Consider the following 144,179-nt stretch of genomic DNA (forward strand, 5'->3'; position numbering starts at 1 on the left):
GACTTTGGAGGTTTGGAGAATTTTGGAAGGACCCTCCACATCCCTCCAGAGCAAGGACAGCCCCCACAGTTTGGGTGATGACCCCCTGCAAGTCCTCCTCTAGACTGCAAGTGATCGGCAGGAGGTCCTCACGCCTACAGACGGGAAGAGGAGACCCTCCCAGTCGGACACCAGCAGCCTGAATGGAGGTGGTAGCAGAGGTCAGCATACATGCGGTCATCCAAAGGGCCTGATTGCAGTGCTATAAAAGACTTAAGGATCGGCCAGGGTGTGCGTGGAACATCTTGCAGATGGACGCATATGGACGGGCATGAGGGTGTGATGTGTCTGGGCCTAGTGCACACGGCAGCATGAAGCAGACATGCCACACTGCATGGCAACGGAGGATTCTGGGGGAAGGGGTGGTTATGAACTGCAACACCTGTTAGTTGGCAGGGTTCATTGAGAATTGTTCTACGCTGACAATGGGCATGTTGGGCACGCAATTGAAAGCATGATTCTCCCACAGCAGATTCATTACAATGTCCCTTTTCATTTGCAGGAGAATGCCCGAGAGTGGGCCAGGGCCGAAGGTGGTCCAGCCAATCTGGGAATTCTCAATTCTCTGGAGGAGGAAGGATTGGAGCTGCCTGTGAACCAGTGGGGTCGGACCATTGGGCGAGGTGAGGTTGGAGGGCTGCTGAGATTCCAAAGGCCCATAGCTCTCTCCTGCAAAGATAGAGCTGAAGGGTATGGAGGGGGGAGTAGTGGGGTGGGGTCGGGGGGGGGGGATGCTGAAAACTGGGGAAGGTGGCGGGGAAGTAGCATTAATGGGTTGGGATTTTGAAGGTTTGAAGAATTTTGGAAGGGATATGTGTCCCAGTGTTGAAGGGGCTGAGGTTCAGACCCTGGTTACTATCTCCCAGTGGTGCCAGTGTGTGTGCTTTTAGGGAATGAAGTCACCTCAACTGATGATGCTGCTCCTCATTCTCCTTGTTTGTTTCCCTTTAATGTGAAGTTTCGGTCACCGCAGCGACCAGCTGTGAGGGACCAATGTTCACCTCCAAGGAGGAGCACAAAGCCTCAGGGGATGCAGCGCCACATCCCTGCTCCGCATTGGCACCAGCGCAGATGCATACACCTCAGTGGGTATGCGTGAGCCGGCTCTAAGGGACTCACACACTGGTGAGAGCACATGACCATCGCAAGACCAGCCTTCGAGACTGAGATAGTGCAGGCCTCTGGCAGTCAGAGGAGAACTGGAGGTGCCCTCGATGCTGAGCCCCAGGCTGAACGCGAGTCTCTGGAGTCGCCAGTCAGGCGGCAGAATCGGGACGTACAGCGCGAGGTACATGGAGATGTGGCAGAGGTTCCGGGGGGGTTGCATGCACTGGGACAGACGGCCAAGGAGTCCATCCAGATCATGAAACACGCTCTTCAGAATGTGTGGCTTCCTCCATTGAGAGACTGGTGCCTGTCATGGAGGGTCAAACCCAGCAGCTCACTGATGGGATACTGGGTATGCGTTCTGACCTGTACTCCATCGCCTTGTCTCTGAGCTCTGGTGCCGAGCGGCAGGACGAGAGGGGGGCAAGGAGCTTGGCGTCACATCCAGGTCCTGGTTCCTCACAGGGTGAACCTCATGGTTGTGGCTTAACAGCTGTTGTTGCCATCAGGGGTGGGGCACCTCCCAGGGTGCTTCTGATGGGGACAGCCTCTCCTCCACCCCTCTGCCATTGGCACAAACACCTCAGGGTGCCATGGTGATGGATGAGCCTTCTTCCACTGTGCAGGAGGTGCCCCCCCACTCCAGGGCCCTTATGGCCTCCGACAACCAGAGGACACCCGCCAAAGTCATCCCAGGTAAAGGGGCATAAGGGTCAGCAGCCTGCCTCCAGCACAGCCGGCAGTGAGGGGGGAGCACCACGATGTAGAGGCTGGAAATGAATGAAGAAAACACCACAATGGTCACATATGGGTTCACAAGGGTGATTGTTCAGTTTTGAGAGATATGAAAATGGTTGAATTGTTTTGTTATTAAATAATTGTCCTTTTATATTGTTCTAACATAGATAAGGTGGTGGAATGGGTGGACAGGTGGCAGATGAAGTTCAATGCAGAGAGTTGTGAACTGATCCATATTGGTAGGGAGAACATGAAGAGACAGTATAAAATAAAGGGTACAATTCTCAAGGGGGTGCAGGAGCAGAGGGACCTGGGTGTATATGTGCATAAATCACTGAAGGTGGCAGGACAGGTTGAGGGCACAGTTAATAAAGCATACGGTATCCCGGACTTTATTAATAGGGACACAGAGTACAAGAGCAAGGAGGTTATGTTGAACTTGTATAGGACACTAGTTCACCCTCAGCTGGAGTATTGTGTCCAGTTCTGGGTGCCACACTTTAGGAAAGATGTGAAGACATTAGAGAGGATGCAGAAAAGTTTCACGAGAGTGGTTCCAGGGATGAGGAACTTCAGTTTTGAAGATAGATTGGAGAAGTTTGGACTGTTTGCCTTAGAAAAAAGGTTGAGAGGTGATTTGATAGAGGTATTCAAAATTATGAGGGGTCTGGACAGAGTAGAAAGGGAGAAACTGTTCCCACTCGTGAAAGGATCGAGAACAAGAGGGCATAGATTTAAAGTAATTAGTAATAGAAGCAAAAGTGATATAAGGAAAACCTTTTTTACGCAGCGAGTGGTTAAGTTCTGAAATGTACCGCCTGACAGTGTGGTGGAGTGTAGTAATCTGATGTGTAATATACCTTTAAGACAAATGTTGTAATGTAAGATCACATAACCTTGATACCCAGTAGCAGAGTAGCATGAGCTACCTCTGTGGTCAGTAGTCTGAAGAGTAAAGACAGAGATTTGAGTTGTAAGTATACGGGTGTAGCTGGTGAGTTCCTTTTGTAAATAAACAGAATGTGTTTCTTCTAAGAACGGTCTACTGATCTTCTCTGTCTTGGTACCAACTTGGTCACCCTGAAACAAGTGTGAAACCTGGATCCTTTAGCCCCAATAAACCAGGGTACAGGATCCAACATGGAGGCAGCTTCGATTGAAGCATTCAGAAGGGAATTAGACTATTACCTGAAAAGGAAAAATGTGCAGGGTTACAGGGAGAAGGCAAGGGAATGGAAGTAGGTGAGTGGCTCATTCGGAGATGCGATGCAGACATGATTGGCCAAATGGTCTCCTTCTGCGCTGTAACAATTCTGTGATTCTGATTTTTTTTTTCGCTTGATGCTCCAGTCGCATTTGTGTGCCGTGTGTTAATGTGATGGTTTTGATCTGGATTTGACTGCATTGCTGTTAAGGGAGTTTGTGCTCATATGGGTCCCTCTGATTGGCCTCTTTGCTACCTCTACATTGGCATTTGCACAGGTGGCCCTGCTGTCCATGCGAGGGAGATACCAGGAAAAGGTGAGTACGGCCAAGATGTCCCTCACTGAGCAAAAGACACATTGCTCGTGGAATCTTCATAGTATCAGAGAATCCCGCTTCTCCCCAGCATCCAAATCATCCTGCGCACAGGTTTACACAGCTGGCTGGCATGGATCACCCTCCTTATCATTGGACTCATCGTCAGAGGAAGGGACTCTCTCCATCAGATCCTCCTCTGCCTCTCCGCAGGGCCAAGTTGTGCCAGGCACAGCAGATCACAACAATGAGTAAGACTCTATAGCACCACCTGATCCGTTCAAACATCTAAATTGCATGTTGAGCAGATAGATGGTCTGGCTCTGGTGGATGCATGGCTATCGGCTCTCCCTCTTCTCAGGCTCTGTGTGTGGATTTCTCACTGGGGTCATTAGCCATCTCTTTAAAGGGTAACTTTTATCTCCCAGAAGGGAGGCATCCAAAGGTTCCAGATCACTGAATATCCCAGGCACCTTGGAGCACCTAAGTGCGTCTGCATTGTGACTGTTCCCCCGATACCATGTACACACCTGCGTTATCCTCTGTTTATAATCTCACACAATCTGCACATCGAGGGAGTGATATCCTCTATCCTTCACAAGCGCCCTGGCTGTTCAGATGGAACTTTTATTGCAACATCTATGCAATTGATGACTCTTTGCACCTTCAGATATCCAGCCAGGGCTGTCAAGCCTCTGGTTCTGTCTCCTTGAATGGCATTGCCACTGATAAATGAGATGTCGTCATGGACACCCCTCTATATGGCATCAGTGAAAACCTTTATACAGTGATGGGCCATAGGCTGGGAGATACAATTCACCACTTTTGAGCAACTCATCAAGGCTCCTTCAACAGCACCATCCAAACCCGTGACCTCTAGCACCTTGAAGGACAAGGGCAACAGATGCATGGGAACACCACCATCTACAAGTTCCCCTTCAAGCCACGCACCATCCTGACTTGGAAATATATCACCGTTCCTTCACTGTCTCTGGGTCAAAATCCTGGAACTCCCTCCCTAACAGCACTGTGGGTGTACCTACACCACATGGACTGCAGCGGTTCAAGAAGGCGGCTCACCACCACCTTCTCAAGGGCAACTAGGGATGGGAAATAAATGCTGGGCCCAGCCACTGACCCAGAAGAAAAAAACAGTAAAAACTGGGAAATAAGAAAACTGGTCTGAACTGTTATATCCTTCTGGGAACAGCCAGATCCCATGAATTCCGCTAAGCTCTACATGATGCCTGGGATGACCCAGAAATGAAGAAATTCAAGGTCAGTCACTCGTGATGCTGCTGGCATCAGGTGCCCGCCAACACAATTGGAGGCAACCTCCCCAAACAGCATGTCATGCAGGGATGTGACTGTCTCCCTTGAGCGGTCTCCTGAGGCACTGTTGTTCGGACATCTGGAGGTATGTCACCCTCACCCTGTAAACGCAGGTGGCCTTTGCCCAGTCCTGCCAGCCTAAGGTTGCTGTCTGTCCTCCACAGCCCCTTGTGCAGCAGCAGGTTCCTCACCTTGCTGGACCACAGGGCCCACCTGTCCTGGGCCAGCTGCCCTCCTCCTCCTCCTCCTCCACTTCCACCACTCCTCCTCACTGGAGGAGGAGTTTCCTGCAGAATTCCCACGGGGGACAGCAATCTAAAGGTCCAGTGCTCAAGTGCACAAGCTTAATTGTAGCACTCCCTGTACACCGCCTGCCCTGAGAAATTGTCCTAATGCAGACTGAAAACTAGGAGAAATCAAAGTTACACTGGTTTGAAACTCTCCCACCCTCAGTATCAGAGATCTCTGCTGAATGTTGCCAGAGTCCCACTTTGAGCCTTTATAATCCACCTTCGCAACACACCTTGATACCTGTGCGTCTCCCTCCCAAACCTTTTCATGTGCGCCCACCGAAAAATGAGGAGGGCAACGTAAAATTCAGGTCAATTGCTTTGTTAACAAGCTTAATAGCTCGTTTATTGTTTTTTTTTAAAATGCAGGCGTGCTGCCAATTTCAGCTCCCGTCAGATTTCCGGAAACAAAAACAAAAATTGCTGGAACAACTCAGCAGGTCTGACAGCATCTGTGGAGAGAAAGACAGAGTTAACGTTTCGAGTCCGTATGACTCTTCTTCAGAACTAAGGAGAAGTAGAAATGTGGTGAAATATATACTGTTTAAGGGAGGTGGGACAGGTGAAGCTGGATAGAAGGTCAGTGATAGGTGGAGGCAAAGGAGAGATTGCAAAAGACATCATAAACAAAAGGTCGAAGGGGTGTTGATGGTGGTGATATTGGCTAAAGGAGGTGCTAATGGTGCCATTAAGGGTAGAAAGCAGGATGAACAAGTGACAGATGGCCCTAGTGGGGTTGGGGTGGTGGGAGGGGACGGTGTGGGAGAAAAGGTCGAATTAGGTTAAAAGGTGGGGATAAAACAATGAATGGAAATACATTTTAAAAATAATAATAATAGAAATAGGTGATTCCTTCGCCTCCGTCGCATCTGTTCCAATGATGCCACTTTCCAAAACAGCGCTTCTGACATGTCTTCCTTCTTCCTTAACCGAGGTTTCCCACCCACAGTGGTTGACAGGGCCCTCAACCATGTATGACCCATCTCCCGTGCCTCTGCCCTCACACCTTCCTCTCCCTCCCAGAACCATGATAGGGTCCCCCTTGTCCTCACTTTTCACCCCACCAGCCTCCGCATTCAAAGGATCATCCTCTGCCATTTCCACCAAACACATCTTCCCTTCACCTTCCCTGTCGGCATTCCATAGGGACCGTTCCCTCTGGGGCACCCTGGTCCACTCCTCCATCACCCCCAACACCTCAACCCCCTCCCACGGCACCTTCCCATCCAATCGCAGAAGGTGCAACACCTGCCCCTTTACTTCCCCCCTCCTCACCGTCCAAGGGCCCAAACACTCCTTTCAAGTGATGCAGCATTTCACTTGCACTTCCCTCAATTTAGTCTACTGCATTCGCTGCTCCCAATGCGGTCTCCTCTACATTGGAGAGACCAAACGCAGACTGGGTGACCGCTTTGCAGAACACCTTAGGTCTGTCCGCAAGCATTACCCAGACCTCCCTGTCGCTTGCCATTTCAACACACCACCCTGCTCTCATGCCCTCATGTCCGTCCTTGGCCTGCTGCAATGTTCCAGTGAAGCTCAACGCAAACTGGAGGAACAGCACCTCATCTTCCGACTAGGCACTCTACAGCCTTCCGGACTTAACATTGAGTTCAACAGCTTCAGACCATGAACTCACTCCTCCGTCCTCAACCCTGTTTGATCCCCTTTTTTCAAATATTTTTTATTTTTATATATATATATATTTCCCACCTATTTCTATTATTATTATTTTTAAAATGTATTTCCATTCATTGATTTATTCCCACCTTTTAGCCTATTTTGATCTTTTCTCCCACACCGTCCCCTCCCCCCACTCCACCCCCACCAGGGCCATCTGTCACTTGCTCATCCTGCTTTCTACTCTTAATGTCACCATTAGCACCTCCTTTATCCAGTATCACCACCACTAACACCCCTTCAACCTTTTGTTTATATCGTCTTTTGCAATCTCTCCTTTGCCTCCACCTATCACTGGCCCTCTACCCAGCTCTACCTGTCCCCCCCCCCTTAAACTGTATATATTTCACCACATTTCTACTTCCCTTTGGTTCTGAAGAAGAGTCATATGGACTCGAAACGTTAACTCTGTCTTTCTCTCCACAGATGCTGTCAGACCTGCTGAGTTTTTCCATCAATTTTTGTTTTTGCTTCAGAATTCCAGCATCTGCAGTATTTTGCTTTCATCCATGTTATTGGAGGCCGGGGTGTTGACCTTGGGTTAGCGACCTGATGTAATCACGCCGGGTTTTATGCATGCGCAGGGTGGCAGCTTTCCCAATTTCTCAACGTCTAATTCACCCCCTGGTGCCATTCCCGAATGCCCCTCACTCTAATTTTGAGATGATGCCCTCCTCCATCACCAGGGAATATAGATTGCCTTTATCAACTTAAATGAATCCTTTTATCATTTTAAACACCTTGATCACCCCTCAGTCTTCTACATTCAAGGGAATAGAAGCCAAAGTTTGTGCAACTTGTGCTCATGATTTAACCCTTCAACCCTATAGCACTATTTGAGGTCTTTGAAGTGTATTGCTGTGCCACATTGCCCTCTTGTGGAAAAATGCAAGCACATTCTAGATTACAGAACACAGGAGCTAGAGACACTGGGGAAGATCCTTCAAAGGGAGTCAGCCCTTTGTCCTGGCGTTGTACCAGGTCCCACACATCAAAAAGAACCAGCGCCTACCTACCAGAACCAGCCCGTGCGGGAGTAACTGATCTCGAGTGGGATTGGTATAGCTGTCCCACACATCAAAAAGAACCAGCGCCTACCTACAGCCCGTGCGGGAGTAACTGATCTCGAGTGGGATTGGTATAGCTGTACAAATCCCATTTTGCTAGAGAGAGAGGTGAAAAAACAAGAGGATTCAGAATATGTCCCTCGCTGGAAAATGTTCAAAAACCACTAAAAAGGCAGGAGCTCTCACCCGAGTCCAGAGGAGATGAGCAAATGACAAAACCGTGAACAGGATGGAGCAGAACATGACGAAAGTAAAATGAAGAGAACTTGTCTCGGTGGATTTCTTAGTGGTCGCTGCTCCAACAAAGGATTGTTAGTTCGGCAACAATGACTCCGCACAAGTGGTTTTCTAATTACAGCTTTATCACATTGACTAATAACAGTCTTAGATTTTATATGACTGCTCTACAGGGTTACATTAAACCACAAGGTTACATGCAAATAATACAACTTGCTTCTTTCTGAGACCAGAATTAATTCCACTTTAGGCTAGTACTTCCCAAACTTTTACCTGCTGTGACCCCCAACTTAATGCTTAGCCATTGGTGCAATCCGAGAGTGAAAATTGGGGGGGGGGGGGGTGGTAGAGAGCTGTTGAAGGGGAGGGAGGAGGAGAGTTGAGTGGAGGGGGTAGGGGAGTTTTTGCGGGGGGGGTAGGGTTATTCAGCAGGGAAGAGGGAGAGTCATTGAGCAGGGCGGGGGGTTGGGGAGAGCAGGTGAGTTGTTGAGTGGGGGTGGACGCATTTCAGGTTATTGACCTTGCAAGGGAGTGGTGAAAGGTCATCCATCCGAAACTTTAACTCTCTTTCTCTCCCCACCGCATGCTGCCTGACTTACTGAGAATTTCCAGCATTTTCTGCTTTTATTCCATATTTTCAGGTGTTTACCCAGCGTATACGTTTCAGTCGTTTTCTCTGTGGTACAAGCTTTGTTTATGGTACAATAAGTGTGTAGTTACTCTCTCTCAGTGTGGCTTCTGCTGTCTCACAATAGATACAAGATTAAGATTACTCTCTCCCCACTACAAACCTGGGTGAAAGGATGCAGGAATAGCTTGATGAACTAAATCATCTTAAAGCATTCCAATATTTCCCTCTTTGACACTGAATTTCAGCAATCACTTGGGTCCATTAACTTGTCTAGTTTTATTATGGATCACCATAAAGCTTTAGTGTTGTATTTATGGAAGAATGCCTAACACGTTGCTACAACTGTTCCTCTGGTTTTACCTCATTTGGGGTTTCTTTAAGCCGTGCAAACCCATTTATTAACCTCTCACAAATCATATCAACACACCTTTGATTAAAGAACATCCTGCTATGTCTGTCGCTGTCCACGTTTCATTTACTCGTACCACGCACGGTGAGAAAGGATGATATTTCTTATGCAGCTGGTCCTCCAATATCCCAACTGATTCTACTGCCTCAACTTTTATGGATTCTTGGGTATTGGAATAGCAAAAAATTATCCCTACCAGGCCCTTAGGTTTATCATGGCAGGTGTGAGATATAACCCAACCTCACAGGTGGGAAGGGTGAAAATAGTCTGTGAACTTTCTGATACACAAGTTGGGGGTCAGGTTGTTCTCAATGTCATCCATTTCCTGTTGTATTTGAGGAAGAAGGAATGCCCCATACATTCTACAACTAACCCCTTCGAGGCATCGCTGAGCATTCTCTTGGATAAGTGCATTCATTTTGTCCAGGATTCTTTGTTCATTTGACACCAGCGTCTTCACGGAGAGCAGCATCTGCCTAATCTCCCCTCCCGGGTTATCCAGTATCTGCTTCTCCTTCAGACACCCTCCTGTAAACTGCGATTGTAGCTTTCCGTCACTCAGCATCCACCCTATTTCACCCAGCAGTACCCCCACAGCCCCAATATCTAACCATTCAAACACTCCCTCCTTTTTATAGTGTCAGAGGGAAGTCGAGCAGAGTTAACCTCGCTTGAGGTTGTGTGGGTTGGAGGCGAAACTCGAACCAAAAGGATCTAGAGCATGGGGCCTATCAAATGCTAGGTTACAAAAATTCCCTGGCACGGACTCATTACTGAAGCTGCACATCACCGGAAATATTTCATATTGTACATCATTATATAGAGATTGTCCTGTATCTTGATCTATTTCTGCACTAACTGGTCCTGCTTCTTTTTTCATTCACAGGATGAGACCATCGCTGGCAAGGCCAGTATTTATTGCCCATCCCTAACTGTCCTTGCCTCCATTTGGCATTCTTGCGGCAAGTGAATGTACCAATTTTAATTGGTCAAAACGGAGGCCAACTTAGGTTGTGTATTTCCTGAGCTGGGCTCCTCCCGTTGTTTCCAACCAGCTTCCTCTCAGAACCCTCTCCTTCCCTTTTCCAGGATACAGATGAAGGCAGTACCCCAGCCGGTATATCCAACAATGTGGTGGCTGAAGACATAAAGGGACAAGTGCAAACAATGCATATCCCATGTCCTTTCGGTGTCCTGTAACTGCTCCTGATCATTGTTATGTTGCAGGTATAGAATTTGAACCAATAACCATAGGGTTATTGTATATATCAAGAAAACAAGAAATTGTACTATTTTTCATCTGGTAATATCACTGTCATATTTCCTGTGTACTGGAAGACACGCTGTTGGGAGTTTGTAAATATGGTAATTGGAGTAAGAGCCAGAGTGACTGCAAGAATATAAAACCAACAGTAAGAAGTGGTTTTGATATGTTAATGAACTAAGAGGAAGTTGAATCAGAGTTTTACATCAAATGATAACAGGAGTAAATTTGAATTGAGTTGTTTTAGTTCAAAGGATGTATGCAGGTTATAAAAAAGGTGTAAGTAAATAAGGTAAAAATAGGGTAAGTTTATTTTTTTTTAAACCTAAGAGGGAAAGTATTGAAAAGTCTTATCAATTCTGGGAAGAAAGCATTTCTAAAGAAATTGGTTGGGACAATAGAAAGATCTAAGGGAAGGACGTATTTAAGGAAATACTGATGCCCAAGTGAGGGGGTAGCTGTCTCGATCTCGCAGAAGGCAGCAGGGTAGCTGGTTAGAACTCCCATAGGACTGTGTGAACAGGCAGACTGGGAGAACTAGGTGCTGTCAGCCTCAAAGGACCCCCAAGGGAAAAAAGGCACTATGTGGTAAAAATTACAGGAATTCTATAGATGTTGAAATCTATAAGGATAGCTGCTGAACAGAAAAGAGGATGGTTAGCTCTGAGGGTAGTTAAGTTAAGATCTTGTGGAACTTTTTTAAAGTAATGCTTAGTGTGTGAAGCCATTCTTGTGTTTAAGTGAAATTGTGTTTTTTTTGCTGTATTGTTTTAATAAATGTTTACTCTACTATAAAATCATTACAAGTAGTCAGGGACATCATTTCCTGACTTCAGAACCTCTCCTCATACTATACAAATTGCAACATTTTGCAGCTGTTCCAAGTTTCCCTCAGGAATTTGGTCAGCTCAGCATTTACCATTAGCTGTGCCATAACACATATTGGAACTACGATCGCCTGGTGCCAGAGGTCTTGGGCAGTAGCTGTATATATTGTGTATATTGATCACGCACATTGTCTTCCCAGACTAAGGTATACCCCATCCTTGCTTGTGCATCTGGTTTGTATGTAACGGGTAGACATCAGTTAACATCACTGCCTTCTCTGCCAATGCCCATGGACCCTTCTCATTTTAAAAATTTCATTCATAGGATGTGAGTGACAAGGACAACACGTTTCTCACCCCTAATTGCCCCTCACAAGGTGGTGATGAGTTGCCTTCTTGAACCACTGCAGTCCATGTGGTGTAGGTACACCCACGGTACTGTTAGAGAGTTCCAGGGTTTTGACCCAGTGACAGTGAAGGAATGGTGATATTGTTCAAGGTCGGGATGGTGTGTGGCTTGGAGGGGACCTTGCAGGCCATGGTGTCCCCATGCACCTGCTGTCCTTGTCCTTCTCTGTCGTAGAGGTTGCAGGTTTAGAAGGAACACTGGTGATTGCTGTAGTGCAACTTGTAGATTGTACACACTGCTGCCACTGTGCATCGGTGGTGAGGGGAGTGACTGTTTCAAGTGGCGTCGATCAAATGGGCTGCTTTGTCCCAAATGGTGCTGAGCTTCTTGAGAGTTGTTACAGCTGCACTCATCCAAGAAAATGGAGAGTATTCCATCATACTCCTGACTTGTGCCTTGTTGATGGTGGGCAGGCTTTGGGAAGTCAGGAGGTGAGTTACTCAATGCAGAATTCCTGTCCTCCGATCTGCTCCTGTAGCCGTAGTATTTACATGGCTGATCCAGTTCAGTTTCTGGTCAATGGTAACCCCCCAGGATGTTGGGTGATTCAGTGATGGTAATGCCATTGAATGTCAAGGAGAGATAATTAAGATTCTCCCTTGTTGAAGATGGTCATTGTCTAGCACTTGTGTGGCGAGTATTAATTGGCACTTAACAGCCCAAACCTGAATTCTATCTAGGTCTTGCTGCATAGGAGCACAGACTGCTTCAGTGTCTGAGGAGTTGCGATTGGTTCTGAAAATTGTGCAATCATCAGCGAACACTCCCACTTCTGACCTTGAGACTCAGAGTGCTCTCACGGAGGTATTTGTCTATACTGCTCGTGTAACATCTGGTCCGGGCTGTTTTTGTACCTGCTTAGATCCATTAGTAAATGTTATTACCAGTGTATATCTTACATATTGATTCATACTGTTTGCTGCATCGAGAACAGATTTCTCACACTTACCTACACTACTGGCACTCTCTTGGCTTTTTTCCACAACTTCTGTTGAGGGAGTGTTATTTCTGTCAGAACATTTGCTGGGAGCCACTGTGGTTGTGCAGAGGGTCGAGTTGAAAGCTCTGTGCCTGTCACGTTCATAGGCTCAGGGTACTGCCACCATTCATCTGCACTTTCCAGTAACACTGTCCGCCTGTTAGCTCTGGCTGTCCCTTGTAGACTTTCAACTGATCGACTTGGGGCTGTCAGTCCCCCGATACCTGGTTTACATTAGGCCAGTGCACTTTATGTACATTTTGGGCTGGCCTTCTCCATGACTGGCAGGGGCCTTCAAATTTTGGCTGTCACTCCCCAGCAGTGGATTGACACAGGCCTGGTCTCCTGTGATTAGCCCCATTGTGATAGTTTCCACACATCCAGAGGGGCCTGCTTGGGTATACTGCGAATTTTGGGCTATTTCCATGTGCTTTTCTAATGTAACTTCCATCTCTACACTATTCTTCCCCTCCTCCAAATCCCTCCAACTCAGGCATTCTGTTTGCTGGTTTTGAGCATTTGTCAGACAGTCTGATTTTTCTCTCTCCTCTTTCCATTGCTGGTGAGTCGTGACTACTTTCTGGTGCTGGATTCAGCAATCCCGTGAATTGTGGCTCGTTTTTTCCCATTGGTCCAGCACCCCAGAGCTGCCCCTCCATATTGAGCTCGTGTTCGGAATTGTGACCTTCCCTTTGTTCTTCTAAGCCGAAGAATTTTATACATTCCAACTGTTCCTTGTTTTGTTCTTATTTGCTTGTATTTACCGGTCAACAAGTACCCAGACCCCCATTGTGGGTGACATTTGCAGGATCATTAATTGTCCCAACTCTCCTTTTTGGGAATAAACCCACAACTTCAAGCCATCCAGCCCTAGATCATCCCTCTCTACAGTGAGGTTTGCATCCTTGTATCAGTCCCACATCAACTCCATAAATGCTCCCGGTATCTCATCATGTTCCTGTTTATATTCCAACAAACGCTTCAGGATTATTCTATTTGATCCTTCCCTGAATTTCATTGCTTTCAATGCTTCACGTTTGGTTCCTTCCCAGTTTACCTTTCTTTTCTAACCTCTGCCTGCAATGTTTCACACACTTCAGGGCTGCAGAAGAGAAGTAGCAGTTTTATTGATCCCTTTTCACCACACCCGTAAAATTCACTTGCTTCCTTCTCTGCGGCTGGGAACCCCTTTAATTTTAGTTCATGGGATTCCGGTGGCCATATTCTGGAGTTGGATTTTGTCGAAAGGGATAGGAACATGGGACTTACAAGCAGGAGTAGGCCATTCGGCCCCTCGAGCCTGCTTCACCATTCAATAAGATCATGGCTGATCTGATTGTGGTCTCAACTCCACTTTCCTGGCTGCATCCCCCCGCCAAAACCTTTGACTCCCCTGTCTATCAAAAATCTAACTTAGCCTTGAATAAATTCAATGACCCAGCCTCCACTGCTTGTTGGGGGACAGAATTCCACAGAGAAAATATTTCTCCTTATCTCCATCTTATTCTTGTGTCCCCTAGTTCCAGCCTACCCCACGAGAAGAAACATCCTCCCAGCACCCACCCTATCAAGTCCCCTCAGGATCTTATATGTTTCAGTAAGATGTTAGAAGCTCCTGCTTTGTTCCCTTCTATTTCAGTGTTTAGAATCTTTTATTTTATCTTTTTTTATTTTATCTTTTATTTTTTTAAACTTAATTCATTTTTAAAATTTTGTATCTGTTATTTTATCTTCTATATCGGTGTTTAGAATCTTTTATTTTATCTTTTTTTTATTTTATATTTTATCTTTTTTAATTTAATTCATTTTTTAAATTTTGAATCTGTTATTTTATCTTCTATTTCAGTGTTCAGAATCTTTACTGGCATCATTTGCCCTGTGGGTGCTTCCAGAGGTCCTGTCTCCCAAAATGGTCTCTCCCGTTCCCTATCGCTTATGTTGACGAACAGCCTCTGCTAATTTACCTCCTCGCAGAGGGAGTCAGCAGACCCGTCTGATTAGCAATTTCATGTCTTTACTTCAGCCTTTCCTCGAAGTCTTGTATTTTTGAACCAGCAGTGTGAATGATCTTCCTTTACTTCTCTACTCCACCGGTTCCCCTGCTTCTGTTTCAGGATCCCACAGAGTGCTGTGCCCAATTCTCCAGCCATTGGTTCCGACATCTCACCGAGGCCCTCCTGCTCTTTACCACTTTGCGCGCTTCTTAATTTTCTGGATCTCCTTACAACTTTGGTTTACAGATGAGCTGTTGACGTGACTAGTCGCATGCTCTCTTCGACTTTTTGGTCTAATTGGGTTTCCAGCCTCTGGCTCTGTTGTTCTCTGCTCCTAACTGTCTTTTGAATTTTACAAATGAGCTGCCCTTGCCGAATACAACTGCAGATTCCCAATTATTTTTCTTTTTTAAACGCTTTTTAGTCTTTTAACCACCTCCCCTAGTTGTCCTACGTTTTCTGTTTCTACATGAACCCAATAATTTTTCTGCATATGTGTGGATTGGAGAAGATAACTTGTCAAGCGCACTAATCATTGTTATGACTTTTACTGATGAGATTGGCTACTGTCTGTAACTCAATCCCAACCTAACTATGCCCGAAAGCTTACCAACCTCAGGCCAAAATTTCGCCAGACTATCAAACCTAGTTATTTTTACACCTTTTATTGGTGCCCACTCAGGAGATGCCAATGTCGGCACACTTCTTGGTAGTTGCTGTCACAACAAATAATTGTTGGACCAGCAACCGTAACTCCGCTTATCATTCACGGCACAAGTGTCTTCCTAATTACTGCTTTATTACATTGTAGTATTAGATTTTATATTACTGTCCTACAGGGTTACAAGATGTCATGCAGATGTTACAACTGAGTTCCCAGACCAGAAGTGATCCTTCTCTTAGCTGTCTAGATGACTGTGGGCTTCTACCTGTCCCTGAGATGTTTTTCAGACTAAGCGAAGAACTACGTCTAATTCTAATACTATGTGGCTATCTTGACTACATTAAAAGCACAGATCCCAATTTCAGGTGTTTACCCAGCATATATCTTTCAGACGTGGCCTCTGAGCTACAAGATTTATTTATAATACAGCAATTTATCTCTTACTGCCGTGCGTGCTGCCTCAGAATAGAGACAAGGTTAAAATTTCTCTTTCGACCATTTTTTATAATAACTCAAATCGAAGTGAAGGAATGCTGGAACAATCTGACTGACTAAATCATCGTAATGCCTTCTAACAATGTGAAAGAAAAGCAGATGTAGGTGAGAGAGACACAGCAGGGGAGAAGGAGAGTGATCAATCAGAGTGTGTTGTTTAACCCTGAGAAAACCAAAATGAGAGAAAACACTGAAAAGAGGTCCAGTTATCATCAAAAGAGATTATCAGTTAGCCAAAGGTAAAGCGGCATTTAACCATCGAAACCAGGGTGAAACTTGGGAACTTTAATGACCTGAAATGTAAAGGATAGACTGTGCATTACAAATGGTACAAGACATTGTGTAGAGAGGGTAGATTATTAAGATCAAACTGACATGCATTTAAAATCTAATGATTGCATTACATCATTTCACCGTAAAGCTCTTTTGGCTGCCAAGGTCAACAAAGAGATCAGTGCTAAAATCAAAAAACTACTGCGGATGCTGGAAATCCAAAACAAAAACAGAATTACCTGGAAAAACTCAGCAGGTCTGGCAGCATCGGTGGAGAAGAAAAGAGTTGATGTTTCGAGTCCACATGACCCTTCAACAGAACTGAGTGTAGTTAGGAGAGGGGTGAAATATAAGCTGGTTTACCCCACCCCGTTTCTTCCCCCTCCCTTTTGTTTTTTTCAATAATTTATATAGATTTTTCTTTTCCCACCTATTTCCATTATTTTAAAATCTACAACTAATACCTTGGCAGTCTTTCCACCCCACCCCCACTAGATCTGTACCTTGAGTGTCCTGCCATCTATTCTTAATTAGCACTTTTCTTAGATAATATCACCACCTTCAACACCTCTTTGATCCTTTTGTCTGTGACATCTTTTGATTATCTGCTCCTATCACTGCCTGCTTGTCCCTACAACCACCCCACCCTCAACTTCTCTCCCCCCACTGCCACCCCCCCCACCCCACCTTAAACCAGCTTATATTTCACCCCTCTCCTAACTACACTCAGTTCTGTTGAAGGGTCATGTGGACTCGAAATGTCAACTCTTTTCTTCTCCACCGATGCTGCCAGACCTGCTGAGTTTTTCCAGGTAATTCTGTTTTTGTGAAAGAGATCAGTGCGGCTGATGATCAGCCTCACCGACATGCTCAATGCACTAGTAATGGAGGAGACTTGAGGGGAGGGGGTAGTCAGGTTACAGAAGGTGAGACTGGGGTAACCGGAAAAAAAACTTCCAAAAATTCCACTGTCCACACCCTGTGCTTGCAAAACCTTGACTGCCTGCCCATTTTGTAGTGCACTAACTTCAAATTTGTGCCAAAGAAGAGTCATCTTCAATTCCAAACATTAACTCTGTTTCCCCCTCCATAGATGCTGCCAGTCTGGCCATGTTTTTCCACCACCTTCTGTTTTTATATTAGAAGGTGTTATTGTGCTATCAAGTGGCACGTACACAGCAATAACTGGCTCAACGATGCTCAGTTTGGATTCTGCCTTTGCCACTCAGCTCCTGACCTCATTACAGCCTTGATTCAAACATGGGTAAAAGAGCTGAATTTATGAGGTGAGGTGAGAGCGATTACCCTTGATGTCAAGATAGGAATTGACTGAGTAAAAGTCCTGGCAAGTTGGAGTAAGTGGGAATCAGGGGGCAATTCTCCACTAGCTGGAGTAATGCCTAGCACAAAGGAAGATGGTTGGAGACCAATCATCTCAGTTCCAGGACATCCCTGCAGAAGTTCCTCAGGGTAGTGTCCTAGGCATAAACATCTTCAACTGTTCCATCAATGACCTTCCCTCCATCCTAAAGTCAGAAGTGGGGATGTTTGCTGATTGCACAATGTTCAGTCCCACACATAATGCCTCAGATAATGAAGCAGACTGTGCCTGCATGCGACAAGATCTGGACAACACTCAGACTTGTGTTGATTTGTGCTATACATGTACCAGGCAACGGCCATCTCCAACATGAGAGAATCTAACCATCTCACCTTGACATTCAATGGCAATCATTGTTGAATCTCTTACCCTCGACATCCATTGACCAGAAACTTTTCTGGATCAGTGTAGTAACCTGAGATGTAATATACCTTTAAGGCAAATATTGTAATCTGAGGTCACATGATCTTATTGTCCTATAGCAGAGTATCGTGGGCTACCTCTATGTGGGAGGGTCTTGGGTTAGTCACTGATGAGTGAAGACAGAGTTTTTATGTTGTGAACACATAAGTACAGTTGCAGATTTAGTTTGTAAATAAACAGCACGTGTCTATTCTAACAACTATCTCCCAATGTTCTCTGTCTCTGTACCAACTCAGTCACCCCAAACAAAGTGTGCACCCCGGATCCTTTAGCCCCAGCAAACCAAGGGCACAGGATCCAACAAACTGGCGATGAGGGTAAAAGCACGAAAGGTAAAAAGCGAGAGGGAAAAACAAAGGAAACTAGAAGAACCAAAATCGGGCTGTACCTCGCAGGGTAAATTAAAGAAAATTTCCTTCTGAGCATCGAATTAATTCCCTCAGAGATGCTGCAATTTGGAAGAATGGAGCCTTTCGATCCAACATCAGACGACTGGTCTCATTATGTTGAGCGCCTCACGTTCTTCTTCCAGGAGAACGAAATTGCAGGGGAGGGGAAGAAATGTGCAATCCTTCCATCGACATGTGGGAAGTAAGACACACGGATTGATTCGAAATCTGTTGGTGCCCAATGCCCCAGACGCCAAAAGGTTTTGATGATTTAGTGAACCCCGTAAGAAATCATTATCAGCCCAAGTCAGCGACCATACAACGGTTTAAATTCAACTCAAGAATCAGAGCTACGGTGGGGAGACGGTTGCCTCTTATGTAGCGACTCTGAAGCAATTAACTGAATACTGCGAGTTCGGTACTTCAGTCAGTGGTTTGGGGTTTGTAGGTCAAGGTTTTTCAGTCGGCCTGCGGGGGCGAGCCCGACTCTCCGGCGGGTAAAATGACGCTTGATCACGTCGGGCGTGCGTCCAAACGTCATCGCGCTGTCTCACGATGTTTCTTTCGGCGGGCACACGCCGGACGCCAATAATTGACGGGCCTGTTAAGGCCATTAACGAATTGGTTAACTTCAAGTTTACACCACCCGTCCATCTTTACGGTTGGCGGGCAGGCGAAAAGGCCAAGCGGCCTTTACGTTTTTTTAGGAAACCTCATCCATGAATTAAGTAAAAGGTTTTCCTGAAAAATAAAAACATGTCCCATCTCACGTGACACAGTCGCGTGAGGGGACATGTTTCATTCAATTTTTATTGATTTTATTTACTATTTTCAAAAGCGCTTCAATCTCCCTGAGGCAGCTCCGTGCTGGCCCTGACTCTCCCTCCTCCCCCCAGCTCGCACAGGAAGCGCTGAGTGCTACCACTCGCGTATTACGCTGGGCGGTGCTTAATTGGCCCGCCCGCGTAAAATGGCAGCGCGCGCGCCCGATCGCAGGCAGCAGTCGGGTTCCCGACCAGCCCCGCCCGCTCCTGCTGAGCCTGCCCGACGCGGGAATCATTCTGCCCTTAGAGACCGGTTGGTGGGCGTTATCAACGAAAATGCTATCCAGAGGAGGCTGTCGGCTGAAACAAATCTCGATTTTCCGAAGGCTTTGGAAATCGCTCCGGCAAATGGAAGGCGCAGCGCGACACTCAGAAGCCGTTCGAGGAGCGCAAGATGGCGCCGTCCTCCATGTTGGGCGGGGAGCTTCAACAGAAAAGAGCGCGGAAGTGCAGAGCTTTGTTCTGAAGCGGGAAGCAGCCACCGCTAGCGAACAAATTAAAAAGGAGATCTCAGCAGCAAAAGCATGGCATCATAGTAACAGAGATGGAAGGAGACAGCCTGCCCTGTAATGAAACACAATTTAAAAAGATTGAACGTTTCTTCCACCACCGATATGGACACATGAGAAATTGTAAAGATAGGATCAGGCAGATTGTCAGACAAAGGCAAAACCCAATGAGATAAACAGCATTGAAAAGCCTGAAGTAATAGACGCTGATATTTATTGACTATATAATTTAAAGGAAGGAAGAACAGAGCCTATCTATGTAACCGTGAGAGTGAATGAGACGCCTATCAGAATGGAGGTGGATACTGCTGCAGCTACTACGGTGAGCGGAGAGCATACTTTTCAATACTTGAATCATGGAGAACGTAAGTTGAATTTAGAAGAAACTGTTGTAAAATTAAAGACTTACACAGGAGAAAGCAATCAAATCAAGGGCGTATGTAAAGTCTCAGTAAACTATGAAGGTCAAACAGTGAGATTACCCTTGACGGTAGTAGCAGCGAGGGACCTAGTCTCCTCGGGCGAAACTGGCTGAAAGAAATTAAATTGGAATGGACTGAAATCTTCCGACTGAGAACTAATGGATTTTCACAGCTATTACAGAAACGTGCCTCAGTTTTCAAGGAAGAACTTGGAAAAATCGAAGGGCCACAAGCAAAAATTCACATATCTCCCGAGGCAACGCCAAGATTCATAAAGATAAGACCAGTATCTTATGCAATGCGAGATAACGTAGAAGCAGAACTGAACAGATTAGAAAAACTGGGAGTGATACAACCAGTACAATTTTCAGAGTGGACAACTCCAATTGTACCTGTTCTCAAGCCTGACCAATGTATTCGAATATGTGGGGACTATAAATTAACAGTCAACCAAGTTGCAAAATTGGATAGGCAGCCCATACCTAAAATTGAAGATTTATACATTAAATTGGCAGGTGGAAAGGCTTACACGAGGTTGGATTTGAGTCGTGCCTACCAGCAATTGGAATTAGAGCCGGCATCCCGGAAGCTCTTCACCATAAATACACATGAATCCAACTGTTTACCGTTTGCCATATCTTCTGCTTGCGCCATATTACAGGGATTGCCCCATGTTGTAGCTCATCTTGATGATGGTCTCTTGACTGGACTCACAGAAAAAGAACATTTGATGAACCTGGAGGAAGTTCTGAAACGTTTTTCTCGGGCTGGAGTGAGATTGAAAAAGGAAAAGTGCACATTCCAGGCGAAAGAGGTAACTTACCCAGGTCATAAAACAGATTCACAAGGGCCGACATCCACTTGAAGAAAAAGTGAAAGCCATTAAAGAAGCCCCAGAACCAAAGATTACATCCAAACTGAAATCATTTTTGGGGATGATTAGCTACTATGGACACTTCTTGCCGAATTTATCGATAGAACTGGTACCATTATATTGTTTGCTTAAGAAAAATCAGAGATGGTCATGGCAAACATCACAAAAGAGGCTTTCACATAAGTGAAAAAATTGTTACAGTCATCTACATTTCTAGTACATCTTGATCCAAAGAAAGAGTTGATATTAACGTGCAATGCATCAGCTTATGGAGTGAGAGTGGTGCTTTCTCATCGAGTGCATGATGGATCCAGACAACCTATAGGTTATGTGTCCAGGACCCTTAGTACTGCAGAGGAAAAAGTACTCACAATTTGAAAAAGAAGGCTTGGCGATCGTTTTTGGTGTTAAAAAGTTTAATCAATATGTGCAAGGTCATCACTTCACCATCATAACGGACCACAAGCCATTATTAGGACTAGTCGGGGAAGACAAGGCGATATCCCCTATAGCCTCGGCAAGAGTACAAAGATGGACGCTGATCTTGACAGCGTATGAGGATACTTTTATTCATAGGCCCGGAAGTCAAATTGCAAATGCAGATGCTCTCAGTCGTTTACCCCTGCAGGTAAAAGATGAGGATATTCCAATTCCTCTATGTCTTGTTATTAAACCTCCTGGACTCATCGCCGATATGTGCCAAGCAAATTAAAGATTGGACGAACCGAGACCCAGTCTTATCCAAAGTGGGAAATCAAGTTCTTTCTGGTTGGTCACAAACACAAGAATCCGATGAAATGAAACTGTATAACCGGCCAAGAAGGTATATTATTGTGGGAGACTTGTGTCATTGTTCCTCTGAAATGGTGAAAGCCATTGTTATCTGAGCTTCACAGTGCACATCCTGGAATTTCCAAAATGAAGGCGATAGCGTGTAGCTACACGTGGTGGCTGGGGATGGATGGAGAAATAGAAAACTTAGTGAGAAGCTGTATACAGTGTCAACAAATACAAACATTACCTGCAACAGCCCCATTACACCCCTGGGGATGGCCAGGAAGACCATGGGTACGTGTACACATCGATTATGTGGGACCTTTCATGGGAACAACGTTTCTCCTTATCACAGAAGCGCATTCAAAATGGATGAACATCTACGAAGTATCACATCTTCAGTGACAACAGACAAGTTACGACAAAGCTTCACTATAAATGGATTATCTTTATCAGATAATAGAACAGTTTTCACATGTGCTGAATTTAACTGATTTACAAGCCTCAACAGTATTATTCATGTGAAAACATCTCCATACCATCTTTCTTCCAATGGACTTACTGAGAGAACAGTTCAGACATTCAAGCCAGGTAAAAGAAATTGTCTGGAGGTTCGATAGCGACTAAATTAGCACAATTTCTATTCCACTATCAAACCACCCCTCATTTGACAACAAGAGTCACACTTGCTGAACTGTTGATGAAACACCGTCTCCGATCGAGATTGAGCCTAATTATGCCAAACTTGGGGGGGGAGGTAGAAAGAAGGCAAGAAAATCAGAAAATTGGACATGATTGTCACAGTCAGGACAGAACATTTAATGCAGGAGAGAAGGTATTTGTGAAAAATTTTAGAGGAGGGCATGTTTGTTTGGTGAAATAAGTGCTGTAACAGGACTTCCTTCCTACCCTGTGTAAGTTGACGATCGAATAATAAGAAGACATGTGGATCACGTATGAAGTGGAGAAGCCAAATATCCAGAAGTGATTCCTCCAGTGCTCGATACTGAATCAACATTTCCTGTTGAAAGAACTCAACCAAGTACAAGTGTATTTGAAGGGCCAACTGTACCTGAAAGAGTCAAAGAAACAAATTTATAGGTACCTGCTGTAGAACTTAAAGCTCAGTCAACTTCAGTAAGGGAGACTCCAAAGGAAACTTCAGAAGGTGTAGAGCTGAAACGTTCTACACACATAACGAAACCCCCAGAGAGACTGACTTTGTAAATAACTTTGTGTATTGAAAAATTGTAAAGTGTTTTTTTCAGTAAAGGGGGAGGGATGTAGTAACCTGAGATGTAATATACCTTTAAAACAAGTATTGTAATATGAGGTCACATGATCTTATTGTCCAATAGCAGAGTAGCGTGGGCTACCTCTATGTGGGAGAGTCTTGGATTAGACACTGATGAATGAAGACAGTGTTTTTATGTTGTGAACACATAAGTACAGTTGTAGAGTTAGTTTGTAAATAAGCAGCGTGTGTTTATTCTAACAACTATCTCCTGATGTTCTCTGTCTCTGTACCGACTCGATCACCCTGAACAAAGCGTGCACCCCGGATCCTTTAGCCACAGCAAACCAAGGGCACTGGATCCAACAATCAGCCAATATAAAGACTGTGGCTACAAGCCAAGTCAGAGGCTGGGAATTTTGAGGTGAATAACTCACCTCCTGACGTCCCAAAGCACAAGTCAGGAGTGTGATGGAATACTCTCCACTTGCCTGGATGAGTGCAGCTCCAAAACACTCAAGAAACTCAACACCATTTGGGACAAAGCAGCCCGCTTGTTTGGCACCCCATCCACCATCTTAAACATTCACTCCCTCCACCACCAATGCACAGTGGCAGCAGTGTGTACCATTTACAAGATGCACTGCAGCAACTCACCAAGGTTCCTTTGACAGCACCTTCCAAACCTGCAACTTTTACCATCTAGATGGACAAGAGCAGAGATGCATGGGAACACCACCACCTGCAAGTTCCCCTCCAAGTCACACACCAACCTGATGTGGAACTATGTCGCCATTTCTTCACTTTCACTGGGTCAAAATCCTGGAACCTCCTCTCTGAATTCCCTAGAACAGCACTGTGGGTGTGTCTACACCACGTGGACTGCAACGGTTCAAGAAGGTGGCTCACCACCACCTTCTCAAGGGCAATTAGGAATGGGCAATAAATATTGGTCTTGGCTTTTCTTCTCCACTATCAACTGTTCCCTCTCCTCTGACTTCTCCACCCTCACCTCCAACGTCAACTGTGAGGAGCTCATGGACTTTTTTGTCACTAAGATTGAGACCATACATTCATCTGCCTCTTCTGTTTCACTTCCTTCCCTTAGCCAACCAGGACAAATTTCTGTCCCTGTCCTAACGCTGAGCTCACATCTTTCTCTAGTTTCTCTCCTTTTTCTTCTCATGACTTCTCTTCCAGGGCGTTTTTACTATGAGACCCACCTCCTGCTCCCTTGACCCTATACCCACTAAACTGCTGCTTACCCAATGTGCCTTGCTGGCCTCCATATTAACAGTTTCCTCTCCTCAGATACTGTCCCTCTCCCCTTTAGGTCTGCCATCATCACCCATCTCCTCAAAAAAGCAACCTTTGATCCCTCTGTCCTTGCAAACTACCACCCCCTCTCCAACCCCCTTATCCTCTTTGAAGTTTTTGGCGTATAGCTGCCTTACATCTCCATGCCCGTCTCTCCTGGAACTCCATGTCTGAACCTCTCCATTCAGTTTTCTTCCCTTGCGACAGCAACCTGTAAAGGTTCTTATCAAAGTCTCAAATGACATTCTCTGCAAATGTGAGCCCCGTGCACAATCCCTTCTCATCCTTCTCTGACACGGATAAACACAGCATCCTCCTCCAAAGATTCTCCATTGTTCATCAGGTGCCAGACTCAGAGAATTTTCTGCAATGGTTTATTTTCCTGCTCCCACTCAATTACAGCTGGAGTTCCCCAAAGATCTATCCTTAACTTCTTCCTCATTCTCATCTACTTGCTGCCCCCTGGTGACATCATCCATAAATAACACAACAGATTCCACATGTACACTGATGACACCCAACTCTACCTCATCATGCTTCCATCGATCCCTTCTCTATTTTGTCAGATTGCTTATTGGACGTGCAGTCCTGGATCAGTCACAATTTCCTCCAATTTTAGACATTGGAAAGACTAGTCATCGTCTTCAGTCCCCATCACAAATTCCATTCCCTGGTTCTACTCCTCTCTGTGGTTAATATTTCAGGCTGAACAAAACTGTTCTCAACCTCAGCATTCTTTTTGGACACAAGCTTCGAATCCCTTATCCCCTCCGTCACAAATATTGCCTGCTTCCTCCTTCATAGCAGTGCCCATCTCTGCCCTCACTACAACATATCGGCCACTGAACCCTGATCCATACACTTGTTAACGCCAGATTCGACTACTCCGATGCTCCCCTGGCCAGCCTCCCATCTTCCAGCCCCATAACTTTGAGCTCATCCAAAACTTGTTCTGATAACCTAACTCTTTCACTCATCACCCTGTACATGCCAACCCACATTGGCTCCTGATCCACCAACATTCTGATTTTAAAATTCTCTTCCTTGTGTTCAAATCCCACCATGGCCTCACCCCTCCCTATCTCTGTGAACCCCCCCCCACCCAGCTTTACATCTGTGCAAAAATTCTACATTACTCCAATTTTGGCTTCTTGTTCCCCTACTACTCCCACCCTTCCTTTGCCCCACCATTGGTTTCCATGTTTTAAGCCAACCAGGCCCTAAGTTCTGGAATTCCTCCCTAAACCTCTACCTCTCTCTATGTCTTAAAGTTACCCTGTGCCTTGCTGACCAAACATTTAGCCAACGATTCTAATACCTCTTTCTTGGAATAGTTGAAGGCTCTACATAAGTGCAAGCTCTCATTGCTGTTGAAGAAAGACAATCATGTGTAGATGCTACAATGTACTCACTTCCATCAGGGGGCTATTGAGCATTCAGTTAACAGAAGTCTTACGCTCTCCATACCTGACACCCTTTGTTTTGCTGAGTACAAAAAAATGAACTTGACTTTTAAAAAAAATTGGCAATTGTCAATTAAAATAAAACCTGCCCTTAGGAATCTCCAGCGACGATGAACATGTTCTCCAAAAGGGCTGAGTTTCAGGAAAACATCCTGTGATGCCCTGGCAGCTTAGTGTTGCCCTGCTTTCCAGAGGGAACCATGCCAGCACATGTAACATGCCGCACTTCACCACCCAATGTGAAGTTGCAGCTTTGCTGGTCGATAAAACTTTCTCACAAATTACTGTTGAGAAAAGGCAAAGGAATGAAATCTTAGAGGATATTTTGTTAACTCGTCATTTGTGCTGGTTCTATTTCAGCACATAACATTTATGAACAAAGTGATAAAGCAAACACAGAAATAAAAAGAGACAAGCCCTGTGGAAGAGTCATATGGACTCAAAGACGTAGGAATGAGTAGGCTGTTTAGCCCCCTCAGACCTGCTCTGCCTTTAATTAGATGATGTCTGATCTACACTGCAATTCTATTTTCCTGCTTTTGTTCCATGCCCTTTGATAACCCGACATAACAAAAGTCTGACAATTTCAGTTTTGAAAGCTCTAATTCTGCCAACATCCACAGCTTTTTTTTGGCGGCGAGAGTTCAAAATTTCTACAATGTTTTCTGTGAAGAAGTGCTTCCTAACTTTGCTCCTGAGTAGCCCAGCTCTAATTTTAAGGTTATGTCCCCTTGTCCTTGATTCCTCCACAGAGGAAATAGTTTCTACCCTTTCAAACCCTTTTCACATTCTACACATCCCAATCAGATTACCCCTCAATCTCCTATATGCAAGGGAATACAAGCTAAGCTCATGCAACCAATCCACACTCTCATGATCATTCTGGTGTATCTGTGCTGCACCCACTCCGAGACCAATATATTCTTCCTAATGTTCAGTGTCCAAAACTGAATGCAATAGCCCAGAGCTCTGCCCAACTGAAAGACATATAGGTGAAATTTGTAGTCAACAAGAGCAGGTCAGAGGCTAGGGATCCTGTGGCGAGTAACTTACCTCCTGACTCCCCAAAGCCTGTCCACCATCTAAAAGGCACAAGTCGGGACTGTGATGGAATACTCTCCACTTGCCTGGATGAGTGCAGCTCCAACAACACTTAAGAAGCTCGACACCATCCAGGGCAAAGCAGCCCCGCTTGATTGGCACCACATCCACAAACATCGACTCCCTCCACCACCATCGCACAGTGGCAGCAGTGTGTACCATCTACAAGATGCATTGCAGGAATTCACCAAGGCTCCTTCAACAGCACATTCCAAACCCACGACCAATACCATCTAGAAGGACAAGGGCAGCAGACACATGGGAACACCACCGCCTGGAAGTTCCCCTCCAAGTCACTCACCATCCTGACTTGGAAATATATCGCCGTTCCTTCACTGTTTCTGGGTCAAAATCCTGGAACTCCCTCCCTAACAGCACTGTGGGTGTACCTACACCACGTGGACTGCAGCGGTTCAAGAAGGCAGCTCACCACCACCTTCTCAAGGGCAATTAGGGATGGATAATAAATGCTGGCCTATGAGATGCCCACATGTCATGAATGAATAAAAAAAAAAAGCCCCCATGGAAGATGGGAGATGAAGATAAGGTTAGTGATGAGGACAGGTTTGAATGCAGTATTCCCAGTGGGATAGGATGAAACAAGGCAGATCAAAAGACCTCACTTACCATTATGCCAATTGCCTTTGCATTCATTGGTACACCAGCCTGCCAATGTATCAGGAGACTGCCTCCATAAGCCCCTGATCAGCAGCCAGCTGCAAAGCTTTGCCATCTCCTGCAAGAACATCTACAGTCAAAGTGAAAAGTCAAATTTGGCCAGGATTTTCCAGCCCCGTTGTGGCAGGACCAGCCGCGGGAGAACCAACATCCCATACTGGTGGCGGGAGAGGCCGGAAAATCCCGCCCAAAGTCTCTGTCCTCTTTTCAGCCTCTGGCTCATTCCAGGTTAGCAATACGGTGTCAGTTAAAGTGCTGGCCATATCTAAACCAAACAATAGGCATACAGTACCATCAGGTCCTGCCACTATGCAGCACATTGGGTTTACTGTTGTAGGTATAGCAATCTGGAAAAGATGTGCCTATGGAGGCTAAGGTATAGCGGGGAGGCTGTGACAAAGTTGTTTCATCTCCTTCAGTAAAACCTTCAAGACAGGATGCTGTACAGCATTCCCAGTGCCCGTAATGTCACGACTGCACCACTCTTTATACATTGGGTCTCTTCCTCGACCAGCACTGGGGTCATCTGCACCATGAGCCTGTTTGGTTGGTGCTCATAGATATACCGAGGAGGTACACACATCAAGCAACAGGCCCAACATTGTAACCAATAGCAGCAACATAAGTAGACAACATTATTCTAAAAGAACAAGCAGGCTCCCAGAGCCCAGAGGGCCATCAGTGTAGCGATGTTACATTCAACCCTTTGTGCGCAACAACATGGCCCGCATGAGCTACAGGGAATCTTGTTTGTACAGGTGTCAGCTCTGGTACATTGGGTAACACACACACTTCCAAATCACTGGGTCATAGATTCAAGTCCCACAAATTCTGGGCTGACGCTCCAGTGCAGTACGGAGGAAGTGCTGCACTGTCAGAGATGTTGTCTTTCAAATGAGATGTTAAACCAAAAGACAAGCAGAGTAATTCTCCTCAGTGTCCATATCAAACCCTCCACCATCACCACAAAAACAGATTGCTGCAGTTCTGCTTATGGCACCTTGGCTGCCATTTACCAATATAGGAAATGGTAGTTCTGAGAATATTATAGAATGACAAGCAATGGTGGTTGCAAAAGAAATCCTGGTGCTCTGGCTTTTAGCAATAGGTTTCTGTCTCTCTCTCTCTCTCCGCCACACTTTAAGGAATTCTCCAGCGGCCTGCTGGAGATAGAACAGGTCAAGTCCATTCAAGGCAGATTAGGTTTTACAAGTCAAAGACATGACTTGGTAATAGACATTCCTAAATCTGATAAGGTAGATCTCATGCCCGATATCTAAACAAATTGTCTAAGTAAAGTTGAGGTTATGTCCTAAGAGGAGGTGAGTAGAAGGGTGATCCCTGTGGGCTAAGGTCTGGGATTTACGAAGATAAGGCCTTTACCAACCCTCTGGAAATGAAATATATGAACAGGCACTCAGAAGGGAAAAGCTACTTTGGAGAATGGAGAGTTCTCCAAGTTGGGTCCATGATGACTTTGGCCTAACACGCTGGTTAGCTCAAGAAGATCGAGAATAGAAGAGACGGCCAGCTGAGGTGATCAGCATAACTTTGCTTCATCCATCCACTTGTCTGAATTGGGGCTGATACGAGTTGCAGGTCTATTCTGTCTATTCAGTTTATTTATTGTATTTATCAGTTGCATATAACCAACTGCTTTAACCCACTTGTGATCTCAACACAGTGACCACTCCCCCCCATCATCCCACCAACCCGCCCCCCCCCACCCCTTTCCAAACAAGCACCGCCACTTTCTTTTGGGCGATCTGTGACTCCCAGCCCAAATCTTACACCCGACTTTGCAACAATGATGACACTTCTAAGGTACATAATTGGCTGTAAAGTGCTTTGCAACATCCTGGGGGTTCTGAAGGGTCTTGTACAAATGCAAATTTCTTTGTAAGCCTTCTTGTTCTCATAGCCAAGAATGGTGACTACCCTCAGAGTGTAAGCCATGTGAATATCTGTTTCACTGAGAGTTCTCACAATGCCCATACTTGAAGACGATTATTTGAAGTTTGGGAAGGCTATATAAAGGCTTCAGGATGCACAAGGCAATCCTCTTCAGCTGCAGCTCACAGCAATCATACACCAATCACAAACAGAAGCAGAATGTGGCTGAATAAAGCTTAGCCTGCAACCAGTGCTATTACTCAATGTTTGAATCCTTCCAATCAGGTTTACACCCCTATAGCTGTATCAAACTAGCTCTCATCAAATGACTTCCTTGACTGTGCCCATGGTAACCTATCCATCCTCTTCCTTCTCAACCTGTCTGCTTGCTGCCTGACCTCTCCACTGTGGTCCAGCTGGTTGGGACTGCATTCGCCTGGTTCTATTCTTATCTATCCACAGGGAACCTGACATTACATTTTCAAATGATGTTTGTGAGGGGCAGCACATAGATGAGAAATAGGAGGGGGCTGAGGATAGATCCTTGGGGCAAGCAGAGGTAACGGTATAAGAGTGGGGAGAAAAACCAGTGTAAGTGGTTCCCTGGCTACAACATTGGCTCCAACCCACTCCCTGGCAATGTCTGAGGCTGAACCAAACTGTTCACAACCTTGATTTCATATCAGACTCAGAAATGAACTTCCGACTTCATATCTGTGCAATCACTGCCCATTTCCACCTCTGTAATATCACCTGACTCAGACCCTGCCTCAGCTCATCAGCTGCTGAAACCCTCGACCATGCCTTTGTTACCTCTAGACTTGACTATAATGCACTACTGGTTGTACTTTAATCTTACATCCTCCGTAAGCTTAAGCTTATCTGCTGTCCGATTCCTAACTTATACTAAGACCCATTCACCCATCATCCCGGCGCTTGCTAAACCACATTGACGGTGGAGCAATGTGTCGATTTTAAAATTCTCATCCTCGTTTTCAAATCCCTGCGAAGCTTTGTCACTCCTAGCCTCTGTAACCTCCTCTAACCCCGCAAATATTCAAGGTACATATACCATCTAATTCTGGCCCCCTGTGCACCCCCAATGTCAATCCCTCCATCACTGGCAGCCTTGCCTTCAGCTGCTGAGTACCCAAGCTCTGAAATTTCCTCCCAAAAACTTTTGCCTCTCTCCCCCTCTTACCTCCATAAAGCTAGCTCTCTGACCAAGCAATCAAATCTAATATCTGCACAATTTCAAATCTTGCTTGATAGCGCTCTTGTAAAGCACCTTGGGAACTTTTACTATTTTAAAGGTGTTAAATAAATGCAAGTTGTTGCTGAAGTAGTGCTTCAGATGTCTTAACCAATCAGGGGGGTCTTACAGCATAAGCGCCTTGCTCCTTTCCCTGGGTTCCAAGTATTATGCTCAGCTACTCCGTCTTCTTTCAATGAGGTGTACAAAGGGGGAGCAATGGTTGGAATGGTAAAGCCTTGAAGGAGAGTGAAATTGAGAATAAGTATTTGTTTTTGAACCAGAAATGCAGCAAGGAAGGTTAATCATCAGCCATTAATTCAAGTTGCAAAGTAATTCTTTTAGCTGAATAGGAAAACGTGCTCGTTATTAACTCTGAAGAAGGGTCATCTGGACTCGAAATGTTGACTCTGTTTCTCTCTCCACAGATGTTGTCAGACCTGCTGAGTTTTTCCAGCATTTTCTGTTTTTGTTTCAGGTTTCCAGCATCTGCAGTATTTTGCTTTTATCATTATTAAGTAGCCTAATGCCCCTGCCAACCAGGCCAGGATCCAAGGGGACCTGGGCCCTTCTGTGGAAACCCACTTTTGTGCTTTGGACAGAAGAGAAAGTACCTGGACGGAACTGAAACAGTAACAGATACATCAATAATCAGGTAAGTGATAGAAGTATTAATAAGCAGAACATGGTAAAACAAGAGGGAAAAACACAGACAATTGAGTAGGGAAAGAAAGACTTGTATTTATATAGCTCCTTTCGCAACCTGAGGACATCCCATAGCACTTTACAGCCAATGAAATACTTTTGAAGTGTAGCCACTACAAGTGCTCGCACAAAATAATTCAATAATGCCCCAGATCACATGTTTTTGTAACATTAATTGAGGGATCAATATTGGTCAGGACACCAGGCTCCCCTGACCTCCTTCACAATCATGCCATGGGGACCTTTGCAACAACTGGAGAGGGCAGATTGGGCCTCAGTTTAATGGGAGGGGTAAGAACTAGTCACATCGACACAAATTGAGTAAGTGTGGTGGATCTGGCACTTTAAAGAGCCAGGCATCGCCAACAGTGAAGCTCTCTCTCAGTACTGCACTGTCGATTCAGCCTAGATTATATCTGTATCTTGTATCTGGAATAGCATTTGAACTCACAACCTTCCAATTCTGAACCTAGAGTGAACACTGAGTCATGGCTGATATATACACACCCCAGGTAAATACATACACAAGTAAACACATGGAAACAAGTAAACCGAGTGGTTGGTAGATTCATCATTAGTGGGAGTGTGTTTAGACAGCTCCCTAAACAGATAGAAACAGACATATAGAGTAAAGGACAGATAGAGACCAAGAAAATAAAGCATTAGATGCATAGCAAAATAAGCTGTTTCTGTAATTAAGTCATATTCTGACAAGCTCAGTATAATTTGCTATTATAGATTTTAATGCTCATTTGTACAAGATGTTCAGTGCCATTAAATACATTTGGTGATGTGCAGAAACTGAGAAGAATCATAGATTCACAGATTGATACAGTACAGGAGGCCATTCGGTCCATCATGCCTGTTCCTGCTCTTTCGTAGAGCTATCCAATTAATTCCACTTCCTTGCTCTTTCCTCATGTTCCTGTAAAGTTTTTGCCTTCAAATATCTATCAACTTCTCTTTTGATCGTTACTATTGAGCCTGTTCCACCATCCCTTCAGCCAGTGCATTCCAAATCACAACTCTTTGTGTAAAAAAAATGTTTCCTCATGTAACCTCTGGTTCTTTTGCCAATCACCTTAAACCTGATATCCCTTGGTTACCGACCGGTCTGCCACTGGAAACACTTTCTCCTTACTTACGCTATCAAAAGCATTCATAACTTTGAACATCTCTAACAAATCTCCTCTCAACCTTCTCTGCGCTGAGGAGAATATCCCCAGCTTCTCTAGTCTCTCCAAATAACTGAAGTCCCTCGGTCCTGGTACCATTCGAGTACACCTTCTCTTCACCCCTTCTTTAAGTGTGGTGCCCAGAATTGAACACAATATTCCTGTTGAAACCTAACCAGTGTTTTAGAAAGGTTTAGCATGACTTCCATGCTTTTGTATTCTTCTATTAATAAAGCCAAGGATTCCGTGTGCTCTTTAACCTTCAAAGACTGGCATAAAGAAAAAGAACAGCTGTGAGGGAGATGATAATGCTTAGAAGAAGCATCAAATGAAGCCATATGGATTGAACTGGGGAACGACAAAGGGACAATCACATTGTTGAGAATTGTAGACATCCAAACAGAGGGAGATAGAAGAGAAAATATGTAGGCAAATTGTTGAAAGGGCAGTGATATTTTTTACTGAATGTGTGAATTGCTGGCTAGGCCAGCATTTATTGCCCACCCCTAATTGCCCTCATTCAGAGGGCATTTTTAAAAGCCAGCCACATTGCTGTGGGTCTAGAGTCACATGTAGGCCAGCAGATTTCCTTCCCTAAAGGACATTAGTGAACCAGATGGGTTTTTACAACAGTTGACAATGGTTTCATGATCATCATCAGATTTTATTGAATTCAAATTGCACCACCTGCTGTATGGGATTCAAACCCACATCCCCAGAGCATTACTCTGGGTCTCTGGAATGCTAAACTACTGACAATGCCGCTATGCCACTGCCTCCCCCTTGCAATAATTGTAGGGGATTTCAACTACCCTAATATTAACTGGGATAAAATTAGCGTAAAAGGTGTATGAGGTTTCAGAATTCTTAAAATGCATTTGGAAGAATTTATTTTAGTCAGTATGTAGCAAGCAAGAGAAGGGGCAGTTCTGGATTTTGTTTTTGGAAATCAATCTGGGCAGGTGGCAGGGGTATTAATGGGAGAGCAGTTTGGTACTAGTGATCATAATGCAGTTATATTTAGTGTTGTTATGGAAGAGGATAAAGATATACCAAGAATAAAAGTTTTAAATTGGGAAGAGGTCAGTTTTACTGAGCTGAGATGTGATTTGGTAAAAGTGGACTGGAACCAGCTACTTGAAGGTAAATGAGTGCCAGAGCAGTGGGAGGCATTCAAGGAGGAGCTAAGAACGGTTCAGTACAAATATGTTCCCACCAAGAAAAAGAGTGGGACTCATGGATGTCAAAGGGCATACAGAGTAGGATAAGGCAAAAAATAAGACATCTGTCAGATGCCAAGAGCTCAATATCTCAGAGAGCCTAGAGTAGCATAGAAAGTGCAAGAGTGAAATTGATGAGACTGGGAAAGTAAAGAGAGGGCATGAAAAAATATTGGCAAATAAAATCAAGGAAAACCCAAAGACGTTTTATCAATACAAAAAAAGCAAGCGAATAACTAAGGAAAGAATAGGGCTGATTAGAGATCGAAAAGGTAACTTGTGTGTGGAGCCGCAAGATGTGGGCATGGTTCTTAATGAATAAATTTCATGTGTTTTCACGAAAAAGGGGGACGAAGCAGACTTTGCAGTTAAGGAGGAGGAATGTGAAATATTGGATGGGATAAATGTAGGGAATATTAAGCTGTTTAGTATCCTGGATAAATTGCCAGATCCAGATTAAATGTATTCTGGGCTGCTAAGGAAGGAAAGGAAGAAAAAGCAGAGGCTCTGTCCCTCATGTTCCAAACCTCGCTGGCTACAAGCAAGGTATAGGAGGGCTGGAGGACTGCGAGGATTGCACTGTTGTTTAAAAATGGAGAAAGGGCTAGAGAATTATAGGCCAGTCAGTTTAACCTTAGTGGTGGGAAAATTATCAGAACAAAATTGAGGAACAGTATTAATCATCATTTAGAAATATATGGATTAATCAAGGACAACCAGTACAGATTTAGGTCGTGTCCGATTAACATAATTGAATTTTTTGAGAAGGTAACAAGGAGGGTCAATGAGGGTAATGTGTTTGATGTAATCTACATGGATTTTACCAAGAGGCTTGCCAAGGTCAAAACATTAAAAGCTGATGGGATCCAAGGGTAAGCGGCAAGGATGATCCAAAATTGGCTCAATGGCATGAAGCAAAGGTTAATGGTTGACAGGTGTTTTTGTAACTGGAAGGCTGTTTCCGTTGGGGTTCCACACGTCTCAATGCTGGGTCGTTTTGCTGTTTGTGATTTCTATTAATGATTTAGAATTACATGTAGGGGGCATGATTAAGAAGTTTGCAGATGATACGAAATATTACCATGTGATCGAAAGTGAGGAAGAAAGCTATAGACTGCAGAGAAATATCAATGGACAGGGCAGTTGGAAAGACAAGTGGCAAATGGAATTCAATCCAAAGAAATGTGAGGTCATGTATTTGGGAAGGACAAACAAGACAAGGGAATACACAATAAACGGAGGATTCTAAGAAGTGTAGAGGAACAGAGGGACCTCGGAGCGCATGTCCTCAGATCCCTGAAGGCAGCAGGCCAGGTAGATAAGGTGGTTAAGAAGGCTTATGGGATACTTTATTGACCAAGTGTCTGAGAGGACAGTCGAGGCAGAAACCCTCAATGCATTTGAAAAAGACTTGGATTTGCACTTGAGGCACCATGACCCATAGGGCTACAAAGCAAGAGCTGGAAAATGCCATTAGCTCTTTTCCATATGGCACAGACACAATGGCATTCTTCTGTGCCATAAACCTTTCCATGTTTCTTCTATGCATATATACACCTCCAGATCTCTCTGTTCCTGGATCCCTTTAGAATTGTAAAATTTAATTTCTATTGCCTCTTTTCATGCTTTCTACCAAAATGTGTCACTTTGCACTTCTCTACATTAAATTCTATCTATGTGTCTGAATACGTTCTTCTGAAACCTGTTACTATCCTCTTCATTGTCTACCTACCACACTTATGAGTTTCATATTATCTGCAAACTTTGAAAGTATTTGGACAGGCAAGGTTCCCTCCAAGGGCAAAGGCTCCCCTGACAGTACGAGGGAGGGTGAAGAGAGGGCAGAACAGCATTCATGAAGCTTGGGGAGATCGAGAGAGGACAGCTCAGTGCATTGCTGAAAAAAAGAGACATGCTGTCAAAACTTTTCACCTTGCAGTCAACAGGATGCAAGAATACCAAATTTCATGGGGGAACAAAACCCCACTGGTGCATTCGCCATGGAAATATCTCAACCAATCAGAGCCAACTTGCCAACCAATCAATTTTTTCATGCAGTGTATAATCTTGTTCCCTTTGGAATTTGATATTCTTGCGAATCTGTCCTGATGTGTGGGAAAAAAATGTTGACTCTTTTCTTCAGCAATACTCAATGTTCTTCTTATTCTTTCATGGGATGTGGCCATCACTGACATGGCCAGCGTTTGTTGCTATTGAAGATTGGTGAAGGTTTTCAGCAGCGGCAACAACAAGATGTCTGGTCACAGTAAAACCGGAGGCAAAGGGTGCACCAAGGCCAAGACTCGCTCCTCCAGAGCCGGCCTCCAGTTCCCTGTCAGCTGCATCCACCGGCTGCTGCGCAAGGGTCACTCTGCCGAGCGTGTCAGGGTCGGAGCCCCCGTCTACTTGACCGCCATCCTCCAGTCCCTGACGGCCAAGACTCTCGAGCTGGCCGGCAACGTGGCCTGAGACAAGAAGAGCCGCATCATCCTCCGCCACCTGCAGCTCGCCATCCACAATAACAAGGAGCTCAACAAACTACTGGGAGGGGTCACCATAGCCCAGGGTGGGGTCCTGCCCAACATCCAGGCTGTGCTGCTGCCCAAGAAAGCTGGGCACCCCAGCAAGGTTTGAAGGGGCGAGACCAGAAAAAGATCCCTAATTGCCCTTGAACTGAGTGGCTTGTTGGGCATGTGCGGAGGGCAGTCAAGAACCAACCACACTGGTGTGGGTCTGGGGTCACATGTAGGCCAGACCGGGTAAGGATGGCAGATTTCCTTCCCTAAAGGATATTAGTGAGCCAGATGGGTTTTTACAACAATCAATGATACTTTTGTGGTCACCATTACTGAAGCCAGCTTTATATTCCAGATTTATCAATTGAATTCAGCTGCCCTGGTGATATTTAAACTCATAGCCCCAGAACATTAGCTTGAGCCTCTAGATTACTAGACCAGCGACATTACCACTGTGACACTTTCTCTCTGAACTACCAAGCAACAGTTCATTGTGGGGTTTATTTGATAAAATAAACCTGAGAAAGGAAAGCAACAGAGTAAAACATGTCCAAATCATTAATATATATCAAAAAGAGCAATGGTCCAACACTAAGCCCCTAGAGGACACCCTCTTCTCCTGCCTTCCAGTCTGAAAAACAACCATTCACCACCACTCTGCTTTCTGTCCCTTAACCACTACCCCTTTGATCCCATGGGCTTCAATTCTGCTGACAACTCTTATTATGTGGTCCTGTGTCGAAGACTTTGAAACAGGCCATATGCACAATATTCAGAGGCATGGGGTGAAATCCGCCTGAGGGCTGAGGGAGAGGCAGTGTCTCTAGGCGGGCAGGACCCACCCAGAATGTGTGTAGACCATTGTGTTCATCATCACCCTCCCTGGTGAATCCTGTGCCGTTTGCCTACTGATCGGACACTCTCAACACCTGACAGTTCACACTGCAGCTTAACAACTCACATACTCATATATATATATATATATATATATAAAAACAAAAAAACTACTGCGGATGCTGGAAATCCAAAACAAAAACAGAATTACCTGGAAAAACTCATGCTGCCAGACCTGCTGAGTTTTTCCAGGTAATTCTGTTTTTGACTCACACACTCAACTTGTTCCAAAAGCGGGCTACACATACAATACAGGGAGCAGTTTCCTTTCTGTGTATTGACGTCCCCCCACAGGCTCCCAAACATTTTTCCTTGTGGCTCTTTAACGGGGTCCACTCCCCAGCCCCCCCATTCTTCACTTTGAGTCAATGTGACCGGCTCTTCCCCTCCCCCGCCAGAAAACTTTGTACTGGCCAGGACCCCTCCTCCCTCCGCGTGTTGCTTTCTCGGGCATTGTACAGCGTAAGGCAGGGCAGTGCTGCAGCATGAGTGCCCACAGCGTTCACTCCTCTGTCTGACTGGCTCCCTGTCGACAGGACGCCGATTGCACCGGGAGCGAGGGATCCATGGCTTTCCCGAATGAATCTGGAGTGATCGACCTGCCCCGATCCAACGCCACGGTAGGAATCCAGTCCTCGCCTCTCCTCATCTAGGTGGTGATGTGAAACTAAACGTCTCCTTTTTCTGTCCCTGCGTGTTTTTTTTTTAAATCTCCAGCTGTTAGGCATCCTATACAATGTGCATCTGTACAATTTCACAAGGCTGTGCTTGATTTCTCCCTTGTTATTGTTAATTTAGTTAATTCTAGTTTTAACTCTACAAGAGATACAATTTCACAAGATATTTATCTGTATAATGTTCACCTTCTGACAGTCATTACCACCTCTCCTTGTCTCTCCGCCTTGTGTCCTTTAACACTTGCTCCCACTGCTTTTCAATAGATTTATACATTTTCCCAGTGTTATTTACTTCTGTGGTTATCCCTGCGGCGCTTGGTTAAAATCTGAGTGTGGAGCCCTTTTCCTCTCCCATCTCTCTCTCTCTCTCTCTCACTCCGTCCAAGCAAACAGCAAATGTTAGAAACCGAAATTAAGAGCAGAAAATGCTGCGAACAGCATTTAATTAACCTCCTGTGTCTACAGATGGCCAGATAGTACTTGCAGCGTTCCCTGATGCATGAACCCACCCTTTTTATCGTCCCAGTTACCAACCTTCCTTCATACAGCTTTCCAAACTTTTTAATCCGACATTTCTCTTCATCCGCCTGTTACCTCTCAATGTTATAAACATCTGAATTTACTTGTTCAATTCCTGCGTTTTCTACTTTTCATTTTCGGTTCGTTTTTTTTTAATCCAGGTATCATTTCGCCTGTTTATCTACAAGTCTCTGTCTCTATCAATCTTCACTCTATGATTCTCTTCTCAATTTCTGTCCCCTCTTGACCTGTGTGTCTACCTCCTCACCTTAACAAGTTTAACGTGCCGCAACGCTCTCTTTTTGAACATTCCCTACCCCGGGGTGTCCCTGAACGCAGCCACAGGCAATGCAATCGACTAATCGGGTTTTACATTGCAATGCCATATCGATTTTTCTGCTACCGTCAGTCTTTCCAATATTTCGTTACAATTTACACAATTTCGTTTGCAATGTCCACAAATGGGCAGAACCCGAGAGGTGAACTGGCTCCCAGTTTGCTGAGTTCCAACACTGAAAAAAATCACACACACACACGTCAAAACATCTAACAGAGGGCGCAAAATAAAGTCTACAATTCGGAGAGTTCAGGCACTTTCTTACAGACGATAAAATATTGACCGCAATGAGGTGTCGAGTAAGAATCCACTCATCATTAAAGTTTGAAATCAGGAAGATATGACCAGATTTAAAGTTGGGGGCTTGCAAACTTAAAATAGATCTTACAAATAAGTTTTTTTTTAAAAAAATAACTTACAAAGTGATACATTTGTGGAATAATCGACCAGATAGGAACAGACGGGCAAAATATTCGGGGCATTTGAAACGATTGCTGAATGATATAAAAGAGTGGGCTTTGACTGATGAACATCGATGAAAGAGTTCGGTTATCAGAGCATTGGGCTCTGATCGGAGAATTAGGGTACTGGACAATAGAAGTGTTAGGGTGTAAGATTGGTGGACTTCCATGGAGGGCGGAGGTGCGGGTTACAGTATTAAAGAGATGGTCTTCGCTGGGAGAGTTACCGTATTAGACAGATGGTTGTCGATGGGAGAGTTACAGTATTAGAGAGATGATCTTCAATGGGAGAGTTACAGCATTAGATGGGTTTCAATGGGAGAGTTACAGTATTAGATGGTCTTGGATGGGAGATATTAGATATTAGATATTAGAGAGATGGGTTTCAATGGGAGAGTTACAGTATGAGCAAGATGGACTTCAAGGGAGAGTTACAGAATTAGAGAGATGGACTTCAATGGGAGAGTTACAGTATTAGAGAGATGATTTCCAATGGGGGAGTTACAGTATTAGAGAGATGGACTTCAATGGGAGAGTTACAGTATTAGAGAGATGATTTCCAATGGGGGAGTTACAGTATTAGAGAGATGGACTTTGAGGGGAGTGTTACTGTATTAGAGAGATGGACTTCAATGGGAGAGTTACAGTATTAGAGAGTTGGTCTTCAATGGGAGAGTTACAGCTTTAGATGGGTTTCAATGGGAGAGTTACAGCGTTAGATGGGGTTCAGTGGGAGAGTTACAGTATTAGATGGTCTTCGATGGGAGAGTTACAATATTAGATAGATGGGTTTCAATGGGAGAGTTACAGTATTACATGGGTTTCAATGGGAGAGTTACAGTATTAGAGAGATGGGTTTCAACGGGAGAGTTACAGTATTAGAAAGATGGTCTTCAATGGGAGAGTTACAACATTACATGGGTTTCAATGGGAGAGTTACAGTATTAGATGGGTTTCAGTGGGAGAGTTACAGTATTAGATGGTCTTCGATGGGAGAGTTACAGTATTAGAGAGATGGGTTTCAATGGGAGAGTTACAGTATTAGAGAGATGGACTTTGATGCGAGAGTTACTGTATTAGAGAGATAGTCTTTGATGGGAGAGTTACAGAATTAGAGAGATGGTCGTTGATGGGACTGTTATAGTATTAGAGGGATGGTCTTCAATGGGAGATTTACTGTATCAGAGAGATGGTCTCTGAATAGGAGAATTTCAATATTAAAGAGGTGATCTTCAATGGGAGAGTTGCAATATTAGAGAGATGGGATTCAATGGGAGAGTTACTGTATTAGAGAGATGGATTCAAGGGAGAGTTACTGTATTAGAGAGATGGACTTTGCATTTGTGGATGGTATTCGAATGTTGAGCAGTTTTTCCAGAGGGGAGTGAGACCCAACAGTGCTTTTTTGCCCTTTGCTCTTCCATGGGATGTGGGCATCACTGGCAAGACCAGCATTTGTTGCCCATCCCTAATCGCCCTTGAACTGAGTGGCGAGGCCACTTTAGTCAACCACACATTGCTGTGAGTCTGGAGTCATATGTAGGCCAGACCAGTTAAGGATGGCAGATTTCCTTCCCTAAAGGTGATTCTTGAACCAGTTGAGTTTTTTTTTAACAACAATCAATGATGATTACTATGACTGAGACCAAATTTATATTCTAGATTTATTAATTGAATCTAAATTCCACCAGCTACCATTATGGGATTTGAACCCATGTCCCAAGAGGATTAGCCTGGGCCTCTGGATTACTAGCCCAGTGACATTACCATTCTCTACCATCTCTCACAGTCTAGGTAGACTTGGCAATGAATGCTAAACCAGACGTGTGCCATGTATGCTCAAGTCTGCATCTCTTGCACTTGAGGGAGTAAAAATGGAAACTAAACTAGTGGGAGCAACCAATGTGGGAGAAAGTAAGGATTATACTGTGGACAAGGGTATCAAATGTGGAGGTGAGGGTGTGAATGAGTAGGCCAATAGCTGCAGACATGGCATGGCAAAGAAAGGGACGAAGGATCTGGGAAGAGTTTTTTTCAGGGGAAGAGTTTTTTTCAGGAGATGGTTGCAGAAGGAGATCAGGCTGGGGGGGGGGGGATAGGGGTTGTGAGTGGAGAGAGATACAAGAAAGTAATTAAAGATGGCCTTATCTGGTGATTGAGGCAATAGAGAGGTTAGATCAAGAAGAGACAGTCATTGATGTAGTCTGTGGTATTTAGTATTACTTACCTTTCAGTACTAGGATCAAAATAAGGATTAAAAAATCTAGAAACCTTAGAAGTAAAAAAAAAGTTTTAAAAAGCTATAAAATAAACAAAATTGGAGAGACGGTAGAGCAGTGGTAATGGCACTGGCCTAGTAATCTGGGGCCCAGGCTATGCTCTGGGGACACAGGTTCAAATCCCATTTGGAATTAAATTCAATTAATAAATCAAGAATATAAAGCTGGTCTCAGTAATGGTGACCATGACAACCATCATCGATTATCGTAAAAACCCATCTGGCTCTCTAATGTCCTTTAGGGAGGGAAATCTGCCGTCCTTACCTGGTCTGGCTTACGTGTGACTCCATACCCACAGTAATGTGGTTGACTCTTAACTGCCCTCTGAAATGAGCTAGCAAGTCACTCAGTTCAAGGGTAGTTAGGGATGAGCGACAAATGCTGGCCTTGTCAGCGATGACCACATCCCAAGAAAAATAAAGAAAAAAAACTTGAATTCAGAAGCCGTGCTGGCTCTTTGGTGCTAAATTTATTTCCACACAGAGGATAACTTTTTTTCATTTTTATCTTAAAAATAGAAACTGGTAAATAAAAATGATCAACTGAGAGTGAAGAACCTTCTTTACTGTTTTAGGTGATGTTTAGAAGGTGTCCCTGTTTGTCCAGGCCTCCTGCATTGAAACTTTGAGCCCTCTATATTTTTGGGATGTCTGCATGACTTCTTCTGTCTTTCTCCATTTACAGGAGGCATCGGTGATTAATGCCCATGACTATAATACCTTTCCTACCGTGAATGTTCCGGATCACGCCCACTACACCATAGGGGCAGTTATTCTAGCAGTTGGCATCACTGGCACAGTGGGCAACTTCCTGGTCATCTATGCATTTTGCAGGTACATGCGCACATTGCCCCAAAGTCCATGTTCCTCCGCCGTGCGCTCGCAAGTTCCCCAATGTGCTTTAGACACGGGCAAGGTTCTCCATTGCCTGGATGTACTCTGAAAGTAATGGAGGCGACGAGGGTTTGCCCACCAACTGGAGAGTCAATGAGAGTCCCGCATCGCCTATCTTAGGGAAGGCCTGCCAAATTAAGTGCCACTCAGGCACTTAACTGGGTGGCAGTGCGTCTTCCCTGGGATCAAGGACCCCTGTGGGCGGATGTCCCGCCCCGCCCAGAGCGCCAAGGACCGCCGGCCAATCAGAGGCCAGCAGCTCTGTTGAACAGCAGCCCCATAGGGGAGGTGGAGGCTGCTGCGGGTACGACACCCGCCTGACACCTAATTTCATCGCCGGGATTCCAGGCCACAGGTGAGCGATATGACAGAAGTGAGAACATGTGATGGGGGCCGCAGGGAAGGGGGGTGGTCAGCAGCAAGGGCAGAGGGGTGGCTTTCAGTAGCTCCCCCCCCCCATCACCACTTTCCTGATGCTGGGTCCCTCAGTTGGGTTTACTTGTTGAGCTCCCTGCATAGCGACTGCCCTGGCCGCCACTGGGTTTATACCAGAGGCAGCAGTATGGGGCCCTTAAGTGCACATTAATTTTCCAATGAAGGGCCTCAATTAGCGGCAGGGCAGGTAAGCCATCCATGGGCCTTCCCACCATGGACTTATTCAGTGTGGAGACAGGAAGGTGGCAGGATCCCCACACATCACCTCCCACCTGATTAAATGCCCAGGGCATTAAATTCCACCCAATATGTCCACTGGATTACGCAGATTAAAGGCTACCATGTCAATTGGGCTGAGTTTTATTACAAGAATTCTTCTGCAGTCGCTCAGTGAGTGAACGCACCATCTGATGTGATACTAAAGCTGTCCAGATTTCAAAAGGCTCAAACTCAATCCGTGGTCTGTGCCATATTGGCTGATCTGAGCCATGGAAGCAACGTGAGCATAGGGACATGAGACCGTGTCCACATGGCCTTATTTCAATAAGATCACGGCTGAGTTTCTGCCCTAACCCCCACTTCCTGCACTATCCCCAAAACTCTTCATTCCTTTAGTGCCCACGAATCTATCGATCTCTATCGTGAATATCTTCAATGCCTAAACATCCACATCTCCCTGGGGTAGTGAATTTTAAAGATTCAGAACTCTGAGTGATCACATTTCTCCTTATCTCCATCTTAAATGATCGACCTCTTACCCTGACTCCATCAAACCCTCTAAAGACTTTATGCATTTCAATGAGATCCCTGCTCATTCTTCCAAACTTGAGATAATATGGTCTATTCTAATCAATCTCTCCTCACAGAGCAGGCTTCTCATCCCAGGAATCTATCTAGTGATCCTTTGTTACACCCAGTACCCCCCAAACCCCTCTGAAGGAAGTATAAAGGCACTTCAGTGCACAGTACAACAGGCGTGGTCTCACCAAACCCTATATAATTGCAGCAAGACTTCCTTATTCTTGTACTCCATGCACTTTGCAGTAAAGGCCAAAATACCAATTACCTTTGTATTCCTTGCCGAACCTGCAAATTAACTTTCTGTGAGTCATGCACAAGGACACCCAGATCCCTCTGGATACCAACATTTACTTGTCTCTCGCTTTTTTTTAAGGGATATTCTGCTTTTCCATTTTATCTACCAAAGTGATAATTTCCCACATTATACTCCACCTGCCACTTTTTTGCCCGATTATTTAGCTGGTCTATGTCCCTTTTCAGTCTACTTCCAACCTCCTCTCAGCTTACTTTCACATCTAGCTTTGTGGGAAAGTGAGCTGCGATGAGGACTGGCGGGGGTGGGTAGGTTGGTGCAATGTTGGCTTAATGTCTGAGAACTCTGGAATGAATCACTGATCAGGCCTCAGCTGGCATCTTGTGCCCAATGTTGGACACCGCACCTAGGCAGAATGCCAAGGACTTAGGCAGGGTGCAGAGGAAGTTTACTAATATGTTACCAGGGATGAGGGACTTCACTTATGGGCAGAGACAAGATCAACTCCTTAGAACAAAGAAGGTTAAGGGGAGATTAAATGGTGGCATTCAAAATCATAAATTGCTTTGATAGTGTAAATAAAAATAAACTGCTTCCTCTGGCAGGACAGTTGGGAACCAAAGGACCCAAATTTAAGGTAATTGGTAAAAGAGCCAGAGGTGAGATGAGGAGAATTTTTTTTACACATAATGAATTGTTGTGATCTCGAATGTACTGCCTGAAAGGCTGGTGGAAGCTGATTCATGAGTAAGTTCCAAAAGGGAATAGGATAAAGACTGGAAGTGGATAAAATTGCACGACAATGTGGGGTAAAGAGAGTGGGAGTACATGAATAGCTCACTCAAAGAGCTGCCATGGGCACCATTGGCCAAATAGCCTCCTTCTGTACTGTAAGATTCTTGGGCCAAAATTTTCGGGTTGGTGGGCGGGTGGGCAGAGCAGGAGTGGCCACGGGTGGGCGTGGACCCGATTGGCGCCCGCAATCAGGGCCGCACCACCATTTTTTGCGGGCGGGCCAATTAAGGCCCACCCAGTGCATTTCCGACTCCTCGAGGAGGTGGGAGGTGCTGGTTCCCCAGGATGGGAGGAGGAGGCCGCCCCCACATGACCAAACGTGCCTGGGAGGAGGTGGCGGAGGTGGTGAGCTCCCGCAACGTGGTGCGGTGCACCTGGATCCAGTGCCGTAAGCACTTCAATGATTTGTTGCGCTCTGGGAGGGTGAGTACCATGTTGGCATTGGGCATTTAACCCAGCAGGTAGCCTTAGCCTTTGAGGGCCCCCTCCCTCCCAAGTCTCACTGTCACGACTGCATTGAATCATGTTGGGCATTTCTTGTACGCTGGGTGGGCAAACAGATAGTGCCCATGCTTGCATCAGCCTGAGTGGATCATGAGGAGATGAGTTCTCCCCCGCACCATGTGTTGCTCTTAGTCGCACATGACTAGTCTGGGGGCAACCTGCAGGAGATACAGCTCAGCGCATACTCAGAACTCCAGCACATGTCCTATTCACGGTGATGAGATTGTGGAAGGGGAGCCTCAAGGTGTTGTGGTCAAGAGCCATCTGCTGCCCTTGACGCTGCACGTAGTTGCGCCTCCTTGCTATGGGAGCTAAGACCGTGTGTTTCCTAAAGTGATGGACGCAGAATGTGTCCAAGGGGCCGTTGTGGCGGGTTGGGAGCAGGTGTACTATCTTTGTGTGACTGATCAGCAGTAGTGAGGAGAGGAGGCACTGGAGGCCTGATATGGGCCACTGAGGTTGGGGTGCGGTGTGCGCGTGCAGAGTCCATGTGCGATTAGCCACAGTGAATGTTCTTCTCTGTTTTTCAGGAGAAGAATTCTCACAATGCCTCTGAGAGTTCGAGGGCTGGAGGCAGCCCGGCCCAACTGATGATGTTAAGCTGCTTCAAGCAGGAGGCCCTGGAGCTTGAGAGGCGCCATGCACCCAGGTCAACTGGTGTCGGTGAGGCTGGGGTGGAACGGCCAGGTATCTGAGGTCAACAGTGACATCCGCTCTGTCTTCCCACCATTCATAGCACCGATGATTGTTTGATTTGTTATTGTTGCAACGTTGCTCATTCACAGACTGATAGAGTCAGACGTGTGGATCATGGCCAAAGGTCCCTCGGCCCTTCGAAGATGCGCGTGTCAAGCACCTTCCAAAGTCATCTTATCCCATTTCCAACCACTATCCCCATGGCCTTGTATGCCATGGCATCGCAACTGCACATCCAAATACTTCTTACATGTTAGGAGGGTTTCTGTGTCCACCACCCTTTCAGGCAGTGCATCCCACATTACTGTGTGCAAAAGTTGCTCATTAACCTCGCCTGTCAACCTCAATGCCACCAGGTTATTTATCCCTCCGCCAAGGGGAAAAGTTCCTTTCTGTCGACCCTATCTATGCCCCTCATATTGTTATAAAGCTCAATAATGTCACCCCTCAATCTCCTCTGCTACAGGGGAAATAACCCCAGTCTATGCTATGTCTTCTCATAAGTCAAACTCTCCAGCCCAGCCAGCATCCTGGTCAATGACCTCTGCACTCTCTCCACTCCAATCACATCCCTCCCGTGAAGCACATTTCACAGCTGCACCCAGAACTATAGCTGTGGCCTTGGTAGCGTTTTCTGCACTTGGAACATGACCCCCCTGTTCCTATATTCTATACCTCGGCTAATAGAGGCAAATATGGCATTTACCTTCTTACACGCCTTATGTACCTGTCCCGCTACCTGAACGGGCCTGTCGACATGCACAGCAAGGTCCCTCTGATCCTCCTTACTTTCCACGGTCCTACCATTCATCATATATTCCCGTACCTTGTTTCTCCTGCCCAAGTGCATCACCTCACACTTATCCACATAACATTCCATTTGGCATTTCTTAGGCCATCTGACCAGCCCATCTGTATCTGCCTGTAATGTTAGGGTCTCCTCCTGATTATTTGCCACCCCACCAATATTTGTCTCCATAGGTTTTGGAAGGGTGAGTGCATAATGAGCCGGGGGGAAAGGGATGAAGTGTGTCACTTTGTGCACGCTAACTGATCCACTGTCCTTGTTGTTCACTTCAGCATCATCAGAGCATGGCCGGCAGGAGGAACTGCAGATGTTCCCTCTCACACCGAGGGCTCTCAAGTCTCACCTGTGTCACACCATTTCTGTGAGGCAGGCACCAGCACAGATACTAGCACCTCGGTGGGCATTGCACCATCGGCAAGTGTCCTGGGGCACAATGGAGATGGCACTTCACAATCGCTGGAGGAGCTGGCAGAGACAGAGAGTGCCCATGGCACCAGCAGTCGGAGGACTGCAGGGGACCAGGCACATGCTCAGTCAGTGCCTGATGATGTCCCTCTGGAGTCGTCCACGATGCAGCAGCTGCAGGAAATGTGACCGGGTGTGCGGGAGCATCTGGGAGTGATACATGAGACTATGCTTCGCTTGGTGTCCGTGGTGGAGGAGTCTACGCGGAGTATCAGTGATGCAATGAGCTTCATGTCAGAGCATCATGCTTCCGCCATGGAGAGAGTGGCGACTCTCGTGGAGAGGGGCCTCCAGAAGAACAAGCAGCTTCTCCTGGGGTTACGCTCGGACCTGCAAGCCCTCACAGTGCCTGTGACCACAGCTGGTCATTGCCAGTGTGGGAGATGATCTGGGCTTCAAGCTTCCCAGCTCATTGCCCATCCATCGACGGTGAGCAGGGAGGTCCGGGGCAACCTCATGTCGGCGGAGCAGCTGCCTGTCGTACCTGAGGGCACCTCTCATGGCGCTCCGGATGAAGGCAACAGCTGCTCCGCCCCTCTCCCAGTGACCGTCTCATCGGGTGAGGCTGCGGCGACTGGGGAGATGCCAGCTGTGGAACTGGCAGATCCCTCCCAGGCGGGGCCAGCACAGGCTCCACGGGCCAGAGGTCGACCGCCAAGGTCATTGAGGTCAGCAGGACAGCAGAGTCCGCAGGCTGTCTCAGATCCCACTCAAAGCGATGGGGCGGCACTAAGACGTAGCACCCGTAAACGTAAGCATAAGGCATCTTAGGCACACCACGGGTTTCTCACTGGTGCTTTTGTGTTGGCTCGAGATTATGGAATTATTATTTGTTTATGGTTGAAAAACGTTTTGGTTTGACTTTGTGTGACCTTTTGATGGTGAAAATTAAAACCAGATGTGTTACCATGGCTGAGGGTGGCTCTTTTGTTCTGCATTTGTATGTTTTACATACATGTCATGAGTGTTTGAGTGGACATTGAAGTTTACATCCAAAGCCCTTAGTTGCAGATTTAGCTCTTAAATGCTGAGTATGGAAGCGCCAGGCAAGGCTGGTCCTGCTGATCCATTTGTGTGGAGCTAGCTGAAGGTTCATTGGATTAAAGTCTCCTGGGTGTCCCTGCCTCCTTGGTGTAGTCCCAGGTCAGCGTTTAGCCCCTCAGCATTCCCCTGTGCCTCCTCATCCTCAGAATCAGTGCTGGACTCATCGTGTGCAGCCGCAGACACTGCATCAACGTCTTCATCGTCCACTGCGTCCCCTTTTTCCAGAGCAAGATTGTGGAGAGCGCAGCATGCAACCTCTATCACCGACACACGATCTGGGGGTACTGGAGTGCGCCCCCTGAACAGTCCGGGCATCGGAAGCGCATCTTGAGAAGACCAATGGCTCTCTCCACCACAGCCCTTGTGGTGCCCTGGCTCCTATTGTAACACTGCTCAGCTTCTGATATTGGATGGTGGAGAGGTGTCATGAGCCACCTTCTGAGGGGATAGCCCTTGTCACCCAGCAGCCATCCATCCAGCCGGGCTGGAGCACTGAAGAGCCCCGGCATCTTGGAGCGTCTGAGGATGTAGGCGTCGTGGGAGCTGCCTGAGTACCTTGCACAGACTTGCAGAATCAGCATCCTGTGATCACACACTATCTGCACGTTCATGGAGTGGAAGCCCTTCCTGTTGACGAAGGTACCGGGCTCACCTGCTGGCGCCTTGATGGCCACATGTGTACAGTCTATAGCACCCTGGACACGGGGGAAGCCAGCAATTGCCGCGAAGCCTCTGGCTCACTGTGCCTGACTTGCCTGGTCGCAGCGGAAGTGGATGAAGGTCAATGCACGACTGAACAGAGCGTCTGTAACCTGCTTGACACAAGTGTGGACAGCTGATTGGGAGACACTGCAAAGATCACCCACCAAGCCCTGGAAGGAGCCAGAGGCATAGAAGTTGAGGGCAACTGTGACCTTCAGAGCCGCATGGGGTGTCCGCCCGCACAGTTAGGAGAGATCTCAGGCCCAATCATCTGACAGATGTAGTTCACTGTCTCCCTTGACAGTCGGAGCCTCCTTCGGCACTGCCCCTCAGTCATATTGAGGTAGCTGCTTTTCCGTCTGTATACCCTGGCAGCAGGATAGTGGCGTCTTCTGTGGCCCCTTCCACCTTGGTCCACCTCTTGGCCCTGCGCCCCTTGTGCCTGTCCTCCCAAAGGTAGCTCCCCTGGAGGCTGATTGCCCACTCCTGGCCACCTCCTTATTCTATCCCTCCCTTCCTCCTCAGAGGAGCTGCCTCCAGTGGACATGTCAGAACCCAGACCCAGGCTAAAGGGGAGGCCTCCGGAAAGCTGTAGGCCCGATAAAGATTCCTGACTGAAGAGTGCTGACCTGAAGGTTCAAAGTACAGAGAAAGCTACTGGAATTCGGTCTGAACTGCTACAGATCACACAGGCAAGTTTAAAAAACTTTCTGCAATAAATACTCACAGACCAGATTGACAATCCCACTGAGCCCTCTTATCCCGCCCGTAGAAGAGTTTTATTAAAAAGTCTCTTACCCGCCTGCCCGTTGCGCCCATGCCTGCCCAATCCCCGCACATCAAGCACAAAATTCTGCCCTTGGAAAAGGATCAGGCAGGATCTCTATTCTTGCCTCCAGAACGGTGACTAACGTTGGAAAGTGTGTAAAAAGGTGAGTACATCAGATGAAGGCCACCCACTGTCAAATAGGTTACCAGCATCACTCACTAACTGGGACCATGTCAAGATTGAGAGGTCCAGGTAAAGTGTGAAGGGCCCCTAAAGCCAACAAGGTTCAAAGAAACAGGTGAGGCACCAGAGTCATTTGGAAAAGAGTGCTTAGGTGATGTCGACTGTGAGTGTTAAAGGACTGGTGGTGAAAGGGTTTAGGAGAAGCTGAGGGATACAGGGGCCAATAAAAGAACAGGTAGGACAATCTCAATTTCAGCAGGGAGGATAATAAAAACAGAAAATGCTGGGAAAACTCAGCAGGTCTGACAGCATCTGTGGAGAGAGAAACAAGAGCTAACGTTTCGAGTCTTTCTCTCTCCGCCGATGCTGTCAGACCTGCTGAGTTTTCCCAGCATTTTCTGTTTTTATTTCAGATTTCCAGCATCCGTAGTATTTTGCTTTTATTTCGGCAGCGAAGAGGAAGCCAATCTGAAGGTCAGGAGCCATAGAGGAAAGTTTAGAGGAGGAATAATGATTGTCGTTGTTTAGTGAAATAGGAGGAGACAGGAAAGTTTGTAGAAAGGAGGACGAGAGGTTGGTGGGTAAAGATTTCAACCATAGTGTGCGTGTGAGCCTTTGGGACAACCTTCTCAGGTTTTGAAACAGTACACACCTCTGAGACAGAGGGTGTGGATTCAAGCTCCATTTGGAGACTTGAGTACGTAATCCATGCTGATGCTCCCCAGCACAGTACTGAGGAAGCAATGGACCAGAGGAGGTAGTGCCTGTCAGATGGAATATTAAATTGATGCCCCATCTGCCCTCTCAGGGACCCCATGGCACTATTCAAAGAAGAATAGGGAAGTTCTCCCAGGTGTTCTGCCCAATATTTTCCCATTAAGCAACTGATTATCTGGTCATATAATTCGTTGCTGTTTGTGGGACTTCGTTGTGTGAAAGTTGGCTGCTGTATTTCCCTATGTTTTTTTTTTAAATTTACTCATTTATGGGATGTGGGCATCACTGGCCGGGTCAGCATTTACTGCCCATCCCTAACTGCCCTTGAGAAGGTGGTGGTGAGCTGCCTTCTTGAACCGCTGCAGTCCATGAGGTGCAGGTACACCCACAGTGCTGTTAGGGAGGGAGTTCCAGGATTTTGAATTTTAAATTTTCAATTTAATATTCCACCTGACGGACGCTACCTCCTCTGGTCTGTTGCTTCCTCAGTACTGCGCTAGGGAGTGTCAGCATGGATTATGGGGCTTGAATCCACACCCTCTGTCTCAGAGGTGCGCACTGCTTTTATATCTGAGAAGGTTGTTCCAAAGGCTCACACTAAAGCCGAAATCCTTACCCAACAACCTGTTGTTCTCCTTTTCACAAACTTTCCTGCCTTCTCATCTACCACTGAATGCCAGGGACAACTTCCCTCTCCTTCTTCAAATAGGCTCAAGTGGAGCATAAACACTGGCATGGACTGAATGGGCTGAATGGCCTTGTTTCCATGCCTTATATCCGATATAATGTAATGATATATAAAGCAGTCGTACCAATACAAAAAAATGACACCTTAAGTTTTTTGGGCAGCAGACTGGCCAGTTTAGAATGAGTGAAGTGGCCGGTGATAATTAGAGAAAGCATTGGAGCTGTAAATATGTGGAAGCAAATTCAATCATGCACTCAGTGCTGTAAGATGACGTCTTTTCCTCGGTTTTCAGCTAAATTGAAAATAAGTTAAAAAAAGACTTGTTTGAAAAATGCTGTTCACTTATATTTCTTGAACTCTCATCTCCACCCCCACCCCCCACCTCTTCCCACAGAAGTAAGAGTCTGCGGAGTCCGTCCAATACTTTCATTATAAATCTGGCCATCAGTGATTTCCTCATGTCGATTACACAGGCTCCAGTCTTCTTTGTCACAAGTTTACACAAACGCTGGATTTTTGGCGAGAAAGGTGAATTTCATCTTTCTTTCTTTTCGTCTTGCTGTTCAGATTGTCGTGGTGGCCCTCGTGCCTGCCCAGGTCTCGGCTGCATCCCCGAAATTGTACCTTCCCACTCAGTGAGGGCTCAGGCTGTGAGCTCAGGTTCATTTTGAGGATGTAATCGCTGCCGGGGAGTTTTGATGATTTAATGATTGTTCCACTGGATTAACTGATGCTGTGTCGGAATCCTGTTGAACAAAAGCAATCGCATTTGAGTTGGTGCCTTACCTTATTCCCAAAGCACTTCACAGCTGAAAAACTAATTAATTAATTCCTTTTGAAGCATTGCCGTGCTGCGAAATGTGGTGTTGTGCACAGCAAGATTCCACAAACAGCGCATGAGTTGAATGACCGATTCATCTGTGTTTGTTGTCATGGTTTTAGTTGGGGGTCAGGGCACTGACAAAACTTCACATATTGCTACAGATCGCAGCATGGGATTTTCTTTTTTACATCCACCCAAATAAGCAGACAGGGCCTGAGTTTAATGTCTCATCTGAGAAGCAGGACTGCTGACAGTGCAGCATACCCTCAGCAGGTAGCCAGGAGGTTGCACAGCATAAGACCATAAGACATAGGAGCAGAAATTAGGCCGCTCGGCCCATCGAGTCTGCTCCGCCATTCAATCATGGCTGATAGGTTTCTCAACCCCATTCTCCCGTAACCTTTGATCCCCTTACCAGTCAAGAACCTAGCTATCTCGGTCTTAAATACACCCAATGACCTGGCCTCCACAGCCTTGTGTGGCAATGAATTCCATAGATTCACCACAACCATGGGCTTGGAGCTGAGATGCCTGGGTAGTGCAGCAGCAGGGGACAGGCACTGAGCAGGAATATGATTGTGTGCCATTCCGACTTCAGGGGTAGCAACCACTTGTTGCTCCCGGTGATATGGCCACGCATTTTACACTTGGTTTGTTTTGGATCATTTCCTTGGTTCCCTGAGGGAAGAACCTGAGTGTGATGCCAATAGCGGAGATTTGAAGCGATTTTAAAGGGGCAGGAATCTCAGGCAAAAGCTTTCTTGATAATACAGCACTCGCAGGGCAGGACTTTGCGTTTTTCAGCTGGGGGAGGTAGGTGGAACGGAAAGTGAGTGGTCCCACTTGCTCCGGCCCCGGCCATCTCAGATCGTCCGATCAACTGCCCGCTGGTCAGTTAACGGCTGTCAGGCGGGTAGGAGGCCGATTAGAGGCCTAGGGCGGGATGGGGGGGGGGGGGGGGGGTGGGGCGGGGGCTCCACACCCAATCGGGAGTCTAGGCCGGGGTTTCATGTGGCAGAGGGGGTCATGCCGTTAACAGGAAGGTGGTCATGGCTACAAATTTAAAGCCCCACCACCCCCCCACTGCTCTCTGAATCTGTCTCTATTTTTTGTTGATGGCTTTAAAAAGTCAATAAAATGGACTCAGAAATCATACAGACGACGCCACCTTTTCCAGCACAATCTGATGCCTCAAGCAGCCATAGTCCGGGTGGAAGGCCTTTTCTCCCATCCTTGTGCTGCCTCGTTATACCTGCCGTAAAGCACTCCCGAGAATGAATAGAGAAAAGCTGCCCGTTTTCTCTCTCAGTTAAGGTGCTATCTCTCACCTGCTATTTTGTCCTTCTCTCCTAAAGCTGAATCCTATGCCATTCACCTTTCCCAGGCATGTAGGCATTGCTGTCTACTTACCCTGCTGCCTAACTGGATCACAGAAGGTCTGTAAGAGAGGATTATAATGACTCATTTGCAAGAGCAACCACTGCAAGTGATACTAATAGTCGTTTGGCAGTACAGAACTTGAGTTTGCTGCAAGAAGAGACATTTTGTTGAAGCTTTTCACCTCACACTCATCAGGACAATCACAAGATTACCAATGTCAGGGGAACAGTACAAAGTCGTTGCTTCCCCTGACATACCGATTCTTGCGTTGTCCTGATGAGTGCAAGGCGAAAAGCTTCAACAAAACATTGCTTTTGTCAGCAATACTCAAATGATACTTTTAGATAGCTAAGAATGAAACCAGGCAAGAGCAGTCTCACCCCAGCTGGATGACAGTGGAGAGGCATTGGAGGAGGATGGAGACATCAGCCGTGTCAAGGGCTACAGGCAGGTCGAGAAGGATGAGGAGGGGTCATTTACTTGGGGCGCTGCACTGTGGGTTTGCTATTTTAACCAGAGGTAAACTGCAGGACCAAGTGTATCTTCATATGGTCTGCTGGAAATTAAACAAATTCCTAATCTGCCTTTCAGATGAGACATTAAACCAAGGTCCTGTCTGCCCTCACAGGTGGACATGAAAGATCCCATGGCACTATTCCAAAGAAGAGCAGGGGAGTTATCCCAGGTGGCCTGACCAATGTTTATCCCTCAATCAACACCACAAATAAACATTATTTGGTCATTATCACATTGCTGTTGGCGGGAGCTTGCTGTGCATGAATTGGCTGCTGCATTGGCTACATTACAACAGTGACCATGGCCAGGATTTTTAGGTTGGCAGAGTTTCCCTCCTCTCCCGCCCCTCCCATCGCAGGAGTCAACGGCAAACACATCCCCAACCAGGCAGCCATTTCACATTCCAATGCATGTTAATTGGCTGTAGATGGGACTTCCACTCTACACTCGGGAAGAAGTCCCACCTCAGAGAGCTGCTAGCCAATCAGATTGTCCAGCAGCTCTCTAGTCCCTGTAGCACCAGAAGCTGCAGTGGACAGGACTGGGGCTGCAAGCAGTCCCCCACCAGCCGAAATCCCGGGAGTCCAGGACCAAGTAAATTTTGGGGGTCTCAGGGCGGGGTGGGGAGGTAAGACCCAAGGGGGTGGATGGGGGGAGTTGGGGTGCTGGTGGAAAGGCTGGGGGGGTGAGGGGCGGAGGGAAGACCTGCAGGGACCTGACCTTCTGGGGATGTGCCCGATGTTAAAAGGAGGTTGCTGATGGAACTGCCCATACTGCCCTCCCCAACCCTTCCTGCCCAAAGCCTGAACCTGGTTACATTTGAGGCTTCCCCCCCTGCCCTGGAACTCCTCCCACCAGCCTGAAAATTGAGGCTGGGCAGGGAACAGCCCTTAAGTGGTCAATAATTGGCCACTTAAGGGCCTCAATTGGGGCAAGGGCGGCCGGGCCTTGCCGGTCCAAGCGTAAAATTGCAGCAAGGTCAGGGCAGGCGGGAATCCAGTGGGAAGGCCATCCAAGAAATTTTACCCTCATCTCTGCCTACAAACCTGCTGGTGGGGGAATGTAAAATTCTGCCCTACATTTCAAAAGTTTAGAAGTATTTCATTGGCTATAAGACACTACAAGACATCCAGTGGTGGTGAAAAACTCTACATAAATGCCAGCCTTTCTCTCTTTCTAATGAGTTTATAAACCAACTGTCAATCTACCTTGCCTTATGTTTAAAAAAATTGCAACTCATGATTTTTACACTAAATCTCTAGATTGTTGAGTCCTGATTTATGAGGTGATGGGGTTCGCATTACTAATTTAGGACTCCCCCAGAATTTGTTGCATCAAAAATCAAGTAGTTTACTGTTTAGACTGTAGAGTCTGCCCCATTTTGTTTCCATTTTCTTTGTATGTTTTAGTTTTACTCTTGTTTTTCTCTTGTTTTTGCTTTTCTGCTATTCACACCTGCTCCAGGCACATCTTTTGTTCCTTTTCCCACTCCCTTTGGCCCTGCACCACCAACAGTTTTGTCATTTAATCTCCCCTTGCCTTCCACCTGGCCACACACTTTCCTTTTTGTCTTTGTTCCCACCCTCTCCACTTTCTTTTGTTTAAAACCTATTACTTTTCCCAGTTCTGATGAAAGATCATTGACCTGAATCGTTAACGCTGGTTCTCGCTCCACGGATGCTGCTGAGTATTCCCAGCGTTTTCTGTTTTTATCTCACATTTCCAGCATGTGCTTCTGTTCTACTTGTCAGTCATAACCTGCACTCGCCCCCAACCCAAAAAACTTTGTGTATGAGTTTCGGTTAAGGGTACCTTTGCTGATGTTCGCTGGCAGTCACAGTTATAATATTCCAAGCACTCATAGGCATCATTAAATTAACCCAATGTGAATCAGGTCTGAGGCTATAGACATTAATGCCTAAATAGAGGGTAATTTTTCAGTTGCTGACGCTGCCCTTTTGCCCTCTCGTTGCAGGCTGTGAGCTATACGCTTTCTGTGGTGCCCTCTTTGGAATCTCCTCGATGATCACGCTGGTTGTAATTGCGGCCGACAGATATTTTGTGATCACTCGGCCCCTGGCCTCCATCGGGATGCTGTCTAAGAAGCGAGCTGTCTTCATCTTGCTGGGAGTCTGGCTGTATTCGCTGACTTGGAGCCTCCCTCCTTTCTTTGGGTGGAGTAAGTCTCACTGAGAGATTCTGTGACATGTCGATGTCAGAATGTTTTATAGGATATGCAGTGACATTCATGCACACTTTGTTATTTGGCGAGTTAAGCTTCTTCACTGGACAGATACCTTAGGCGTCATTTTGAACTAAGCACCAGAGTGCCGGGTATACCATTAGAGAGAAGACTTCCATTATGGAAACCCTTTGACAGGAGTGTTGGGCAGTTTCTATAACAAGATACCTGGCCCACGATGCAAGTTGTCCACTCCAGGGATCAGTTGAAAATTACCCTCCTTAAATCCAACAGAACCTGGTAGATTCTCTATCCCACTTTCTGAGCTGAATTTTCACATGGGGGCAGGAAACAGGAGCTGGAACTGTTTTTGGGTCTCAAACCCACCCCCAGGGGATGGGGGGAAGCAATCACCCTTTGGGATTTTGACCAGGGTGCCCTCTTAATTGGCCTGGAGACGGTTTCCCTGTTCAATTCAGGGCTTTGGGTGGGCCCTGGAAGCTGGAGGGTCAATCAGAAGTCTCCTCGTTTCAGAGAAGCAGCCAGTCAAAGCATTGGCTCAGTAACTGAGGGGCTCTTCAACAAGAAGGCGCCCTCTCACCAACCTTTGTAAAGAACCAATTAAAAATTACAAAAAGCAGCCAGGCCACAGTTAGAAAACACAACACCCCTAAATGGCTCAGGCCAGGAACGGGATCAGGAAACCTGCACACCAGCCAGCCTCGTAATTTTTGTGTTCTGTCCGCCTCCGTTCCTGGGTTAAGCGGTGCCAAAGAGTTCCCTACTCTGCCTCTCCGTCTCTCTGTGTTTCTCTTTCTGCCTCTCCCTGTGTGTAGGTATGCCTGTCTGTATGCCTTTCTCTCTCACTCTCTCTCGCTCTCCACCTGTCTATCTCCCTGACCATCAGTACAACCCAATCCCTAAATTGTGCGGTCTCCCTCTCCTGAAGGTACTGATTCAGCCTGAGGCGAGCATTGGTAATGCGCCCTGAGCACTGTTGTAAAAGTTCCCACAGTGTGTCAACAGGCTAATCTGTCAGAAGCTCAATTCACATTAATACAAATGGCAAATGCACTTACCAGATTGTGGAGTGTAAATAAACTTTGGTCAGGTTTGTAATCTTGATCACTGTTGGACTGACCATCTCCCAGTCAGAGTTTTACTGCAGGTTGCAGGGTTAAAGAGAAAAACTTGCATTACATAGTACCTGTGATTTCCCCAGTTGTCCCAAAGTTTTTCACGGGTAAATGAATCATTTTGAAAGATAGTCACTGTTGTTGTGTAGGCGAGAACAATAACCATTTTCTGCACAGCAAGATTCCATGAACAGTGTTACAATCCAAACGCCTCATTTTTAAAAAAATCTTCCATGGGATGTGGGTGTCATTGGCAAGGCCAGCATTTGATGTCCATCCCTAATTGCCCTTGAACTAAGTGACTTGCTAGGCCATTTCAGAGGGCAGTTAAGAATCAATCACATTGCTGTGGGTCTGGAGTCACATGTAGACCAGGTAAGGACGGCAGATTTCCTTCCCTAAATGACATTAGTGAACCAGGTGGGTTTTTACGACAATCAATGATAGTTTCATGGTCACCATTACTGAGACTAGCTTTCAAATCTCGAATTATTAATTAGATTTAAATTCTACCAGCTGCCATAATTAGATTTGAACCTATACCCCCAGAGTATTATCCTGGGCCTCTGGGTTACTAGCCCAGTGACATTACTTTGCCACCATCTCACCACCACCACGTCTCCCACCCCATACCCCATTTTAACCACTAGAACTATGCCACAAGATTTCACTTTTTTAAACAAAAACAAACATGTTGTGTATCAAAGACTCAAACAAAACAAGCACTATTAACTTATAGCTATGTATATTATGCACTCCATTTTACTTCATAGTTCCCCCAAGAATTCCCTTATACTTTATGATATCTTTGAGTTATATGCTTCTGTCGGGACTGCCCAAGAGTATGCCACACTCCTCTGGATGCATCATTTAATTCTCCTCAGCTCCAGCTATTCTTAAACGTAAGATTTTCATTTACGACCTCTTGACTGTGGATGCCTCAGTCCCTTGTCCTGGTTGCTTCTCAATACTTCCAAGCTAATCTGCTGATTGCTTTCTTTTGTCACAAAACTCTGTGAGGACCACTGTTGATTTTTCCACTAGCTTCAAACTAGGCAATCTTCCAGCTTCTCTCCCTTCACAAAACCGAAATTAAGCCTTACCTGCATTCCACACAGCAAATGATGAAGTTAGTTTTTTCTCTGCTTATAGTGCAGGCCTAACTAACTGTCATTTACTTTGGCTATGTTCTCTCAGTGAGCTCACAACACACAAAATCCAAACTACAAGGAAAAAAACCCTCTCAGCAAACACCCAAATAAACTGAAATCAGAGAATCTCCCTAAGCTCCGCTCATCTCCATGACACCCTGGCATGCTCTGGGATGTCATCAGACAGACCTTTAGGTTAAGGTCATTTATAATTCTATTTTTGATTTGAAGAAAGAAATTGATTTCACAACGCTTAAGGTTTACTGAATGCTTTTAAACTAATTTAGCTCTATCTCATAAAACAAAATCATCTCTCTGGACTTCTCTAAATCCAAGGATTGCCGACATCATGTCTCCAATTAATGAAAACTGAAAATTTGAGGAAGTCATATGGACTCGAAACGTTAACTCTGTTTCTCTCTCCACAGACGCTGCCAGACCAGCTGAGTTTTACCGGCATTTTCAGTTTTTATTTCAGGTTTCCAGCATCTGCAGTATTTTGCTTTTATCATGTCTTCAGTTCTTTAGCTAAGTAAGCCCACCTGCTGCTTTATGATCTTACCTTTCTAATTGTTAACCTCTTAAGTCAACACGACCCCAATTTTTTAAGTGTCATAAACTTCAAGCTTGTTCGAATTGCGTTCACCCGGAGTTGCTCATCAGTTTCCCAACCAGATGCCCCCATTCTCCACAGTCAAAACTTTAATTCCCAAAACTAAAAGTAATATTCCAAATCACATGAACCATGAACTAGACATTCGCAACACAGTACAAGATAAATGACTAGTTAATCTGTTCAAACAGTGATAGCTAAAAGCTAGATGTTGACCAGGGCACAGAAGAGCTTCCTGCTCTTTCTTGGATAGTCTTTTATGTCTGAACAAGCAGAGAGGCTGTCAGTTTAACATTTCATCTAAAGGCAATACCTTTAACAATGTAGCACTCCCTCAGCACTGCACTAAGATATCAACCTAGATTATACGCTTAAGTCTCTGGAGTTGGGCTTGAACCAGCAAAGTTCTGACTTAGAGCCGAGTTGTGGCTGTGTAGATAGTTAAGATAGAATTTTTGCCCCTCAGAAGTGGTGGGTGGCAGATTAGGGGAGTTAATGGCCTATTAGGGCCAGTTGTCAGGGGCTGATTCGGTCCCTCTCCCCCTCCTCACGGGCTGCAAGCTGTGAAGTTTTCTGTCTGCCTTCTTTGGAATCTCCTCATTCATTAAGAGGCTGTAATTGTCGTCTCCAGGCCCCTTGAGAACTGGGTCAGCCAGAAAATCCCAGCTCACCTATGCAACAACAGTGACTGTCAGGAACTAAGCCAGTTGCCCGGAGGCAGCCTCCAGACAGCAGACCGCTGCAGCCGGAGCTCCAGGTAGGCTTTGAGGCCTACCCCACCCGCCTGGCCACTGCTGCGGCCGCTGGACGCCCTGTGGAGGGATTCCTCCTCCACAATGGTGGCCCGGCTGCCGAGGCCATTCTTAAATTTATAACTTTTAAAAGTTGCATGGAGAGGACCTCAAAATGGAGGCACACCCTCCACCCCTCCCCCCTTACTTGAACTGCAGGCTGAAGTTCCTTCAGGGCTGGAGGGCTTCCTACTGGCCTTCCAGCTTCGAGAGCCCGCCTACCGCTCATAATTGGATGGCGAGCCCGCCCCCTGGCCACTAATTAATTCGGGAAAAATCGCTGCTGGGTGGCTGTACCCCACACCGCGTGGGGCCGTGACCCCTCATTTGACCCCAACATCGAGGTCCAAACTCAAAACCTTAAATCCTGCCCTTCGTTTCTAATAAATAGCCTGGGGGAACGAGAGGTCACAACCTGAACTTATGTAAGGTTAGATATAAAGACGTGATTCTTTTCACAGTAAGTAGTGGATCTGTTGGCTTGTGCACTGAACGCTGGTTCACTGAATTTGTTTTCAAACGAGTGCTGGGCCAGTTTCTGGCTGTAGGGGAGACCATACGTACAAGGAATAGATAACATTGATTAGGGAAGAGCGTCTCCTCGGTTACTTTGACTGGCCCAAGGGGCTTGGAGAGGGATTTCCAAGATGTTTCTTGGCCTGCGTTCTTATCTGGTTTTTCGACATGGGGTTAGGGGAGTGTTTGGGATGTAGAAAGCGGTGTGGGATAGGCTGTCCATCGTTTTTCACACGAGCCAATGGAAATACCACCACTGAGCCAAGCTAGCACTTTGTTTAGCCAGTCAATTAGCTGTATAAGTTGTTTTGATACTTGGCCATGTTAAAATGTAGAAAGAAACCGCAGAACGGAAGCAAATTACACACATTATTATAACAGGCAGCAAAGCTGGGGCTGGTGACACTGCCGGCTGTGTTGCAATGCACTGAAGCTTTGGCAAAATGGGCCCACTGGTGTTCCTTAAAGTGTCCAGGCATCTAATTTGCAGCTAAGATCATTTTTAGGAACATCTGCTATAGCTAAGTGTCTGAAAGTACTGTGGAGTGTTTTTGGAGGTGTTGTGGCGAGTTCCTGGATTTGCCAGAGACGTCCCTCACAGGGTGGCAAAGGAGTAGGTGACCTGTCCCCACAAAGCCTCTTACAGTAATACGGTGCCTCTGGGTCTGCAACAAGACATTGAGGTGAGGGAGTGGCTGCGGAAAGGGCTATGGGGTCTCTCCTCCTGTCAAGCTCCACCATTAATGGTTCTAGCACAGCATCCATCACCCAGAGCCCTCTGGCCTGGGTGTTGCCTTTTCCATCATATAAATTCCACCATTGTTATTCAGTGCAACTTCCCCTTAAGATGGGGCAGCCTGCCTTTAAGAAGAGCAGGTTGGCTGCACCACGTGGTATCTACACAACGCTGCTCAGCCCCCAACCCACCGTTCAACTCTGCGCATTGCCCTCTGCCACCTTGGAGCCAGCTTCCTCCATGCTTCTTGACAGTGACAGGAGGTTGCCTGACAGGCCGGCTAATGCACCCAGCATCACAGTGTGCCTCCTCATCAGCTCTCTCCTGCGTGTGCCCGACCCAGGTCCTAATTTGAGTCCCGGCAACAGAACCCTCCTGTGACCTCAGCCTCTGAGGGGCTGGCGAACAAAGTATCCTTTCCCCCTGGCCTGGCTGTAGCCCACATGTGCTGGATCACACACTGATCCCAACTCTACACTAGTCCATATGTGCAGTGCCAGTACCTGAGCTGGTGACCACGAGTGTTAGATCAAGTGACGAGACCTCTTCATCAGTGCTGTGCTGTTGCTTTCTCTCCTCATCCTGGGGCAGTGTCTGGGCAGGCGGCAGTCCTTGGTTTTCTGAAAGCAAAAAATCAGAAGGGAAAGGTTGGGGTGAGGGAAGGGAGGATGGGATGAGAAGCAAGAGGTCCATCAGCAGCTTACCTCTCATGCCAGATAGCTGGATGAGGGTGGGCTGAGAGTTGAGAAGGGGCATAAGGCAGGACGCCTTATAAATAAACACAACTGGGAGGTTTGTGGAAATGCTGAGTTAGCCTCAGGGACCCTGAGATTGGGGAGGAGAAAATTCAACTGTGGGCCCCTCCATAGATCCTTATTCAGTGATCCTGGCATGAAAGTCCCACTTCTGACACTAGCTTACAATGAGGGCTTAGAGGGTTAAATGACAAAGACAGGTCGTATGAACTTGACTCACATTACCCTGGAGTATGGGAGATTGAGGGGGTGGTGACCTGATCGACGTGTTTAAAATGTTCAAAGGATTTGATTAAGTAGCTGCAGAGGCGCCATTTTCTCTGGTGGGGGAATGGCGAGCAAAGGGGCATCCTCTTAAAATTAGAGTCATGCCATTCAAAATCAAAATCAGGAGAGGTGGTGGAAACTGAAACTCTCTCCCCCACAGTGCTGTAGCTGCTGGAGTAACCGGAGCTTTCAAGACTGAGATAGATTTTTGTTGGGTAAGCGAATCGAGGAGCAAAGGTGAGCAGATGGAGTTGAGGCCAATGATCCATTTGAGATGACGGATCAGGCTTGAAGGGCTGAATGGGCTTTAGTCCCTGTTCCTAAGTTGTCTTCAAGTCGCTGGTTGCGAACAAATGACTCCAAAGATCTGGTCACCCTGCTATAAAGTGTAATTATGTGCAGATCACTAGTTCTGAGGGAACGAGCATGAGGAGCTGCCTGTAGTATCCCTATTTCGGAAATCCTGACAGCTGTGAATGACAGGCCAGCCATTGCAAAACCTCAAATGCACTTTCTGCATTATTCAAATCCTACAGCCTCGATGGGTGAGTTTCAACACTCTCTGTGCCCTTGATCATGGGTTAGCCTCACTTCAAATAGAACTCTTTATTTACAAGAACAGCCCATCAGCCTCCAGTTCCTCTGCTGCGCTCAAGTAGTTTGATGTGAGGGGCCATTGCCCAACTTTGTACATGCAAATGAGCCCTGTGTTCGGACTCAGAAATTCACCCTACTCTAAGATGCATTTGGTCACTTATGGAGCCGGTTTCCAAGTTACAGAGAATTGTGAGGCTCTGAACTGATAGGTTAAGGGAAGGAAGGAGGGGATAAAGGTTCAAATGATTGTTCCCACCTGAAGTGCTGCTCCTCTTACTTTATTAACAGCTCTGTTGGAAAAGTCTGTAGCTCAGCTGAGCCAACCCTTTGGTGGAGGGCGTTTCTGGCAGTAATCGTTGAATCATAGAAGAGTACAGCACAGAAAGAGGCTGTTTAGGCTGCCCCAGCTCCTTTGAAGAGTAACCCAGTCAGTCGCACTCCCTCGCTCTTTCCCCATAGCCCCCCAATTATTTCTCCTCCCGGTATTTATCCAATTCCCTCTTGAAAGCGGCTATTCAACCTGTTTTCAGCACCCTATCAGGCAGTGCGTTCCAAATCCTAACCACTCATCGCATAAAAAAACATTTTCCTCATGTTGCTTTTGCTTCTTCTGCCAAACAGTTGAAATCCAAGCCCCCTCGTAATTGATCCTTCAAAGATTGGAAAAAGCTTCTCCTCGTTTACTCTCTGTAAACCCTTCATGATCAAAAGAGGCTTCTATCAAAACTCCTCTCCAAAGGGAATTGGATAAATGTTGGAAGGAGAAAAAAATTGCAGGAATTTGGGGAAAGAGTGGGTGTGTGGGACTAACTGGATTGTTCTTCAAAGCTCCTCTTAACCTCTGCTCTGTGGAGATAGACGAAGAGGAAAGGGTGAAACAGGAGGAAAGGACGTGATCTTGTTTAAACAGTAGTTATATTCTACTGAATTGCCACATGATTTAAATGATACAAAGAGCTGGTGTTTGTATCTTTTTGGATAGCCTGTATTTTATAATTGCTGGTTAGAGGCTGTATAGGAGCCATCAGTTAGTAGAGAGCTTCCGCGCCTGTGGCAACTTGAACAGAATACCGTGGTTGAGGTCACCTTGCCTTTTTCACGATGTCACTGGAGAAGGTTGTGGCCAGAAACATCCTCGGTGCTGTTTCTGCCTCACCGAAGGCAGTTCAGGAAAGGGGTCATGAGAGGTTAGGGGACAACTCCAAGGCCTGAATATTGCTGTTGGCGTGCGGGGGGGCGGGCCCGACATGCTGACGCGCAAAATGATGCGCGATGGCGTCGGGCGTGCGCCCCAACGTCATTACGATATTTCGTTCAGCGGGCACGTGCCGGAGGCGGCTGCCCACCCACCGAACTGTCAACGGCCTGTTGAGGCCATTAAAAAACCAACTAAAGTTGTTACCAACGCTGCTCGTCCGACCTTAAGGTTGACGGGCAGGCGAAGAGCCTAAGCAGCCTTCGCGTTTTTCAGGAAACCTCATCCACGGGCGGGTTGAGGTTTCCTGAAGGTTTAATAAAATAATTAAATAAATTTTGCTAACTGCACAAACATGTCCCAGCTTAAGTTTACATAATTTTTCAGATCCTTTATTGACGATTTTCAAATTAATTAGCAAATTAATCTCCCTGAGGCAGCTCTATGCCGCAGGAAGATTACTGCACTCTTTCACACGCAGGCGTGAAAGAGGGCAGGCCCCGACTCTCCCTCTTCCCCCCCTCCCTGCCCACACAGGTCACACTGCCAACCATGCATCCCACTGGGCGGGCCTTAATTGGCCCATCCACATAAAATGGCGGCGTGCAGCCAATCGCAGGCAGAGATCGGCTCTGTGCCCGCCCCCTACCTGCTTCCACCTGACCTGCCTGACACAGGTAAGTTTCTGGCCCAAGGAAACTTTTTGACTACAAGGCCGGGATTTTTATTTTCTGGTGGGGCGTGTGGGCGTGATTTGAAAATCGCATTCCCGGAGCGTGGCAATGGATCCTGCCGTCTCCGGAACACGGTGCAATTTTCAAAGTGACGGCAGCTTGGGCAATGGGGAGCCCTCTCGCCTTCAGTTAACGGCCCCTTAAGCTACTTGAGGAGCTTGTTAATAAGACAGGAAGGACACTTTTCAAAGTTGAAATCGCTGAACCTCCTACAGTGTAGTTTGTGTACAGCTGTTAGATTCAAAGCGGGTTGAAGTTAAGGGTTTTTTTAGGTTGAAAAATTTCAGGAGCTGGGGGATCTTGTGCCGGACCATGTGCTTTACCTTCTGTTTGGCCAGTTTTGTGCCCTTTGAGGCTGCTGGCCCTCCGAGTTACTGCCTCTTCTCCTCTGCGAGGTGGCGACAGGCCCCATCATGGCTGCTATCTGCCTCTGCCATTCACGCCCTGCAGGCAGCTCTTGCGTCCTGGTTACACCCAGTGCTGCTAACTGGGGGCAAAGCTCATCTCCGGCCCAATTAGGTCATATGCAGTTCGAGATAGAGGAACGTGAACAACGCAGTTGTGTTATGGGATTGGGACCTGGAAAATTATCCAAGCATCAGGTTCCTGACCCTGATGATCGAGCTCCATGTAAGGGGAGCTCCATTTGAAATAGCTGCTCCCAGACTGCTACTCGATAAATTAACAAGGGGAAATTGACGTACAATTTTGGTCCTTACTTAAAAACGGATATACATACAGTGGAAGAAGTTCAGAGAATGTTCTCTAGTTTATTCCTGGGATGAAACAAATGTTTTATGAGGAGAGATTGAGCAGGTTGTGCCTGTAATCATTGGAGTTTAGAAGAGTGAGAGGTGACCCTATTGAAACATAGACAATTCCGGGGTAGGGGGACAGGGGTTGAGGCACTTTGACAGTGTAGATGCCAAGAGGATGTTTCTCCTTTACGGGGGAATCTAGGACTAAGGGGCACAGTTTAAAAATAAGGGAGAAGAAGAGGAATTTCTTCTCTCCGTGGGTTGTTAGTGTTTGGAATTCTCTTCCACAGACAGTAGAGGAGGCTGGGTCATTGAATATATTCAAGGCTGAGTTAGACAGATTTTTGATCTGCAAGGGAGTTAGGGGTTATGGGGGCAGGGAGGAAAGTGGAGCTAAGGCCAGAATCAGATCAGCCATGATCTTATTGAATGGCAGAGCAGGCTTAATGGGCCAAATGACCTACTCCTGTTCCTATTCCTTATGACATCAGTTATGATAATATCCTATATGACAGTGGGGAACCACAAAGAGTGTCACCAGTTCTTGCAAGCCCCAAATGGGGTAGGGTGTAGGTCAGGGAACAGTGCAAGAGCATAAGGTGTAGGACAGGGGGATGAACAAGGGCATAGGGTTTTTTTTTTTACTTGTTCATGGGATGTGGGCATCACTGGTTTATACAGCATTTATTGCCCATCCCTAATTGCCCTTGCTCAGAGGGCATTTAAGAGTCAATGTAGGCCAGACAAGGACACCAGATTTCCTCCCCTAAAGGACATTAGTGAGCCAGATGGGTTTTTACGACAATTGGCAATGGTTTCATGGTCATCATTAGGCTTTTAATTCCAGATTTTTATTGGATTCCAATTTCAAACCCAGGTCCCCTGGGTCGCTAGAATACTAGCCCAGTGACAATACCACCATGCTATCGCCTCCCCTAGGAGGTCAGTGCATCCGAGCCTGGTCTCGCCCTCGGTCTTCAACTAAGCACAATTACCCAGTGATTATTGTGAAATGCAGGCATCTAAAAACAGTTCCTGTAAAAATGAAAGAAAAATAACACTGTATTTATCCAACCTAAGTGAGGCCACCACCGGTCAGCTGACATATGGTTTTGGCAGAACACTTTGTTGGAGAATAATTATAGATTGTGCCTCAGTGAACCCCGAATGGACAATTATTCATTGATGGCACATCCGGCTGAGCATTTAAGGTCAAGCCGAGTGTAAAATGCATAAAGGCCAGGATTTTACAGCTGCACCCCCCCACCCCCCCCCGCCCACCCCCCCAACAAAGTGGGATATCATGGCCCCGCCGAACTAAATGGAGATTTAAATGCCGTACCGCGTCCGCTGAGGGGAGACATGCTGCGGCAGGCCATTAAACCCTGGCCATAGTGTTCCTTGAACAGAGGTGCCTTGTCACTGATTGACGAGCTGCAGGGCAGTCACCCTCTTTTAGAAAGACCGTGTGGGATTGTGTCTTTCAATAAATACAAAGGACCATACAACACAGAAGGTGGTTATTCAGTCCATTGTGCCTGTGCTGGAATCACATGACTGCGATCTTATTCAGAGGGCATTTTGATACTGTTAATTGAGGTCACTTCTGGTTGTAAGTGCAGGTAGATCACCTGCTAAACTGACCTTCAGTAATAACACCATTTAATGGATCACTCATGTTGTCGATGGTCCTGTGGCTCAGTTAGCAGCACCTCCTGACTCTAAGCTCACAGGCTCAGGGTTCAACTGGCGCCTCAGCACTTGACGATGGCCATGTTTATGTTGTTAATCAGCGTGTGAATCTTTCCGGTACTCTACACTATCCTTCCAAAGCAAAAGTGCGTGAAGATAGGAAAAAACAAAGCCACATTGCATATCTACAGGTCGGTGCAACAGCCTCAGTCATGAATATTCGTCAGTCCGTTTAATACAATTAAAAATATATGTGGGGGAGGAGCAGAGAGTAGGAGTAATCTCAAAGCTTTGGATATATTGTACACCAAAGCATCGAAATGTTTGATATCAGATATTTATACTGGTAATAAAGGAGGAAAACACGCATAGGACCCAGAGCAAAAAATTCTGAACCCGGTCTGAATATCACAGCCTTCACACGAGTGAAATTTTGAAACTTAGAGCAATAACCCTTCTCCTTATAATTAGGATCCAACCTGCAGTGTGAGGGTCAATTCTTCTATCCTCTCCATCCACCCCACCTTGGCCTCCCATGCTAAATGGACACAAACGTTGTACCATGCAAAATAACATATTAGTCTGCTGTTAAAGTGTGGTTTGGCTACAGGACAGAATCATGGCTTTTTTAGAAGGGTGATTCCAGCATTAAGTGCGATACAAAAATTTGCAAGAGATGACATGTGACACCGAGAATGTCGAGGTATTTTTATAGATAGATCGGTAGACAGACGGGCGGGCAGGCAGGCAGGCATACAGATAGACAGGCAGGCAGACGGGCAGGCAGACATACACTTAGACAGAAAGATAGGCAGGTAGACGGGCAGACAGGCAGGCAGGCAGACATACTGATAGACAGACAGAAAGACAGGCAGGCAGACAGACAGATGTCTAGGTAGACAGATAGACAGACAGGCAGACAGACAGAAGGACAGACGGATAAGCGAACACAGGTAAGTAAAACTGCTTTGCCATTTAGCCTGGATATAAGAATCACTGTCAATATCACTCATCATTGTTCAATAATGTTCTATTTGCACCACACATTTGAAATGTAATTTTAATATAAATTCATGTTATTTTACTCCAATTATCATCCTTTCTCCTGAGGGAACTCACTTTTATTGGGGTAATATTGCCAAGCGTCCTCTTTTACATCATTCAAGCAGGCATTCTTTCTCTGTTATCCTCAGCAGTAAATGATTGTCAGTTAATTCCTCAAGATGGTAGCTCCATCAGTTCAATAGTTCCATTTAGAAGGACAAGGGCAGCAGACACATGGGAACACCACCACCTGAGTTCCCCTCCAAGTGACACACTTTCCTGACTTGTAACGATAATGATATCCCTTCACTGTCGCTGGGTCAAAATCCTGGAACTGCCCCCCTAACAGCACTGTGGGTGTACCTACACCACATGGGCTGCAGCGGTTCAAGAAGGCAGCTCACCACCACCTTCTCAAAGGCAGTTAGGGTTGGGCAACAAATGCTGGCCCAGCCAGTGACATCCAAAGCCAAGAATGAATAAAAGAAATTGCCTGAAAATCAGATCACTCACAGCATCTACAATGTTGTTTTTACTTGCTGTATCTAGGTGCCTATGTGCCTGAAGGATTGATGACCTCCTGTACCTGGGACTACACAACATTCACCTCATCTGTCCGGACTTACACCATGCTTCTCTTCTGCTTTGTCTTCTTCATTCCTTTGGGAATCATCATCTACTGTTATGTCTTCATCTTCCGGGCCATTCTGTCCACCAACAGGTCAGGCCTGCATGCCTCGTAATGAGCAGTTTCTTAATATATTTTGAATCCATGTTGGGAGAGTATTTAACGTAATGCACGGTGCTATTTTTTTCATTTCACTGTTTAGCAGCTTCAGGATTTATTTTTGGGAATCTGTACTCTCTGTGTTCTCTCTGGAATACAACCCTCCAGTCCCCATTACAAACAATGTGTCCAAATTCCATTAGATCAATTCACAGCTGGATTTAAGATTCTCCAGGCTAATTTGTCACTGTGTCTAAAAGCATAAGTGGGATATAAGAAATAGGAGCAGAAGTAGGCCACTCAGACTCTCAAGCCTGCGCTATTCAAATATGATTGTGTCTGATCGAATTGTGGCCTTAACTCCACTTTCCTGTCTGACCCCATAACCCTTGACTCCCTTGTCAATCAAAGATCTGTTGAAGTCAGCCTTGAATATATTCAGTGACCCAGTCTCCACTGCTTTGTTGAATGGAGAATTCCAATGAGCCATGCTCCTCAGAGAGAATACATTCCCCCTCATCTGCGTCCTAAATAGGAGACCTCTCATTTTGAAATTATGCCGCTTGTTCTAGATTGCCCCATGAGGGGAAACATCCTCCCAGCATCTACCCTGTCAAGTCCCCTTAGAATCTTGTGTTTCAATAAGATTGCCCCTCATCCTTCTAATCTCCAGTAAATATAGGCCCAATCTGCTCAACCTTTCTTCATAAGACAACCCCTTCATTCCAGGAATGAGCTGAGTGAACCTACTCTGAAATGCCTCCAATGTAAGTATATCTCTCCTTAAATAAGGGGACCAAAACTGTAGACATACTCTAGGTTTGGCCTCAGCATTATCTTGTAGCAAGACTTTCCTACTTTTATGCTCCATTCCCCTTGCAAAGTGCAGCATTCCTTTTGAGGATAGTGCGGGAAAGTGACATTGGGGTAGATGATCAGCCACGATCAAGCTGAATGGCAGAGCAGGCTCGATGGGCCACATGGCTTACTCCTGTTCCCATGTTTCTATTTGCCTTCCTAATTGCTTTCTGTATCTGCATGTTATCTTTCCTGCTTCATTTACAAGGACACCCAGATCCTTCCGTCCCTAACTTTGATTAAACAGAAACTTTAAGCTTCCAGCAACATTAACCAACTGTTGTAAGGGTGGCCGAGTTGCTACTATTGATGATAGAATTGATCGGCAGACACCTCTTGGGTGGAAACATTGGGCAGAGTTTTACGGCCCCGTTTCGGCGGGGATGGGGCCATAAAATCCGGTGAGCCATTATAAACCCCGTTGACGACAGCGGGAACGTAAAATCCCACTGTCGTAAAATTCTGCTCATTAAGTTTATTTACAATGTACTCAGCAGCAACTACACCCATACTTTCAATTCCAACTCTATCTGTACACTGATGCTGAGGTAGCCCGCGTTACTCTCCTATTGGTTACTACATATCATGTGATCTTCCTTAACAAGTATTATTCTTAAAGGTACATTACACACTAAATAAAACCATAATTACTCCATTCCTCCCCCTTTAACTCAGCTATACATATTATATTTACAAGTACAAATTTATCAAGACAACATAATATTTACACCAGGTAAGGAATTTACAAGTTCAGTCTTTCAGGTGGTTTCCTGGTACGTGTGGAATGTCGCAGCTCCACAACTTCAGATTCTTTATCAGGAGCCTCCTTTTCCGGAGGTTGCCTGAACATCAGGTGCTTCGGTGGGCACTTGCAGTTCTGTATCCTCAACTCTTACAGGAACATCAGACATGTCAGTTGGGTTGAGTATCCTCAACAGGAATGATCCAGCCTTCCACCTCCACGTGGTAAGATAGAGGTCTAGTCACAGCACTTATTTCACCCGGTAACCACTTTGGTCCTTCCTTGAAGTTTTTCACGTATATCGGCTCTCCCACGGTAAATTTCCTCTTGCGACTATGCAAGTCGTGTCTGGTTTTCTGGTTTCCCAGACTCCTTTCCACCTTCCCCTCTAAATTCGGCATCATTAAGCTCAATCCCATCCTGAGACGGCGTTTCAACAATAACTCCGCAGGTGTGACACCTGTCGTTGTGTGAGGGGTAGTCCTCTAATGAAAAAGAAAGAATCACCAGTTAGCTTCTCCATGCCTGCCTTGAACATTTTAACCACACATTTGTCCAGTCTCATAATCATAGAGACATAGAGGTCTACAGCACAGAAAAAGGCCCTTCGGCCCATCGAGTCTGCGCGGTCAAACAAGTACCTAACTATTCTAATCCCATTTTCCAGCACCAGGCCCATAGCCTTGTATGCCAAGTGCTCATCCAAATACTTCTTAAATGTTATGAGGGTTTCTGCCTCTACCACCCTTTCAGGCAGTGAATTCCAGATTCCCACCACACTCTGGGTGAAAAAATTCTTCCACACATCCCCTATAAACCTCCTTCCCCTTACCTTAAATCTATGCCCCCTGGTTATTGATCCCTCCGCCAAGGGGAAAAGTTCCTCCCTGTCTACCCTATCTATGCCCGTCATAATTTTATGCACCTCAATCATGTCCCCCTCAATCTCCTCTGCTCCAGGGAAAATAACCCCAGTCTATCCAATCTCTCCTCATAACTAAAACTCTCCAGCCCAGGCAACATCCTGGTAAATCTCCTCTGCACTCTCTCTTGTACAATCACTTCCTTCCTATAATGTGGATTCCAGAACTGCACGCAATACTCTAGCTGTGGCCTAACCAGGGTTTTATACAGTTCAGCATAACCTCCCTGCTCTTATATTCTATGCCTCAGCTAATAAAGGCATATGCCTTCTTAAACACCTTATCTACCTGTCCCGCTACCTTAAGGGACCGGTGGACATGCACACCAAGGTCCCTCTGATCCTTGGTACTTCCCAGGATCCTACCATTCATCGTGTATTTCTGTGCCTTGTTTGTCCTGCCCCAGTGCATCACCTCACACTTATCCAGATTAAATTCCATTTGCCACTGATCAGCCCATCTGACCAGCTTGTCGATATCCTCCTGTAATCTAAGGCTATCCTCCTCACTATTTACCACCCCACCAATTTTCATGTCATCCACGAACTTACTGATTAACCCTCCTACATTCAAGTCTAAATTGTTTATATATACCAAACAGCAAGGGACCCAACACCGATCCCTGCGGAACCCCACTGGACACAGGCACCCAGTCACAAAAACACCCCTCGACCATCACCCTCTGCTTCCTGCCACTCAGCCAATTCTGGATCCAATTTGCTAAATTGCCTTGGATCCCATGGGCTCTTACCTTCGTTATCAGTCTCCCATGCGGGACCTTATGAAAAGCTTTGCTAAAGTCCAAGTAGACTACATCAAATGCATTGCCCTCATCTACACACCTGGTCACCTCTTTGAAAAATTCAACCAAATTGGTCAGACATGACCTCCCCTTAACAAAACCATGCTGACTGTCCTTGATTAATCCCTGTCTCTCCAAGTGTAGATTAATTCTGTCCCTCAGAATTGCTTTCAATAGTTTCCCCACCACTGAGTTTGACTGACTGGTCTGTAGTCCCCTGGTTTATCCCTTCCTCCCTTCTTGAATAACGGTACCACATTGGCTGTCCTCCAGTCCTCTGGTACCTCTCCTGTGGCCAGGGAGGTATTGAAAATTATTGCCAGCGCCCCTGCTATCTCCTCCCTTGCCTCATTCAACAGCCTGGGATACATTTCATCCAGGCCTGGAGATTTATCTACCTCTAAGCCTGTCAGACCACCTAGAACCTCCTCCCTTTCTATGCTAATTTATTTCAGTCTGTTTGAGGAAGAGTGCTATGGTGCAGTTTTTACATGAGTGATACCGTTGAGGCTGATAAATCATTGAAACTCAGCACTCATTTATTGGAAACGACTACTTCTGGTAGTCCGTGAATGGCAAAACTCTGCCGTAGCTTCTCAATTGTAGTGGCCGACTTTGGTGACTTCACCTCATATACATCCAACCATTTTGAATGGGCATTGACAATGAGCAGAAACATTCTTTCCAGGAAAGGTCCAACGTAGTCAATGTGTAACGGCACCCAGAGTCTACCTGCCGACTCCAATGGGTGTAACAGAGCTGTCACTGGCAACTTTTGCAGTTGCTGACATTGCACACAGTGCTTTACTAAACTCTCTATTTTGCTATCTATCCCAGGCCACCATAGATAGCTGCCTGCTATGGGCTTCATTCGGGAATTTCCTGGATGAGCACTGTGTAGTTCAATTAAAAGTGGTTCTCTTCCCTTTGGAGGAACTATCACTCATGCTCCCCACAATAAGATGCCATCCTGGCTGGTTATTTCATGTCTTCTGTTGAAGTACAGTTTCATTTCATCAGATATGGGCTCCTGTGACCAACCATGTAGCACTTGTTCTTGTACTTGAGATAGAACTGGGTCCCGACTTGTCTAGCCTCTGATCTGTCGAGCAAATACCGGCGAGGAATCTAAGAAATATAACAGTAAAACAAGTTCCTGTGGAACTGGGACGTGCTCATCATTTTCTTGTAAAGGCAAACGACTAAGGGCATCGGTGTTTGCGATTTGATTGCCAGGCCTATGTATGAAAGTGCATTCGAATTAAAGCCCATCATTGTATTCTTGTTGAGGCTATGGGTGGTATAGCCTTGTCCTCACTAAACAATCCTAGCAATGCTTTGTGTTTTGAAATGATTGTAAACTGGCAGCCACGTATGTACTTGTGAAATTTCTTGACACCAAAGATAACGGACAGGCCTTCATTTTCTATCTGCGAGTATCCCTTTTCCGCTGTGGTGAGTGTTCTTGATCCATAACCTATTGGCTGGACTACTCTCAGATGCGTGCTCAACTTGTCTGAGCTCATTGGCTGAGTCTCCCAAAATTTCGTTATCTGTCTGCTTCTTGGAAAATTTTGTGACTTTTGCTTCTAAAGCCTCTTTGGTTTCATTTAACTGACTCTTCAGCTCTTCTATCTCTTTTTTGTATTTGTTTGCTGCCTCCTGGAAAATTGAGCATTGTTGTGTCTTCTCTGCCAACTCATTCTTCAGTTTGTTCAGTGAAGTGCTGCATTCTTTCTGTTTCTCTTCATACTTTTCCAGATGTACAAACTCTGACCTGAGGGAATCTTGTATTGTGTGAAGGACTTTTAACAGGTTTTCTTTTTCCCTGTGAAGGTTGCTCACCTCACCTCGAGCTCTGTCATCAAGCAGGGTCTCTTTGTGTTCCTTCTGCTGTTCTTCCAGGTTTTGGCTTAAGACAGCCTGCATTTTTTCAGGTTGAGTCCTTACACACTCCTTTCTTAAAACAGGAACGCTTCCATCTTCCTTTTGGAATCTCAGTGGCCAATCAAGGTTGATTTCCCTTAGCCAATTTTGCCCTAGAAGGCTTGGTCCTCTGCCTTTCAATACTAACACTGGTAGCTTTGCTGATTGGCTTCCATAATGGATAGTTACTCTGTTTACACCTTTTACTTGAATGTCTTCACCCATATATGTTTCTTAGCTTGGCGGCTGTTTCTTCTAAACTTAATTGATGTTCACCATTATTCAAATACCTGAAGATGTGTTCCCCAATTACTGTAGTGGAAGCACATGTGTCCACTTCCATTCTAACAGGTTTGCCACTTACATTCACTGTGACAAATCTTGGTTCTGTCTTTCCAACTTTAAGATTAAACAATGAATAAATGTCTGAATTTGTTTTTTCAGGCTCTTCTACATTGTAGATTTAATTGGGCTTCTTCTTTTATTTACAAGCCAGTTTGAATATTTCCTTGCGCTGCCTCATGACATGTCCATTTCTGTGAAAATAATAGCATTCGATTTTTTGCCAATCGCTAAAAGATCACTTGTTTCCACCTCTATTAAAATTATCTTTGATTTCGCTGCTAAGTTATTTTACTTTATTCTTCGGCTAGTGGGGGCTGTTTCCTGCTTCTCAGCAGAGTCTTGCATTTTTGCGCCCTTTTCAGCTGGGGTTTCCCACCCAATGTGAAGGACGGCATCATTTTGCGCACCCTGTATTGCTTTTGAATCTCTTACTGCGCTTTCCATGGCCAACGCTATCTCTAGCGCCTCCTTGAAATCCAGATTCACTTTGGATAATCCTTTCCGAATAGTGTCTTCTTTCGCACCACACACTAAACAATCTCTGAGCACATCATTCAGAGTCGTACTGAACTCACAATGTTCCGTTAGCTGCTTCAAATTTGCCACGTAGCATGCAATTGTCTCACCCGGGGCTCTATTTCGCCAATTAACTTCTGCATCGTGACTGAGGGCTTGGGTTGAAAATGACCCTTCGTGAGGTCCACCAATTCATTGAAATTCTTTGAATCTTCCGCACTGGGTGCCATCAAACTTCAAATCAGACTGTAGTTTTTGCTCCCACAAGTACTCAAGAGGATCACTCACCACTTCGCTTCCCCCCGTTCACTTGAAAAAAGAACGTGAAACGTTCGATGAAATGAGACCAATCATCTGTGGCTGGTTCAAAAGGATCAATTCTCCCAAATTGTGGCATTTTGAGAGAGGATAACTTCTTCAATTCTAATGGAGCTTGCTACTTACAACCACTGGGCGAGGTACAGTGCCGATTTCTTTCTAACTGGATTCCTTCTGTTCAATCCTGTTTTATCCTCATCGCCAGTTTGTTGTAAGGGTGGCTGAGTTGCTACTATTGATGATAGAGTTGGTCAGCAGACACTTCTTGGGTGGAAACATTAAATTTATTTACAATGTACTCAGCAGCATCTCTACACTGCTGAGATAGCCCGTGCTACTCTCCCACTGGTTACTTCAGATCATGTAATCTTCCTTAACAAATATTATTCATAAAGGTACATTACACACTAAATAAAACCATAATTACTGCACTAACTTTCTGTAACTGAGCATCTCCTGTGATAACTTGACTTTCAAATCGTTAAAGCAATTTTCAAACTTATTGCAGCTCAACCTGTAACTCACCTGTTAACTTAATTTTCTGAATTTCAGACTCAAACTCATTTGAGTGCTTTCTCCACTCTATCCCAATTTAAACAGTACAGTCAGCCTCTTTGTTAAAGACCTTCTGGCTTTTGACTATCTGACCACTCAAATTTAATGAGGGATGTTCAGTCAAACTGAACTAGTCACGTAACATTGTTCAACATTGAATCATGTTGTAATCTCCCCCAAGCCTATAACAAACGAAACTTGCAACATTGTCTTGGGATAGATTTGTCGGTTTAAAATGCTGAACTTGCTCAGATGCATAATGACTGGAGTTAAAGGGACAGCCACCAAACCAAAACCTAAACAAAGAATATAATTTTTGCCACAATAGGACTCTAGACTTAAATTTAAGAAAGGGTGAGGAAGGTCTTTAGAAAACAGGACTGAGATCTGCAGTCCCTGCCCTGAAGTTTCCACTTTGGCCGCAATCAGTGACCCAGGTACAAATTTTGCCTAAAATTCTTGTAGTTTTCAGAGACCCTCCTCCTCACGGGTTTCCACTGAAACTCATTTACACCTCGTCGAATGTAAAATCTGCTGGGAACCAGCGTAATCGGGCAATGCTTTAGAATAGAAATGTTTTTTGAAAATACCTTGATATATTTCAGAGTGGCAACTTGGTGCAGTTTTATGAAGGCAGCTGAAAATGCATTTAGAACAAAAAAAATAAGCAGTCTAAATCAGTGTCTGGTCTACAACCTTGTGAGTAATCCAATTTTAAGGAGCTGTAAATGACTTTACCAAAACTGTACAGAATCATTCACTAATTACACTCGTGTACGGCGGTCAGTTTCTGAGCAAATTTGAAATATATGTATTTATTCAAATGCATTTAAAACATTCCTATTAGCGTCTCTGTTGGTAAAAAGAAGTTGAACTTGTCGCCTCCACAAAGGACAATAAATGGGCGCATTTAATGGTACTCCCCGTGGTCATTAATTCAATATGGGGGTGTGGCCAGTGCTGTGGATGGGGCCATCATCCAGCACAGTGACTTTTAAATCATTGCGGAATCATTGATTTGCGCTGCACATAATTTGCGCTAAAAATTCCACCATCTTTTGTGCAGGTTTGCTGATTTGGGGCAAGTTACACTGAGAAAAAGCTCAACCCAGTGGAAATTCTTGGTTGTTATAAGGGGAAGAGTGCCTTCTTGAGTGATATTTAAAAATCAGCTTATCTCCTGTAGTAAGGAAAGATGAGACACATTGGGCTGAATTTTACAGGGAGGTGTGGTCCCTACCCCCCTGGGGTAATATGTTGAAGCAGTGGGGAGGCCGCCAAAGTCCCAATGGCTGCCCCACAGCAACTTAACGTTAGGAGCAACGTTAATTGCTTTAAGGCCAAACTTCCACGCCTTTCTCTGGAGGAAGTCCCGGCAATGTGCGCTCGAGGAGCCCAAGCAGAATCGTGGCCACTGCTGGGACTACAAGCTGTCCCCAATTTGGGGGAGCCTGGACTGACTGGTCAGTCCAGGGTCTCGCCGCGGGGTTGACTGTAGGTGAGGGTGGATCCCAAGTGAGCTAAAGCTGCCTTCCCCACCCATGGCTAAAATATGTTCAGTGGATGGGAAGAGGCCCTTAGGTGGCCATTAATTGACCATTTAAAAGTCTCATTAGGCCCAAGAGCAAATCTCGTAATATTTCAGACAGTTCAGGGCTCAGTAGGCAGCGGGAAGGCAACCCGCTGGATTTTACCAGACCCCACTTCCTGGCTTCATGCCCACCGTGGGGGAGCGTAAAATGCAGTCCATAAGGTTGTGGGGTTGGGGTACAGAAAACTGTGTCGAGGAATAAATCCCCCCACGTGCCTTGTAGTTCTTCCCTCCTTCTTTATCTGTCATTGTCGATTTTTATTTTTTTTAATTCATTCATGGGATGTGGATGTCTCTGGCTGGGCCAGTATCTATTGCCCATCACTAATTGCCCTTGAGAAGGTGGTAGTGAGCTGCCTTCTTGAACCGCCTGCAGTCCATGTGGTGTAGCTACACCCACAGTGCTGTTAGGCAGGGAGTTCCAGGATTTTGGCCCAGTGACAGTGAAGGAACAGTGATATATTTCCAAGTCAGGATGGTGAGTAGCTTGGAGGGGAGCTTGCAGATGGTGGTGTTCTCGTGTATCTGCTGCCCTTGTCCTTCTCGATGGTATTGGAAGGTGCTGTCTAAGGAGCCCTGGTGAGTTCTTGCAGTGCATCTTGTAGATGATACACACTGCTGTGTCAGTGGTGGAGGGCGTGAATGTTTGTGGATGGGGTGCCAATCAAGTGGGCTGCTTTGTTCTGAATAGTGTCAAGCTTTTTGAGTGTTGTTAGAGCTGCACTCATCCAGGCAAGTGGGGAGTATTCCATTACACTCCTGACTTGTGCTTTGTAGATGGTGGATAGGTTTTGGGGAATCAGGAGATGAGTTACTTCCCACAGGATTCCTCGCTCTGACCTGCTCTTGAAGCCACAGTATTTATATGGCTAGTCCAGTTCAGTTTCTGGTCAATAGTAACCCCCAGGGTGTTGATATTGGGGGATTCAGTGTTGGTAATGCCATTGAATGTCAAGGGGCAATGGTTGCATTCTCTCTTGTTGGAGATGGTCATTGCCTGGCACTCGTGTAGCACAAGTGTTACTTGCCACTTGTCAGCCCAAGCTTGGATATTGTCCAGGTCTTGCTGCGTTTGGACAAGCATTGCTTCAGTATCTGACGAGTCACAAATGGTGCTGAACATTGTGCAATCATCAGCGAACATCCCCACTTATGACTTATGATGGAAGGAAGGTAATTGATGAAGCAACTGAAGATGGTTGGGCCTAGGACATTACCCTGAGGAACTCCTGCAGTGATGTCCTGGAACTGAGGTGATTGATCTCCAACAACCACAACCATCTTCCTTTGTGCTAGGTATGAATCTAACCAGCAGAGAGTTTTTCCCCCTGATTCCCGTTGACTCCAGTTTTGCTAGGGCTCCTTGATGCCACACTCGGTCAAATGCTGCCTCGATGTCAAGGGCAGTCACTCTCACCTCACCCCTGGAGTTCAGCTTTATTTTCCTGTGTTTGAATCAAGGCTGTAATGGGGTCAGGAGCAGAATGACCCTGGCAGAACCCAAACTGAGTGTCAGTGAGCAGGTTATTGCTAAGCAAGTGCCGCTTGATAGCACTGTTGAGAGTAGACTGATGGGGCAGGATTTTCCCCCCATTGGGGGGGAAGTTCAAGAGTGGACACATGGAGGTGCGCCTCCAATTAGCGCCCCTGATCGGGGGCGTGCTGCCATTTTACATGGGCGGGCCAATTAAGGCCCACCCAGCGTGACGTCCGCAAGAAAGCACTATGCGCTCCCTGGGCGGGCGGGGGGGTGGGGGGGAATCCCTGAGTCGAGAGTGCGCTCTCATCACCCTGAGGCTAAGTGCTGCCTCGGAGATTGGCTACACATGAAAAAATATTGAAAACAGAAAAAGAAATTTCCCTGACATGTCCCCTCATATGACTGTCACATGAGTTGGAACGTGTCCATCACTTTCAGTTTCACTTCTATTAAGAAGTTATAAACATACATGGAACCTCACCCCGCCCGTGGCTGAGGTTTCATGGTTTTTCCAATGCCCGCCATGGCTCCCGGCCTGCCCACCAACCTTAGGCCATTGACAGGTTGGCGGGTGCACAGTTGATTCAGCAGAGCCCCTGCCGACCTTAAAATTGAGATGGGGCTTGGTGACGTCGGGAGTTTCGCCCAATATCATCCTGCTTCATTTTATGCATCAGTGAGTGGGCCCCGCACTCTCCCCCGCTCCCCACCCCGCCCCCCCTCCCCCCGGCCTGCTCTCGCTGACCGGGAAACCCTGGCCATGGGGTGGTAATTGGCTGTGTTGGATTTGTCCTACACTTTATGTACAGGATATATCTAGGTAATTTTCCACATTGCTGGGTAGATGCCAGTGTGTAGCTGTACTGGAACAGCTTGGTTAGGGGCATGGCAGGTTCTGGAGCACAAGTCTTCAGTACTATTGCTGCAATGTTGTCAGGGCCCAGAGCCTTTGCAGTATCCAGTGCCTTCAGCTATTTCTTGATATCACGTGGAGTGAATCGAATTGGCTGAAGACTGACATCTGTGATGTTGGGGACCTCTGGAGGGGGCCAAGATGGATCCCCACTCGGCACTTCTGGCTGAAGATTGTTGCAAATGCTTCAGCCTTATCTTTTGCACTGATGTGCTGGGCTCCTCCACCATTGAGGATGGGGATATTTGTGGAGCCTCCTCCTCCAGTGAGTTGTTTAGTTGTCCACCACCATTCGCGACTGGATGTGGCAGGACTGCAAGAACTTGGATCTGATCTGTTGGTTGTGGAATCACTTAGCCCTGTCTGTCGCTTGCTGCTTGCGCTGTTTGGCATGCAAGCAATCCTGTGTTGTAGCTTCACCAGGTTGACACCTGATTTTTAGGTATGCCTGGTGCTGCTCCTGGCATTCCCTCCTGCACTCTTTATTAGGCCAGGGTTGATCACCTGCCTTGATGGTAATGGTAGAATGGGGGATATGTAGGTTCCCCCAGGCAGGGCCAACGAGCCATTGAAATCTGCGTTCACATTGGTGGGACTGGAAGATCCCACCGGCTTGAGGGGCTGGAAAATTCTGGCCTTAAAGTTTTCTCCAGTTGGGATGCGGGGCGTGTTAGGAAAAATGTTCTAACGGAATCCCACAGAGATCAAGGATTTCTCCGTAACAAAAGGAGAGCCAACAATTACGTTCAGCCTTGGAAGCAAGGTGTAGTTTTACGTGTGACACAGTCATCACAGTCAATAGTGCCGTACGTGATTGTACCTGAGTGCTCAGTAGCTGGGGCGCTGCTGGTGCTCCTTTTCACACACACGCTCAGGGGCCTAGCCGCCAGAGGAAACTTGGCTAAAAATGTTACGGAGTGCCCACACCGTGTGATTTGCCCCAGGCCCCGCACCCCCTAGGGATGGCTGGCTCATGGTCATCATTAGACATTTAATTCCAGATTTGTTCTGAACTCAAATTCCATCATCTGCTGTGGTGGGATTCAAACCTGGGTTCCCAGAGCATTACCTTGGTGTCTTTGTGACACTAGTCCACTGACAATACCACTATCCCACCCCCACCACCACCACCACCCTTATCATCATTTTAGTTAAATGCAGCAGGAAGTTTACAGGGAGATTTGGACCAGACATTGTGATATTGACCTGGGTGGTATCCGATAGTTAGATTATTGAGTGCTTCTCCTTCTAATTTGTGATTGACTAAAAAGCAAAATCATTTTATTCATAACAAATACAAGTCTAATCTCTAATTTTCTCCTGCTCTGTCAATCTTTAACAACTCCTCACATTCACTTCTGCCTTATTAATTTAATTCCAATACTCTGTAAGCCTCATTACCTTCTCTTCTGACTCGTTAGCTACACAATTTCCAATGCCCAGATCTTTGTGCTCCTTTTCTTTAGAAAGAATTCAATTATGTTCAGTATGGATTGTCTAGACCATTCATTCGCACTGATTTCTACTTCAAGTTATCATGCTGAACTTCCATCTCACTTGGGGGTTCGTGTGGCAGTGTGAAATCTAGATTGGTATCGCCTGCAAATATGGTGCAAAGATTTCATGATCTCCTTCTTCATTAGTCTTCATATATGACTCTGCTGCTGGAGCACTTAGCAGAACATTTATTAGAGGCCCAGTTCATGGTGCTCCTGATTTTGGATGGTTAATGGTATAGAACCTGGCAAAATTTACCTTGTAATGTCCGTAATGACTTTCCATATGCACTTCAGAAATGGTCTGATTCACACATCACATTTCTTCAACCCATGAATGAGTACTCATAGGAATAAGAGTAAGCCATTTAGCCCCTCGTACCTGTTCTACCATTCAATGAGATCGTGGCTGATGTGTGACCTAGTTCTACATAGCAACATTTGGTAACAAAAATCTATCCATCTCAGATTTCAAATAAACAATCTACCTAGCACCAATTGTCATTTGCGGAAGAGAATTCCAAACCTCTACTGCCTTACTGTGTAGAAGTGTTTCCTAATTTCACTCCTGAAAGGTCCAACTCAAATCTTTGGGCTATTCCACATAGTCCTAGACTCCCCAGCCCAGCCAACAAAAGTAGTTTCTCTCCGTTCACCCTATCTGTTCCCCTTAATATCTTGAAAACTTTGATCAAATCACCCCTTAACCATCTAAATTCCAGGGAACACATCCCAAGTTTGTGTAATGCCTCCTCACATTTCAAACCTTGGAGTCCAGGTATCATTCTAGTAAATCTGCGCTGCACTCCCACAATGGGTATGTGGGAGTTAAGTCAAAGCATGACTTCTATCCCTAGTATTCTAGTCTTCTAAATATAAATCTGAGCATTCCACTAGCCTTTTTGATTATTTTCTGAATTTGTTCATGACCTTTAAACCTAATGCAGGTCACACTTAACATTTGCCCCATTTCTCCCAATCTACCTTACCTTTCCCTTTAATATCTTGAAAACTATGATCCAATCATCTCTAAATTCCAGGGAATATAACCCTGTTTGTTTAATCTGTCCTGGTCACGTAATCCTTAGAGTTCTGGTGTTATTCCAGTTCATCTATTCTGCACACCCTCAATGGCCAGTACATCCTTCCTGAGGTACAATTGGAACTGCTCATTGGAGTCCAGGTGTGGTCTAACCAGTGTTTGGTACATTGCGGATGCATGACATCTACCCTCTTGTAATTCTATGAATGTTCTCATTTTTGGACCTTTGTGAAATTTGGCTCAAACAAAACAAACCCTTATTTTGAAAAGGGATGTACAGAAAATTGGAGGAAACACCAACAAGGAATCCCGGAGACGATTTCAGAGGATGTCGAATGAGTGGAAAATGGCCAAAATTGCTTTGATAGTCATCCTGCTTTACATCATCTCCTGGTCCCCATATTCCACAGTGGCCCTCACTGCTTTTGCTGGGTATGTACACTTACTGTTGTTTTTCATTCCTGCTAACTGCTGGACCCCCAGGGATGTAATTACACTCCAGCTTGAGTATCCATCTGAAGCGATTTCAGCTCCCCGCCAATGTCGAACTGGCACTTGACTGCTCTCTGTTTTTATAGGTATGCCAGTATCCTGACACCTTACATGAACTCTGTTCCAGCTGTGATTGCTAAGGCCTCGGCCATTTACAATCCAATTGTCTACGCTATCACTCATCCCAAGTACAGGTATTTTTTTTTAAATGCAAGCAAAACAAAAAAGCAAAAATGCAAGCTGAAAATCTGATAAAAAAAACCAGAAAATGCTGGAAAATGGAAAAACAGAGTTACCGTTTTAAGCTCTGAAGAAGAGTCATACGGACTCAAAACTATTACTCAAGCTGGGATTTTCCGGTCCTGCCCACGGCAGGAATCGCCGCAAGTGGGATGGAAAATTTGACGGACCAGCCAAAAGCCTATTGACTTCGGGTGGGAATTCCTGATCTCACACGGGCAGGATCGGAAAATCCCGACCTCTATTTCTCTCTCCACAGATGCTGCCAGACCTGTTGAGTTTTTCCAGCATTTTCTGTTTTTATGTGTTTTTTGTTTCAAATTATTTCTTGTAATCCAGGTAGGGATGATTGTGCTGAACCAATGGGTATGGTAGTATACTGGTTACATCCCTGGCCAAGTAATCCTGAGCTGGTAATTGGTTAAGGGTGAGTTCAAATCCCACCATGGAAGTTTGAAAAGTTAAATTCAGGTTAAAGAAAATAGGCTAAACTCAGTGGAAACCAAACTTGTCCACTAATGTCCTTTAGGTATGGAAATCTACGATCCTTACCTGGCCTGGCCTATATACAGCTCCAACCACCACACCAATGTTGTTGACTCTTCACCGTCCTCTGAAGTGCCCCTAGGAAGCCACATAGTTGCATCAAAGCCATAACAAAGAATAACCAGGAGGACTGTAGGAGTTTAAGAAGGCATCCCAACACCATTGACTGGGCAATGAGGATGGGCACTAAATGCTAGTCTTTACAGAGCATTTTCAAAAAGAAATTAGGATTATCCAAGCAAAATTAAATGGTTCAGAAGGTTTTGATTCAATATGTTAGTTCTCAATTTTCAATTCCAATTCAATTAGGCTTGCTAACCTTATTGTTCTTCACTTTCAGAGCGGCAATTGGGAAGTACATTCCTTTCCTCAGATGTTTACTTCGACTGTCTCATAAGGATTACAAGTTAACGAGCAGTTACTTTTCTACCAGGCAATCCACCATGACCAGCCAAATCTCGAACTCAAGTTACAATCTCCGTCCCAAGAGTCGCATGTCTGTTTCAGATAGTGAGTCGGTAAGCAAACATTGCTTAACTGACATCAGCTTTTGAGAGTCATAGGAACAGGCCGCCTCCTCCACCATTCATGTAGATCATGGTTAACCTGTGCCTTAACTCCATTTACCTGCCTTAACTCTATATCCTTTAATATCCTACCCCACAGAAAGAAGTGAATTGAACTTCTTCAACACAATTAGTACTGGGTGTTGTGCATCTGGATAATTTATAGCATTGGAATCATCATTCTAGGTGTCAGCTCTGGCTCAGGCTCTGAGTCAAAAGGTCATGAGTTCAAGTCCTACTAGAGAGAGTTAAGCCAGTAATCTAGGCTGACACCTCACTGAATGAGTGCATTGCTAGATGTACTGTCTTCCTGGTGACACAATAAATTGAGGCCTTATTTGGTCTCTTAGGTGGATGCAAAAAATCCCTTGGCACTATTTCGAAAAAGAGCAGGGTGTTGCTCCCCGATGCCCTCGACAATATTGGGATTATAAAATACACTTTATGAATGAAAGCAACAAAAATAAAAATAGTCACTTGGTGATACAGAACTTGAATATGCTGAATAGAGAGACATGTTGCCAAAGCTTTTCATCTTGCACTCATCAGGAAAAATGCAAGAATACCAAATTTCAAACTATCACAACAATTTATACTACAGGAGAAAAGGATGCTGATTGGTTGGCAAGTCAACTCTGATTGGCTGAGGCATTGCTATGGAGAAAGTAATGGGAAACCATAGGCTCCCCAAGCTCCCGGTAATTCAAAAAAGGTGCAAGGCTTGAACATATGCATTCTTTGCAAACAAAAGGAATATGAAAGTATGTCACTAAATAAATGAAAGAAATAAAAATCCAGGTGTAAAATGAGCTGTCAATTGGTTATCCCTTGTTTTACACTATGGAGTAAAATTAAAATCCACCCAAAAAATTTTTACACTTCCTTAAAAACAGCAAGGAGATAAACTGCATTCACGGAAATATACTGAGTTCCTCAATGGAGGAATTAGAGTCCGGGGAAAAAACCTGATCCTGATAAGAGAAACTTTCCATTGTTATTGACTGTCAGATATGGGCTAGATGGTAAAGCAAAATTAATCAATTATAGTAGTTGATGTTTAGTGAGGTCATATGGGAGAATTTTGAACAGCCAGCACCTTTTCATAGCATTTGCAGAGACGGTTAACCTTCCCAACAACACAGTCGCTGCACTACAGAACATTCGCAGTAATCCGGAAATTGTAGGACAAAGGGGAAACAGCCAGTGAGTTACACAACGTGCAGTTAATTAAAGCAGCCTCAAAGCAGCTTCTTGAAAATAGCCTCTTTTTAAGTAAAAGTAAAGTGCATCCAAGTAAAGCACTTTGCCAAGCAATGTGAGCAAATTCATGTCGGGAATGTTTGACAGCAGCAGAAAGAAATAGTTACAAGCCAGGTTAAACACTCCTTACTTTGGCTTTCAAGAAAACTGTTGTTTCCTTAAATGGATTTCTTATGATTTGAAGCCTGTGTGTGTCACATGTGAGGCATGACCAACAGCTACCCTTTGCCAAAATGTTAAATGTCAGTGGCCCGCATTGGTTGCCTATCACATGTATCTATACAATCAGCTTGTTTTCAACAGTTATAAACTACAACACACATTGTAAAAGCATCCCATTGTCTTTCTTCCTCACACAAAGGAATGCTTTGAAGAATGCAGCCAGCAGAAGTTATCTTTCAAAAATAATCCACAACAATGTTGGTTTATATACAGGGGATTTTCATCTTCAGCACTCTGAGTGCACAGCTACACATTGCAGAGATTGGATTTACGCTCCTATGACCCTCTGTCTGTTATGACACAACCAATGGTAAATACTGAGCTGCTCAAATCCCATAGGGAAACTTGAAACAACTGCCACAACCGTTTTGCAATTTGTATATATTTCGAAATGTGGGCTTTAAATTCAGTAGTCATAAGACTACGATGGGCTATAGGATTCTTACAAAACTAGATTAAACTTCTATTAAGTAGAAAAAATGATTTTAAGCACATACATAGGTTTACAAATTACTACTATGATAATTCCTAGCTCCCCTAGTTAATCTAACTCCCAGTTACACCTCCATTAAGGCAACAGTAAAACGCATATATTTTAAAAGACCCAGGCAAAGTAACACGATACCCTGAACAGTCGAATTCAAAGTGAGTTTTCTTAACTTCAGTTCTCACAGACAGCAGTTTGAGGCTTAGAGGCTAGAGGCTTTTCACACTTCTTAGATCTTAGAATGCCTTCCCTTACATACAACCTTCTCTCCTTTAAACATATTTTCCTCTTTGAATGCAAATTCCCATTGTTTCACTATGGGCAAAATTTTCTCCCCGTCGGGGGAGATGCGGGCGTGGGCGGGCGGCCATCCGATACCGCCATTTTTCATGGGCTGGCCAATTAAGGCCCGCCCAGCATGACGTCCGCACAGAAGCGCTGTGCACTCCCTGTGCGGGCGGGGGAGGGGGGAACGGCAAACGCGGAAGTTTGCTCCTATATAACAGACTAAGTGCTGCCTCAGGGAGATCGGTTCCCAAAGTGAAAAATTTATTCTTTCGAAAATTTCATTTACCATCCATGTCCCCTCATGTGACAATGTCATATGAGTTGGGACATGGACATAACTTTAAGTAAAAGTTAATCTTAATTTTTTCATTCAGTCATGAAACCTCATCCCGCCCGTGGATGAGGTTTCCTGCTTTTTCAGGTGGCCGCCAGCGCTCCCAACCTGCCCGCCGACCTTCAGGTTGGACGGGTAGGTCCACTAATTGCTTTAATTGCTTTTTGAGTGGCCTCAATAGGCCGTTGACAGGTCGGCGGGCACACAGCTGGCTCGGCTGCGCCCCTACCGACCTGAAAATGCAAATGACGTGGGATAACGTCAGGAGTTCCACCCGACGTCATTCCGCGTCATTTTACACGTCAGCGAGCGGTCCCCACCCCCGCTCGCCGATGGGAAAATTCTTGCCTATGTCTTTGGACTCTCTAATAATAAAAATCTATCATAGTACCAATTTTACCATTTTATCCTGTCCTAGATAAGGGCATAACTTCTTCCAGTTCAACAATGGGAAGAGCAAAACCATTGTTTTTGATCCCAAGCGCAAACTCTGTTCCTTTGCCATTGATTCCATGCCATCTTCTCCAGTCATCGTTTCCAACTGAACCACATTGTTCACGATCTCGGTATCCTGTCTGCCCCGCAGCTGGTTTTCAGACGCCATATTCTCTCCACCACAGAGACCATCTCCACGCACCACTGCCCTGTTTCACCTTGTGTGTTACTGAAGCCTTCACACATCCCTTCATCACCTCCACTCGACTATCCCATGTTTTCTTTCCTGACCATCTAACCTCCACCTTCTACTGCCTCCAACTCTGCTGCGTGCACCCTGTCCCACTCCCCTAGCCTCACTGAATTACATTAGCTTCCATTCTCCGACATGCTAAGCTTAACATCCTCATTGTTAAATCCTACTTTTGCCTCACCTCACCTTATCTCTGTAATTTCCTCCAGTGCTGTAATCTTGCCCTCTGCCAAATGCTCTGCTCACCTGACCCCTGGCCTACTGAGTGGTCTCCTTTCAATCACCTTTAAATTAAGGCCGTCAGCCCTCTTGATCTTACCCTCTGCGATCCCCTGCTTAAACTTCTTCACCTCTGTACCTCTTCTTTAAACAGCCTCCTCAAAACCTGTGCCTTTCAGCCAAAAGTTTTGCCATTCCTCCTGATCTCCGCAACTGGCTCAGCAACTGTTGTCCTTACGTTAATTCTGTGAAGTGCCTTGGGATTCTTTTTGCATTAGAGTTGCTACACAATTGTAAAGTGTTGATGTTGTAAGTGATTTATCCTTCTTTCGCCCTCTGGGAAAGCATCTAACTTTCACTGGCTGTTTTCCCTTGATGACGAGTAGAATTGAGCACAGTGATGACGGTCTGTTTTGCTCCTGTTTGCTCATCTTAAATAAGTAACTTCCAAAACACTGAGGGCTAAAAAGTGACCTGGGCCTGTATTTGCAATTTGTGACCTGTTCCCATTGAGGCAGACAGCTCACAAACTTTGTGCCGCCTCCTCATTTTCCTGATCGTAACATGCAACTAAGTAGGGCCCACGCTACTGGCTGGCTGAGTACTCAACAGGGGCTTACGGTGCGTGAGGCAAGCACATGTTCCAGCCTAGCCTCCAGCTCTTAAAGGCAGCCTGTCCCTCTTAAAGGGGAGCTGCACTGATAGAAGAGAAGCTGTTTCTGACTGCTGGTACCACAATTGTCTGCAATTAGAAACAAACAAAGTACACCTCCAGGGCAGAGAGAGGGCTCCCAGGTTCACAGATGTAGAGCTGGAGAACTTGGTCATGGAAGTGAAGAAAAGGAGAGAGGCCATGTTTTCACATTGGCCCAGGAAGTCATCAAGGGATACCCTCCGAAGGGAATGGATGAAAATGGCCAGGGAGGATTCTAGCACCAAGAACCTGGCTGCAGTGTGGGAAAAAGTTCAATGACCTCATTGGTCAAGGTCACTGAATGAATTTTCCGAGGACATCTGCTATCCGTCACACCCCCAATCTCTTATGCTGCCCAATGTGCTATAACCCCATCACTCACATCAGCAGTCCCTAGCACTCAGTACTCATGCCAAACATCCTGATACTCCACCTCACCCTCACGCACCTTCCAATCTTGCCAGCCTCGCACCCATCTCTCACTGCCACACTCCACCTGCCTCCATGACAGACACATCACTCAAACGCAGTGCAATACAATCATTGACATTCTTCCCTGTCTCTTGCAGGAGAAGGTGGCTGAAATGGAAGGAAGCACAGCAAAAGCAGCAGGGGACAGGCATCCCCTGAGCCCTGTGGAGGAAGTGGTGCTCTGTTTCCTGGGTTCTACTGCAACAGAGCTCTTTGCCTCCGACATCACTGAGGGCATTGGGGATGATGGTATGTTCCTGCTTTATGCCCCTTCTCAACTCCCAGCTCACCCTTATTCTGCCCTTTGGCATAATGTGCAGACTGCAGGTGGTGTGACCATGGGCAACTTTCTTTCCACCCCATTCCCTTCCCTCACTCTAACCCTGCCCTTCTGATTTTCCACTTTCAGATACCCAAGAACCACCACCTGCCCAGCCACAGCCTCAGGAGGAAGAGAGAGAGAGAGACAGAGAGAGAAGCATCGCAGCGCTGATGAAGAAGCCTCGTCACTTGATCGGACGCCCGCTGCCATCAGCTGAGATACTGGCACTACTGCCTGAGTTTAGGAGGCTGGTATAGAGACAGGATCAGCAGGTGGTGAGTCAGCGGGCCAAGTGGGTTGAAGCCAGGCTAGAGGGAAGAGGGTGGCTTGTGTGCCAGCTCCCCGGAGGAGAGGTCACAGGTGAGTTCTGCGATAGGGGATGCAGGCTAGGGTTTGACGAGGTGGCATATAGGAGAATGCTGAAGAACATGCAGACCGACATGCTTGGCTGGCCTGCCAGACAGCCTCCTTTAATTGGAGCTGGACTCCTCCATGCTCTTTGACAATGTGGCTCAAGGCACCACACAGATCTTGAAGTCCATTCTTTCTAGGGTGGGAGTGGTAGCCAACTCCATGCGAACACTTTTAAACCCAGGCACGATGCAGTGTGGTGGCTGATGTTGCAGTTTCTGTTGCAGCACAGTCAGAAGCCATCACGTCTGAGAGCTGTAGTGGAAGCTCAGAGGGAGGTCATGAGATCCATGCTCGCTCAGACTGCTGCCATCATGGCTGCAGATCGTAGTGTTCAAAGGAGCAATTCAGCAATCTTCCCTCCAACAGATTACTAGAATTACTGAGACGCAGCACCATAGGAGTGACAGTGACTCCATGGAGCAGGAACCTATATTTATGCTCCCATGACTGCCACTCTGCCAGTGCCCTTGCTGTTGCCTCCCAGTGGCTGCAGAATTGCCAATGGGAAGCTGCTGACTTTCAGTGTGGGAGGCTGCACGTGGCTTTGCAGTGCACCCTCGGGCAGCTCTAGGCCATATAAGGCAGTAATATGGCTTGGACAGGAGAAGGCACCCACAAGACTGACACACAGAGAACGCACAAAGGTGAATAGTACATTTTTTGTTTGTATGTGGATGTGCTCTTGGATAAAAATATTATGGTAAGCTTCTTGTTAGTGGTTTTTATTGTAGAATCTTGGCCAAATAGAAGCTGTGATGAGGTGTCCCAAATGGATTGGATGTTGGGGAATGGCCATGGTACTGGAAGGGAGTTCTCCAATGGAAAGCAGAGCCTGAGCAACCAATCTCGGATAAGTTGTCCAGAGCAATGTATCCTCCATACCTCCTCATTCTCCTCATCTTCCCCTCCCTCCTGAAGTGCCTCCTGCACCCCCATAATGGTGATGTTGCAGAGCACACCGCACAGCACGTACTAGGAGGGCTGTTCTCCTGAGCAGTCCATGCATCAGAAGCATTGCCTTAGCATGCTGATGGCCTGCTCCATAAAGTTCCATTGACCTCGCATGGCAGAGAGGTGGCTGGCCAACTAGGTGTAGAAGGGCGATCCCTCATCTGCAAGCAACCGCCCTCTGGTTCTACTTAGAGACCCCAAGGTGGTGGAAACGGCTGCCTGCCTCAGTATGAAGAGACATTATGGCCGCTGCCAAGATAATGAGCATTCACTGACATTATGGTCTGTGCATGGTTGCTAACCAACTGCACATTATGGAGTGGTGGCCGTTGTGGTTCCTGTATCTCTCCCTGTTGACAAGGTTGTGGACGTGGGGGGAGTGGGTGTTGGGGGGGGTGCAGGGGTGTGCGCAGAGCCATGTGCATGCAGTCATTGGTTTCTGCTCCATTGGGAATCCTGCCATCCTGGCAAAGTCACATGCCTGCTCATCCTGCTCCTCTCTGCTAAGAAAGAAAAGGATGAGATCGCATCCCTTCACATACCTGATCTCCGTCACCTCCTGGAATGCAGCGAGGGATGGTGCACTGGGAAATGTTGGATATGTCACCTGCTCCCTCCTGGAATGATTAGGTCACATAGTGCGACCGTGACCATTATGGGCACTGACAGTGTTGTCCTTGCCTTGGTTGCGAAGCTCCAAGCCCTGTTAGGGGATGATACAGTTCAGTGACCACCCCGCTTGGTTGAATCGGAGTCACCTGAGTCATTGCTCCTGGGTGAATGGAGGTGTGAGTACTCTTTGAAAACCCTAACAACAGTTACAGCAGCATCTTAAGAGACTCAGGTGATCAAATCATCTGTCTTCTCTGCTCACCAACAGACCTCCAAAAACAAGCCACTAACTTCCCACAGCAGAAGTAAAAGCTGATCTTTAAATGACACTTGTGGGGAATTCCTTGTGCAGCGGGTCACATGGTCGACTCTGATTGATTAGTAGAGGTATTCACCGGACCAATGGAGTCTGGGTTTGAAAGGCATGCTTAAAATTAATCAGCCAGCTGATTAACATCATAATCCGACCACCCCTGACACAACTGGTGTATCAGGGCACATTCGCCCTTCCCAGCATCAGAGGTGACCAGCAGTGCAAACTGTACCATTTTATCCCTTCAGGACTTCCAGGGGAGGTGGTGGCATAGTGTCATTGTCACTGGACTAGTAGCAGACCAGGGTAATGTTCTGGGGACCCAGGTTCAAATCCCACTATGGCAGATCATGAAATTTGGATCCAATAAAAACCTGGATAATTAAAAAGTCTAATGATGACCATGAAACCATTGTCAATTGTCATAAAAACCCATCTCGTTAGGGAAGGAAATCTGCTATTACCTGGTCTGGCCTACATGTGACCTCAGACCCACAGCAATGTGGTTGACTCTTAAATGCCCTCTGAACAAGGGCAATTAGGGATGGGTAATAGATACTGGCCAAGCATTTATTGAGATGCTTGGCAGTCAGCCAAGCTGGTGATGTCCATATTCAATAAATAAAGTGCCAGTTTTGCAGCCTGTAGCATTAAGTGGCAGTGAAGAGAATACTTATTGTTTCAATATTTTGACTGCATTCCTGTTCTAGGGCTGGACTGACAACGAGGCTGATATTTCCAGTATAAACTCCAGACCTGTCAGCAGAGCGGTTTCCTGTGAGTTCAGCAAAGACACAATCGAGCAAAGTGACACCAAAGAGAAAGCAAAGTTGAAAAGTAATGATCCGGGCATCTTCGAGAAGGTAATGACTCATTTTAAGTGGCAACAGCTAAGGATAATGTGAACGATGGGGTCTTTGGGGAAATGCCTTGCATGGAATATTTGACTCACCAGTTGACGTTGATCTATGTCAGTGACAGGAGACAGGCTCATGGCGAATGAGCAGTGGATTTTTCAGCAGGCCTGACCTTCTTTACACTCGAGTTTACAGAATGACAATGATGGCTCAAACTCTTTTTGAAGGCTCATGTCCCCTTCCCCCTGCCACTTTTACTTGGTACAGAATTAAAAATCTTGCAAATATTTTACAAGCCCATAGAAAACACTAACAAAGCATACTGTGGATACAAGAGCAGGTAAGAGGCTAGGAATCCTGCCATGAGTAACTCACCTCCTGACTCCCCAAAACCTGTCTACCATCTACAAGGCATAAGTCAGGAGTGTGATGGAATACTCCCCACTTGCCTGCATGAGTTCAGCTCCAACAACACTCAAGAAGCTTGACACCGTCCAGGACAAAGCAGCCCACTTGATCGGCACCCCATCTACAAACATTCACTCACTCCACCACCGGCGCACAGTAGCAGCAGTGTGTACCATCTCCAACATGCATTGCAGCAACTCACTAAGGCTTCTTAGACATCACTTTCCAAACCCATGACCACTACCATCTAGAAGGACAAGGGCAGCAGATACAGGGTCCACCTGGAAGTTCCCCTCCAAGTCACTCACCATCCTGACTGGGAAATATATCATCGTTCCTTCAGTGTCGCTGTGTCAAAATCCTGGAACTCCCTCCCTGCCAGCACCGTAGGTGTAACTACATGACATGGACTACAGCGGTTCAAGAAAGCAGCTCACCACCATGTTCTCAAGGGCAATTAGGGATGGGCAATAAATGCTGGCCTCTCCAGCAACGCACACATCCCATAAATGAATAAAAGAAAAGCTGGCAGAGTGAAAAATCAGCTGCTGATTGGTTACAAGCCGGTTTTACACAGAGGACGGAGACCAATTTCACCCCCACTGAGCTGTATAATAAAGTGGGCAATTGAAACTTTGGATAATCATGTAAAATAGGCAATATCAGAGCAGCTCATCAACATCTACATCTGTCATACTGTTCAGGAGCAGTGTACAATGGGCTGATCCTATAAAGCCTTTTTTAGGCTATTGACCAAAGACTAAATTACACCCAAAGAATGAGACCTGAAAAGTGACCTCTTGTGGAAATTCAGTAGCTCAATGAATAGCGCAAGAAACTTAAATACTGCCTGAAGTGAGAACTGACGACGATCACAACTTGCAATTCTGGAAATTACACTTGGCCCTTTGGGTTTATGCCAAAAGCTCTGTGTAGACCTTGACATTTCTCAAGAGCTCTGCCAGTTCCTTACCATAGCTCTGGCTGAGATCTGAAAGGTCCATGTCAAAGCCCTCTGACCCTGCTAAAAACCTCTAAGATCTGATTCCCAAAGCATCTGTTGCCAGTTATGCTAAGGAAGTCTGTCAGTCAAGCCGGACCCCAGCTCACTGCTATCAGGTTTTTGTTCTGCTATTTTGGAACATGTGCAATAAAGGTCTCAGAATAAATTGCCAGACAACTCCTTTCAGCTGTTCAGTGCCACTAGAAGCTTGAGAGGGAAAACATAAGTAAAGGTTAGGCTGGGTCACACAGCCCAGAAGGAGCTATCGCTAACATAAGTTAAATTTATGAGATAGGACCTTGACTATACCTAAACAAAGGTACTGCATAGCTTCTGAAGATGGAATTATTGAGGTTTCTTGGAGGAAAACAAGCTTTATGGTTTCATTTGGATCATTGATTGATTTGCAACAAAGCCTCAAAAGACCAGAAATCTCTTAATGTTCACGATCCCAGCATTTGCTAATTTCAACAATCTGCATTACTTTAGTTTCAGACATCATCCGACATGACCAATATCTCAATGGTTGAAGTGAGTCCAAGAGGTAATGGGAGAGTCTCTCCAAAGGTATATACCAATCTATTCCATTAAGTAAAGACTGAAGCTAGGTCTGTATGTATTGTTAATAACAAACACGTTCTAGAATATTCAGAAGGGGAGAGAATCCTGTTGCTCAATCAGACTGCAGTATCTTGGGTCTTCTTGTCTGAGATTGGACAAAAAGTCTTACTAGCTACAGTCTTCATTAATTTAATCACAAATCATTATCTTTGACTGTTGCATCCAAAAAGCCGACACACTTCCTGTGTGTAACCTGTATCATGGGTTTTCTACATTATCAATACATGTGCGCTGTCGGGACTCAGTCGCAAACACACGCACACGCACACACAGACACACACAAACACACACACGCGCATGCACACATTTACAGGCACATACACAGACACATGCACACACAGGCGCAGACACACACACAAACACACGCACAACACATGCACACATATACAGGCACATACACAGACACACACATACACACAGACGCAGATACGCGCACACACACATACACACCCCGCTTGATTGGCAACCCATCCACAAACATTCACTCCCTCCACCACCAACGCACAGTGGCAGCAGTGTGTACCATCTACAAGATGCCCTGCAGCAACTCAGCAAACCTCTTTCGACAGCACCTTCAAAACCCACGACCACTACCATCTAGAAGGACAAGGGCAGCAGATGTGTGGGAACACCACCACCTGGAAGTTCCCCTCCAAGTCACTCACCATCCTGACTTGGATGTTCCTTCACCGTCGCTGGGTCAAAATCCTAGAACTCCCTCCCTAACAGTACTGTGGGTGTACCTATACCACATGGACTGCAGCGGTTCAAGAAGGCAGCTCACCACCACCTTCTCAAGGGCAATTAGGGTGAGCAATGAATGTTGGCCCAGCCAGCGAAGCCCACATCCCATAAATGAATAAAAGAAAAGCTGGCTGGCAGAGTGAAAAACCAGCTGCTGATTGGTTACAAGCTGGTTTTACACAGAGGACGGAGACCAATTTCACCCCCACTGAGCTGTATAATAAAGTGGGCAATTGAAACTTTGGAAAATCATGTAAAATAGGCAATATCAGATCATCTCATCAACATCTACATCTGTCATACTGTTCAGGAGCAGTGTACAATGGGCTGATCCAATAAAGCCTATTTTACGCTATTGACCGAAGACTAAATTACACCCAAAGAATGAGACCTGCAAAGTGACCTCTTGTGGACATTCAGTAGCTCAATGAATAGCGAAGAAATGTAAATACTGCCTGAAGTGAGAACTGACGACTATCACAACTTGCAATGTTGGAAAGTACACTTGGTCTTTTGGGTTTATGCCAAAAGCTCTGTGTAGACCTTGACATTTCTCAAGAGTTCTGCCAGTTCCTTACCATAACTCCGGCTTGGATCTAAAAGGTTCATGTCAAAGCCCTCTGGCCCTGCTAAAAACCTAAGTCCTCCTGTTTCCCAAGGCATCTGTTGCTAGAGTTAAGGTAAGGAAGTCAGTCAGTCAGTCAAGCTGGACTGTTTAGATAGAATTCATTGAAGCTTCACAAGTACAGAGAACTTCCTGGGACCATGATGCACCATTCGACCTCTTCAAGAAGAACTGGAAAGCCATCATGAGAAGTAAGTGGGAGGGTCTTTTATTGTCATGCAAATTACTGGCAAAAAGGAATAAAGGTGTAAGGGGAAAGCTTTTGCACCTTAAATGAAACCCCAGCTCACTGCTATCAGGCTTTTGTTCTGCTATTTTGGAACATGTGCAATAAAGGTCTCAGAATAAATTGCCAGATCACTCCTTTCAGCTGCTCAGTGCCACTAGAAGCTCGAGAGGGAAAACAAAAGTAAGGGTTAGGCAGGGTCACACAGCCCAGAAGGAGCTATTGCTAACATAAGTTAAATTTATGAGATAGGACCTTGACTATACCTAAAGAAAGGTACTGCGTAGCTTCTGAAGAAGGAATAATTGAGGTTTCTTGGAGGAAAACAAGCTTTATGATTTCATTTGCATCATTGAATGATTTGCAACAAAGCCTCAAAAGACCAGAAATCTCTTAATGTTCACAATCCCAGCATTTGCTAATTTCAACAATCTGCATTACTTTACTTTCAGACATTATCCGACATGACCAATATCTCAATGGTTGAACTGAGTCCAAGATGTAATGGGAGAGTCTCTCCAAAGGTATATACCAACCTATTCCATTAAGTAATGATTGAAGCTAGGTCTGTATGTATTGTTAATAACAAATATGTTCTAGAATGTTTTGAAGGGGAGAAAATCCTGTTGCTCAATCAGACTGCAGTATCTTGGGTGGTCTTGTCCAAGATAGGACATAAAGTCTTAATAGCTGTAGTCTTCATTAATTTAATCACACATCATTATCTTTGACTGTTGCATCCAAAAAGCCGACACACTTCCTGTGTGTAACCTGTATCATGAGATTTGTACATTATCAACACATACGCACTGATGGGACTCAGTCGCAAACACGCACGCACACACACACACACACACACAGACAGATACAGACACACACACAGATGCACATACACACACATGCATACGCACACATACAGGCACACACAAACACACACACATGCACAAACACGCACACACACACATACACATGCACACACACACACACGCACACAGACCCACACAGATACACAGACACACACACACTAAGCCCACTTGATTGGCACTCCATCCACAAACATTGGCTCCCTCCACCACCAACGCACAATGGCAGCAGTATGTACCATCTACAAGGTGCACTGCAGCAACTCAGCAAGCCTCTTTCGACAGCACCTTCAAAACAACCACTACCATTTAGAAGGACAAGGGCTGCCGATGCATGGGAACACCACCATCTGGAAGTTCCCCTCCAAGCCACTCACCATCCTGACTTGGAAATATATCACCATTCCTTCACTGTCACTGGGTCAAAATCCTGGAACTCCCTCCCTAACAGAACTGTGGGTGTACCTACATCACATGGACTACAGCGGATCAAGAAGCCAGCTCACCACCGCGATCTCAAGGGCAATTAGGGGTGAGCAATAAATGCTGACCTCGCCAATAAAGTCCACATCCCATAAATGAATAAAAGAAAAGCTGGCAGAGTGAAAAATCAGCTGCTGATTGGTTACAAGCTGGTTTTGCACAGAGGACGGAGACCAATTTCACCCCCACTGAGCTGCATAATAAAGTGGGCAATTGAAACTTTGGATAATCATGTAAATTAGGCAATATCAGATCAGCTCATCAACATCTACATCTGTCACAATGTTCAGGAGCAGTGTACAATGGGCTGATCCTTTAAAGCCTATTTTACGCTATTGACCAAAGACTAAATTGCACCCAAAGAATGAGACCTGCAAAGGGACATCTTGTGGAAATTCAGTAGTTCAATGAATAGCGAAGAAATGTAAGTACTGCCTGAAGTGAGAACAGATGACTATCACAACTTGCAATTCTGGAAATTACACTTGGCCCTTTGGGTTTATGCCAAAAGCTCTGTGTAGACTTTGACATTTCTCAAGAGTTCTGCCAGTTCCTTACCATAACTCTGGCATGGATCTAAAAGGATCATGTCAAAGCCCTCTGACCCTGCTAAAAACCTAAGTCCTCCTGTTTCCCAAGGCATCTGTTGCCAGAGTTAAGGTAAGGAAGTCAGTCAGTCAGTCAAGCTGGATTGTTTAGATAGAATTCATTGGAGCTTCACAAGTACAGAGAACTTCCTGGGACCATGATGCACCATTCGACCTCTTCAAGAAGAACTGGAAAGCCATCCTGAGAAGTGGGAGAGTCTTTTATTGCCATGCAAATTACTGGAAAAAAGGAATAAAGGTGTAAGGGGAAAGCTTTTGCACCTTAAATGAAACCCCAGCTCACTGCTATCAGGCTTTTGTTCTGCTATTTTGGAACATGTGCAATAAAGGTCTCAGAATAAATTGCCAGATCACTCCTTTCAGCTGCTCAGTGCCACTAGAAGCTCGAGAGGGAAAACAAAAGTAAAGGTTAGCCTGGGTCACACAGCCCAGAAGGAGCTATCGCTAACATAAGTTAAATTTATGAGATAGGACCTTGAATATACTTAAAGAAAGGTACTGTATAGCATCTGAAGAAGGAATTATGGAGGTTTCTTGGAGGAAAACAAGCTTTATGGTTTCATTTGGATCATTGAATGATTTGCAACAAAGCCTCAAAAGATCAGAAATCTCTTAATGTTCACGATTCCAGCATTTGCTAATTTCAACAATCTGCATTACTTTAGTTTCAGACATCATCCGACATGACCAATATCTCAGTGGTTGAAGTGAGTCCAAGAGGTAATGGGAGAATCTCTCCAAAGGTATATACCAACCTATTCCATTAATTAAAGACTGAAGCTAGGTCTGTATGTATTGTTAATAACAAACATGTTCTAGAATGTTTTGAAAGGGAGAGAACCCTGTTGCTCAATCAGACTGCAGTATCTTGGGTAAAAGCAAAATACTGCGGATGCTGGAAATTTGAAACAAAAAAAATTGCTGGAAAAACTCAGCAGGTCTGACAGCATCTGTGGAGAGAAAGAGTTAACGTTTCGAGTCCAGTTGACTTTTCTTCAGAACTAAAGAGAAGTAGAAATGTGGTGAAATATATACTGTATAAGGGGGTGGGACAGATGAAGCTGGATAGAAGGCCAATGATAGGTGGAGGCAAAGGAGAGATTGCAAAAGACGTCATAAACAAAAGGTCAAAGGGGTGTTAGTGGTGGTGATACTGGCTAAAGGAGGTGCCAATCGTGACATTAAGGGTAGAAAGCAAGTTGAGCCAATGACAGATGGCCCTAGTGGGGGTGTAGTAGGGGAGGGGATGGTATGGGAGCAAGGATCAAAATAATCTAAAAGGTGGGGACAAAACAATGAATGGAAATAAATTTTTTAAATAATAATAAAAATATGTGGGAAAAAAATGTATATATAAAAATTTAAAAATAAATATTTGAAAAAGAGGGCTGAGGATGGAGGAAAGAGTTCATGATCTGAAGTTGTTGAATTCAATGTTAAGTCCGGAAGGCTGTAAAGTGCCTAATTGGAAGATGGGTATCTTGGGTTGCCTTGTCCAAGATTGGTCAAAAAGTCTTACGAGCTACAATCTTCATTGATTTAATTACGCATTGTTATCTTTGACTGTTGCATCCAAAAAGCCGACACACCTCCCGTGTGTAACCTGTATCGTGAGATCTGTACATTATCAACACATCTGCACTGTCGGGACTCAGTCACGAACACACACACACAGACATAGACACACAGCTACACACACGCACAGACAGAGACACACACGCACAGACACATGCACAGACACACACACACACACACACACACAGCCTGCTTGATTGGCACCCCGTCCACAATCATTAACTTCCTCCGCCACCAACGCACAATAGTAACAGTGTGTACCATCTACAAGATGCAATGCAGCAACTCACCAGGGCTCCCTCAACAGCACCTTACAAACCTGCACCCTCTACCACCTAGAAGGGTAAGGGCAGCAAATGCATGGGAACACCATCACCTGCAAGTTCCCTCCAAGCCATTCACCATCCTGACTTATGTACCAGTATAGGTGCATTTCAATTCTGTCATTTTATAAAGTCCAATACAGTTTCTTTCAGTACAGTACAGAGGGTGCCTCACTATACTTAAAATTACAGGTTAAATTTACAATTGACATCTGCATTTCATGCCAGAGGTTCTCTGGTGCATACTCTCTAAGGGGTTTTACGTGGGCTCCACTCCCTGTGAGGATAGGAAAAAGAACAAAAGAGAAGGTCTCCAATGGAGGGGAAGACAAGAGACAATGAGAAAAGCATTGCTGTTGCAATCTACACCATGGATACACACCCTGTAACACCTCAGTATGGTAGCTCAGTTGACATTACTGTTCTGCACAGTCTGGCTTCTTTCAACATCCCTCTAACACATAACATTGATAATGTTGAATCTAAGATTACAAAAGTAGGGAGGTCATGTTGGAGTTGTATAGAACCTTGGTGAGGCCACAGCTGGAGTACTGTGTGCAGTTCTGGTCGCCACATTATAGGAAGGATGTGATTGCACTGGAGGGGGTGCAGAGGAGATTCACCAGGATGTTGCCTGAGGTGAAACATTTAAGTTATGAAGAGAGGTTGGATAGACTTGGGTTGTTTTCGTTGGAGCAGAGAAGACTGAGGGGCGACCTGATCAAGGTGTACAAAATTATGAGGGGCATGGACAGGGTGGATAGAGAGCAGCTGTTCCCCATAGTTGAAGGGTCAGTCACAAGGGGGCATAAGTTCAAGGTGAGGGGCAGGAGGTTTAGGGGGGATGTGAGGAAAAACTTTTTTACCCAGTGGTTGGTGACGGTCTGGAATGTGCTGCCTGGGAGGGTGGTGGAGGCGGGTTGCCTCACGTCCTTTAAAAAGTACCTGGATGAGCACTTGGCACGTCATAACATTCAAGGCTATGGGCCAAGTGCTGGTAAATGGGATTAGGTAGGTAGGTCAGGTGTTTCTCATGTGTCGGTGCAGACTCGATGGGCGGAAGGGCCTCTTCTGCACTGTGATTCTGCGTGAAAAAGTTTTACAACTGTGTTTTTTATTCTTATGTCTATTAGCTTGGAACTTTTAAATCGCAACATATTAACATGGGATGATGTTGCTAAAATAGTATTTTGAATCATCAATAGCTGGTGTCATGGAATTTGTGGGAGCTTTACTAATTGATTATTCATAAGAAAACCATAGGCGATAATTCTACACTATTTCCAACAGTGAGGTGTAATGTATACTAATGGCGAGTCAGTGGTCCAGAAACTAGTGTTTGGGATATTCACAAACAAATACTCAACATTTTTGGGTGACAGTCCTCTGTCCATTGTTTTAACACAGGACTTAACCCATTTACAGGAACTATATAGACCACTCAATCAGTGCATGTTGAGGTGTAGATGCTTCTGTATCAGTGATGCAGGACTTACAATACAGAGCATATTGCAGTGCACAAGCTATTGGGTGAAATACACTGTAATTTGGCAATAACATTAACCTGAACCAGACTGCTTGTTGCTGTTTTTTTATATATTTAGTGTATGTCATCGTCCAAATGTTGTATTCAAGACCTATTACAATGGTAGTTTGGAGATTACAGGCAGCCTTATTGCTTGGGTCAGTTGCTTTGATAACTATGTTCAATTTGATGTGCATTATTGGTGATCACTTTGAGGTTTCTATATCGGTTAAACGTTGCACAGAAATAAAACATTTAACTTTGAATATAATTAGTAAAACATCACCATAGTTGCGTGGGTCTTGCAATTTGAAAAACGTCATTTTTTAAAACTTCACTCTTGGGATCTGGGCATCATTGGCATTTATTGCCCATCCTTACCTGCCGTTGAGAAGGTGATAATGGGACACCTTCTTGAATCACTGCAGTCTGTATGGGGAAGCAATGTTGTTTAGATGAGGGTTTCAACGTTTCGACTCCGTAGTGATGAAGGAATAACAATAAATGTCTGAGTCATTATTGTGTGTGACTTGAAGGGGACTTATGTGTGAGGGTGTTCCCATACACCTGCTGTCCTTGTCCTTCCAGGTGGTCTGACGGGACTCAACTGGGTAGATACTGGAAGGTTTGTTTCCTCTAGTTAGGGAATCTAGATCACAGGGACACATTCTCAGGATAAGGGGTCGATCATTTAAGGCTGAGGTGGGGAAAAAAATTTCACTTCAAATGTTTGTGAATCTTTGAAATTCTCTAACACAGAGGGTTGTGGATGCTCCATCACTAAGTATATTTAAGGCTGAGATAGACAGATCTTTGGCCTCTCAGGGAATCAAGAGGTATGAGGAGTGGGTAGGAAAGTGTTGTTGGGGAAGATCAGCCACGATCGTATTGGATGGTGGAGCAGACTTGAGGAACTGTATGGTCAACTCCTGCTCCCATTTCTTATATTCTTATGTTTGCATGGTGGAGGGTCTACCGAAGAAGTCTTGGTGGATTTCTGCAGTGCAACCTTTAGGTAATATACACTGCATCCATGGTATGCCAGTAGTGGGGGGAATAAATGTTTAGGCTGTCCTAAATGGTCTGAGAAGGCCTTCTATCAGATGACATTGCCCCTTTAACTAACATCTATTGCACCTTCTTATTCCTAATTAGTCATGTAAGGAATGGGGATCAAATGAAGAATTTACAGAAGTTCTTCAGAGCAGAACATCGTTTAAGGTTTGACTTGGATTGTTAACTGACTTGCAAAGAAACATTGATCAAATTCTCTTGCTTGACTCATTGTTGATTCAGGTGGCCGGAAATCTGGATGGTGTTGGACCGAGGAAAGTAGATGTTGCATTGGTGAAGGCAGCCCAGATCCCCAGCATCGTAATTACTCACACCAGCAGCCCAGGCAGCAGCCAGTCTTCAGAAGCCAGTTTCAATCCCATGTATGAAATAAACCTGCATGGGAACCAACAACCCCCTCTCTCAAACCAGTAGCAGCAAAGTTGCTGGAATTGCCATTGAAACTGTCACCCCCGTTCAAGTTAGCAGTGCTAAGCAACCGGAGTCTTTACAAAGACCTGGCAACATATAAGATCAGGGTAGTCTCTGTAGTGCAGTGTACTAGACATTCAACGTATAGCTTTGAGCCTATTAGTGACATTTCAACAATCACGCCACTGATTGAATGGTGTATCTTTCTTTGCATAAAACCTAAAGCTGAACAGTTTATCTCCTGAAGTATTAACAAAGAATGAGGTGCCCATTGTGGCTCTAATGTCCTGAACCAGGAGATTTATGATTTAATTGAGAACCAGATGAAGGAGCCAGAGTGAAGGACATGACCAAGGTTCACAAGGTCAGGGGAAGAAGAGAGGGTTACGATAAGATGAGGCCAAGTTTGGGTTTTGTAGATTGTAGGAGGAAGGCCTTATGTATAGAGTCATAGAGTTATACAGCACAGAAACAAGTCCTTCAGCCCATCGTGTCCATGCCAGCCATCAAGCGCTTATCTATTCTAATCCCATTTTCAAGCACTTGGCCCATAGCCCTGTGTGCTATGGTGTTTCAAGTGCGCATCTAAATATTTCTTAAATGTTGTGAGGGAGCTGTGAAGTTCAATGGCGTATTTGGAACATCGGACAATGATAACAACACCCAAGCCACCCACCCCTAATGATCAATCCTCCAATCTCATGATCCAATTAGAAAAGGATCATGATGAATCATTCATCTAACATGTAAACAACAAATTATTAATGCAATATTCGATGAAGATCTTAAACTCTGAATGTTTGGCAATATATTTGAACAAGTGATTCATTCACTGGCAGACATTTTAAAATATTGAACCCACTTTAGAAATTAAAAAGGCCAAGTGATCTGCAGTTTTTTAAGCACAGGTAACTCCATTGAAAAACAAGTATTGTACTCTGTGTGCCAATGTTTAATTCATTGAGTCATGCGCCAATGTGAAATGCCCATTAGGGGTGATTGCACAAGGGTGCTACAATGCATTTGAGCAGTATTAGTGGGACCATGGAGCGGTTCATTTTCCCTGCTCTGCTGAGGTCTAGATGTCAGCTGTGCAGCATAAGAGACATTAAACGCACGGGGTGCCTTTTATCTCAGGCCGTGTTCATGAGCAGTATAGGCAAGGCTCTGGGATATTTCGTTTGGCGCTGTGCATTTTGGCATAGATGTGGATCTGTAACTGATGTCTGAAGAACAGCTAGAGGGAGTTAGAACCCTTACACCCCCATTAATCTGTAGCTTTATCTTCAAACCTTTGCTCGCCCTTGTTTAACAGCACTAAACCTCACTCAGTATTTTATGCCTATGCAGAGAATGAACAGCACAAAGGCATTGTATTCCACTGCACTACAGGAACCAACAGACGGTCTTCATGGAAAGGAGGCCGTCAACCACCAGTAAATCCAATGAGTTTGGATCAGTGGTTAATTCCATATCCACTCTCCATGCCAGGGTTTATAGCACTCATTCCATCTGCACTCATTAACTTGTCCACAAGGTCAGCGGGGTATCTCTTTGTGCTATGTCCTTTGGGTCTATTTTATACAAAAATCATTGAATATTCTAGCCCAATGTCTACCCATATTAGCTCAACATCCAAGTACTATTTGCCAAGCATGCACCACCCAACCACCACCTCCCATCTTTGTGCGGCGAGCGTCAACTAATAGTCACACTAACTGTGGGGATCATGAATCCTTTTCAAATGCTGCACTTCGACCGTGAAGAGTTCCAGGTAAGCACCGATTAGAATGCGTTTTGTTGCAAGCTTTGGGCTGCCAGTGTTTGGGCTAAAGACTAAATTGGATGTTTGTGTAATAAATTGTACCAGTTGAATGTTCCCTGCATTCATTACCGCTGCCACATTCAAACTTGGGGTATTGAGTGAATTCACAAAGGGGATTTTAGTTACATCAATGTGAGTGTCAGACAGCCTGAATGCTCCTTCATTGACACTTGGAATGTAATCATTAACAAACTACACAATCTTTTTTTTATTCTTTCATTGGATGTGAGCATCGCTGGCTAGGCCAGCATTTTTTATTGCCCATCCCTAATTGCCCTTGAGAAGGTGGTATTGAGCTGCCTTCTTGAACTGTTGCAGTCCATATGGTGTAGGAACACCCACAGTGCTGTTAGGGAGGGATTTTGACCCAGCGACAGTGAAGGAACGGCGAGATAGTTTCAAGTCAGAATGGTGTGTGACTTGGAGGGGAACTTGAAGGTGGTGGTTTTCTCATGCATCTGCTGCTCTTGTCCTTCATGATGATAGGGGTCGCGGGTTTGAAAGGTGCTGTCAAAGGAGCCTTGATGAGTTGCTGCAGTGCATCTTGTAGATGGTACACACTGCTGCCAGTGTGCATTGGTAGTGGAAGGAGTGGATGTAGGGCATGATGGATGGGGTTTCAATCAAGTAGGCTGCTTTGTCCTGGATGTTGTTGAGCTTCTTGAGTGTTGTTGGAGTTGCAAATCAATCTCCAGTTGATTAACTGAATGTAATGTTGTAAATGTTCAAAGGTTATCGAGGGTAGGTGGAATGCGAAATTGAGGTTATAATCAGATCAACTGTGATCTTACTGAATGGTGGAGCAGGCTCGAGGGGTTGAATGGCATACTCCAACTCCTAATTTGTATGTTTGTAGTAATGTTGTATGTAGGACTGATCATTTTTGGGTTTTTTGAACTGTATTTTGGCAGTATATTGAGGAAGACAATCTTTGGTTGCGCCTAAGTTGCCAACAGACCATGATCCAAGCTTTTAGAAAATGACTTTATATGTATCCAGTGGTAGCAGTATCACTGACACACATCCCACCAATTGAGCTTAGGCAACACTTAGGTCACAACACGTTCCATCCAATAGTATTTGAGCAGCATAAAAGAGTGTGACCCCAGAAAGTACAATTGCTGAGCTGGTGGCTCCATGTTCCTGTATGTCCAGTATCTCATTAATGATATTGTTAAAATTCTTGGCATGTGGGTAATGTTAGTAGAATTGCAATTCTTGAGCATCCCTAGCTGCCCTGAGAAGATGGTTTTGAGAAACTTCTCACTTGAACTGCTGCAGCTTTTGTGGTGTTGGCACTTCCCCAATGGCTTTGGGCATGGAATTCCAAAGTACCAATGAAGGAATGATACATGTTCAAATCAGGATAGCGCGTGGCTGGGTGGGGAACTTGGAGGTGATGGTGCTTCCCTAGTATTCCTGCTTTTGTCCTTCTTGATGACACAGGCTGCAAGAGAGGGAGGTGCTGTTGAAGTAAGTTTGTTGAGTTGCTTGTTTGAGTACTGTAGATTGTACATACTGTAGCCACATTGCATTGACAGTGGAGGGTGTGGATATTGACTTTGGGGCGTTGACCAAGCAAATTACTGTGTCCTGGATGGGATTGAGCTTCTTGAGTATTTTTGAGGCTGCATCCATATAGATGAGTGATGAGTATTCCATCACACTCTTGACTTCAGCCTTCTAGATGTGGAGGAGGCTCTAAGGCAAGAGGCTCACTGCAGGTTACCCAATCTCTACCCTGCTCTTGTAGCAATTGTGATTAATATCGCTGGCCCAGCATAGCTTCTGGTCAATGATGAGCCACACAATGTTGATAATGGGGAACTCGAGGGTCAAAGGCTTTCATTTGCCTAGATGAGAGCAGCTGAAACAGTACTGAATAAGTTCAACACCGTCCAGGGAGAAACACCCCATCCACCAGCTTAAACATCCCCTCCCTCCACCACTAGTGGACTGTTCAATAGGTTCAATGTGTACCTTCTACAGAATGCATTGCAGCAACTCACCAAGGCTTCTTCAATGACAACAGCTCAGATTTATATAGTGCCTTTAATGTAGTAAAATGTCCCAATGTGCTTCACAGGAGTGTTATAAATAAAATTTGACATTGAGCCACATAAGGAGATATTAGGGCCGATGACCAAAAGCTTGGCCAATAGAGGTGGAGAGGTTTGGGGGGTGCTTTCCAGAGCTTAGGCCTCGGCAGCAGAAGACACGACCACCAGTGGTGGAGTGATTAAAATCAGGGATGCTCAGGATGCCAGAATTAGAGTGTAGATATGTCAGAGAGTGAGGCGGGAGGAGATTACAGAGATTGGGAGCAGCAAGACTATGAAGGGATTTGAAAACAAGGATGAGAATTTTAAAACCAAGGCGTTGCTTCACAGGGCCCACTGTAGGGCAGTAAGCACAGAGGTGATGGATGAATGGGTTTTGATGCAATTTTGGACACAAGCTACAAAGTTTTGGATGACCTCAGGTATACAGGGGGTTGAATGTGGGTGGCCGGACAGGAGTGTTTAGAATAGTCAAGTGTGGAGAGAACAGAGTCATGAATGAGGGTTTCATCAGTGCTAAACTGAGGTAACGGTGAAGTCAGGCAATGTTCTGGAGTTCGATATAATCTCAGTGTTGGCGTGGATATGAGGTCGGGAGTTCATTGCAGCGTCAAATACGACACCAAGGTTGCCAACAGTCTGGTTTAGACTCAGACTGTTGCCAGGAAGAGGGATGAACTCGGTGGCTAGGGAACAGAGCTGCTCCCAAAATCACCTAGAAGGACAAAGACATGGGTGGGAACACCATCCCAAATTAGATTTATTTACCCAGTCCTGTGAAGAAGTGTCCCTGGGTCAAAATTCTGGAAAGCCCTATCTAACAGCACTGTGGGTGTACCTAAACCACACGGATTGTTGCAATTCAGCAAGATCCAATTACCACCTTTTCAAGGGCAACTCACGATGGACAATAAATGTTGGCCTTACCAGTAATGCTCATATCCCAAGAATGAATTCCTAAAAATTCTTACCTCTCTCTCTCCCCCTTTCATGCTTTTCTCTCTTACTTGCACTCTCTTTACCTCTTCCTTACCTTGTCTTCCTGTCCTTTCTATTCCCTTTCGTCCACTCTCTCCGCTCCCTCTAGTTTTCCACTTCACCTCTCCCTTTAGCTTGTTGCTTTTCTCCCCTCTTTTCCTCACTTCCCTGCCCACTTCTTCACTATCTCTTCCTTCCCAACTTCTCTGCCCTCCTTTCCCCTTCACTCTCCCTCCTCGCCTGGTATCAGCCCGATTAGGAGTTACCACTGGCTTCAGGAAAGTGGATGGCTCACTTTGTAAGACAATAGAATTTGTTGGTTCAGTTAAAAGCTTTTTTTTAAAAAAAAATGACCTGTCTTTTTCACAGGTCACTTGTCTGGTGTCCTGGCCTTGGGGTAGGGTTTGGACAATGTTCAGTGGGGAAGGCAGAAAGACGCAGGGGTGTGGACACTACTTGGGAAGATCTCCTGCCCTGTCCATCCCAACACCAGCGGGCCAAACAAATCCTACAAAATGCATCCCAATAAAGGAATTAAATAATCAAATTGCAGCACTGGACTCAGTGCTCAATCATTAATCATTAATTATTCTTACAGGGCATGACAGGATAGATGTAGATAAGATGTTTCCCCTGGCTGCTAAGTATAAAACTAGGGGGACATAATCTCAGAATAAGGGATTGGCCATTTAAGACTGAGATGAGGAGGAATTTCTTCACTCAGAGGGTGCTGAATCTTTGGAATTCTTTATCCCAGAGGCTGTGGAAGCCCAATCATTGAGCGTGTTCAAGAGAGAAATCGATAGATTTCTGTAGATTAATAACATCAAAAGATATGGAGATAGTGCAGGAAAGTGACATTGAGGTAGATGATCAGTCATAATCTAATTGAATGGCAGAGCAGGCTCGATGAGCCAAATGGCCTACTCCTGCTCCTATGTTCCTATTTCTCCTATTAACCATGCCCAACTGTCTTGAAGTCTCTCTATATAGTAAAAAATAAAGACTTCCATATACATATAAATATATATAACACCTTTCACAACCTCAGGACATTCTAAAGCACTTTATAGCCAATGAAACTCTTTGGTGGTATAATCACTTGTAATATTAACTTTTAGCTTTTGCCTATTAAGCGAGTCTCTGCTGGAAGAATGAAAGTTTAATCATCAAACAGGCTTGCTATATTCTATTAATCATGGAAGCAGTGAAATCCAGTGCTCAGTAAAGCTAATTAAAATACATTCCAGTCAGGGGGCTTTAGCTGGTAATAGTTAGTGCACAGATGGCAGAGCAGACCAGAAAAACTCCCTTAGTTTGGAGTTCTTTAAAATAAACACCTGCCTGAGAAAGCTCTGAGAGGTTAGGGATTAGGGAATGTGACCAAACAAGGGTGTTCTACAAAAAGAACTCATTAGAACTAAAAGTATTGAGAAGGGACAAAGGAGGACGTTTTTGGGAAATGCAGAGAATAGTTTGACACATAGCACAGCTCGGGGAATAAATGTATAAAGAAAGGGTATTGGGACATATGCCTTGGAATTCAAAGGCTTCACCAAACACTTTGAGCTCAGAACTGTAATGTGTTTTGAATTTCCCATACCAAAACTCGCAAGATTTTGTCATAAGTGCTGCTGTACAATGTATGTTTAATTATTGTCAGTAATGGTTATTACTGTATGCTTAATAAATCTGTGAACAGCCGATATTCGCTGCTGGGATCCTTATTATTTTGAGCAGTAACTTGTAACTGAGAACCCCCAACACCTAACGGAATATCATCTTTCCAAACTTGTTACTTGATACAACCAGAGACAGTTTTCCAAGTTCGCCTTGCTCTTGATTTTCCAATATGGTTGGTGTTGAGTGAGGTTTTCCCACGCACGGGTGTTTTCTGATAATTACCTGTGTGCCCTTTGTTTAACATTTGGTTAAGCCAACGTCAGCTCGTTGGGTGTAAAGGTTGTTTAAAAATCAGAAACAGCAACTTGCATTTATGTAATGCTATTAATGTTGGAAGACATTTCACAGGAACGTAATCAGACAAGTATTGACACTGAGCCAAGGAAGAAGACATTAAGCCAAGTGACTAAAAGAAGTGGGTCTTAAAGGAGGGGAGAGAAGTGAAGAGATGCAAAGGTTTAGGGAGGGAATACCAGAGCTTTGAGGCATAGACGATTGAAGGCACAGCTGCAGGCACAGTGAAACTAGGACAACAGCAGGCATTTGAAAGGTGTGTAAGAGTGTGATTAGCCTTTAATGGCAAATAGAGCTCAATGACTCAATGGAGGAAGATGCCATTATTTCTGTGAACCATACACAGTCAAGCACATCAGAACAATTGAGCTGAGCAGCTGAAAGGTTTCAGAATAAAGACCTTAGATTACTCATGTTGCCAAGACTCAGTTGTACACTAATTGCCAGAGTCAGAAGGCTGTAAGTTCAAATCTCAAATCTGAAAATTGAGCATAAATTCTAGACTAGCACTTCAATACATGACTGAGCAAGTGCCATCTTTCAAATGAGATGTAACCGAGGGCAGCTTTGGAACTGAGTGCGTACCTGAGAGTATGATGAGTGAGGGAGTTTGGTCAGGAGGGGAAAGGAGGTGTTCCTTTCCTTTTGCTTTTTCTACATTTTTCACCCTGTAGGAATTGCTTCTTATTCTACTACAGGGAAATGAGATAGCTGTTTGGTGAGTATCTGGTAAGTGGTTAAGGTACTGGATCCAAGTGTGATCCAGGGTAAACACCTCTGAAGTAAGTGTTTGCGGCTCAATGAGCTTCGACTCAGAGTCATTGAGCTGGAGGCCAAGCTGCACACACTGCAACACATCAGGGAGAGGGAAAGTTACTGGATGCTTTGTACCAGGAGGCTGTCACACCACTTAGAATAGGGTCTTCTGATTTGGTCACTGGTCAGGGACAGGAGGGCGTGACTGCAAGTAAGGCAGGTAAGGGGACCCAGAGGGCAGGAGTGCAGGAGCCTCAGCCTTTGCAATTGTCCAATAGGTTTGAGGTTCTCTCAGCTTGCTTGGATGAGAGTGGGGTCTGCAGGGTGGATGAGCAAACTGACCATGGTGCCATAGCGCAGGAAGCCATTCAAGTGGAGGGAAGCAAAAAAGAATGTAGTGGTATAGTGAGGGGGATTGGCACTGTTCTTTGCAGCAGAGAATGAGAGTCCAGACTGCTGTGTTGCCTGCCCGGTGGCAGGGCTTGGGACATCTGCTCAGGGCTGGAGAGGAACTTGCAGTGGGAGGGGGAGGATCCAGTTATCGTGGTCTGTGTAGGTACTAATGACCTTGGTAGAACTAGGAAAGAGGCGATGCATTAAGAGCATGAGGAGCTAGGCACTAAATTAAAAAGCAGAACCTCAAAGGTAATAATCTCTGGATTATTATTTGAGCCACATGCAAATTGGCATAGTGTACATGTAAGCCAGACCAGGTAAGGATGGCAGATTTCCTTCCCTAAAGGACATTAGTGAAGCAGATGGGTTTTTCATCGTGGTCATCATTAGACATTTTAATTCCAGATTTTTATTGAATTCAAATTCCACCACCTTCCATGGCATTACCCTGGGTCTCTGGATTACTAGTTCAGCGACAATACCACGACACCATCACCTCCCCTTGTTAACAAAGTGAGCGTTGGTCCTATAGAAAGTCTGGGGAATTAATAATGGAAATTAAGATGGCAGATGAATTGAACTGGTACTTTGCATTGGTCTTCACTGCAGAGAATATAAGAAACATCACAGAAATAGTTTTCAATCAGGAAATGGAAGGGAGTGAGGAACCCAGGAAAATTATAATCACCAGGGAAGTGCTACTGAGAAAATTGTTGGAGCTGCGGGCTGACAAGTCCCTGGGTCTTAATAGACTTCATCCTAGGATCTTAAAAGAAGGGGCTAGTGAGATAGCTGACGCACTGGTTTTAATTTTCCAAAATTCTCTAGACTCGGAGAAGGTTCCATCAGATTGGAAAATAGTGAATGTAACTCCATTATTCAAAAAAGGAGGGAGACAGAAAGCAGAAAACTTCAGGCCAGCTAGCTTAACATCTGCCACAGGGAAAATGTTAGAAGCTATTATTAAAGGCGGTATAGCAGGGCACTTGGAAAAATTCAGGATAATCAGGCCGAGTCAACATGATTTTGTGAAAGGGAAATCATGTTTAACCAATTTACTGGAGTTCTTTGAAGAAGTAACATACGCTATGGATAAAGGGAAACTGGTGGATGTACTGTATTTAGATTTCCAGAAGGCATTTGATAAGATGACAGATCAAAGGTTATTGTGGAAATAAAAGCTCATGGTGTAGGGGGTAACATATTGACATGGATAGAATATTGGCTGGCTAACAGGAAACAGAGAGTAGGCATAAATGCATCTTTTTCTGGTTGGCAAGATTTAACGAGTGGTGTGCTACAGGGATCAGTGCTGGGGCCTCAACTTTTTACGATTTATATAAATGACTTGGATGAAGGGACCGAATGTATGGTTGCTAAATTTGCTGATGACACAAACATAGGTAGGAAAGTAAGTTGTGAAGAGGACATAAGGAGACTACAAAGGGATAGATAGGTTAAGTGAGTGGGCAGGATCTGGAGAATAATGTGGGAAAGTATGAAGTTGTTCATTTTGGCAGGAAAAATAAAAAAGAAGCATATTATTTAAATGGTAAGAGATTGCAGAGCTCTGAAATTCAGAGGGATCTAGGAGTCCTATTGCATGAACCACAAAAGGCTAGTATGCAGGTACAGCAAGTAATTAGGAAATATAATAGAATGTTACATTTAATGTGAGGAGAATTAAATACAAAAGTAGGGAGGTTATGCTTCAGTTGTACAGGGCATTGGTGAGGCCACATCTGGAGTACTGTGTACAGTATTGGTCTCCTTATTTAAGGAAGGATGTAAATGAATCGGAAGCAGTTCAGGGAAGGCTTACTAAACTAACACCTGGATTGGGTGGGTTGTCTTATGAGGAAAGGTTGGATAGGCTAGGCTTGTATCTGCTGGAGTTTGGAAGAGATAGAGGTGACTTGGTTGAAACATACAAGATCCTGAGGGGTCTTGACAGGGTTGATGTGGAAGAGGACGTTTCCTTTTGTGGGAGAATCGGGTACTAGGGGCCATGGTTTGAAAATAAGGGGTTGCCCATTTGGGACAGAAATGAGGAGAATTTTTTTCTCTCAGAGGGTTGTGAGTCTTTGGAAGTCTCTTCCTTAAAAGATGGTGGAAGCAGAGTCTTTGAATATTTTAAAGACAGAGGTAGCTAGATTCTTGATAAGCAAGGGGGTGAAAGGTTATTGGGGGTAGACGGGAATGTGGAGTTGAGGTTTACAGTCAGATCAGCCGTGATATCACTGAAGACAGAGCAGGCTCAAAGGGCCAAGTGGCCGACTCCTGCTCCTCACTCGTATGTTCGAATGAGGGCCCACCTGCCCTGTCAGGTAAATGACCCCATGACAATACAAAGAACAGCAGGGAAATTCTCCACTGTGTCCTGGCTATAAGTTATCCTTCACCCAATCTTGTTAAAAAAACAAACTATCTGGTCATTATTTCATTGCTGCAGGAGCTTGCGTGTGCAAATTGGCTGCGGTTTCCTCCTAACAATGGCGACTACACTTTGAAAGTACTGCCCTGACTGTGAAGCACTCTAGGACACTGTGAGCTTGTGAAAGGCATTATATAAATGTATGCCTTTCTTTGACTAGGACCCGCTAACTCATGCACTAGTAGGTTGTGGAGGATGGGGAATTCTAACCACCCCACTCTCCTTCACGCTCATTTATCAACTTTACACCTAGAGCTATGTTCAGTCAATTGTTCCAGCTAATTCCACTGATGGCTCAATAATAGGAACTAATGTAACTTACATAAACTCATTCTCGTTAATTTGGGGACTAATTGAAAATAAGCCACCATGATTGAGACTGTCTGCACTTAGTGACTGAGGCACTTTGATTGTAAAGGCAGATATATGAACTTGATTGTGGTATATCCACTTAAAATCCCAGGCAAGCAACAAGAAATTAAAATGTGAAACTTTAACACTTACTCTAGTAAAGAATATAAGCATATTAAAAGAGATTTTAATATCAAAAGCATAAAGCGATACTATAGGGGCCTCTTTCTAGATTGTATTACCACAGGGAGTTGAATGTATTGAGAAATCACAAGTGCATTCTGTCAACTCTCAATGGACAGAAAATCACGGGCAATGTGCTTACAATTTTCTCATATATATGTGTCCATGGGTTAGACTGCCCAACAATAGTGCAAACTCAGATAATAGCCTTTCCAAATAAATCTCAATCGTTTAAATGAACATTTTAATCCCGCCTTCCAGTGCCTGGTCTGTAGTCTTGCAGGTTACAGCACTTTAGGTGCCGATCCAGGTGCCTTTTAAATGAGTAAAGAGTTTCTACCTCCACCAGCAAACCAGGCAGCGAATTCCAGACACACACCATCCTCTGGGTGAAGAAGTTTTTCCTCATGTCCCCTCTAATCTTTCTACCAATCATCTTAAATCTGTGCCCCCTGGTAATTGACCTCTCTGCTAGGCAAAACAGGGCAACCCTGTCTATTCTATCTATGCCCCTCATGATCTTGTACACCTCAATTAGGTCACCCCTCAGCCTCCTCCCTTCCAAGGAAAATAACCCCAGCCTATCCAATCTTTCCTCATGGCTGCAATTTTCAAGCCCTGGCAACATTCTTGTAAATTTGCTCTGTACTCTCTCCTGAGCAATTATGTCCTTCCTGTAATATGGCAACCAGAACTGTACACAAAATTCCAGGTATGGCCTAACCAGCATTCCATACAGTTCCATCATTACATCCTTGCTTTTGTATTCTATGCCTTGTCCAGTAAAAGAAAGCATTCCACATGCTTTCTTTACAACCTTATCCTTATCATGCCACCTTCAGGGACCTGTGGACATGCACACCAAGGTCCCTCAGTTCCTCTACCCCTCCTAATATTGTCCCATTTATTGTGCACTTATTCCCTAGCTTTGTATGCCTTCCCCAAATGCATTGCCTCACACTTCTCTGGGTTGAATTCCATCTACTACTTTTCCGCCCACTCACCCAAACCATTGATATCATTCTGGAGACAACAGCTATCCTTTTCACTATCAACTACACGGCCAATTTTTGTGTCATCTGCAAATTTCCCAATCATGCCACCCACATTTAAGTCTATATACTTAATATATACAACAAACAGCAAGAGACCCAACACTGAGCCTTTTGGAACACCACTGAAAACTGTTTTCCATTCGCAAAAACATCCAACGACCCAATACCCTTTGTTTCCTGTCGCTGAGCCAATCGTGATTCCTACTCACCACATTCCCCTGTGACCAGTGGGCTTTTACTTTTCTGACCAGTCTGCCTTGTGGGACCTTGTCAAATGCCTTACTAAAATCCTTGTAGGTAACATCGACTGCATCACCCTCATCAATCCTTGTTACTTCCTCAAAAAATTTGATTAAATCAGTAAGACACAGCCTTCCCCTAATCCGTTCCTTTCTAAGTGCCTGTTTATCCTGTCTATCAGAATTGATTCTAATAATTTTCCAACCACCGAAGTCAGACTGACCAGCCTATAATTACTTGGCCTATCCCTCACACCCTTTTAAAATAATGATACAACGTTTGTAGACATCCAATCCTCTCATACCTCGCCCGTATCGAGTGAGGATTGGAAAATGATCCTCAGAGCACTCGCTATTTCCTCCATGGCTTCCTTTAACAGCCTGGGATACAATCCATTCGGCCCTGGTGATTTATCCACCTTCAAGGATGTCCGTCGCTCCAGTACATCCTTTCTCATTATGCTTGTTGTATCTAATGTTTCCCACGCCTCTTTAACTAGAATATCTGCATCATCCCTCTCCTTAGAGAGGACAAAGACAAAGTACTCATTCAGAGCCCAGCCCACATCTTCAGCAGCAGAGCACAAGTTACCATATACATCCCTGATCGGCTCTACCTTTTCCTTAGTTATTCTTTTGCTCTTAATGTATCGGTAAAACATCTTTGGGTTTTCCTTAATTTTACCTGCCAATATTTTTTCATATCCTCTTTACTTTCCTAATTCCCTTTTTTACTTCACCCCTGTACTTTCTATACTCCTCTAGGCTTTCTCCAGCATTAAGTTTTTGTGACTGACATAATCTTTCTTTTTCTGTTTTATCTTATCTTGTATGCTCCTAGATTACCAGGGGACTCTAGATTTGGCAGTACCGCCCTTTTTCTTTGTGGGGACATGTGTACGCTATGCCTGTGGAATCTCGCTTTTGAATGTCTCTCACTGGTCTGTCACTGATTTCCCTTTAAGTAGCTGCACCCAGTCCACTTTCACCAGAGCACCTCTCAGCTTCGTAAAATTTGTCTTTCCCCAATTTAGAACTTTTACTCCTATTCGATCTTTATCCTTTTCCATAATTATATTAAATCTAACTGTATTATGGTCACTATCTCCAAAATGGTTACCCAATGTTACTTCACCCATTTGCCCAGCTTCATTTCCTAATACTAAATCTACAATTGCACTCCCTCTCATTGGACTTGGTACGTGCTGGCTAAAAAAGTTCTCTTGAATGCAGTTCAAGAATTTTGTGCTCTCTGTGCCTATTACACTATTCGTATCCCAGTTGATGTTAGGGTGGTTGAAGTCCCCAATGATTTCTGCCCTCTTGTTGTTGCATTCAGAAGTTTACCTACATATTTGCTCTTCTATCTCCCTCTCACTACTTGGGGGTCTATAGTACACTCCTATAGTAGCTGCCCCTTTTTATTCCTGAGCTCAGCCCATATGGCCTCATTTGATGATTCATTTAGAATATCATCCCTCCTCACAGCTGTAATTGATTCTTTAACCAATAATGCTACATCCCCACCTTTTTTATCTCCCTCTCTATCCTGCCTGAAAACCCTATATCCAGGATGTTGAACAGCCATTTCTGTCCCTCTTTAAGCCAAGTTTCCATTATAGCAATGATATCCTGCTACCACGTCTATCTGTGCCCTCAGCTCATCAGCTTTGTTTACTGTGCTCCCTGCATTTAAATAAATACTTTTTAACATTGCCAAATTCCTGTGCTGTAAACCCTTTAACCTTTCAGAGTCACCCACTAATTTTCTGTCTCCCACTCCCTGCTGTGAATTTGTCCTATCTGAATCTGCCCTCAGGTTTCCATTCCCCTGCCAATCGAATATGTAGAAATCTATCGATCTCAGTCTTGAACACGCTCATTGACTGAGCCTCCACAGCCCTCTGGGGCAGAGAATTCCAAAGATTCACCACCCTCTGAGTGAAGAAATTCCTCCTCATCTCAGTTCTAAATGATTTTCCCCTTATTCTGAGACTGTGGCCCCTGGTTCTAGAGACCCCCAGCCAGGGGAAACATCCTTCCTGCATCTACCCCGTCGAGCCCAATAAGAATTTTGTACGTTTGAATGAGATGACCTCTCATTCTTCTAAACTTCAGAGGATAAAGGTCCAGTCTATTTAATCTTTCCTCATAGGACAATCCCTCCATCCCAGGAATTAATTTAGTGAACCTTTGTTGCACTCCCTCTATGGCAAGTATATCTTTCCTTATGTAAGGAGACCAAAACTGCAACAACATTCCAAGGCTCTACATAATTGCTGTAAGACATCTTTACTCCTATACTCAAATCCTCTTGCAATAAAGGCCAACATACAATTTGCCTTCTTAATTATTTGCTGTATCTTATAGCTCCTTTGACAGAGCCTTGCAAACCCGTGACCTCTACCACCTAGAAGGACAGGGGCAGCAGACACATGGAAACGCCACCACCAACAAGTTCCCCTTTAAGCCACACACCATCCTGACTTTGAAATATATTGCCATTCCTTCACTGTCGCTGGGTAAAAATCCTAGAACTCCCTCCCAAACAGCACTGTGGGTGTAGGTACACATGGACTGCAACGGTTCAAGAAGTCAGCTCACCACCACCTTCTCAAGGGCAATTAGGGATGGGCAATAAATGCTGGCCTAGCCAGCGACACCCACATCCCGTGAACAAATAAATTTTTAAAAATCTGCCTCACTCACCCTTGAGTATATCCAATGACCCAGCCTCCGCTGCTCGCTGGGGAAGAAAATACCAAAGGTTAATGGCCCTCTGAGAGAAGAAATTCCTCCTCATCTCCATCTTAAATGGGAGGCCCCTCATTTTTAAACTGTGCCCCCTAGTTCTAGATCCCCCCCCCACAAATGGAAACATTCTCTACCCTGTTAACCCTTCTCAGAATCTTATATGTTTCACTAGGATCACCTCTCATTCTTCCAATCTTCAATGGGTACAGGCCCAACCTGCTCAACCTTTCCTCATAAATAACCCTTTCATCCCAGGAATCAGCCTAGTAAACTTTCACTGAACTGTTTCCAATGCAAGTATATCCAACCTTAAGTGGGGAGACCGAAACTGTTCACAGTGCTCCAGATGCGGTCTCACCAATGCCCTGAATAGTTGTAGCAAGACTTCCCGACTTTTATACTCCATCCCCCTTCCAATAAAGGCCTTCCTAATTACTTGCTGTGCCTGCACGCTAACCTTTTGTGATTCGTTAAGAACATCCCTCTGCACCGCAGCATTCTGCAGTCTCTCTCCATTTAAATAATATTCTGCTTTACTATTCTTCCTGCCAAAAGTGGACAACCTCAAATTTCCCCTCATTATACTTCATCTGCCAAGGTTTTGCCCACTCTGGGATGGATTTTCGCTACCGGGGTAGGTAGCTCAAGTCAGGAAATTTTCCAACTTGGATTGAAACTTATAAGATCCTGAGGGGTCTTGACAGGGTGGATGTGGAGAAGATGTTTCCTCTTGTGGAAAAATCTAGAACTAGGGGTCACTGTTTAAAAATAAGGGGTCGCCTATTTAAAACGGAGATGAGGTGAAATTTTTCACTCAGAGTGTTGTGAGTCTTTGGAACTCTCTTTCTGAAAAGGTGGTGGAAGCGGAGTCTTTGAATATTTTTAAGGTAGAGGTGGATAGATTCTTGGTAAGCAAGGAGGTGATAGGTTATCGGGGGTAGGTGGGATGCAGATGTCAGATTACTATCAGATCAGCCAAGATCTCATTAAATGGCGGAGCAGGCTCAAGGGTCTGAATGGCCTACTCCTGCACCTTGTTCATATGTTCGTGTGACTCGCCTCAGTTTAAAGGGCTCCATCAGACCAAATTTTCACTCCAAGGAGGACTGGGTGGGATACAGTCCGGCCTGTCAACCTCACCCATCCCCCATGTACTCTCCAAGCCAACTCATGCCCCACCCACACCCATGCTCCCTCATAACATTCCTGGCCACTCTATGCCAACTCATGCCCCCATCCACCCTTCAACCCCTCTCATACCCTCCAGGCCCCTCCATGCCAACCCATCTCCCACCCACCCCCATGCCTCCTCAAACCCCCATGCCACCTCCATAGCCACTCACTTAGTATCCACTCTGGACAGACCTCAGGAGCCACGTGGAAATGAAACAAAATGAACTTCTAATGATCTTATACAGCTCTCAACTCATACACACTTGATTGTGAATGTAACTCCCATCATGAAACCTATTCAAATCTTTTACATCTTCTTAAGTAGTTAATCGCTCACAAAAACAAACACACTTCTATTCAGACCCCAAATCATAAATAGCTAATGCTATAATGGCCTCTTTAAACTGTCAATTAAACTGTGAACTCAGAACCCCTTGCTGAGATAATTGTAGCTTTTGAAACTCAGCCAAGCATTTATGCTGACATAATAATAACCTTTGGGGAAATGTCAACAAAGACCTCTGTTGAAACTGCATAGCCAGATGGTATTTTTTTTTCCAAACCTACAGCAGATAGCCTGTAACTCAAAGTCTAGCAGGGAGATTTCCTTTTTAAATTCTCACTAACAGCTCCATTTGTTTTTTTCATGTTTAAAGAGTGGGGTATTTAAAATCTTCAGATCATAACACTTAAAAAGACCTCACCCACCCATCAAGAGCGTTTCCATCTACTCCATCAATTCGTGACTTCCCCACTGTGGGTTAAGGCCCCTGGACCAGCCAAAATGGGGACTGTTTGAACTCAGCACTAATTTCAAATAGCCTTGCTGAGTTCGGGTTTCCCGCCTGTTTGAATCACATCCTGCCCCCTTCCTCTTGCTGGCAAAAATTGGATCTGTCGGAAATGGGAGCGGGTCTTCCACATCTGGGACCCACCAGCCATTTTCAAAGGTCCACAAAGTCTTCCTGACTCTGCGAAAATCTGTCTCTTTGTATCACCTTCACAACTTGCTTTATCAGTTCCTTTATCCAAGTCATTAATATAGATCATAAATAGTTGAAGCCCCAGCACTGATCCCAATGGCACTTCACTAGTTACAGTTTGCAACCTGAAAATTGCCTATTTATCCTGATTCTCTGTTTCCTGTTCATTAGCCAATCCTCTTTCCATGCTAATATATGCTATGGGCAGAATTTTACATCCCCATGCCTTTTGCAAGCTGGGGTGGTGGGGTTGGTGGGGAGATAGCCTGTAAATTCCTCAGATGGCCTTCCCAGAGGACTCCCGTCCACCCCCAGCTCTCCACAATTTTACGCTGGGGCGGACGAGGCCTAGACCAGCCTTCCTTTCCTTGCCCCAATTGAGGCCCTTCAGTGGCCAATAAATGACCACTCAAGGGCCGTTACCCTCCCAGCTTCAATTTTCAGGCTGGTGAGAGGAGTTCAAGGGCAGGGGGGATGCCCAAAATGCGACCCTGCTTAGGTCTTGGGCAAGAAAGCTGGGGGGGCTTCCTTACAGCCTTCCTTCAACATCGGGCACACTCCCAAAAGGTGTTGCCCTTGCAGGTGCTCCCTCATCACCGGCCTCTCCACCAACATCCCCAACGACCTATGCCTCACCTCACCCTTTCTGCCCTGAGACCCCCACAATTATCTGGTCCTGGATTCCCGGGGCTTAGACACTGTGGACTAGACAGCTGCTGGCGAATAAGATTGGCTGCCTGTTCTCTGAAGCAGGACTTCCTCCAGAGTGAGAGGCAGGAGTCCCATCTCAGTCAAATAATGCTTGTTGGAGCATTAAATAGCTGCAGGGCAGCCAGTATCAGTGAAGATGCGTTCACTGCCGACTTCTCAGGTGGTGGGAAGGGAAACTCCACTATCCTAAAAATCCTGGTCCATTTGTTCTTATCTTGTGAGTAACCTTCTAGGTGGTACTTTATCAAATGCCTTTTGGAAATCCAAATACACTACTTCTACTGGTTCCCCTTTATCCATTCTGCTTTTAACATCCTCAAAGAATTCCAATGAATGTGTGGAACACAATTTGCCTTTACAAAAACATATTGACTCTGCTTGATTGTATAATGAATGTCTAAACGTCCTGCTACTACCTCCTTAATAATGGACTCTAGTATTCTCCCGATGACAGATATTAAGCTAACTGGCCTACAGTTCCCTGCTTTCTGGATCCCTCCTTTCTTGAATACGGGTGTTACATTTGCCATTTTCCAATCTGCTGGGACCTTTCCAGAATATAGGGAACTTTGGAAGATTACAACCAATGCATCCACTATCTCTGCAGCCATTTCTTTTAAGACTCTAGGATGCAGGCCATCAGGTCCAGGGGACTTGACAGCCTTTAGTCCCATTAGTTTTCTTTTCTCCAGTGCTCGTGATTGTTTTAGGTTCCTCCCTCCATTTTGCCTCTTGACTTTCCACCATTCTTGGGGTTTTTTTGTGTCTTCTACTGTGAAGGCAAATCCAAAATAATTGTCCAAATCTTTTGATATTTCCTTATTTCCCTTTGGCCCCGTGGTCATGAAAGGTGCTATATAAATGGAAGTCTTCTGTTTTTTTTTTCAAAAAATCAAAGCCATAACTACGTGAATCTATTTGTGAAATATTCGATCGTGGTGAAAAACAATCAGGAATGATCGAATGGAGGACCTGAGGGTAAATTCACCAAAACCATACTGTTGGTGGAGAGTTGTGTCTGAATAGATGTTGGAGACGTGACCACAACACCATGGTGCCCATTCATCCAGCAGGCAGCCTGCCCAGAAAGTGAAATAGGGTGTATTACCCCTTAAGCATTAACGGTTTACATTGGGTTTTTAGGAAGTGACTGTGAAATCTAAAAAATATAAATAGAAGATGCTGAAAACACACAGTGGGTCATTCAGAAATATAAGGTGGAATAGAATAAGGTGCTCCTTAATCACAGGGCGATGCCAATAAACACCAGAGTCCACGTTCCAGCCTTGTTTGTACATATTTTGGGAGACAACTGTCAGGACCGATGCAGCGCAGCGCATGGACTAAAACATCCCAAAGTACTTCATAGGATCAGATAAAATTCGACATTGAGACACAGGAGATAAATAACGAGATAAATAAGGAGACCAGGGACTATGGTTGCTAACTGTGTTTAAATGTATCCCTGGAAGTTTCATCACATGTTGCCATGCTCCAGCCATTAGTCAGCCATCCTTGTGATGTACTGCCTTCCTACGTCAATTGGAAAGCAAAAAGCCTCATTACCCAATTGTATGATGCTTGACTGTCAGCCAATCAGCCTTTTATTCCCCCATTTTCAATATTTCAACATCTGCTGAAGAGAAATGTTCAAAGAAAATGACAAAAAAAAACAATCTCTTTTATCGTCCTGATGATTTTTCTCCAAGGTTCTGGGGATTGGTTTCCAATTCTGGAGATTCCAGGTCAATCCTGGAGAATTGGCAACCCTACCTGAGGTATGTGACCAAAAGTTAGGTTAAGAAGTAGGTTTTAAGGAGCTTTGTAAAAGAGGAGAGGGTGAAGCAGAGGTTTAGAGAGGGAATTCCAAATCATAGGACCTTGGTAGCTAAAGGCGCAGAAACCAATGGTGGAACAATGATAATCAGGGTTGAGCAAGAGGCCAGAATTGGAAGAGTGCAAGCATGATGGAGGGTTGTAGGGCTGGAGGAGCTTACAGAGGCAGGGAGGGTCAAGGCCATGGTGAGGTTTAATAATAAACCAAAACAATGTCCTGACAAAGAACAACAATCGATACGTCTGTTTTCTTTACAATCCTGACTGACCCGCTGTGCATTTCCAAGGCCTTCTCCACATCACTAGTTAAAACAGGTTGTTGAGTGAACCAGTATTTGGCTTGCTTCACTTTGCAAGAAAGCAATCATTATTACTTCAGGGGCCCTTTCTCAGAGTGGGGGAGGGGCATTGTAAATCACTGAACGTTTCACTGGAATTTATTTACCTGTGCAGTTTGAAGCTGTCGGTGAGCTGTGAAATTTATATTCCTTTTTATCATTTGTTAAATCCTGCAGTTCAAAAGAATCAACTGCATGGTGGCTGATCACGCAGACTGATAAGTGATCCATAAATGAGCAAAACTCAAACTTGGGCAAGGGAAGATTAGCAAAAACAAGCTTTTAAGGCAAAATGAGTCAAGAACCTCACTAAGCAGATCATCTGTGCATTGAGTGTAAGATCAGGCACCACAGCAGGCATGTTTTTTATGCACGTGTGTTAGTGTGCACACAGTGTGAATGTGCGCATGTGCACGTGTGTGTGTGTCTGTGTCTGTGTACAGTGTGTACAAGTGTGTGCGTGTGTATGTGTGTGTGGGTAAATCTGTTTTAGACATGTTTGTTGAGAAATAACTCCCCTTCTCTAACTCAAATAACGCCATGGGATTGTTTGCTTCCACCTCAACAAGCAGCTTGAGTTTCTGGTTTGATCTCACACGAGAGTTTTGCAATTGAATAGTGTGGATTTGCCAACTGGATTCCAGGTTATTCGTTTGAAAGCTCTGTTCTGTGTGCAGTTGCTTTAATTCAGCCACCCCCCCACCCCTCCCCTATTAAAAAGAGTTACATGGCCCCCAGGTCACATTTAAGCACATTTCTTTGCATTGGCAACTATCATACTTCATATTCTGATTTACATTATACTGCATATGAATACGCATTTGGCTGCTCATGTATATGAATTCCATTCTCCTCTTGCCTGGATGGGAGCAGCTGCAAAAACCCTCAAGCAACTTGGCACCATCCAGGACAAAGCAGCCTGCTTAACTGACACTCCACCTTAAACAGCCATTCCCTCCACTACCAAGCACAGTGGCTGCAGTGTGTACCATTGCAAGATGCACCTCAGCAACTCGCCAATGCTCCTTTGAAAGCACCTCCCAAACCCACAATTTCTTCCCCCTGAAAGGACAGGGGTAGCAGGACCATGATAACATTACTATCTCCAAACTCTCTTCCCAGTCACACTCTGCTGAGTTGGGCATATGTCACCAATTATTCATCGTCGCCGGGTCAAATTCCTTGAACTGCCTCCCTAACTGTGGAAGTACCTTCACTACATGGATTGCAGCCATTCAAGAAGAAGGTCCAACCCCATCTTCTCAAGAGCAACTAGAGATGAGCAGTAAATGCTGGTCTTGGCAATGACTCCCATAAGAATATAATCTATAGGCAGGATTTTCCGCTTGAAATGCGGGCGCACACCTGACACGCCCAAGCGTGAGATAGCGCGCGATGATGTCAGGCGAGCACCCCAATGTCATCACACACTCACGCGATATTTCAGTCGGCGGGCGCACATGGGAGTCAGCAGCGCACCCTATTAATGCCATTAATCAATTAATCAACCTGCATTTTCACCGCCCACCCAACAGTACGGCTGGTGGGAGGGCAAATCGGCCGGGCGGCCTTTGGACTTTTTTAGAAAACCTCATCCATGGGCAGGATGAGGTTTCCGTAATTAAATTTTTAAAAAAAATAAATTTTGGGGTAGAATTTTTCAAATATACACGTTAAGGTGAGTGAGTGCTGTGTGGTCATTTTTTTCCGGATTTTAAAACACTTTATTTATTGGTTTAAAATACTTCAGCTCTCTGGGGCGGCTCCCTGCCTTCAGGGAGCTTTCAGTATGCACTCCCCAGCGCACGCACAGACTTCTGCGCTTGCCCTGATTCTGCCCCCGCCCCAGAAGTGCTGAGTTTCTCAGCGCGCCTTTCACGCTGACTGGCCGTTAATTGGCCAGCCAGCGTGAAATCGCAGTCGGGGGGCCGATTGCAGGCAGCGGGCCGTTTCCCGGCCGCCCCCGGACCCGCCCACTGTACCCACCCGACAACCCGAAAATCCTGCCCTGTGTGTGGATAGGCTACACTAGGTCTTGTACCATCTTATGCTTTACATGTATACTCAGCTGAAATGCTCAATAAATATACCACAGCCTTATATGTCATTAGAATTCGTAGTTGCCTCCAATTTCAATTGAACAGAGTCAACTCAAAACCAGAACTAGTTTGTCACTGTTTAAATCTGATGCAAATCTATGCTTCTTCTGTTTAGCTGTCTATGTAAACTTGTCACATTAGTTCCATCCTCCTGCCAACGGTGGCACTGCAGCACCTTATCTGAGGGTGTAAGTAAAGTGTGACAGGTTTACATAGAAAGTTTCTATTGTAAATTTAGGTATAGAATTTATAATATAAAAATTGGAAAGAAATATTAAGAATTATGTCAAACACCAGCTATTTCACTTTTTGAATGACTTGTATGTCTTAGTATGGCATGGCGCATGTGAGAATGGATATTATTTTTAAAAATTTTGGGGAATATTATGTTATTCTGTAAAGAAGGCTGGGTGTTGTGTCTGTGTGAGTGTGATTGAATTAAGCTGGGCAAGAGGTTGATAGGAGTCAGGCTGTCTAGGGGGTTTAAAACATGAAAAGGATAGAGGTGTTAAGTCGAGGTATAAGTAAATAGGTTAGATCTAACATTTGCATTTTTAGATAAGTTGAGAGTTTGTTTGAATATCAAAAGGGAGTCAAAGGTGGCAAGAAAATGTTTGCATCTTGCAGGAATTCATAGATAAACAAGTAGCGGGGATATGATATCTTATTGCCCCAAAAGCAAATGCAAGATGGAAACATGAAAGATCTTATATTTGGAAGGGTTAGGGTTTCAAAGGGGTGTGAGAACAATAGAAAGAAGATGAAAGGGAAAAAGATATATTAGAGTTACTGTGGATAGCTGTTAAGCTGTAGCTGGAGCTACTTAAGCTGTTGAGGTAGCTGGAGCGCTGGGCTGGAGGAGGATGGAGTTTGGATCATCCATCCAGTGAAGCCAGAAAAGTCTTGGGCTGCAGCAAGCAGTTTTATTCTGAAGCGGATTCCAGAGTGGAAGAAGGTAAAGGTCATTGAAGCTACAGCAGTTTGCCTTGTGTAATATTACTGGATTTCATCTATAAGGGAGTGTTGCCTGGAAAGTTGTTACTTGTGGCTTTGACCAAGTAGAGAGTTTTTAATGGAATGTTTTGTAAGACTAACCTTAAATGTGTAACTGTAATCTTGTGTGCTTAAATTTTCTTTTATTTTTGTTAAAATAAACTTTTACATTTAATTTTTTTTAATCCTAAAAGTGTTACTGGGCCTCTTACTGCTGAGATCAGTACATCTTCTTCTCAGTTTCAGAATACAAAAAAAAAGCCAAGTTTGCCTCTGGGATTTGGTTTGCACAGCAATTGACACCGGCTGTTGTTATAACACACAGGGGGGAGAATTTTTCAGTCGGCATGTGGGGGCAGGACCGACACGCCGGCATGTAAAATGACGCATGATAATGTCGGGCATGTGTCCCGATGTCACCATGCGCCATAGCGATATTTCGGAAGGCGGGCGCTATGAGTTCCGAGGTGCCCCCACCATTAATTAATAGGCCAGTTAAGGCCCTTGAGGCAGCAATTGAAGACAATTTTCCGCAGCCCATGCGATCTTCAGTGCATCGCACAGGCGCAACGGGCAGGCGGGTAGGCCACATTTTTAAAAACCTCATCCACGGGCAGGACAAGGAGGGTGAGTGGGCTCGCTAGTGCGAGTTGTTAGAACTTTAATTTATTACTTACTGCTGCTTGTTTGTGTGAACAGGACAACTTCATTTTGCTTCAGAGCTGCTTTGACAGAAATAAGAGGTTTCAGTTCAGGACTCCAGAGAAGTCATAACACTTGGAGCCTTCCTGGTATCAGACAGCCTTCCCCTACCCTGGGAATGGGGATTGTGCTCTCCGCTGGAGGCACCTCCTCTGAGGAGGAAGCGAGGGCCAGAAGGGGGAGGAGGCCAGGAACCCATATTCAGCCTCCAGGGGACCTACCTGTGGGAGGTCAGGCACAGGCACAGGGGGCACAGGGCCAACAGGAAATCCAAGGTGGAAGAGGCCACAGAAGACGCCACTATCCTGCTGCCAGGGTTTACAGGCAGCAATGCAGTTACCTCAATATGTCTGAGGTGCAGTGCCGAAGGAGGCTATGTCTCTCAAGGGGGACAGTGACCTCCATCTGTCAGATGATAGGCCCTGAGATCAGCTCCAACTGTGTGGGTGGACACACAGTCAACTAGTCACTGCCTCGAAAAATTCAATCAAATTTGTTAGACATGATCTCTCTCTGACAAAGCCATGCTGACTATCCCTGATTAATCCCTGCCTCTCCAAGTGGAGTTTAATCCTGTCCCTCAGCCAGAGGCGCTGAAGGTCACGGTTGCCCTCAACTTCTATGCCTCCGGTTCTTTCCAGGGTTCGCTGGGTAATCTCTGTGGAGTCTCTCAATCAGCTGCCCACAGTTGTGTCAAGCTGGTGACAGATGCTCTGTTCAGACGGGCATTGACTTTCATTCAGTGCCACTTGGATGAGGCCAGCCAGGCACAACGAGCCAGAGGCTTCGTGGCCATTGCTGGCTTCCCCCGTGTCCAGGGTGCTATAGACTGTACACATGTGGCCATCAAGGGGCCAGCAGATGAGCCCGGTGCCTTCGTCAACAGGAAGGGCTTCCACTCCATGAATGTGCAGATGGTGTGTAACCACAGGATGCTGATTCTGCAAGTCTGTGCAAGGTACCCAGGCTGCTCCCATGACGCCTACATCCTCAGACACTCCCAGGTGCCGGGGCTCTTCAGTGCTCCAGCCCGGTTGGATGGATGGCTGCTGGGTGACAAGGGCTATCCCCTCAGAAGGTGCCTCATGACGCCTCTCCACCATCCAAGAACAGAGGCCAAGCAGCGGTACAATAGGAGCCATGCCTCCACAAGGGCCATGGTAGGGAGAACCATCAGTCTTCTCAAGATGCACTTCCGATGCCTGGACTGTTCAGGGGGCGCACTCCAATAACCCCCCAGTCATGTGTCACTGATAGTGGTTGAATGCTGTGCTGTCCACAATCTGGCACTGGAAAGGGGGGCCACAGTGGAGGAAGAAGATGTTGACACAGCTGCTCTGGCTGCAGACGATGAGTCCAGTAGTGAGTCCGAGGATGAGCACGCTCAGGAGAACGCTGAGGGGATAGACGCTGACCCGGGCAACCTCCAGGGAGGCAGGGACACCCGGGAGGCTTTGATCCAACACTCCTTCAGCTAGCCTACTAAAGATGAACCACAAACACTTGCCAGGCCTGCAGGCTCCATACTCGATACCTGAGAGCAACATTTGTCTGGTTAGTAACAATAACTATGTGCCATTTTAATAAAGCTCAATGACAAACAAGTCATTCATAACATCATGGGTTCCCCTTCATCTGCAGAACTAATGAAGTATCCAGAGGCTTGTTGAGAACCAAAACATTTAATGATTGGCAACTTGGCATACAGAAATCAAAGTACATTAAAAGATGCTGAACAGCACACCAACTTAAAAGTAACTTAAAAGTGGGGCAAAAGAGAACCACTAGTGATAAGCCTGTGTTGTGCCTAAGGCAATTTACACTTACACTTGCGGGTGCTATGTCTAGGTGCCCACCCCTCCCTGGCACCAGCATTGGGGACAGCCTGCTCACTCTGCTGTCCTGTTGACCTTGATGACCTTGGCAGGCATCCTCTGGCCCGTGGAGCCTGTGCTGGCCCTGACTGGGAGGGAGCAGCCAGTAGCACAGCTGGCATCTCCCCAGTCGCCACAGCCTCATCAGATTCCACGGTCACTGGCAGAGAGGTGGAGGAGCTTCTGCCGTCATCCGGAGCGCCCTGAGAGAAGCCCGCAAAGATGACAGGGAGCTTGTGCACCAACGCGAGGTCACTTTGGACTTCCCTGCTCACCATTGATGGATGGGCACCTAGCTGGGATACTGGGTGCCCAATTCATCTCCCACACTGACATTGACCACCTGAGGTCATTGCCGCTGTGAAGGCTTGCAGGTTCAAGCGCATCCCCAGTAAGCCCTGATTGTTCTCCTGAAGGAGCCTCTCCATGCGGGTCGCCACTCTGTCCATGGAGGAGGCATTGTGCTCAGCCATGAGGGTCATTGCATTGTTCATGCTCCGCATGGACTCCTCCATCATGGAGACCATGGCACGCATTCCCTCATGTATCTCCGCCAGATCCTCCCGCACACCCTGCTGGACTTCCAGCATCTGCTGCCTCAGGGACAACTCCAGAGGCTCATCATCAGCCACCGACTGAGCATGTTCCTGGTCCCCAGCAGTCCTCCGACTGCCGGCGCCCTGTGAACTCTCTGCCTCCGCCTGCACTTCAAGCGAGTGGGAAGTGCCCTCACCACTGTGCACCGAGATACTAGCCGACGATCTTATTCCCACCTAGGTGCTGGTATCTGCGCTGGTGCCTGCCTATGAGGGTGTGACGCTGGTGCATTAATGTCTTCTGTGCCCCCAGGGGTCAGCAGTGGTCCCTCTGCCTCCTGAGTCCGGGTGTGCTCTGGTAAGGTTGAAAGGAAGAACAAGGACATTTGATTAGTTGAAGGCATTACACTGTTAATGTGCTTGCCTGGCACCCGGATCAAGATGCGCTCCTCCTTCCATTATCAATGGGCATCCCATGTTGGATGCTGAAATCAATATACAGTCAACAGTGCAATGTTTGCACTGACAGACATTGTGACCTCAGTGCGTGGAACTCTTATCTTCCAATGGCACCCCAACCTCACAGTGGCCACTTGACCTGGGCACACAGCACCTCTCCAGCTCCAGTGCCTCATGCTCGCATCTGGTGATGATGAGAAGGTGGGGCTGCCCTCCGCCAGTCCGCAGCCTCTCAGCATTATTTTGTGCTGTCTTTTCCTAAAAGGAGAGAGGAGCATTGATTTTTCCACCCTGTACCTGCATTACCATTGCAGCCTGGCCACCCCCACCTGAGGAAAACCTTGCAGGGATCATCCGATTCGTGACCCTGGAGCCACAAAACACTAATTCCAAGCAGCTAGGGCTCACCCCCTTGCCCAGATGCTGCCACCATCACATTTGCCACTCACACTCTTAAGTCCTTCCAAACCCACGAACACTACCACCTAGAAGGACAAGGGCAGCAGATAGAACACCGCCACCTGGAAGTTCCCCTCCAAGTCACTCAGCATCCTGACTTGGAAATGTTTTGCTGTTCCTCCAATGTCACTAGGTCAAAATCCTGGAACTCGCCCCCAAACAGCACTGTGGCTGTTCCTGCACCACATGCAGTGGATACAGAAGGCAGCTCAGCATCACCCTCTCAGGGGCAACTAGGGATGGGCAATAAATGGCGGCCCATTCAGCGTAGGCCACATCCCGTGAATGAATGAATGCAAAGACAAAGTTCTTAGTTTGGAGGGGTGGGGGGTGTGTATGTGGTGGTGGTGGGGGGTGGGGGGGGGTCACTGGCGGAGGGCCAACCTAACTGCTGTGCTAACTGACCCATGCCAACACAGTACTCGCCCTCCCCGATCGCAAGGGGTCATTAAACCGCTTGCATCACTGCACCCAGGTGCGTCTCACCACATTGTGGGAGCTGACCCGTTTTGCCACCTCTTCCCAGGCGCGTTTTGTTAGGTTGGGGGAATGTGGGGGGGGGCCTCCTCCTCCTGTCCATTGGCACCAGGATCTTGCAGCGCACTGCCACCTCCTCTAGGAGAGCAGCGAGGCACTCGTCTGAAAACCTCGGGGCCAACTGCCCCGCCAACCTGCCCTCCCGCCCAACCTGCTCTCCGAGAACGTTATCCATCAGGCTCCTGACTGACATCAGTGGCAGCCTTTGGACGGCTGCCTGCACCATTTTTGAATAGGCCGCCGGGCCGCTATTGGACCTGGCGGCCATTGGCCTCCCACCGCCGCCCGCCCCTTCCCACTGATCTCGGGCGACGCGATTTACGCTAATTGGCCCGCCCGTGTAAAATGGCGGCATGGAGCCAATCGCAGGCGACAATCGGCTCCGCGCCCACTCCTGCCTAGCCCGCTCGCCCATAGGAAAAATCCTGGCCAGGGCGTTTGAGGGTGATGTCCAGGGCAGCGCCTATTGTTAACTTGAGGCATTGACATTCTATGACATTGTTGCTCTCATGACTCAAGTGAGGATTAGAACCATTGATCTGTATTCGTCAGCTTCAATCAACACCAGTGGAATCCAACTGGGTTAAAAGCTTTCTGCACTATCATGTCACTGACCTACATTTGCAGATAGAAAACTGATGGAGCTGAGCTCCTGTTTGTGTTGTAGCTGCTAAATATGGCTTCAACTAAAGTTTCAAACCTTTAAGGACCATCGACTCCTTTTGATGTTAAGAAGAAATGAAAGATTAAAATGTTTTTTAGAATTTGGAATAAATAACCTGAATTTAAAGATTCACAGCAATGTATTCTCAAGGTCATCCAGGCAGATCTGTCCTAATAGCTATTATGATTAGCCTTTCATTGCCCAGTCACACTTAATGATTACTCACACCCTCACAGGCCAGTACAAATTTGCTCTAGCATAGACTCTTACTCTTTGGGCCCAAACACTATTTGGATGAATGGAAAATTCCTGGCAGAGGTCCAATCTTTTCTGATGAAAAGCCTCCATTTAGGATGCTATGTGAAACAGGCAGATGGGGATTGAGTTTAGTGCCCCATCTACAGGGCTTCCAGCACCCCTCTCCCTATCCAGGTGTAAATGCTGAGTTGAACCAATTGTACTTTTCTCATTAAGTAAAGAGGTTTGTGTTTATGCATCTGTTTGGTTGCTGTTTCCAGCCACGCCAATGGAGGTTCTCAACTGACTAGTGAAGACCCAGATGAATGAGATCCGTAACTGTAATTAACGCAGATTGGAAGTGGTTACTTGTTCAGAAGTTGCGATGCCTTAAAACATTCCCTGTTCCAATGTAAATGATATGATTTCTGTGAGTGTATAGGCTCATGCCACCATGCAGTGCTGAGGGAGTTCCACATTGTTAGATATCCACTGTGCAGTACTGAGGGAGTTCCACATTGTTAGATATCCACCGTGCAGTACTGAGGGAGTTCCACATTGTTAGGTATCCACTGTGCAGTACTGAGGGAGTTGCACATTGTTAGATATCCACCGGGCGGTACTGAGGGAGTTGCACATTGTTAGAAATCCACTGTGCAGTGCTGAGGGAGTTCCACATTGTTAGATATCCACCGTGCAGTACTGAAGGAGTTGCACATAGTTAGATATCCACCATGCAGTACTGAGGGAGTTTTGCATTGTTAGATATCCACTGTGCAGTACTGAAGGAGTTGCACATTGTTAGATATCCACCGTGTGGTACTGAGGGAGTTGCACATTGTTAGATATCCACCGTGCAGTACTGAGGGAGTTGCGCATTGTTAGGTATCCACCGTGCAGTACTGAGGGAGTTCCGCATTGTTAGGTATCCACCGTGCAGTACTGAGGGAGTTCTGCATTGTTAGATATCCACCGTGCAGTACTGAGGGAGTACCACATTGTTAGATATCCACCGTGCAGTACTGAGGGAGTTTTGCATTGTTTGATATCCACCGTGCAGTACTGAGGGAGTTCCACATTGTTAGATATCCATTGTGCAGTACTGAGGGAGTTCCACATTGTTAGATATCCACCGTGCAGTACTGAGTGAGTTCCACATTGTTAGATATCCACCGTGCAGTACTGAGGGAGTACCACATTGTTAGATATCCACTGTGCAGTACTGAGGGAGTTCCACATTGTTTGATATCCACCGTGCAGTACTGAGGGAGTTCCACATTGTTAGATATCCATTGTGCAGTACTGAGGGAGTTCCACATTGTTAGATATCCACCGTGCAGTACTGAGGGAGTTTTGCATTGTTTGATATCCACCGTGCAGTACTGAGGGAGTTGCGCATTGTTAGATATCCACCGTGCGGTACTGAGGGAGTTTTGCATTGTTAGATATCCACTGTGCAGTACTGAGCGAGTTGCGCATTGTTAGATATCCACCATGCTGTCAGGATGTGAGTGATGCCAGCAAGGTCACTTTTTTTTATTCTTTCCCAGGATGTGAGCATTGCTGGCTAGGCCAGCATGTATTGCCCATCCCTAATTGTCCATGAGAAGGTGATAGTGATATACCTTCTTGAACCTCATGTGGTGTGGATACACCCACAGTGCTGTTTTATTGCCCACCCCTAGTTTTGCCTCGAGACAATGATGATGAACCTTTTCCTTGGATACTGATTGTTGCACATTCAGAGGACATTAAGAGGTCAACCAGACTGGAGTCACATGTAGGCCTAAAGCAAGGTCAGGTGGACGGCTCCCCTCCCTGAGGATATCAGTCAACTAGACATGTTTTTAATCCCAATCCAGCAACTTTTGTGGTTCATCTTTTAAATGTCGTTCCACAGATTTTACTGCCAGTTAGTGTGATTGTTAAAACAAAAACAGAAATGCCTGGAAAAACTCAGCAGGTCTGGCAGCATCGGCGGAGAAGAGCGAAGTTGACGTTTCGAGTCCTCATGACCCTTCAACAGAACTAAGTAGAAATAAGAAAGGGGTGAACTATAAGCTGGTTTAAGGAGGGGGGGGGTTAGAAGGGGGTGGGGGTGGGGGGTTTGTTGGGACAAGCAAACAGTGATAGGAGGAGATAACCAAAAGATGTCACAGACAAAAGGACAAAGATGTGTTGAAGGTGGTGATATTATCTAAAAGAATGTGCTAATTAAGAGTGGAGAGAAGGACAAGCAAGGTAGCTCTAGTGGGGGTGGGGTGAAATAAGCGATGGGTGGAATACATTTAAAAATAATGGAAATAGGTGGGAAAAGAAAAATCTATATAAATTATTGGAAAAAACAAAAGGGAGGGGGAAGAAACAGAAAGGGGGTGGGGATGGAGGAGGGAGTTCAAGATCTAAAGTTGTTGAACTCAATATTCAGTCCGGAAGGCTGTAAAGTGCATAGTCGGAAGATGAGGTGCTGTTCCTCCAGTTTGCGTTGAGCTTCACTGGAACAATGCAGCAAGCCAAGGACAGACATGTGGGCAAGAGAGCAGGGTGGAGTGTTAAAATGGCAAGCGACAGGGAGGTCTGGGTAATGCTTGTGGACAGACCGAAGGTGTTCTGCAAAGTGGTAACCAAGTCTGCGTTTGGTCTCTCCAATGTAGAGGAAACCGCATTGGGAGCAACGAATGTAGTAGACTAAGTTAGGGGAAATGCAAGTGAAATGCTGCTTCACTTGAAAGGAGTGTTTGGGCCCTTGGACGGTGAGGAGAGAGGAAGTGAAGGGGCAGGTGTTGCATCTTTTGCGTTTGCATGGGGAGGTGCCATAGGTGGGGGTTGAGGAGTAGGGGGTGATGGAGGAGTGGACCAGGGTGTCCCGGAGGGAACGATCCCTACGGAATGCCGCCAGGGGGGGTGAAGGGGAGATGTGTTTGGTGGTGGCATCATGCTGGAGTTGGCGGAAATGGCGGAGGATGATCCTTTGAATGCGGAGGCTGGTGGGGTGATAAGTGAGGACAAGGGGGACCCTATCATGTTTCTGGGAGGGAGGAGAAGGCGTGAGGGCGGATGCGTGGGAGATGGGCCGGACACGATTGAGGGCCCTGTCAACTACCGTGGGTGGAAAACCTCGGTTAAGGAAGAAGGAGGACATGTCAGAGGAACTGTTTTTGAAGGTAGCGTCATCAGAACAGATCCGACGGAGGCGAAGGAACTGAGAGAATGGGATGGAGTCCTTACAGGAAGCATGGTGTGAGGAGCTGTAATCGAGGTAGCTGTGGGAGTCGGTAAGCTTGTAATGGATATTGGTGGACAGTCTATCACCAGAAATGGAGACAGAGAGGTCAAGGAAGCGAAGGGAAGTGTCAGACATGAACCATGTGAAAATGATGGAGGGGTGGAGATTGGAAGCAAAATTAATAAATTTTTCCAGGTCCCGACGAGAGCATGAAGCAGCACCGAAGTAATCATCGATGTACCGGAGAAAGAGTTGTGGGAGGAGGCCAGAGTAGGACTGGAACAAGGAATGTTCCACATATCCCATAAAGAGACAGGCATAGCTGGGGCCCATGCGGGTACCCATAGCCACATCTTTTATTTGGAGGAAGTGAAAGGAGTTAAAGGAGAAATTGTTCAGTGTGAGAACAAGTTCAACCAGATGGAGGAGAGTAGTGGTGGATGGGGATTGTTCGGGCCTCTGTTCGAGGAAGAAGCTGAGAGCCCTCAGACCATCTCGGTGGGGGATGGAGGTGTAGAGGGATTGGAAGTCCATGGTGAAGAGGAGGCGGTTGGGGCCAGGGAACTGGAAATTGTTGATGTGATGTAAGGTGTCAGAGGAATCACGGATGTAGGTGGGAAGGGACTGGACAAGGGGAGAGAGAAGGGAGTCAAGATAGCGAGAAATGAGTTCCGTGGGGCAGGAACAGGCTGACACGATCGGTCTACCGGGACAGTCCTGTTTTTGGATTTTGGGTAGGAGGTAGAAGCGGGCCGTCCGAGGTTGGGCGACTATCAGGTTGGAAGCTGTGGAAGGAAGATCTCCAGAGGAGATGAGGTCAGTGACAGTCCTGGAAATAATGGCTCGATGTTCAGTGGTGGGGTCATGGTCCAGGGAGAGGTAGAAGGAAGTGTCTGCAAGTTGACGCTCAGCCTCCGCGAGGTAGAGGTCAGTGTGCCAGACAACAACAGCACCACCCTTGTCAGCAGGTTTGATGACAATGTTAGGGTTGGACCTGAGAGTAGAGTTGGACCTTAAACCAGCTTATATTTCACCCCTTTCCTATTTCTACTTAGTTCTGTTGATGGGTCATGAGGGCTCGAAACGTCAACTGTGCTCTTCTCCTCCGATGCTGCCGGACCTGCTGAGTTTTTCCAGGTATTTCTGTTTTTATTTTGGATTTCCAGCATCCGCAGTTTTTTGTATTTATCTCTAGTGTGATTGTTAGTTTGAGATCCGATGCGTAACATTTGAGGTTTCTCATTACATATTAAATTAGATGATGTGGACCGCTGTTGTCTGAATATGTGCTGTAGGCCTGAGTAGGGTTGCCAATTGTGGTAGGATGTGTTCTTAGAGGTTTGACCACATGCCCTGCTGTCTCCAACCTCCCCCTTCCAGCCAAACAGACTTTTCCCATCCCAATATTTTTGTAACTAATGAATGAAAATATTTTAAAGAAAATGATTTTAAACAATGCAATGTTTTTTAATGTTCCTGTGATTTTTCTCCTGGGTTACTTGCAATGGTGTCTAGGAGGTTGACCTTTATCTCCACAAGACTCCAGGACAATCCTGGAGAGTTGACAACCTGAGGCTTGATGCCTTGCCCGCTTGTCATGTGGTGGAAAGTCATGGGCAGTGTGACCCACGATTTGCCGCCATGCATAGCTCCTCCTCAGTGCACATTAGTTAAATCAAGCCCTCGTAGAATGTTTGAAGAATCTGTTAGATTGTGAAAGGTTCTGAAATGAGTGAAGGATGGTGTATGAGTTTGTGACCCTCATATTGTTGAACTCAACAATATGAGATATTCAATGTATTTCTGGGACAGCATTCAAAGATTCATGGCGTTAAACGCAGATGCCCTCTCTCTAATAAGTTTCCATCATAAAATGTGTGTTGGCCACTTTCCACTCAGTTCCTTGCCAACACAGTGAAAACTGGCACTAATTCACCACTCTATGGACCAATCTGACACAGACAGGCCATAAACAAGGCTGGTTTGATGAACTAAAATAAGGATAAGGATAATCTTCTAAGCTTGTGTGGTTAAGAGTCATTGTTGAGATAGATAAAACTCTTGGCACCATCGGAAAATAATATTTCCTTTCACAAACAAACTTCCCTATCATAGATGGACATAATACTGTAGATGCTGGAAATCTGAAGTTGAAACAGAAAATGCTAGAAATATGCGTCAGGTCAGGCAGCGTCTGCAAAGAGAAACAGAGTTAACGTTTCAGCTTGGTGGTCTTTCATCTGATGCACATTAGGGTGTGTGAAAATGGGCTGGTAGGGTCCATAGATTTAAAAAGGCAGGGATGTATAGGTAAGGCCTGGAAAGCGGAAATGCAAAAGCAGCACAGTCTAGGAATTCAAGTCAAATAAGGTTGTGACAATATCTGGAGGCTTCAGCAATAAGTGAAACTGTCAGATCCAGAGCTTGCTGTGTGTCACCTACCAGCAATGTGGATGCACAGCCAGTCAGGAATACTGGCTGCTCATGATTCACTGTCCTGTGTGGTATATAGTCCTGGTGACCAGGAAAACCACTGGTTTGGTTCATGGACTGTACTGAGTTAGCTAATCCCAGCCAGGGAGGCATCTGGGGTGCTGCAATTTGGAATCAAATCATGCAGGCTTCCCGTACTGATTACTGCTGGAAAGTCAGGAGAGAACGAGAGGAGGACCCTGTAACAGGCAGTCAGCAGCACCTAGAGGAGAGTGCGAGAGGAGGACCCTGTGACAGGCAGTCAGCAGCACCTAGAGGAGAGTACAAGAGGAAGACCCTGGGACAGGCAGTCAGCAGCACCTAGAGGATCTAGTCTATCTAGAGGATCTAGCATCTCGTCTATACTCAGGTAGGAGTAAGGGTAAAATAAAAACAAGGGTCCATATTCTATTTAGTTAAGATATGTCTGGGAAGCTCAGTCCCGCGATTTGCACATCCTGCGCCATGTGTGAAATCCTAGACGCTCCTGGCGTTCTGGATGACCATGTGTGCAGGAGATGACTCTGACTGGAGCAACTTGAGCTCCGGGTTTTGGAGCTTGAGTGGCAGCTGGGGGCATTACGGTGCATTCACAAGGCTGAGAGGTTCATGGGTAGTACATTTCAGGATGTGGTCACCCCACAACTTAAGGAAGTGCAAGCAGAGAGGGAATGGGTGACTGCCAGACAGAAGAAGGGGACCAGGCAGGTAGTGAGGGAATCCCCCGCATGCATCTCGCTCGCAAACCATTTTTCAGAAAACGGTGAGAGTGACGGTTCCTCTGTGGAGGCCAACCAGAGCCAAGGCCATGGCACTGTAGGTGGTCCAGCTGCTCAGGGTGGAAGGAAGGGCAATAGTGATAGGGGATTCGTTAGTGAGGGGAGTAGACAGGCGCTTCTAGAGCCATAGATGTGACACCACAATGATATGTTGCCTCCCAGGTGCTAGGGTCAAGGATGATATGTAATGGCTGCTGGACATTCTGAAGGGGCAGGGTGAACAGCTAGAGGTGTGGTCCATATTGGGACCAATGACATAGGAAGAAAGAGAAATGAGGTCATGCAAAGCAGACTTTAGGGAGTTAGGTAGGAAAATGGAAAGCAGGACTTCAAAGGTAGTAATTTCCGGATTATTCCTGGTGCCACGCAGTAGTGAGTGTAGGAACAGAAGGATAGAGTAGATGAATGTGTATCTGGAGAGATGGTGCAGGAGGGAGGGCTTTAGATTCCTGGGGCACTGGGACCGTTTCTGGGGGAGGTGTACAAGTTGGACGGGTTACATCTGAACAGGAATGGGACCAACATCCTCATGGGGAAGTTTGCTAATGCTGTTGGGGTGGATTTAAATTAAATTGGCAGGGGGATGAGATCCTGAAAAGTAGTTCAGAGGGGAGAGAAGCTGGGATGGAATTAAAAGTTAAAACACTAGTAAATGAGTCTGGAAGGCAGAGGAAACATAGGCCAGATAAGAAAGAAGTGAGGTTAGCAAGGATAAATAGAATATATTGTGATGCAAGGTGCCTGAGGAATAAGACAGACGAGCTGAGGGCACAGATAGGCATGTGGGAGTATGATATCATAGCTATGACCGAGACTTGGCTAAAAGAAGGGCAGGATTGGCAGCTCAGCATTCCTGGTTATAGGGTATTCAGACGAGATAGAAGGGAGATAAAAGAGAAGGGGGGCGCCGGTTGCAATATTGATCAAGGAATCAATTATAGCAGTGAGGAGGGATGATATCTTGGAACGATCATCAAATTAAGCCATATTGGTAAAAGTAAAAAACACAAAAAGGACAAACATGTTGCTGGGTGTGTACTATAGGCCCCTAAACAGTCAGGGAGAGATAGAGTATGTAATCAAATTTCAGAGAAGTGTAAGGATAATAGGGCAGTAATAGGGGATTTTAACTACCCAAATATTAACTGGGATAGTTTTAGTGTGCAAGTTAGGGAGGGAGCAAAATTCTTAAGTTGCATCCAGGAGAACATTTTTAGCCAGTATGTAGAAAGTCCAACAAGGGACGGGACAGTTCTGGACCTAATATTCGGAAATGAGCCCGGGCAGGTGGAAGGCGTAACAGTAGGAGAGCATTTTGGAGATAGTGGCCATAACTCATAGATTTAGGATAGTTATGGAAAAGGATAAGGTTGGGCCGGGAATAAAAGTTCTAAACTGGGGAAAGGCTAATTTTACTAAGATGAGATGCGATTTGGCCCAAGTGGATTGGGAGCAGCTATTTGCAGATAAAACTGTGTCAGAGCAGTGGGAGGCATTCAAGGAGGAAATAGTGAGAGTACAGGGCAAATATGTTCCATAAAGACAAAGGGGGGGACCAAGTCCTGAGAACCCTGGATGTCAAGGGACATAAAGGTTAGGATTAAGAAAAAAAGAAAAGCTTATGGCAGATACCAAGGGCTCAATATGGCAGAGTCCCGCGGGGAGTTTAAAAAGTGCAGAGGGAACTTAAAAAGGAAATTAGGAAAGCTAAGAGAGTGCATGAGAAAGCATTGGTGGGTAGAATAAAGGAAAACCCAAAGAGTTTTTTTTTAAACATATGAAGAGCAAGAGAATAACTAGAGAAAGAGTAGGGCCAATTAGGGACCATAGAAGTAATCTGTGGGTACAGTCCTCAATGAATACTTTGCGTCGGCCTTCACAATGGAAAAGGACGACACAGATATAGACATGGAGGACTGTGAAATATTAGAGGAAATTAACATAGCGAGAGAGGAGGTACTAGCAGGTTTAGCAGCCTTAAAAGTGGATAAATCCACAGGCCCAGATGAGATGTATCCCAGGCTGTTGAGAGAGGCAAAGGAAGAGATATCAGGGGCCCTGGCAGTAATTTTCAAATTCTCTCTGGCCACAGGTGAGGTGCCAGAGGACTGGAGGACTGTTAACGTTGCCCCATTATTAAAAAAGGGAGGAAGTGACAGGCCTGGAAATTACAGGCCAGTCAATCTAACCTCGGTGGTGGGGAAGTTACTAGAAAGAATTCTGAGGGACAGAATATATCTGCACTTGGAGAGACATGGATTAATCAGGGATAGTCAGCATGGATTTGTTGGGAAGGTCATGTTTGACAAATTTGATCAAATTTTTTGAGGAGGTAACCAGGAGTGTTGATGAGGGTAATGCATTTGATGTGGACTGCATGGACTTTAGCAAGGCTTTTGATAAGGTCCCTCATGGCAGGCTGGTCAGGAAAGTAAGAGCCCATGGGATCCAAGGAAAAGTGTTACGTTGGATCCAAAATTGGCTGAGAGGCAGGAAGCAGAGGGTGATGGTACAGGGATGTTTCTGTGACTGGAAGTCTGTTTCCAGTGGGGTTCCGCAGGGCTCGGTGCTGGGACCCTTGCTGTTTGTGGTGTACATAAATGATTTGGACTTAAATGTAGGGGGTATGATCAAGAAGTTTGCGGATGATACGAAAATTGGTAGGGTGGTAAATAGTGAGGAGGATAGCCGTAAACTGCATGAGGATATCAGTGGGCTGGTCAGGTGGGCAGAGCAGTGGCAAATGGAATTCAACCCAGAAAAGTGTGAGGTAATGGACTTGGGGAGGGCTGACAAGGCAAGGGATTACACCATGAATAGTAGGACCCTGGAAAGTACTGAAGATCAGAGGGACTTTGGTGTGCATATCCAAAGATCCCTGAAGGTAGCAGGGCAGGTAGATAAGGTGGTTAAGAGGGCATATGGGATACTTGCCTTTATTTGCCAAGGCATAAAATACAAGAGCAGGGAGGTTACCCTGGAACTGTATAAAACGCTGGTTAGGTCACAACTGGAGTACTGCAGTTCTGGTCACCACTGGAGAGGGTGCAGAGGAGATTTACCAGAATGCTGCCTGGGCTGGAGGGTCTGAGCTATGAGGAAAGATTGGATAAGCTAGGGTTGTTTTCCTTGGAGCAACAAAGGTTGAGAGGGAACCTGATAGAGGTGTATAAGATTATGAGGGGCCTAGATAAGATGGATAGGAAGGCATTTTTTCCATTAGTAGAGGTGTCAATAACCAGGGGGCTTAGGTTTCAGGTAAGAAGTAGAAGGCTAAGAGGGGAGAAATTTTTTCACCCAGCGGATGGTGAGAGTCTGGAACTCACTGCCTGAAACTGTGGTTGAGTCAGAGACTCTCATAACATTTAAGAAGTATTTAGATATTCACTTGCGTTGCCATAGATCCAGGGCTAAGCGCTGGAAAATGGGATTAGTGTAGTCAAGACTTTGTTGACCAGCACGGACACGATAGGCCGAATGGCCTCCTTCTGTGCTGTAGACGTCAATGAGTCTATGAGTTACCGGATGCGACTTGAGGACATGATAGGGCTCAGTTGCGCTGCCCTCCCATGGTTAAATAGCTCTGGGCTTATGAATAAAAAATGGTCAGTTAATAAGAAGCCCGAGGGGATTCCGGGGTGGGTGGGAGGATCATAGGGGGTGGGGGTGGGTGGATGGGGGGTTTGTAGGGGCTAGGTGGGGGTGGGTGGAGATGTTTATAGGGGCTGGATGTGGGTGGGGGGGTTGCAGAGGGTGGGTGGAGGTGGATGGGGGGTTGTAGGGGGTGGGTGGAGGTGGATGGGGGGGTTGTAGGGGGTGGGTGGGAGTGGGTGGGGGTGTTGGAGGGGTGGTTGTAGGGGGTGGGTGGGGGTGTTGTAGGGGGTGGATTGTAGGGGGTGGGTGGGGGTGTTGTAGGGGGTGGGTTGTAGGGGGTGGGCGGGGGTGTTGTAGGGGGTGGGTTGTAGGGGCTGGGTGGGGATGGGCGGGGGTGTTGAAGGGGGTGGGTTGTAGGGGATGGGTGGGGGTGGGCGGGGGTGTTGTAGGGGGTGCCTGCTGAAGATCTTCAGGAGAAACAGTGAACAAATTAGAGAATTGACACAAGGAAAATTCAGGGGGTGAAAATTCAAACTTGTCAAGTTCTTTTGTTTGAATGGGAAAGAAAGGACTAAATTTGCAATGCTGGGACCGAATATTGGGTCAAATGATTTTTCAGACATCCCTGGAAGCCCAACTAAAGCAGGCATTATACCCCTTGCATATACCAATGTGCGGACTAATTGGCGCTGCCCTGAGCAGAGTAGGTGCCAAGCCAGGCCAGGCCTGCGTCGTTCATGTTTTCCTGCCTCAGACGCGCCCAACAAGTGACCCCAATGAAAGGTAAACTGTTTTTAAGGAAAATATGCTTTCACATGGAGGTAGATAATCACACTCCTACCAATTTCCTTTCCCCCACCCCCCCCTTCCCCTATCACCCACCGTCCCCCACTACTCCATCCAGTGTCCACCTTCCAGGATTTACCTGAGGGATAGTTAGGGTTGCCAACTGTGATTAAATGTATTCCTGGAGCTTTAATCACATGACTTATCCCACACTCCAGCCAATAGTCAGCCAACACATCCGTCCTTGTGACGTACTGCCTTCCTATGCCAACTGGAAAGCAAAAAGACTCATTACCCAATTGGATGATGCTTGACTGTCAGCCAAACAGCCCTTTCCGACATCCCATTTTCAATATTTGCATATCTTCAAAGAAAATGACAACGAAAGAAAATTTAACGTCTTGATGATTTTTCTCCAGGGTTGCACACAGTTGTGTCCTGGAGACTGATCTTCAATTCCTGGAGACTCAAGGCCAATCCTGGAAGGTTGGCAACCCTAGGGATAGTAAGGCAGGAGGAACAAACTGGGTGGACTGAAATGGGTGAGTTGCTTGTACATTCGTGACAGGCTCGCCCCAATTATTATATTATGGGCTTTGGGCGGTTTCCAGGGAGCTTTGGAGGCCCCCTAGTTTATGACTTGCTGCATGCCCAAAAGTGAGCCGGTAACTAACTTCCACAATTATGTTTCACATAAACACAGTTTATTGAGTGTGGTCTAACATTCATCGTCATTCAACAAGTCTCTGGGTTTGTTCAAAGTTGGGAATCTGTCCAAAGTTCTGTTTTATCTGAAGGAATGCACTGATTTCACTCACAGCGTCATTGATTTAAGTTGATGCTAAAACCAAATGAATCCAACAATCAAAATAATTAGCCGGCAGGTTTTGAAATTTGCAATGAGGCAATCAAACATAGTCAGTCAATTAATCACAATTAGCCTGATGGGAGAACATAGGAAATAGGAAATAGGAGCAGGAGTAGGCCATTCAGCCCCCCGAGCCTGCTGCGCCATTCAACTAGATCATGGCTGATCTTCTATCTCAATGCCACTGTCCCCGTATCCCTTGACGTCATTGGTATCTTAAAAACCTATCAATCTGAGTCTTGAACATGCTCAATGACTGAGCCTCCGCAGCCCTGTGGAGCAGAGAATTCCAAAGATTCACCACCCTCTGAGTGAAGAAATTCTTCCTCATCTCAGTCCTAATCAACCTACCTCTTATTCTGAGACTGTGTCCCCTGGTCTAGACCCCTCAGGCAGGGGAAACATCCTTCCTGCACCACTGTCGAGCTCTGTAAGAATTTTGTACACTTCAATGGCCTCTCATTCTTCTAAAATCTAGAGAATAAAGGCCTAGTCTCCTCAATCTCTCCTCATAGGACAATCCGGCCATCCCAGGGAATGGTCTGGTGAACTTTGGTTGCACTCTCTCAATGGCCAATATATCCTTTCATAGTTAAGGAGACCAAAATTGCACATAATACTCCAGGTGCAGTCTCACCAAGGCTCTGTACAAGGAGGTTAAGTAAACATCAACAATTCAAATATACACAGACAATATTTTATCTTAATTTTAAATTTGGACTTTATGCATTTGTGCTGCGGAACTGCATTCTCAGTGAATCAAATTAAGAATATTCTTCAGTGGTATTGAAGTCATGTTTCCCTCCTCAATCATTGTGGTCAATCATTGGGGTGAAAGCAAAATACTGTGGATGCTGGAAATCTGAAACAAAAACAAAAAGTGCTGGAAACACTCAGCAGGCCTGGCTTCGGAGAGAAGCAGAGTCATACAGACTCAAAACGTTCACTCTGTTTCTCTCTCCACAGATGCTGCCAGACTTGCTGAGTGCTTCCGGCATTTTTTGTCAACCATTGTGACTTCAGTTCTGCTTTCAAACATAGGGCATAATTTTTCGGTTGGCATGCAGGTGCGCACCCGACACGCTCGAGCGTAAAAATAGTGCGCGATGATGTCTGGTGAGCGTCCCAACGTCATCGCGCACTCGCACAATATTCCGATCAGCGGGCGCGAGCAGGTGCCAGAGCCACGCCCGCCATTAATTAAGAGGCCACTTAAGGCCATTAAAAGCCAATTGAT

At 45.6% G+C, this 144,179-nt stretch overlaps 1 protein-coding gene across 2 annotated transcripts; it reads left to right on the forward strand.

The window, feature by feature from the left end:
- Nucleotides 1-37,492: 37,492 nt before the first annotated feature.
- On the forward strand, nucleotides 37,493-107,996 carry opn4a (opsin 4a (melanopsin)). Of its 2 annotated transcripts, XM_078530615.1 has the most exons (12): nucleotides 37,493-37,617; nucleotides 41,955-42,103; nucleotides 51,418-51,551; nucleotides 55,718-55,921; nucleotides 68,459-68,630; nucleotides 82,414-82,575; nucleotides 82,722-82,829; nucleotides 83,762-83,939; nucleotides 91,973-92,125; nucleotides 94,020-94,097; nucleotides 98,366-98,443; nucleotides 102,420-107,996. In XM_078530615.1, the coding sequence occupies exons 1-12, from the start codon at nucleotides 37,564-37,566 to the stop codon at nucleotides 102,609-102,611; spliced, it is 1,662 nt and encodes a 553-aa protein (XP_078386741.1). In that variant the 5' UTR covers nucleotides 37,493-37,563; the 3' UTR covers nucleotides 102,612-107,996. The 2 variants fall into 2 exon arrangements, with proteins under 2 accessions (XP_078386741.1, XP_078386742.1); XM_078530616.1 differs by lacking the exon at nucleotides 98,366-98,443.
- Nucleotides 107,997-144,179: the final 36,183 nt, after the last annotated feature.

Source organism: Cetorhinus maximus, chromosome 27 (genome assembly GCF_964194155.1).
Source record: "Cetorhinus maximus chromosome 27, sCetMax3.hap1.1, whole genome shotgun sequence".
Lineage (NCBI taxonomy): Eukaryota > Metazoa > Chordata > Chondrichthyes > Lamniformes > Cetorhinidae > Cetorhinus > Cetorhinus maximus.

What these genes read in the sequence shown, in the direction of transcription:
- opn4a (XM_078530615.1), top strand. Translation starts at nt 37,564, where the DNA reads ATGGCTTTCCCGAATGAATCTGGAGTGATCGACCTGCCCCGATCCAAC. An exon ending in GCCATTCTGTCCACCAACAG is followed by an intron (nt 68,631 to 82,413) that starts GTCAGGCCTGCA and finishes TATTTTGAAAAG; the next exon opens with GGATGTACAGAAAATTGGAG. An exon ending in ATCCGGGCATCTTCGAGAAG is followed by an intron (nt 92,126 to 94,019) that starts GTAATGACTCAT and finishes GCATTACTTTAG; the next exon opens with TTTCAGACATCATCCGACAT.